The following is a 124,026-nucleotide window of genomic DNA, read 5'->3' as shown; positions in this document are numbered from 1 at the left end:
ATAGCTCCCAAAGCCTGTGACTCCACCCACGGTTCCCATAGCAACCACCTGAAGTGTTTTATGGAGAATTGGAGGAATAAAGAGAGGGCTGGATACACTCTGGGGAAAACCCAATTAGAAACATAAATCCCTGAATGGCCTTTGCTTCCCCCCAGTGGAGGAACTCTCTCAGCCAAGCCCTCAGTGAGGCTGGGCTCTGCTGGGCTCTCCAGCGGTGACCAGTGGAGTCCCTAGCTGAAGTAGAAAGACTGAGCTTAGAGAGCGCAAGGCTACTAGGGGTACATAGCAAGTTTGAGGCCACTTTAGAAAATAACTTGGGGTAGGGGTGTGACAGAGACATGGCTTAACAAGGAAAGGTGCTTGCTTCCAAACATGACCCCTAAGCCGCATATGGTAAAGCAAAAACTGACTCCCTCTAGCTGTACATGTATGTGTGAGCATTAATAAAACAATAATAGTAATAATAATAACACCCCGCTGGAGAGATGGCTCCGTTGGTAAAGCTTGAGTGGTGAACACTGTAACAACAGAAGGAGCTATGGGAGGAAGCGAGGCATGGATCCACGGAAGCTGGCCGGCCAGCTAGCCTTGGTCCTTGTCAATATTTAATAAGAGACCCTATCTCAAACAAAAGGTGGCAGGGGCCTGAGGAATGGTTGTAGAGGTTATCCTCTGACCACTGCATCATGAGTGTGCACACAGTGAAGTGTGCACCAGTGCTACAACCAGTCCCTACTGCTGGGGGCACCCTATCTTAGAGAGCGGCTTAGAGAGCACTTGCTGCTCTACCAGAGGAGCTGAGTTTGGTTCCCAGCACCCACAGCAGCTGGTTTACAACTGCCAGTGACTCCAGTTCCAGAGTTCAGTGCCCTCTTCTTTGTTTTGTTTTCAAAGACAGGGTTTCTCTGTGTAGCCTGTCCTGGAGCTCACTCTGTAGACTAGGCTTACCTCGAGCTCAGACATCTACCTGTCTCTGCCTGCCGGGTGTTGAATTACAGGTGAGTGCCACCACCACCACTCTGGCCTCTTCTGGTTTTTTTTTTTTTTTTTTTTTTTTTTCTTTCAAGACAGGTTTCCCTGTGTAGCCTTGACTGTCCTGGACTCACTTTTGTAGACCAGGCTGGCTTTGAACTCACAGCGATCCGGCTGTTTCTGCCTCCCACGTGCTGGGATTAAAGGTGTGCGCCACCACTGCCAGCTCCTCTTCTGGCTTTTATGAGCATCTACACATACATGGCAGACATTCTATCTTACACACACACATAAAATAAAGCAAAGTTCTGATGCAGTGTGCTCCAAAGGGAAGTTCCTTAAGGTCCAGGAAGTAAATAAACAATTCCGGAAGTTCCTAAAGCTGACAATGTACTGGGTCCCTCCCTCCCAAGCTTGTATGAGTAGTAAGGACTGCTGAGAACACCCTCGGACAAGTCACACTGCCTGGAAGAGACACTCTGCAACCTGCCAAAGCTGCTTGCAAGTTGTGCAGTGAGCACCAGGTGATCCAACTTACGAGCCATCACAGCTAGCTTTGGGTCATTTCTGTTGCTCTACTCCCCCAATAGACTTATTAGGTCACCAAGCTGGACTGCAGTGGTGTTGCTTCTTTGTTCCATCACTGGGGTGAGTGGATATCTGTTCATGTCTCCACAGGAATGGTATCACACCTGTAGACACACCAGTATGTGTACATACACATATGTATGGGGTTTTTTTGTTGTTGTTGTTTTGCTTTTGTTTTTTTTTTCAAGACAGAGTGTCTCTGTGTAATAGCCCTGGCTGTCCTGGACTTACTTTGTAGACCAGACTGGCCTTGAACTCACAGAGATCGGCTTGCCTCTGCCTCCCTAGTGCTGGGATTACAGGCGTGTGCCACCATGCCCGGCTACGGTTTTTTGTTGTTGTTGTTTTGTTTTTTAAATTGGGGCTCCGGGGGTAATGGCAATGCACAGTTGGAGCTGGAGAAGTAGCTCAAATGGTGGAGTCATTGCCTGGCGTGCATAAAACCCTGGTTCCACCCCAAGCATAAACTGGGCGTAGAGATAAATTCCTGTAATCTCAATGGGTAGAGGCAGGAGGATCAGGAGTTCAAAGTCATCCTCATCTATGCAAAAGCTTGTCTTAAAGGTGGGTAGGGGTGCTCAGGAAGAGTCTTTTCTTCCATCTCACAGGGGTCTGGGGCTATATAGCTCATTCTTCCTTCCAGAAGCTTCCCTCCCTGCCCCTTCTGTCTCCCACTGCTGGTGGCCTACCAGGGCTGAGTGGGCCACCTGCCTGTGGCTTTGGATGAGTGACAGTCTCCCTCGTAAGACCTAAGGTTTTCTCCCCCTGGCATTCCCTTCCCCTGCACAGCACCCAACCTTCAGGGACCCCCACACACCTGACTCCTTTTCCTACTTCTCCCAGACTAGCCCCACCCCTGCCACAATCAAGGGGCAATTCCCATCTAAGAAGCGTTAAGCATGGGCCAGTGAGACATCTTTAGGGAGAAGGCGCTAGCTGTATAGCCTGATGCCCTGAATTTGATCCCCATGTCCCACAAAGTAAAAGAAGGGAACCGACTGACTCTCACAGACATGAAAGTGGCAGGCACATGCCCTCCTCCCCCTGCCCCCCGCAGTAACAACTGTAAAACAAAACATATTTAAAAAAATAAATTATTTTTATCTGTTTGCTGGAGGACAACTCAGAACTGGGTGGCTCTGAAGGCAGGCTCTGGAACATCTGAGGAGAGAGCAAGGAAACCGTGTTGGAGGAGGACTCAAGTCTTGGCCAGGCCTTGCATACACGCCCCCAGGCCTTGCATACACGCCCCCAGGCCTTGCATACATGCCCCCAGGCCTTGCATACACGCCCCCAGGGCAGTTCTCACCTGTGGCGTCCAGCCTCTGTCTATTTCGCCTCAACAGTTTCTCCCTAGAGTAGTGGAGAACAGATGTGGAGCACCACTTTGTGTGTGCGTCAGGCTCCACCCACCGGCTGCCCGTTCACTCCCCCCACCGGGACTTACCCTCTCCTCCTTGCCACGGTAGCCCTTGTTGTCATGTAGATGTACACTCTGGGCAGTAAAATGGGGACTAACAGCATCACAAGCACTCCTGGCAGGACGGTCACCAGGATGGATGTTTCTGAGTGCAGAACAACAGCAACAGCAGTGGGGCTTGGGTCACAGGTCCCCAGAGCCCACAGCCAGCTGTGGTGGCACATGGCTGCCATCCCAGCAGTAGCAAGATGCGAGGTGAGGTGGATCCTTGGACATTGGTAACGTTTCAGGCCAGTGAGACTGTGTGTGTGTGTGTGTGTGTGTGTGTGTGTGTGTGTGTGTGTGTGTGTATGCATGCACACGTGCACATACACCTCAGGAGGTCAGAAGGTAACCTGCAGGGATCAATCAGTTCTCTCCTTCTACCATGGGGGCCCTGGGATCAAATTCAGGCCACCAGGCTTGGGGGCAACCACCTTTATACACTGAGCCATCTTGTCAGGCACAAGAACCCCTGACTTAAACATCTCAACATCCACATCCAAGGTTGTTTGCTGGCCTACACATGCATACCGTGCCTGTGTGTGCATGCACTCCCCACCCCATACACAACAGGGGTGGAGGCTGAGGGATATGGGAGGGAGCACTTCCTTTTGTCCTTCGCTGTCAGTTAAGGCATCGTGTTCTCCTAAGTCTCTTAGTGTCTAGTTCTCCCTCCAAGAGGCTTGGGGACTTGAAGATTTATTGCACTCACCCAGTGGCCCTTACTGTTTCCAGTCACAGCTCCAGGACTGTACAGGGGTGGGGGGCTGTACATACTAGGTGTCATCTGGACCTCTCCCCCACCTGCTCTCTTTCTCACTCTAGCCCCGGCTGTCCTGGAACTCACTACATAGCCCAGGCAGACTGGCCTCGAGCTCAGGGAGATGGATCTCCCTGCCTCACCGCCACTCTTTCTTTTTTTCTTGAAGGTTTTGGGTTTTTTTTTAAACCTACTTAATTTGGGGTTCCTTAGTGCCTCCTACTTCCCTTCCAACCCAAAACTTCCACTACAGAGTCTGTATAATCCAGGCTGGCCTGAAACATCAGTTCCCTGGCCCCATCCTCTTGAAGCGCTGATTACAGACATGCACCATCATACACAGTCTATGCCTGCTGGGGACTGAACCCGGGACTTTGCGGGTGCTAGGTAAGTAACTGAGCCACAGACTCCAACCCTCTGTTAGCATTTCTCAGCGGCAGTCTAGGCCTACCTAACCTGAACCTCTGGGAAATCCTGACGTGTTCATGTTAACTAAGTATGCCCTCTGAAGCACAGACTTGGCAACATGATGGCCAAGGATTCAACAGAATTCTAGTCTGGGGGTAGGGAAAAAAGAAGGCAGTGGAGAGGTATTCAGTGAGGCAAATGGGGATGAGGGGTGAAGGGTGAGGGGTGAGGGATGAGGGCTGAGGGATGAGGGGCCAGGGGTAAGGGATGAGGGGTGAGGTTTGAGGGGTAAGGGACGAGGGATGAGGGTTGAGGGATGAAGGGTAAGGGATGAGGGGTGAGGGGTAAGGGATGAGGGGTGAGGGGTAAGGGATGAGGGATGAGGAGTAAGGGATGAGGGGTGAGGGATGAGGGGTGAGGGTGGGGGTGATGGATAAGGGATAAGGGGTGAGGAGTGAGGGGTGAGGGATGAGGGGTAAGGAATGAGGGATGAGGAGTGAGGGGTGAGGGATGAGAGGTAGGGATGAGAGGTGAGGGATGAGAGATGAGGGGTGAGGGATGAAGGGTGAGGGGTGAGGGATGAGGGGTAAGGGATGAGAGGTGAGGGATGAGGGGTGAGGGATGAGGGGTAAGGGATGAGGGGTGAGGGATGAGGGGTAAGGGATGAGGGATGAGGGATGAGGGGTAAGGAATGAGGGATAAGGGATGAGGGGCGAGGGATGAGGGGTGAGGGATGAGGGGTGAGGGATGAGGGGTAAGGGATGAGGGGTGAGGGATGAGGGGTGAAGGATGAGGGGTGAGGGATGAGGGGTAAGGGATGAGGGATGAGGGGTAAGGAGTGAGATGTGAGGGGTGAGGGATGAGGAGTTAGGGGTGAGGGGTGAGGAGTTAGGGGTGAGGGGTGAGGAGTTGGGGGTGAGGGGTGGGAGCTCAGTCAGATGTGAAGGCAGGTGCTAATAACCTGAGAATATAGGAGGTAAAAGCAGGGAGACGAGAAGAGGTTCCAGGTCATTTTCAGTGAAATATTGAGTTCAAGGCCAGCTTTGGCTACCTTACACCATGAGGCAAACAATTAATAAAAACAAGCAAATAGACAAGGCTGGGGAGACAACTTGGTTGGTAACGTGCTTGCCTTGAAAGAACAAGGACTTGAGTTTGGTTCCCAGAACCCATATCAAAATCTGGGTGTGCATTTGCAATCCCAGTGCTGGGGAAGAGGATACAGGTAGATTTGGGGTTCCCTAGCCATCCTCCTACTCCTGTGGCCAATTCTGGGCAAGTGGGAGTCGCTGTCCCCAAAAAATAATGGATTGTGCCTGAAGAATGCCACTGGGCATGTTCTCTGGCCTCCACATATATGTATAAACATGTGACTAGGCATCTGTGCCTACACACACACACACACACACACACACACACACACACACTATGAGTGCCACCATAGAGGGGATGGGCAGAAGACTATTGCGGACCGTTTCGTCTTGCTGATTTCTGGGGACCACATAGTGATATGATCCTATGTTTCCTATGTAATAGATTTGTTATGTAATATGTATTTTGGGGGAGTTTCATATAACCAGGCTGGCCTCAAACTCACTATATAGCTGAGGATGACCTTGAACTCTTGATCTTCTTGTCTTTACCTCCAACATACTAGGATTACAGGCCTGAATATCATATCTGTGTTATGTCATATATAATAATGCAGGAACTAGCGGGACAACTGGGTAGGTTAAGACCTCCGGGGTGGGAGCGGGGGCAAGAAGGGAGGGGCTGGGGAGATGGCTCAGAGGTTAAGAGCACTGTCTGCTGTTCCAGAGGTCTTGAGTTCAATTCCAAGCAACCACATGATGGCTCACAGCCACCTATAATGTGATCTGATGCCCTCTTCTGGCTGGCAGGTGTATATGCAGACAGAGCACTGTATACATAATAATAAATAAATCTTAAAAAAAAAAAAAGACCTCAGCTAGATTCAGAGTTTCACATAGCGGAAGGAAAGAGATGACTCTCTTAGGTTGTCCTCTGACTTCCACATATTTACCCCACAACAAATAAAGAAACAAATATGACCCCTCAAATACATAAAATACAGTATTACATGGAACATTTATATAATTAATAGCATATAACTGATGTTATCTAAGCTATATCGCATATTAACATAATTTATATATTATACATTTAACATATAACATTAATATATTATATTATATACCCAAAATATATATAACCATAAATTATATATGTGTATATTTTATATAATATATATGGCATATAATGTACAATATTATTTTGTGATATATCACTTTTATACCATATGTAATATATTGTGATAGAGTAATACTATTGTATATTATCAATGTCATCCCTATCACATATCTATGATATATAATAGATATTATAATATGTATGGAAATTAAAAAGAGTAATTCTGTGGCAATGGCCTGTGGAATACAGGCCTGGGATGTGAACTGTTACCTAGCCTTTTTTCGGTTGGAATATCTCGAGGCTCTGAGCAGAATTTTCCTCCATAACCAAGGTCACAATGGCAGATGAAGGTGGCCCCCTGCTCCTGACACCGGCCATCGTTGTGACAGGGGTTCTGGAGACATGGGCTGTCTGCAAAGACAGACGGGTGTGAGTGGGTCGCACAAGTATATTCACGGTATAGGAGATGTCTGGCTGTGCGACAGGCCCCAGGGAGGGCAGCAGTCAATGGAGCCCAGCCTGGGACCCTCTCAGCAATCTAACCTGCTACCCTGGGTCTAGAGAATTTTCTGGAACCTCATTTTCTTTCTTTTCTTGTGTGTGTGTGTGTGTGTGTGTGTGTGTGTGTGTGTGTGTGTGTGTGTGTGTACATGCATGAGAAGGTCCAGAGGTCAACTCCAAGTGTCATTTCTTGGTTGCCATCTGCCTTGTCTTTTTTAGAGACGGGGTCTCTCGTAAGCCCAGATCTCACTGATTAATCTAGGCTGAAAGCCCAGCAAGCCCCAGAGATCCATTTGATGGGTATGTGTGAGTACCTGCTGTAGGCATGCCTAGCACATGTGTGTTGGTGCCTTCAGAGACCAGAACTGAAGTTACAGGCAGTTGGGAGCTGCCATGTGGATGCTGGGAACTGAACCTGAGTCGTCTGCAAGAATAGCAAGTGTACCTAACCACTGAGCCACCCTTCCAACCATGCTTGGCTTTTTACAGATGGTTTTGGAGCTCCAACTCAGAACTTTCCACGTGTGCAGAAAGCACTTCACAAACTGTCTTTCCAGTCCTGGAGTTCTTTCCCTTTCTTTTGAGAGAGACAGGGTCTATCTGGCCTGGACCTTGCTATGTAGATCAGGCTAGCCTCACATTCACAGAGACTCACCTGCCTGTCTCCAGAGTGCTAGGATTAAAGGTGTGCACTACCATGCTTGGCTGGAACCCTATTTTCAATGCTCATAAATTGGGGTGTCCTGCTTTCCACTACGTAAGGATTAAAGTGGACTCTGGGGCAGAGCTCTACACGGCAGGTAGTTAACACTTGGTAAAAGAGGGTTCTTCTCCTTCACCCCTCCCTACAAAAGAAGATGCAGCCTTCCTTTGACCAAACAGGGGTTAGGGAGACGGGGTGGGTACCCCTGGTTATAGAGACTGGAAGGATCCAAGCTCACCGCGGAAGCAGCCTCGAGTAAAGTTGGCCACCATGCAGGACTCTCCAGCTCTGCAGCCATAGGGTTCACACAGCAGGATTCCTTGGCTTGCACAGGTGCAGTGCTGGGAGCAGTCGTCAGTGACAAAGCTGTCACCCAGCTGGAAAAGAGAAGGTGAAGACAGGAGACAGGTCTAGATTCCTCCTAGAGCCCGTTCTCTAGACTGGGACTCCCAGGCCTCCATGCCACCCGGACCTTGTAGTAGATGCCATTGGTGGTGCAGCCGCAGTGCGCCACTGGGAGGCTCTGAGTGTCACTATAGATGTAGCCTGGGAGGCTGGCACAGCCTTCTACGCAGGGGCCTTCACAGATCTTGGGGGTCACAAAGTTGGCACAGGATGCCGGGCAGGGCGTCATGCAACGCTGGTACACAGTGTTGGCAGGACATGTCATGGCTGAGGGGACAGAAGCACAGTTAGGAGCTGGCTGGCCTTGGCACCAAACAGATAAAGGGACTAGTGATCAAGAACAAGAAAGAGAGGTGCAAAGTCACTCAACGGAGATCGCTGTAGGCAGGGAGGCCAGAACCAACAGGTCAGTTCTGCATGAAGAGTTTTGTCTGGCACACAGGACGCATGATGAAAACAGACAGACAGTGGTAGGACGGGTACAGCAGCAGCTGCTTGCAATGCTAGCACTCTGTGAGGCGGGCAGGCGGACCTCTGAGTTTGAGGCCAGCCTGGTCTACAAAGAGAGTCCAGGACAGCCAGGGCTACACAGAGAAACCCTGTCTTGAAAAAAACAAAAAAACAAAAACCGAAAAATCCAAAAGCAGAGGCTGGAGAGATGTCTCAGCAGTTGAGAGCACCTGCAAGGATCCTGGTTCTGTTCCCAGCAACCACGGGGCAATTTACATCCATGTGTAACCCCAGGTCCAGGGACTCTGACACCTTCTTCTAGCCTCTGTGGGGACCAGGATGCACATGGTGCACAGAATGCATGCAGGCAAAGCACTCAGACATATACATCAAATAAAAATAAGCAAAATCTTAATGAAACAAAACAACACCACCACCTCAAAGCATAAGCAGGGAGCTGAGGGAAAGCTGAGCCAGCAGAGGCGTGCCTGCTGAAGCCTGAGGACCTGAGTTCAGTTCCTAGCCAGGGGTGGCGGCATGTGCTGTAGTCCCGGCTCTCTCGGGAGGTGGAGACCTGAGGCTGCTCGGGGCTCACTAGGCAGCCAGCCTGACTTCATCACCAGGCTCTGAGAGACCCTGCCTTAAGTAATGAGGTGGGGTTGTGAAGTGGCTCAGTGGGGAAAGGTGACCTGAATTGGACCCCTCACACACGGTGGAAGGAGAGAACCAACTCCTGAAAGTTGTCTTCTGACCTTCACACATGCGCTGTGGGATATGCCCACCCTCCCACACACAATAAATAGATGGAGCTACACCCCAAACAAAAGAACAAGGTACATGGGTCCTGCTCTTCGGCCCCCACATGTAAGTGTGCACCCAAACACACATGAACGCACACATATCAAAAAACAAAACAAAACAAAGGAAGAGAGAAACAACAACAAAAATACAGGCAGAGAGGAGGAGGGATGGGGTTGGACAATGGAGGAGTGGTGGGGAGGGTCATTCTAAAGTCACGTGCTGCCTTGAACTTGGGGATAGAAGAACGAAGGCGAGAAGGCCATGGTGAGGGTGGTGGCGGCCACAGTGGAATGGCTGAGGAGTCAGAGCCTCACCACAGTGTGTCTGGTCCCGCCAACCAGTCACGTTGGCACCTGCCTCCTGGCAAATGATGGCGTATCCACTGAGGACCCGGCATCGGAGTTCCTCTTCTTCTTTGGTCTTCCAACCAGTACACGTGTCAGATATACAATGCCTGGGGTAGGAGGGGAGGGGTTAAGTAGATGTGCCATTAGAGAGACAGGCAAAGAGATCCCAGTCTTGCTGAAAATGGGCTCAGGGTGAAAGGCTAGGAGCTGGCTCAGCTGACGTGTGGCTGCCTTGCAAGACTAAAGACCTGTTTGATTGCTGGTATCCGTGTTAAAAACAAGCAGGGTGTGGTGATATGTCGTAGTCTCAGCGCTGGGAAGGGCGGGGATAGGAGGGTCCCTGAGGCTCACTGGCCAGCCTAATTGGGAAGCCTTGGCTTTGAGTTTGAAACCTTATCTCAGAAAACAAGGTGGAGGCAGTGGAGATGCTCACTGGATAAAAGCACTTGCTGTTCAAGTACGAGGATCTGAGTTCAAATCCACACACACATGCCTGTAACCCTCCTGCTCTGTAGGGGAGTGAGGACAGAAAGATCAACGGGGCTCATGCCCTCATGGCCTAGCCAAAAAATAGTGAGCTCCAGGTTCAGTGTGAGACCCCATCTCAAAGGAATAAGGTACAGGAGTGATCGAGAAAGACACCTGATTTTCAACTCTGGGCCCCCAGCAACACATACCCACATCCACACTCACACAAAAGGAAAGGAACAAAGAAAAACCAAGGTGGATGGTTCCTAAAGGACACTTGAAGTGGATCTCACATCTATGTGAATATACACAGCATGTACACTGAACAAAACATGCAGACCCATTTCCCTCACAAATCCTTCTAAATAAATGGGTAGATAAGAGATAGATAGATGGATGGACGGATAGGTAGCTAAGTAGTAGCTAGGTAGATAGATAGATAGATAGATAGATAGATAGATAGATAGACAGACAGACAGACAATAAGTAGATAAATCTGGGGATGTAGCCCAATTTGGTAGTGTCTGCTTAGCAAACATGAAGCCCTGGGTTCCATCCCCTGTGCCACATAAACAGGGCATGGCGGTGCACGCCTATAATCCGGAGTCAGAAAGATCAGAAGTTCAAGGTCATCCTTAGATATATACTAACCTGGCCTATATGACACCCAAATAAATACTGGCTAAAATAGGTTAAAAATAGAGAAGAAAGCTGGGCGTGATGGCACACGCCTGTAATCCCAACACTTTGGGAGGCAGAGGCAGGCAGATCTCTGTGAGTTTGAGGCCAGCCTGGTCTACAAAGTGAGTTCAGGACAGCCAAGGCTACACAGAGAAACTCTGTCTCAGAAACAAAACAAAACATAACAAAGAAACAAAAACAAAAATAGAGAATTGGGGCCTGACACACCACACAGAAAGTCAGTGGGCTAGAGGTGTAGCTCAGGGTAAGGCATTTGATGCAGAAAGACAGCAGACTGCATGGAGGGAGTCAGTAGGAAGCAAGGTCGTGAGGGAAAAGAACCAAGGCAGCAAAGCTAGACGCGGGTCAGAGAGGAAAACCACAGCAGGAATCTGAAACATTCTTGTAAGTTCTGGGCCTGTGACTCACTGCTCAAAGGGCTCTGGGGATACAATCTGGTGACAGGCAGCAAAGGGGCCCTTGGGGTCTACCAGCACCCTACAGGCCTGGGTGCTGCTGATGAGTGCCGTCTGCTCCGGGCTACATTCTGATGGCAGAAGGTCAGGCTCTTCCTCTTCCTCTTCTTCTTCTTTTTCTTTTTCTTCAGGTAGGGCCCTGAAGTAGGGATGGCAAGGAGCTATGTGAGGCTCAGGAGGGAGAAACAAGTCTAGAGGAAGGTGAAGAGAAGGACAAGGGCACCATAGAGCTTTCCAATGAGCAGCTGTTCACACTGGTCAGTAAGAGAAGAAGGGACAGAAGGTAAAGGCAGTGGAAAAGAGACTTGCTGGCTAGACAATATCCAGCTCAGAGGGATCCCCCAGTGAGGGGCTGGGGTGTGGCTCAGTGGTAGAGCACCTGCCTAGAATCCCCCAGTGAGGGGCTGGGGTGTGGCTCAGTGGTAGAGCCCCTGCCTAGAATCCCCCAGTGAGGGGCTGGGGTGTGGCTCAGTGGTAGAGCCCCTGCCTAGAATCCCCCAGTGAGGGGCTGGGGTGTGGTTCAGTGGTAGAGCCCCTGCCTAGAATCCCCCAGTGAGGGGCTGGGGTGTGGCTCAGTGGTAGAGCACCTGCCTAGAATCCCCCAGTGAGGGGCTGGGGTGTGGCTCAGTGGTAGAGCACCTGCCTAGAATCCCCCAGTGAGGGGCTGGGGTGTGGCTCAGTGGTAGAGCACCTGCCTAGAATCCCCCAGTGAGGGGCTGGGGTGTGGCTCAGTGATAAGAGTTCTTGACTTTTAATTCCCAGTAATGGGTGAGGAGTGTGGCTCAGCGGTTGCATCCATGAGGTCCTAGGTTAAATCCTCTACGCCTCCAATGAAAGAGACTCTTGCTCATCTCCCTAGCCCAAGCCCTCACCTTGGGACTCGGAAGAGGACATTTGCCACTTTCACCTCCCAACTGTTGCCAAAGTCATTGACGTTTGAGGTGAGCACTCCACTGGGCAACATGAGATCATTGGCTTGGTTCTTGTCATAGTTTCCACACAGGCCCCGTATCAGTCCACGGTATGTGGTAGGCAAGGAGATCACTGCGGGAAGAAGGAGGTGCCCTGTAGTGAGACAAACTCTGTCCTCCCCACCGTACTCTCAGTCTCCCTCTCAAGCCAAGGGGTTCTATTTCCAAGTATAACTCATCTTCCTATGAGCTGTCTGCGTGAGCTGTGCCTTTCTATCTTCCATCCCAGATATGGGCCTCCTGTTTTCTCTGTCTATTGGTTTTTATTGCTGCTGTTTTGGTTCTCTTTGGCTATTGTTGGGTTGTGTTGGTTTGTTTGTTTGGTTTGTTCTCATTTTTGAGACAGAGTCTCAAAATATAGTCCAAGATGGACTCAAGCCATCTATGTAGCTGAGGCTAGCCTCAAGCTCCTGATCCTCCTGCATCTACCTCCTAACTGCTAGACTTCCAGGTGTGTGCCACCACATCCTGCAGTGTCTTTTTGTTGTTGTTGTTGGGTTTGATTGGGTCTCTTTGAGACATTATCTCAATATAACAATGTAAGCCCTGGCAAGCATGGAAGACTCTCTTGCCTCTGGTGCCAGAGGGCTGGGATTACAGGTGTGAGGCAGCACCCCTGGCTCAGAGATCAGCCCTCTGCTGTCTGATACCTGCACTGTGCTTTCCGTCAAAGTCCACCACCATTTCAAAGTCAGTGATGAGAAGCAGCCGTTGAGCCCTCAAGATGATCCGCAAGTGGTTGTTTGGATTGTAGGGGATTGCTACCTTTTGGTTGTTGACCTAGGAATGGAAGGCTGAGTTGCAGAGCATGCTGGGTGGGCAGCACCCTCTGTTGCTCTTGACTCTGCCTGGCTCTGTCCAACTCTCCGCACTGCACCATGATATAGTTCAAGTCAGAGGCATCCCTCTCGTACCTCAGTTCCTTCCTTGCAAAAATTCAGATGGCTCAGTGGGTAGAGGCATTTGCCGAGAATCCAGAGGACCTGGGTTGGATTTCCAGGACCCACATGCTGGAAGGAGAGAACTGACTCCTCCAAGTTGTCCTCTGACCTCCATACATGAACCACAGCACATGCATGCCCGTTCACACACATATACAATACATAAATAAGTGTAGGCGCTAGAGTGATGGCTCGTCGGTTAACCATGCTTGCTGTTCCTCCAGAGGACCTGCATTTGGTTCCCATAATCCTTGCTTGGCTGCTCACAACTGTCTATAAGTCTGGCTCCAGAGTACATGACACCTTCTCTGGCCTCTGTGGGTACTCACACATATACTCACATAGACGTAAATAAACAATTAAGAATCAATATTTAAAAAAACTAAGTACATGTCAAAGAAAGTTGGTCCCCCCCCTTAAATCAGCACTATGGATGTGGATGCTGCAGCTTCATTTTTAGCACATGCATTACCACTCCATCCATCGCTCGTCTTTCCCCTCGTCCCTCTCAGCCTTGCGTGTGGTCCCACTGCCCTGTGCCACTTTTCTCCACGAGGTAACACTGACTCTGACTTCTATAAATGGTCTGCATTCCTGGGCACTTCCTGACAATGGGCCACGTGGGCTTTGCCAGCTCCAGGTGGCCTATAGTAGTCTCCCTAGTTTCCTGCAGGTCTGGCCCTGCCTCTTACTCACCAAAACCACAAGGCCTTCTTGGAGCTGGATTTTATAGCCGTAGACAACGGTGGTCACTTCACGCAAGGTTGGGTTCCCTTTGGAGGTTATTTTGTTGCGTCCCTCTGTGACTAGCTGCTCAACTCCCTCTGGGAGCTTGTCCACCGTCTTTATGAGATAGTAGTTCATACGACCCAGGAAGTGGTAGGTGAAGCCATCGAATGTGCGGTAATAGGGGTCTCCAAAGATGGTACATTTTTCCAACTCTGTCAAGAAGCATGAACACTAAAAAGGACCTCAGGCCAGTTACTGCTCCCCCAGACTCTCTCCCCAGCTGTGGTACTTCTGATGGCCCACTCTTGGGCCCTGCCTCGGATCCTTTCAGCTGCCAGGGAGCCCCTTCCCCCACGTATCCTTACCGTTGACTGCACAGTTACTGCTGCCGTCCTCACTGTGCTGGCAGTGGGACCCTGATGGGCAGGTGAAATTCCGGCACTGAACAAGCCTATTTGTACAGGTGCAGCTCTGCGTGCAGCCACTGGAGATCCAGGTCTTGCCTGCCTGCAGAAGCCATGGGAAGAGAAAAGAGAAAGGTGGCAATTCTAAAGAGAAAACTTAGCTTTCTGTGTGAATAGCTTACATTTGGCCTCCCTCCCTACAGATCCCAAATCTATTAAGTCAACCAACTATTGGAAAAAAACATTTGAAAAAAATTGCATCTATAGTTAGGGGTGTGGCTCAGTTGTAGAGCACCTAGAATTTTCCAGTGAAAGTCTCAGAGTGTGGCTCAGTGGTAGAGTTAGTGCCTACCATGAATGAGGCTCTATGTTCCAGAAAGAAAACCTATCTGTATTTTATGTCATTATTCCCTAAGTAATACAGTAGAACTATTTGTATAACATGTACATAGTCTATGTCATTATAATTCATGTAGAATTATTTAAAGCATATAGAAAGATAAACAAGTACTATGTTATTTTACTTGTATGTGGAGATGTATGCATGTATGTGTTCATCTGTGTGTAATTTATATATATGCATGAGCAGGTAGAGGAGGGCAAGGGACAAGCTTATTCCTCAGGAGCTGTCTATCTTGTTCTTTGAGGAAGGGTCCTTCATTAAGTCTTAAACTTGCCAAGTAGGCTAGGTTGAGGGGCCAGTGAGCCTCAGGGATCTGCCTGTCTCCATCTCTTCAATTCTGAGATTACAAGTAAATATGACTATAACACACACACACACACACACACACACACACACACACACACACACACACATTTTGTGGATGTCACTGCATCTGTGTGAAAGGCAGAGGACATTTCTCATTTCTTTCTGGAGTCCATCCTGTCTTCCCACTATGTGGGTTTCTGGGATCAAAGGTTTCATTGGAGGTGCACGTACCTGCTGAGCCACATGGGCCCTGTACCTGGCTTTTTCTACAGGGGTTTTAGGAATGAAACTGATACCCTCATGCTTGCAAGGCAAACATTTACTGGCTGAGACATCTGCTCAGTTCTGTTTGTTTGTTTAGAGAACTTGCTTGGAGGTTCTCAGCAGGGAAGCCCAGCTACTGTACACCCTTGACCAAAAAAAAACTCAGTCCTCCTCAGCAGACTAGGCAGCTTTGGGAGGGACATATATGGAGTGGTGAGGTAGGAGGGAGATGCCTGTCTAGCCAGCTACATCATCCAGATCAACCCTGGGGACCAGGGGGTCACAGATGTCACAGTCAGGTGTCCTTCACATTCCTTGCTTTTTGAAATGGAGTCTCATATGGACCAGACTGGCCTCCAATTCCCTACAGAGCCAAAGAGGGCTTTGCACTTCTGATCCTTCTGCTTCTATCTTCCTGGCACTGGGTTGACAGGTGTGCACCACCATTCCTGGCACTAGGATGACAGGTGTGCCCCACCATTCCTGGCACTGGGTTGACAGGTGTGCACCACCATTCCTGGTTTACAAGCTTCTGGAGATGGAACCCAGGGCTCTGCGTACTCTAGACAAGTCCTGTACCCACTGTGCTGTGCTTTCATGACCACGACATCATTTTATACAAGGGCTCGACCATCCATGTGTTTGAGTATCTTCAGGATGTCATGGAACCAAGAACATGCAGCCCCATAGATGTCCAGGACCTGATACAGCTGGTTCGCTCCAGAAGGCAGTGATAGTGTCATCTGAATCTTAGCACCTCCTTCTCAAGACATTGTTCTTGGCCATTTGCTGGGTTTAGGTGAGAGAAGGTCTTAAGTAGTTGAGGCTAATCTCGAAGTCACTATGTATCTGAAGATTGCCTTCAACTTCTCTTCCTGCTCCCACATCCCAAGTGGTAGGACTTGACGTGTGTACTACAACATGCAGCTTGCTCTTGGGGTCCTGAACACATTGCTTGGGAGGGGCTGGTGGACTCATTTTCAGATGAGGTAGTGAAGCAGCAGGGTTCTTCCTGCTTCATCCACCTCTGCCTTGGTGCGTCCACTGTGGGGATCCCCTGACACAGTTCACAGTCTATGAGGGCTGGGACTGCGGCCTGATGGTCAGAGTGCTTCTCTATGATTGGTGAAACCCTGAGCCCCACATAACCCAAGAATGGTGGAGCAGCCTGTCATGCCAGCACTCAGGAGGTGAGAGCAGGAGGGTCAGGAGTTCAAGGCCATCCTCAGCTATGCAGTCAGTTTGAGACCAGCCTGAGCTATACGAGTCTTTGTCTTTGAAAAGGAAAAATAAAGGCTGGAGAGATGACTCAGGGGTGAAGAGCACTGCCAGCTCTTCCAGAGCTTCTGAATTCAAGTCCTAGCAACCGCATGATGGCCCACAACCATCTATAATGTAATCCAGTGTCCTCTTCTGGCGTGCAGGTGTACATGTGGGCAGAGCACTGTATACATAAATAATAAATAAATCCTAAAATTTTTTTTAAAAGGAAAACTAAAATAAAATTCAATCGACATTCTACCAGCCTTCATACTCCATGGCCAGCCATATAAACAGGAGCATCCAAGACTAAGAAAGGCAGAGTATGACCCCACCTCCTGCCTCCTCAACCCCACTCTCCATACCAACTCACCAGGATGAGGTCACCCTTTGCATCTTTGCAGCCACATTGGTCTTTGAGCACACACTTATCCTGACTGAGCAGGTAGCCAGGCCAACAGACACAGCCCTCCTTGCAGGTGGAGGGGACTCTGGGGCTGGTGCCCTCACAGTGGCCATCCGGGTTGGAGCAGGAGGGTAGACAGGAGGGCAGACAGCTGGTGTACATGCTATTGGCTGGGCACTTCAAAGCTATGGGGTAGAAGAAGAACAAGGCTCATGGCATGCCCTGGACTCCTCCAACCGTGAGCTGGTTCTGCCTCTCCCTTCCCACAGCTCCCTTACTTCTTGAGACACAGTTATTGCTGCCGTCTTCATTTTCTTCGCAGTAGGTCCCCGAGGGGCACTGGAAACTCTGGCACTGAAAGAGCCCTCCCTTGCATGCACAAATCTGGGTACAGCCAGTGGAGATCCACGTCTGGCCGGTCTGTAGAAGACACGGAAGGGAAAGAAAGAGAGAACAGAAGGGCTGGTCTACAAAACAAGCTCAGCTTTATGTCAGTCTTTTTTTTTTTTTTTAAATTTTATATCTCAAGTGCAGTTTACCTCCCCTCCTTTCTTCCCAGCCCTCCCTACCCCCCCCCCCCCCCCCCCACCCACCAGCCTCCATGGATATCAACCAGCCATGACATGTCAAGTTGCAGTAAGACTGGGCACTTCCTCTTCTACTAAAGCTAGACAAAGCAACCCAGCAGGGGGAAAGAGTCCCACAGGCAGACAACAGAGTCAAAGACAGCTCCTGGTCCCATTGCTGGGAGCTCCACAAGGAGACCAAGCTGCACAACTGTAACATATGCATGGAGGGTCTAGGTCAGTCCCATGCAGGCTCCCTGGTTGGTGGTTCCTTCCTGTCTCAGAGTCTTACATTTGCCCTCTGTATCTGCAGGGGTCCAAATCTATTGAGTCAATCAACTACAGATGGAAAAGATTCTTAAAAATTGCCACTGGGATTGTGGGCATAATTCACCCTGACCAAAATGCCCAGTGAGGGGCTGGGGTGTGGCTCAGTGGTAGAGCACATGCCTAGAATCCCCCAGTGAGGGGCTGGGGTGTGGCTCAGTGGTAGAGCACCTGCCTAGGATCCCCCAGTGAGGGGCTAGGGTGTGGCTCAGTGGTAGAGCCCCTGCCTAGAATCCCCCAGTGAGGGGCTGGGGTGTGGCTCAGTGGTAGAGCCCCTGCCTAGAATCCCCAAGTGAGGGGCTGGGGTGTGGCTCAGTGGTAGAGCACCTGCCAGGAATCCCCCAGTGAGGGGCTGGGGTGTGGCTCAGTGGTAGAGCACCTGCCTAGAATCCCCCAGTGAGGGGCTGAGGTGTGGCTCAGTGGTAGAGCACCTGCCTAGAATCCCCCAGTGAGGGGCTAGGGTGTGGCTCGGTGGTAGAGCACCTGCCTAGGATCCCCCAGTGAGGGGCTAGGGTGTGGCTCAGTGGTAGAGCACCTGCCTAGAATCCCCCAGTGAGGGGCTGGGGTGTGGCTCAGTGGTAGAGCACCTGCCTAGAATCCCCCAGTGAGGGGCTGGGGTGTGGCTCAGTGGTAGAGCACCTGCCTAGAATCCCCCAGTGAGGGGCTGGGGTGTGGCTCAGTGGTAGAGCACCTGCCTAGGATCCCCCAGTGGGGGGCTAGGGTGTGGCTCAGTGGTAGAGCCCCTGCCTAGAATCCCCCAGTGAGGGGCTGGGGTGTGGCTCAGTGGTAGAGCACCTGCCTAGGATCCCCCAGTGAGGGGCTGGGGTGTGGCTCAGTGGTAGAGCCCCTGCCTAGAATCCCCCAGTGAGGGGCTGCGGTGTGGCTCAGTGGTAGAGCACCCTGCCTAGAATCCCCCAGTGAGGGGCTGGGGTGTGGCTCAGTGATAGAGCACCTGCCTAGAATCCCCCAGTGAGGGGCTGGGGTGTGGCTCAGTGGTAGAGCCCCTGCCTAGACTCCCCCACTGAGGGGCTGCGGTGTGGCTCAGTGGTAGAGCACCTGCCTAGAATCCCCCAGTGAGGGGCTGGGGTGTGGCTCAGTGGTAGAGCACCTGCCTAGAATCCCCCAGTGAGGGGCTAAAGGAGTATCTATCTAGAATCCTCCATTGAGCACCAGGCTATGTGGCTCTTCAGTGGCAGAGCATTTCTTTGGCATGTGCCAAGACTCTACGAGCAATCACAACCACATAATTAAGAACATCCAAAGAGACAGAAAAGGAGAAAGTGGCCCTCAATTATACTTTCAAAAAAACTATGTGTGCATGTGTGTGTGAGTGCATGTTAGTGCATTCATGTATATGTGTGCGTGTGTGTATGCATGTGTGTGTGTATATGCGTGTGTGTGTATATGTGTGTGTGTGAGAGTGTGTGTATGCGTGTGCGTGTGTGTGTGTATGCGTGTGTGTGTGTGTGTGTGTGTATATCAGAATGTGGGCACACATCCGCGCTGAGGGTAGATCTGAGGAACTGGTGCTTGCCTTCCACTTTGTACTAAGACAAGGTTCCTTCTGTCTCCATTTCAGTGCTGTTACTCACTGCTTGTGTACACCACCGTAGTTGGCACCCAAGTTTTTTTGGATTTTTTCCTAGCTTCACCGCCTGTATCATAGTAGGACAACTGGGGTCACAGTCAGCTATGCCTGGCTTCATGTGACCCCCACCCCTGCTGCACTCTCCATGCCTGCTCACCTGAATGAGGCTACCATGGGCTTCTTTGCAGGCACAGTGGATTCTGAGCACACACTTGTCACCTTGTAGCACATAGCCAGATCGACAGACGCAGCCCTCCTTACAGGTGGAGGGGGCTTTAGGGCTGGTGGTCCCACACAGGCCCTCTGGGTCCGAGCAGGAAGGCAGGCAGGAGGGAAGGCAGTTGGTGTAGAAGCTGTGAGCCGGGCATTTCAGAGCTTTGAGGTGGAAAGAGAATGGCATTAGTGTAGAGAAGCAGAGGGGCCCAGGGAAGTAGAGGCCACGTTAAACACAGTGGGCAGGAGGACCAAGAAACTTGAGGGCTTCCCCCACCCTCCTGCTATTCATCCAGCAACCATTTACTGAGTGTGGACCATGTGGCTACTCACCCCCCACCCCAGAGAACTAAGTTCCTTTTGGCTCCCTCTCTGACTCTTCCATCCAAAGCACACATCTCTAATCCTCCCCCATGGTTTTCTTACCATTGGTGGCACAGCTGCTGCCACCATCTTGATTGTGCTGGCAATGGGAGCCTGTTGGGCATTTGAACTCCTGGCACTGAACAGTCCCCTCCCGTGCAGGCACAACTCTGGGTACATCCACTGGAGACCCACGTCTTGCCTTCCTGTAGATGCCACAAGAGAGTGGAAGTAAGGATGGCAGCGTTGCCTTATCAGCTGCCTGAGGGGCTGACGTTTGCCATCCCAGTCTCAGGCTCCTCGTCTACTGAGCCAATCTACTGTGGGTGGAAATGGTTTAAAGGAATTTCAACTCTGGCTCTGGGTCTATCTTAGCTGGACTATGATCCTCAATGAGCAGTAGGGGGCGTGGCTCAGTGATTGACAGCTTGCCTAGAGTCCTCTGAAGAAGGGCTGGTGATGTGGCTTAGTAATAGAGCAGTTGCCTAGGATACCCAAACGAGGGGTTTGGAGTGTGGCTCAGCAGTAGAGCAGTGGTCTAGCAAGTAGCAAGAACTGACCAACCTTCAAATTCAGGGCAAGCCATATAGATAGGAGCATCACATGGCAAGACAAACAGAAAAAGGAGAAAATGACTATGACTCCCAAGCTCACTTTTTAAAAAAGCATTTATTTAATGTATATGAATGCTCTATCACCCGAATAGGGTGTCAGGTCCCGGTATAGACTGGTTGTGAGCCACCATGTGGTTGCTGGGGATTGAACTCGGGACCTCTGGAAAAGCAGACAGTGCTCTTAACCACTGAGCCATCTCTCCAGTTCACCCCACCGCCAGCTCACTTTTAAAAAAAACTTTGTGTGTGTGGCTGGAGAGATGGCTCAGAGGTTAAGGGCACTATCTGTTCTTTCAAAGGTCCTGAGTTCAATTCCTAGAAACCACATGGTGGCTCACAACCATCTATAATGAGATCTAGTGCCCTCTTCTGGAACACAAGCAGAACACTGAATAAATAAACAAATAAATAAATAAATAAATATTTATTTATTTTTGTTTTTCAAAACAGGGTTTCTCTGTGTAGCCTTGACTGTCTAGACCAGGCTGGCCTCGAACTCACAGTGATCTGCCTGCCTCTGCCTCCCAAGTGCTGGGATTAAAGGCATGCACCACCATGCTTGGCTAAATAAATATTTTGTTTGTTTGTTATTTGTTTTTTCAAGACAGGGTTTCTCTGTGTAGCCTTGGCTGTCCTAGACTTGCTTTGTAGACCAGGCTGAATAAACATTTTTTAAGGAGAAAGAAAATATTCTTTAAAAAGCTGTGTGTGTGCACATGCATGTTCACGTTTGTGTTTTAGCGTGTGTGAGAGTGTGCATATACTCCTGAAGGTGAGGTGACATTTTCAGGCGTTGGCTCTTGTACTGCACTTTGCATTGAAACAGTCTCTCTCTCCCCACTCCCCTCTCTCTGGCTCCCATCTTGGGTTTGGAGATGCTCACCACCATGATGTACACCAGAATGCCTGGCCAGCAAGCCTCTGAGGGCTGTCCTCTTGGCACCTACCATCCTTCAGTAGGAGCTCTGGGGTTATAGATGCAGGCTACTGTGCTTGGTTTAACTGGGTTATGGGGACTTCGCACACTCAGCCATCTCTTTAGCCCTCACCAAGCCCATTTTCCATGTCCACTCACTGGGATGAGGGCACCCTGGGCGTCTTTGCAGCCACACTGAGCTCTGAGTATGCACGCGTCATTATACAGCACGTAGCCATGTTGGCAGATGCAGCCTGACTTGCAAATGGCAGGCACTTTGGTGCTGATGCCCTCGCAGTGCCCATCAGGATCCAAGCAGGAAGGAGAACAGGAGGGTAGACAGTTGGTGTAGTGGCTGTGGGCCGGACACTGAGGGGCTACAGGACGGAAGTGGAATTAGTGGAGAGGCCCTGAGGACGACGATGGAGGTGGAGGCTTCAGAAACCAGGCCGGGATGAATGACCAACAGAGCTTGTGTATCTGTCCCCCCCCCCACCCCCCATGTTATTATCCATTCAGCAAACTCTCAGTGAGCTCGGACCGTGGGCCAATTCCTGAGAGAACAAAGAAGAGTGGACCTCCTAAGTCAATGTGGGAGCAGAACCACTGGGAGACTAACACTGAGCAGAGGCCCAGCTGTGGGTTCCAGAACCTTCCCCACTGTGGTGCTGCCCACCTCCAATCTCTAAGACCCAGGAGACTAGGTTCCTTTCATCCTGCCACCAGTTCTTCAGTAAAGACCACACCCTCACCACCTTCCCCAGTGGCTCCCTTACTGTTGGAGGCACAATCACTGCTGCCATCAACATTGTGCTGGCAGTGCAACCCCAAGGGGCAGCTGAAGCTGTGGCACTGGATGCTCCCAGCCACGCAGGAGCAGCTCTGTTTGCAGCCACTGGAGATCCAGGTCTTGCCTGCCTGCAGAAGTCATGAAGAGAAAATAAATAAGGAGAAGATGATGGGTCTAAGGAGTCAAGCTTAGTCTCCTGTCTGTAGAGCTTCTGTTTACCTCCTGATCCGCAGGTTCTACACCTACTGAGTCAATCAAGTGCAGGTGGGAACACGGTACATGGATTTAAGGATACAGTTCAGAGGTAGATTGTCTGTGTAGAACCTACTAGGAAGAGTGTTGAGGCAGGGCTCTGCCTCAGGGTACTTGTTTACAATCCATAGTGAAGGGCTTAGGAGATGATGCTACATAAAAAGCCTGCTCACAATCCTGAGTTAAGGGTGAGGGGGCCTGGATTAGAGATAGCACACTTACCTAGAATCCCCCAGTGAGGGGCTGGGGTGTGGTTCAGTGGTAGAGCAGCTGCCTAGAATCCCCCAGTGAGGGGCTGGGGTGTGGCTCAGTGGTAGAGCACCTGCCTAGAATCCCCCAGTGAGGGGCTGGGGTGTGGCTCAGTGGTAGAGCCCCTGCCTAGAATCCCCCAGTGAGGGGCTGGGGTGTGGCTCAGTGGTAGAGCCCCTGCCTAGAATCCCCCAGTGAGGGGCTGGGGTGTGGTTCAGTGGTAGAGCCCCTGCCTAGAATCCCCCAGTGAGGGGCTGGGGTGTGGTTCAGTGGTAGAGCCCCTGCCTAGAATCCCCCAGTGAGGGGCTGGGGTGTGTCTCAGTGGTAGAGCACCTGCCTAGAATCTACCAGTGAGGAGCTGTGGACCTAGCTCAGTGGTAGAGCACCTGCCTAGAATTCTCCAATGAAGGGCTAGCTAAGATGCTCAGAGGAGAGCATTTGCCTAGCATGTTCTAGGTTCTGATCTTAACACACCAGGGCCAGCAATACAGACAGATACATCCAAGATGGAGAGAAATAGGCAAAAGGAAAAGGTCACCCAACTGTCTCACTTTTGGGGGGTAATCTTTTAGGGTTTGTATGCATGTTCACATGTAAAAGCGTACAGCTGTACATACATGTGGAGGTGAGGGGACAATCTAAGGGGTTCATTATCACCTTATGTCTTGTAATGAGACACACTCCATACTCCCTGCTTTTATTTATCTCTGGGTATAGAAGACTACCTGGCCCCCAATCAAAGGATCCTGCTGTGTCCCTCCCATCACCCAATAGCAGCCCAAAGATTACAGACACAGGCTGTCGTACTCAGGTTACATGGATAGTGAACATTAGAGCTCAGACCCTCACCTTTTCAGAGCCAATGTTTAACTCCATCATCCCCAGCCTGCCCCAGCAATGCCACTTTACCCACCCACTCACCGAGATGAGGTTACCCTGGGCATCTTTGCAGCTGCACTGAGTTTTTGGAACACACGTGTCATTACTCAGCACATAGCCAGATTGACAGGCACAGCCCTTCTTGCAAGTGGAGGAGGCTTTGGGGCTGGTGCCCTTGCAGAGGCCATCTGGGTCCAAGCAAGAAGGCAGACATGAGGGAAGGCAGCTGGTGTAGTGGCTGTGAGCCGGGCACTGCAGAGCTAGGGGGTGGAGGGAAAGTGTGGTTAGTGGAGAGGTCCAGAGGGACCCAAGGAAGGAGGGACTACAGAAACAAGACAGGGCAGAGGAGTCGGCAGAATGAGGGTTTTCTCCTTTTGTTATTCATTTGGCAAATGTTTGCTGAGCATGGACTGTGTGCTAAGCTCCAGGAAAGAGGTTTTTCTCAACTCGATGTGAGGGACTACTAGGAGACTAATGCAGAGGAGGGATCATTGGGCAGACGTTTACTGACACGGGAATCCCTGAGAGAAGAAAGAAGAAAAAGTGGAACCTCCCAAGATAACATGGGGCACTAATTCTGATGGTTAATTTTAACTCTCAACTTGATGCAATGTAGAACCATCTAGAAAGAGAGTCTTAATATGGGATTGTCTAGGTCAGAGCATCCATGGAAATGTCTGTGGGAACCGTCTTGACTACTTTGATTAACATAGGCAGTGCCAGTGCACTGTGGATGGCACAATGCCCTGGGGTTGGCAGAGAAGGCAGGCTGGGTGCTAGTGAGTGTGCATGCATTGCTCTTTGTTCCTGACTGTCCCTGTGACCAGCTCTGTAAGTTGCTGATGCCTTGACTTCCCCACCGTGACCAATCATGGTGACAGACTGGAACTGGAACTGTGAGCCAACAGAAGCCCTTTGTCCCCAAGTTGCTTTTTGTCACAGTATTTTATCACAGCAACAGAAATGAACAAAGATGCTGACCACTGAGACACTGGCACTGAGAAGGGACATAGCCTAGCCATGGTCCCCAGAATCCCTTTCCACCATATTACCCCCAACCCCTAATTAGGCCCAGGGGACTAAGCTCCTTCTTGCCCTGCCTCTGATTCCCCCAGTCATGGGGACACTCTCTTCACCCTACTCCCAGGTGGCTCCCTTACTGATTTCAGCACAGTTACTGCTGCCATCTTCGATGTCCTGGCAATCAGTCCCCGAGGGACACTTGAAGTCGTGGCACTGAACAAGTCCTCCCATGCAGGCACATGTCTGGGAACAGCCTGAGGTAATCCAGGTCTTGCCTGCCTACAGAAGCCACAGGAAAATGCAGGAAGTAAGGACAAAGGGGCCAGCTTAGCCTTGTGTCTGAAAGGCTTCCATTTGCCCTCCTTACCTAAATGCTCTATTCAGTCAACCCAGTACAGGTGGGAGGGACCCACGTAGGGCAGCAGAGGGCCTATGGCAACTCCACTAAGAAGAAGGTGGGAGCAGGTCTCTGCCTTAGAGGATCTGTCTAGAATCCCCCAGTAAGGGGCTGGAATGTGGCTCAGTGATAGGACACACCCCTAGCCTGTCCTAGGACCTGAACAACTCAGGGCCAATGAGATAGTCATGTACACCCCACAGAACTCACAGAATGGAGGGAAGAAGGAAGGGGCCCCCAGCCCCAAATTTTGGGCCCACTCACCGGAATGAGGGCACCCTGGGAGTCTTTGCAGCCACACTGAATTCTGGGTACACACTTGTCCTTATGGAACACAAAGCCAGACTCACAGAGGCAGCCTTCTTTGCAGGTAGAGGGGCCTTTGAGGCCAGTGGCTTCACAGTGGTCATTCGAGTTGGAGCAGGACGGGATGCAGGAGGGAAGGCAGTTGGTGTGGTGGCTGTGGGCTGGGCATTGCAGAGCTAGAGGGTGGAAGGATATGAGATCAGTGCATAGGGCTCGACAGAGCCTAGGGAAGTATGGAATAAAGAAACCAGGCTAGGCAGAATGACAAAAATAGCTCGTGGCTTTTTCCTTTGTTTATTCACACAGCAAACCCTTAGTGAACATAAATTGTGTTCCAAGTCCTGAGAGAAGGAAGTAAGAAGAGAGGGTCTCCCAGTCACAGTGGGAGCCAGACTGCTGGGAGATAAACACTGAGAAGACACCCCGCCATGGGTCCCCAGACCCGTCCCCATGTGGTTCCTGGTATGCTGACGCATTAGGCTCAGGAGACTAAGTTCCCTCTTGCTGTGTTTCTGATCTGTCCTTCCATGAGCACGCCCTCTCCACGTCCCCACGGCTTCCTTACCAGTTTTGACACAGTTACTATTGCCATCATTAATGTCCTTGCACTGAGTCCCTGAGGGACACTGGAAATCCCGGCAATGAATGTCTCCTGCCACGCAGGTACAGTTTTGGGTGCAGCCTCTGGAGATCCAGGTCTTGTCTGCCTGCAGACACCACGGCAGGGAAAAGGAGGAGAGACAGCAGTTCTAGAGCTTCACGCCCTGGCTGAAGGACTAGCAGCTTCCTCCCGCCCACTGCGTTCACGCTATAGAACCAATCAATCACAAGTGGAAAATATTGGAAAAACCATTGCAACTGGGAGTTTTGGTATACCTTAGTGGGATTGTGCCTATCTAGAATCTTCTAGTGAGGGATAAGTATATGACTCAATGGTAGAATGCCTGGGGTGTGGCTCAGGGTAGAGCACCTGCCTAGAACCCCCCAGTGAGGGGGTGTGGTGTGGCTCAGTGGTAGAGCACCTGTCTAGAATCCCCCAGTGAGGGGCTGAGGTGTGGCTTAGTGGTAGAGCACCTGCCTAGAATCCCCCAGTGAGGGGCTGGGGTGTGGCTCAGTGGTAGAGCATCTGCCTAGAATCCCCCAGTGAGGGGCTGGGGTGTGGCTCAGTGGTAGAGCACCTGTCTAGAATCCCCCAGTGAGGGGCTGGGGGTGTGGCTCAGTGGTAGAGCACCTGCCTAGAATCCCTCAGTGAGAGGCTGGGGTGTGGCTCAGTGGTAGAGTACCTGTCTAGAATCCCCCAGTGAGAGGCTGGGGTGTGGTTCAGTGGTAGAGCATCTGCCTAGAATCCCCCAGTGAGGGGCCATACATGTAGCTCAGTGATAGAGCACCTGCCTAGAATCCCCCAGTGAGGGGCTGGGGTGTGTCTCAGTGGTAGAGCACCTGCCTAGAATCCCCCAGTGAGAGGCTGGGGTGTGTCTCAGTGGTAAAGCACCTGCCTAGAGATCCCCAGTGAGGGGCTGGGGGTGTGGCTCAGTGGTAGAGCACCTGCCTAGAATCCCCCAGTGAGGGACTGGGGTGTGGCTCAGTGGTAGAGCACCTGCCTAGAATCCCCAAGTGAGGGGCTGGGGTGTGGCTCAGTGGTAAAGCACCTGCCTAGAATCCCCCCAGTGAGGGGCTGGGGTGTGGCTCAGTGGTAAAGCACCTGCCTAGAGATCCCCAGTGAGGGGCTGGGGTGTGGCTCAGTGGTAGAGCACCTGCCTAGAATCCCCCAGTGAGGGGCTGGGGTGTGGCTCTGTGGTAGAGCACCTGCCTAGAATCCCCCAGTGAGGGGCTGGGGTGTGGCTCTGTGGTAGAGCACCTGTCTAGAATCCCCCAGTGAGAGGCTGGGGTGTGGCTCAGTGGTAGAGCATCTGCCTAGATTCCCCCAGTGAGGGGCCATACATGTAGCTCAGTGGTAGAGCACCTGCCTAGAATCCCCCAGTGAGGGGCTGGGGTGTGTCTCAGTGGTAGAGCACCTGCCTAGAGATCCCCAGTGAGGGGCTGGGGTGTGGCTCAGTGGCAGAGCACCTGCCTAGAATCCCCCAGTGAGGGGCTGGTGTGTGGCTCAGTGGTAGAGCATCTGTCTAGACTCCCCCAGTGAGAGGCTGGGGTGTGTCTCAGTGGTGGTAAAGCACCTGCCTAGAGATCCCCAGTGAGGGGCTGGGGGTGTGGCTCAGTGGTAGAGCACCTGCCTAGAATCCCCCAGTGAGGGGCTGAGGTGTGGCTCAGTGGTAAAGCACCTGCCTAGAATCCCCCAGTGAGGGGCTGGGGTGTGGCTCAGTGGTAGAGCACCTGTCTAGAATCCCCCAGTGAGAGGGTGGGGTGTGGCTCAGTGGTAGAGCACCTGCCTAGAATCCCCCAGTGAGGGGCTGGGGGGGGTGCTCAGTGGTAGAGCACCTGCCTAGAATCCCCCAGTGAGGGGTTGTGGTGTGGCTCAGTGGTAGAGCACCTGTCTAGAATCCCCCAGTGAGAGGCTGGGGTGTGGCTCAGTGGTAGAGCACCTGCCTAGAATCCCCCAGTGAGGGGTTGAAGTTGTGGTTTAGTGGTAGAACTATGGCTTAGAAATTTCCTGTAGGGTCTGGATGTATAGCTCAGTTCCACAGGAAAGCTGCCTAGCACTTGTCTTGAATCCCTAAGCGATACACATGGGGGGGGGGTGCATGCTGTTAGATGATAGAGCACTTGCCCTAGGTCGGACCAAGCTAGCCCTACAGACAGGAGATCCCCAGATGGACAAAAAGAAAGGGGAGGAGAAATGGCTGCCAATCTCACTTTGAAAAATTTTTAATTACATTTATTTCTTTTCTTTGTGTGTATACATACATGTGCATATTCCGTGGCACACATGTGGAGGTCAATGGGCAACTTGCTGGAGTCAGTTCTCTCCTTCCACCACATGAGTTCCAAAATTGGCTTGGCTTTTGGGTAAGTACCTTTTTACCCACTGAGTCATGTTCCAGGCACTCTGCTTTTTTTTTTTTTTTTTTTTTAACTAATCCCTCTCTCCTCTCTCTCTTTCTTTCTTTTCTCTCTCTTCTCTCTTCTCTCTCTCTCTCTCTCTCTCTCTCTCTCTCTCTCTCTCTTGTGTTTAATCATAGTAGATATATGTTTGGAGGTTAGAGCACAAATCTAGGGTATTGCTCTTCACCTCTAACCTCATATTCAGATATTCCGACAGTACCAGACTAGCAAGCACCTAAATTTTGGGGATCCTCCTATCCCTGCCTCCCATCTCACACAGAAATCCTGGGATGGCCTAACAGCCTTCTACAAAACAGTTCTCTGACCTGTGGAGACTCCGATCATGTCCTCAGGCTTGTGCCGAACCGGGTCCTTACTCACTCAGCCACCTGCTCAGGCCTGCCAGCCTTACCTTTTGAATGCACTCACCGGGATGAGAGCACCCTGGGCATCTTTGCAGCTACAGAGAATTCTGAGCAGACACTTGTTCTTATGCAGCACAAAGCCAGGTCGGCAGACGCAGCCCTCCTTACAGGTGGAGGGGGGTCTCGGGCTGGTGCCCCCACAGAGACCTTCTGGGTCAGAGCAGGATGGTAGACAGGAGGGAAGGCAGTTGGTGTAGCGGCTGTGGGCTGGGCACCGTACAGCTGCAGGGAGGAGAAAATAGTATTAGCAGAGAGTAACAGAGTGGCCCAAAGACACAGAGGCTACAGAAACCAAGCTGGGATGAATGACCAACACAACTTGTGTTCCCCCCACCTCTGTTTTGTTGTACATTTAGCAACTGACCATTTACTGAGCGCGGGCCGGGTGGCAGCCCTAGGGAGAGAACAAAAGAATCTATCTTTTTTTTTTTTAATTTATTTTATTATGTATGCAATGTTCTGCCTGCATGTGTGACTGTCCACAAGATCTCATTATAGATGGTTGTGAGCCACCATGTGGTTGCTGGGAATTGAACTCAGAACCTCTGGAAGAGCAGACAGTGCTCTTAACCACTGAGCCATCTCTCCAGCCCTGGAGAACCTAACCATGGAGAGACTAGTGCTGAAAAGGGACGCAGCCCAGAGTGGGTCCCGCCAAATCCCTCCGCATTGTGGTATTTCTTCTCCCCAACCTCCAGAGCCAGGGGACTAAGCTCCTTCTTGCCCTGTCCCTGATCCCTCCAGCCTCGAGCCCACCTCCCCACTTCTCCCATTGCCCTCTTACTGATTTTGGTGCAGTTTCTGTTGCCATCCTGGCCAGTCTGGCACCGAGTCCCTGGGGGGCAGTTGAAGTTGTGACACTGGACAGCCCCTCCCACACAGGTGCAGCTCTGGGTGCAGCTGCTGGAGATCCAGGTCTTGCCTGCCTGCAGAAGCCACGGGAATAGGCAGAGTGAAGACAGAGCGGCTGTTCCGGTGCTGCAGTCTCACCTCCTATCTGGACAGCTTCGGGTTGTCTCCCTGTCTATCCACAAGTGCTACATCTAGTGAATCAGCCAGCCTCAGGTGGAAAGTATTTGAAAAGAGACTTATATCAGTGCACAATCTTAAACCCTCAATAGGAACCTCTGAGGATAGCTCAGGAATACAATTCACCTGCCTACACTCCTTCAGTGAAGGGCTTAGGCGTGGCTTAAGGGTAGATCCTTTGCCTAGAAAACCCCAGTGAGGGGCTTGGGTGTGTCTCAGTGGTTAGAAAAACTGCCTAGAATCCTTAGTAAAGGCTTGGGGGTGTGGCCTAGTGGTAGAACACTTGCCTAGCCTGTGACAATCTCAAACTTCCATACTCAAGGACCAGACACACAGATTGGAGCATCCCAGACAGAAAGAGTTAGAGAGGAGAAAGTGGCCTACAACTCAATTTTTTAAAAATGTTTTATATGACCACAAAGATGGCTTAGCTCTTAAGAGCACTTGCTGCCTTGTAGAAGACCAAAGTTCAATTCCCAGAACCCACAGGCAGCTTACAATTCTTGCAACTCCAACTCCAGGAAATCCAATGCCATCTTTTGGCCTCTCTGGGCACCAAGTTCCCAAGTGATACACACACTTGAATATGTATGCAGGCACACACACACATAAAATAAAGCTTTGTAAAGATTGCATGGTGTGTGTGTGTGTGTGTGTGTGTGTGTGTGTATTCACGTGTGTGAGTGCTAGCCCGCATACAGGTCAGAGGACCATCTCAGATGTTGTTTTCTGGGGATCTCCCCTGTGCCCATCATTTTCTGGTCGAGTGATGGGACTGCAGACACAGGTAACTGCCCCTCTACAGTGAGTTGTGGAGATCCAAACTCAGGTCTTCACGCTTGCCCAAGAAAGCAACTGGCGCTGGCACTCCCATCCCGTTTCCACATCCACTCACCGGGATGAGGCCACCCTGGGCGTCTTTGCAGCCACAGTGAATCTGGAGCACACACTTGTCATGATTCAGCACATAGCCAGGTTGACAGAGGCAGCCCTCCTTGCAGGTCGGGGGGATTTTGGAGATGGTGCCCTGACAGTGGCCATCCAGATCGTCACAGGAAGGTGGACATGCGGGAAGGCAGTTTGTGTAGCGGCTGTGGGCAGGACATTGCAGAGCTATGGAGTGGAGGGAAAGTGGAGTTACTGGTTGGGGATCAACAAAACCAGAGAAATGACCCACAGAGCCTCAGGCTTTTTTTCTCCTGTTATTTTACTTTTAAAAATATTTACTGAGCATGTTATGTCAAGCCCTTGGGAAAGTAAGGAGAAGGGATCTCCCAACTAAGTGAGGAAGACTAAAGAGTAAGAGACCAGCACTGAGAAAGGGCTCAGCAGAGCCAAAGGGCCACAGAACCCCTCCCCACTGTGGTACCTGGTAACCCAACCCCTGAGCCCAGGGGTCTAAGCTCCTTCTTGCCCCACCTCTCATCCCTCCAGCCATGAGCACACCCTCCCCACCTTGCCCGTGGCTCCCTTACTGATTTTGACACAGTTACTGCTGCCGTCACTGCTGTCCCTGCAGTAGGTCCCCGAGGGACACTGGAAACTCCTGCACTGGATGTTCCCTCCCATGCAGTTACAGCTCTCGGTGCAGCCTCTGGAGAGCCAGGTCTTGCCTGCCTGCAGAAGCCATGGGAAGGGAAAGGAAGTGAGAAAGAAGCCAGCTTTATGGAGACAGCCTCACTGTTCCAGGGTGTGTAGGTTTCTCCTCACTGTCTGCAGCTTCCACATCTACTGAGTCAAAAACTATGGCTGAACTTTGCATCCAGGGCTGTGAGTTGGCCCATCCCAACATCTCCCTCATCTGTGAACCGCTGGAGCGCGTGAGGGGCCAGTCCTGCTGATCCAGAGCTGCAGGATCTCCACGACACAGGGCAACAACGGAATAATTGAGAGGAGTCCCTGGGAGGATCCAGTATTGATAGTGTAGCTGAAGCCAGAGGCCTCAGATCAGATCAATGGCTTGTTGCCATGAACATGTGCAAGTAACAATGTGTGGACAGAGGGATATACTGTGGGACAGACACACTGTGACACACTGCAGCTTCTACAATGAGATGTTGTCTGTGCTTTGCTTTGTTTTTTCTTCTTGGACGGCTGCGAGGGCAGATATGAAGGGACAGGGGGATGAGTGGGATGGGGGTGTATGATGCAAAACTCACATGGAATCAATAAAGAGTTAAAAACAAAACAAAACTATGGGGGCTGGAGAGATGGCTCAGAGGTTAAGAACACTGGGTGCTCTTCCAGAGGTTATGAGTTCAATTCCCAGCAACTACATGGTGGCTAACAAGCATCTTTAATGAGATCTGGTGCCCTCTTCTGGCCTGCAGGTGTACATGCAGGCAGAATGCTGTACACATAATAAATCTTAAAACAACAACAACAACAAAACCCTATGGGTGGAAAATATTTGAAGAATTAATTGCATTAGGGGTGTGGGCATGTATTAGTGGGATAACGCTGCCTGGAATCCTGTGTTAGGGGTTGGAGTTACGGCTCAGTTATGGACAGCCTCCCTAGAATTCAACTGATGATTTGTAGGGACATGGCTCAGTGGTAGAGCACTTGTCTATCCTGTGCCAAGCCATGGCCATCCTTCACATTCCAGGGCCAGGCCTAAAGACAGATGTATCCATGGCGACTCGTGCCTTTAACCCTAGCACTCAGGAGACAAAGTCAGAGAGAACCCTGTGAGTTCAAGACCAGCCTGCTCTGTTGACATAGTGAGTTCCAGAACAGTCATGGCTATGTAGAAAGACCCTGTCTAAAAAACAGAAACCAAACAAAGCAAAGCAAACAAAAGTTCAGGCACTCTACTTTTGGCATTCCACTTTTATTTGAAATCTTAGTATGTGTCTTTTTCAAGTATGTTCATGTGCATGGACGTATTTGTGCATGTATGTGCGAAGGTCAGACTACAACCTGGCATGTAGCTCCTCACCTCTCCCTTGTATTGTGAGGGTGTCTGTCTCTCTCCAGCCACAAGACTGGCTGGCCTACAAGTTTCTGAGGATTCTCCTGTGTCCCTGTAGTTAGAAGCTACGACATCACCTTACATGGGTTCTAGAGATTTGAACTCAGGTCCTCACACTTGCAAGGCAAATATTTTACTCAGTGAGCCATCTCCTCAGCCACCCACCACTCCCGCTTCCCACACCCACTCACGGGAATGAGGCCACCCTGGGCGTCTTTGCAGCCACACTGAATTCGGAGCACACACTTGTCGTTACTCAGCACGTAGCCAGGTTCACAGATGCAGCCCTCCTTGCAGCTGGAGGGGACTTTGGAGCTGGGTTTCTCACAATGGCCATCCAGAATGGAACAGGAGGGCGGACAGGAGGGCAGGCAGGCGGTGAAGTGGCTGTGGGCTGGGCACTGCAGAGCTACGGGGTAGAGAGCACGGAGTCAATGAGGGGACCCAGAGTGAGCACAGGTGAGCGAAGCCAAGTTTGGCAAAATGAGCAGCAGGTCTTCAGGCCCTGTTTCTCTTTCGTTGCTCATTTAGTAAACATTGACTAGGCACAAGCCCTTTGCCAAGCCCCAGGGAAAAGGGCAACAAGACTGACATTCAGTTGGTGTGGGAGGCTAAAAAGGATGCTCTCTCAAGTCAGCACGGGAGACCAGTCAGTGAGAGATCTGCAGTAGGGAGCAGTCTAGCCCAGTACTGGTGTCCAAAATCCCTCCCCACTACAGGGCCTCCTATCCCCAACCTCCAAGGTCGAGAGACTGAGCTCCTTCTTGTCCTGCATCTGAATCTTCCAGCCATGAGCACACCTTCCCCTCTTCCCCCCACAGCTCCCTTACTGATTTTGGCGCAGTTACTGTTGCCATCAACACTGTCCCTGCAGTAAGTCCCTGAGGGACACTGGAAATTCTGACATTGGACAGTCCCTCCCATGCAGGTACAGCTCTGGGTACAGCCCCTGGAGGTCCAGGTCTTGCCTGCCTGCAGAAGACACAGGGAGAGATAGTGAGAGTGGAGAGCTTTACCTCAGAAGACAGACTCACCTCCTGTCTGAAGTATTTGCAGTTGCCCTCTGTCTATAGGTTACACATCTATTGAGTCAAACAACCGGAGACAGAAAATATTGAAAAAAGAATTATATCTTGCCAGGCATGATGGCACACGCCTTTAATCCCAGCACTTGGGAGGCAGAGGCAGGCAGATCTCTGTGAGTTCAAGGCCAGCCTGGTCTACAAATGGAGTCCAGGACAGCCAGGGCTACACAGAGAAACACTGTCTCGAAAAACAAAAAACAACAACAAAAAAGAATTACATCTACAGCAACAGGGCTAGCTCAGTGGTAGAGTACCCATATAGAATTCCCTCCTCCCCCACCCCTTGAGAGACTAGTGGTATGGCTCAGTGGTAGAGCACCTGCCTAGAATCCCCCAGTGAGGGGCTGGGGTGTGGCTCAGTGGTAGAGCCCCTGCCTAGAATCCCCCAGTGAGGAGCTGGAGGCGTGGCTCAGTGGTAGAGCACCTGCCTAGAATCCCCCAGTGAGGGGCTGGGGTGTGGCTCAGTGGTAGAGCACCTGCCTAGAATCCCCCAGTGAGGGGCTGGGATGTGGCTCAGTGGTAGAGCCCCTGCCTAGAATCCCCCAGTGAGGAGCTGGAGGCGTGGCTCAGTGGTAGAGTACCTGCCTAGAATCCCCCAGTGAGGGGCTGGGGTGTGGCTCAGTGGTAGAGCACCTGCCTAGAATCCCCCAGTGAGGGGCTGGGATGTGGCTCAGTGGTAGAGCCCCTGCCTAAAATCCCCCAGTGAAGAGCTGGAGGCATGGCTCAGTGGTAGAGCCCCTGCCTAGAATCCCCCAGTGAGGGGCTGGAATGTGGCTCAGTGGTAGAGCACCTGCCTAGAATCCCCCAGTGAGGGGCTGGGGTGTGGCTCAGTGGTAGAGCCCCTGCCTAGAATCCCCCAGTGAGGAGCTGGAGGCGTGGCTCGGTGATAGAGCACCTGCCTAGAATTCCCTATAAGAAGCACCAGGAGAGGCTCAGTGGTAGAGCACAGGCCTAGAATACTCAACAGGGGCCTCTGAGCAACACTCTGTCATACAGCTCACCTGCATAAATCTGCATTGCAAGGCCAGATGCATGGCTCAAGTGGTAAAGTACGTGCCCAGCAAGTGTCAGGCCCTGACCAACTTTCAAACGCAAGGGCCAGCCAGAGAGGCAAGCACATGTGTGGAGGTCAGAGGACAAGTTGTGTGAGTCAGTTCTTTCCTTCTACCATGTGGGTCCTGGTGATGGAACTTGGGTGTTCAGGCTTGAAGGCAAGTGCCTTTATCTACTAAGCCATTCCCTGGATCCTACTATTAAAAAATCATTAATTAAAATTTAAAAGATTAATTCTTAAAAAGATAGAATGGGGAATGGCTTGGTAGGTTATATGGAGGGGGAGGGAGGGAGGGAGGGAGAGAGGGAGAGAAACAAAGGGAGGGGGAGAGAGACAGAGGGAGGGAGGAGGCGAGAGAGAGACAGAGGGAGGGAGGGAGAGGACGTGTGTGTGCTAGCACGCACGCACGGGAGAGGCAGTTGGAGAACAGGCTCGGATGCCGGGCCTCACTTTGCGCACTGCGCACTGAGACCGGGTCTCCCTAACTCTTGTTCAGTGTTCCTATTGTTCTTCACAACAAATTCCTGGCCAGCCATCTTGCAAGTTTCTGGGGATTCCATGCCTGCTTTAACATGGCTCTGTGGGACTTAAACTTAGATCCTCACCCTTGCACAGCCAGCGTTTGATTCGCTGAGCCATCTTCCCAGCTGCCCCAGTCCTACTCACCGGGATGAGGCCACCCTGAGCATCTTTGCAGTCACAGTGAACCTGGAGCACACACTTGTCGTTATTCAGGAAGTAGCCAGGTTGACAGACACAGCCCATCTTGCAGGTGGAGGGGACTTTGGGGTTGGTCTTCTCACAGTGCCCATCCAGGTCGAAACAAGAAGGCGGGCAGGAGGGAAGGCAGCTGGTGAAGTGGCTGTGGGCCGGGCACTGCAGAGCTATGCAGTGTGGAGAGAGTGGGGTCAGTGGAGAAGACGAGAGGGCACCGAGAAGCATAGGCTATAGAAACCAGTCTAGACAGAATGAAAGAAAACTTGGGGCTCCCCCACCCACACTTTTACTGTTCATTCTAAAGACATTTATGAAAACATGGCTCTTGTGACAAGTACTGAGGGAAGTAAGAAGAATGAATCTCCCAGTCAGTGTGGGAGAGCAGCCATTCAGACTAACCCTGAGAAAGGATTCGGCTGTGGCACCCCAGAATCCACCCCTACTGTTGTCACTTTTACACCCAACCCCAAGCTCATAGGAAGAAGCTCCTTGTTGCCTGGCCTCTGGTTCCTCTTCCATGGCTCTCTTACGTAATTCAGCACAGCTACTGCTGCCGTCACTGCTGTCCTTGCAGTAAGTCCCGGAGGGACACAATGCCCTGCCCAGAGCCACTACCCCAGCTGCCTTCCCTCCTGCCTGCCTTCCTGCTTGGACCCAGATGCCCACTGTCAGGGCACCAGCCCGAAAGTCCCACCACCTGCAAGCAGGACTGCATCTGTCAACCCGGCTATGTGCTCAGTAATAACAAGTGTGCAATTGGGTGTGGCTGCAAAGATGCCCAGGGTGCGCTCATCCCGGCGAATGGACATGGAAATCAGAATGGTGCCGGGCACTGCAGAGCTAGGGGATGGAAGTGTAGTGGGACCAGTGGAGAGGGCACAAAGAAGAAGAAGCTGTAAACACCAGGCTAGGCAGAGTGACCAACAAAGTTTGGGGCTTTTTCCTTCTCTTAGTGTTCACTTCGTAAACATTTGCTGAGGATGGGCTACATGTCCAACAGGGAGGACAGAAGGAAAGAAGAGCTTCTCCTGATTCAGTGTGGGAGACGAAGCATTGAGACACTCACACTGAGAAGGATTCAGCCACGGCCATGGCCCCAGAATCCCTCCCTACTTGGAACTCCCTATCCACAAGCCCTTAAGTGGGGACAAAGCTTCTTACTAGCCTGCCTCCGACCCTTCCAGTCAGGAGCACACACCCGCTCCACCTTCCCCTGTGCTGCCCTTACTGGTTTTGGCACAGTGACTGCTGCCATCATTGTTGTCCTTGCAGTAGGTCCCTGAGGGACACTGGAAATTCTGGCACTGAACAGCCCCTCCCACACAGGTGCAGCTCTGGGTGCAGCCTCTGGGAGCCCAGGTCTTGCCTGCCTGCAGAAGCCACAGGAAGGAAAGAGGAGTGGGAACAGAGGGGCTGGTTAAAGGAGGATGGTCTTATGCCTGTCCACTCGGCTTTCATTTTCCCTTCCGTTCTATGAGTCCATATCTGTTGAGTCAACCTTTTAGTACATGGACAATATTTAAAGAAAATACCGCCTCTGTGGATGGGGGTTAATTCAGCAGTAGGGCACATGACTGGAATCTGACAGTGACATGCTGGCGACTGTTTCAATAGACAGCATCTGTCTAGACTTACCCAGTGAAGGGCTAGGGCATGACTTAGTGGTAGAACCACAACAAGGAGCTTGGAATGCGCACTCACCTAGCCTATGCTAGTACAGACCTTTCACATTCTGAGGCCAGCTATATAAACATAAACATTGCAGACTAAGAAATGCAGGAAGAAGAAGGAGGAGGAGGAGGCTCAGAGGTTAAGAGCATTGGCTGCTCTTCCAGAGGTCCTGAGTTCAATTCCTAGAAACCATATGGTGGCTCACGACCATCTATAAAGAGATCTGGTGCCCTCTTCTGGTGTGCAGGCATACATATAGTCAGAACACTGTATACAGAGTAAATAAATAATTTTTTAAAAAAAGAAGAGAAGAAGAAGAAGAAGAAGAAGAAGAAGAAGAAGAAGAAGAAGAAGAAGAAGAAGCCATTCCTGTTGCCCACTTCCACTCACTGGGATAAGAGCACCCTGGGTGCCTTTGCAGCCACACTGAATTCTGGGCACACACTTTCCCTTATCAAGCACAAAGCCTTGGTGACAGAGGCAGCCTTCCTTGCAGGTGGAGGGGACTTTGGAGCCAGTGCCTCCACAGTGGCCCTCTGGGTCCAAGCAGGAAGGTGGGCAGGAGGGAAAGCAGTCCGTGTAGTGGCTGTTGGCTGGACACTGCAGAGCTATGGAGTGGAGGGAGAATGGGGTTAATAGAGAGGATCAGAGCAGGCCCAGGGAAGCACAGGCTTCTGTGCAGAAATCAGGCTTGACAGAATATGACCAAGAGACGCTATTCCACCCCACTCCCATCTGCTAGTCATGCAGCAAGCATTCACCGCACACGCCCAGTTTGCCAATCCATGAGCGAGAGAGATCCTCCAAGCCAATGAGGAGACTAAACTGAGACTGACATTGAGAAGGGACTCGGCCCAGCCATGGCTTCACAACATCTCTTTACTGTGCTTCCTTCTGCTCCCAACTTCTAAAGCCCAAGGAGTTTGGCCCCTTGCTGAGCGCCGAGTCCCTCCAGCCTTCGGCACAGCTTCTCCACCTTTCCCCACAGCTCCCTTACTGGTCTCAGCACAGACGCTGATGCCATCATCGCTGTTCTTGCAGTAAGTTCCCTGGGGACACTGGAAGTTCAAGCACTGAATGGTCCCTCCTGTACAGGCACAGCTCTGGGTACAATCTCTGGAGACCCAGGTCTTGCCTTCCTGCAGAAGGCATAGAAAGAGACAGGAAGTGGAGGAAGGAGAGGCTGGCTAGACAGCCTCAGCTGTCTGAAGGGACTCCCCCTTGCACATCTACTGATTCAACCAACAATAGGGTAGGAAATATTTGAGAGCTCCTTGTTGTATGCATAACTCAGCAGACTAGAACCTGCCTAGAATCTCCCAGGGATGGGGCTCAGCGCATGGGCCACTAGCAGAGCTTCTTCCTGGAATCCTAGGTCAGGGCACTGGGGGAGTGGGCCAGTGGTAGAATGCTGGCCCCAGACCCTATCGCAGGGCCCTGAGGAACACAGCGTAGGTTGCAGAGCGCCTGGTAGAACCCTCAGGCATAGGCAGCTGTGCGGTTCTGAAGCAGAATGTCACCCCAGCGAAAGGCTGTCTGTCTTGAAGACAGGTTCTCACCATGGAGCCTTACACAGTCTAGAATTTGCTATGTAGAACAGGTAGGTCTTGAATTTTTAGGGATCCACCTGACACTGCTTTTCAAGTACTAGATTAAAGACATGAATCACCACCCCGTATGTGCATGCATGCAGGGTGGGGTGAGGGGAGGAGAAGGGAGGGAAGTGGGGGAAGAGAGAGAGGACAGAGAGAGAGAGCACATGCTCAGACATGGAGGTCAGGGAATAATTTCTCTGTCCGTCTGTCTCTTTCTCTGTCCCTTTGGCTGTTGGTCACCACTGCATACACAAGGCTAACTGGCTCTTGGATCTCTGAGGATTCTGCTGTCTCCCTTTGTGTAGCTCAGTGGAAGCCATGGCATTATAGACACAGGCTACTGTGCCATCTTGCATGGGCTGTGGGGATTCAAACCTGAGTCCAAACCCTTGCAGGATGAATACTTTATAATGGAGCGTTTGGTGCAGGCCCCACCAATCCTACCACCCATGGCCACTCACCGGAATGAGAGTATCCTGGGCGTCTTTGCAGCCACAGAGAGTTCTGAGTATACACTTGTCATTATGCAGCACAAAGCCAGGTTGACAGATGCAGCCCTCCTTGCAAGTGGAGGGGACTTTGTGACTGGTTCCCTTACAGAGGCCATCTGGGTCCAAGCAGGAAGGCAGGCAGGAGGGAAGGCAGCTGGCGAACAGGCTGTGGGTGGGGCACTGCAGAACTGTAGGGTAGGAAGAAAGTGGGGTTAGTGGAGAGGCCCCAGGGGCCCTGAAAAACCAGAGGTTACAGAAACCAGGTTGGGCACAATGACCAAGAGACCTTAGTGGTGGTGGTGGTTGTTATTTTTCCCTTTTTGCTTTTTATTCAGGCCCTGAGAGAAGAAAGTTAGAATGGATCTCCCACGTCAATGTCACAGACTTTTGAGTCTAACACAGAGGAGGGGTTCGGCAGAGCCATATGTGCCAGAACCCCTCTCTTCTCTGGTACCTAGCATCTTGACCTCTTAGGGCTCAGGACTAAGCTCCCTTTTGGCCCTGTCTCCAATTCATCCAGCCAGGAGCACACACGCCTCTTCTCCGCCTCCCTGCCCCACCCCCAAGCTCTCTTACTTATTTTGGCACAGCTGTTGCTGCCATCATTGTTGTTCTTGCAGTAGGTCCCCGACGGGCACTGGAAGTTCTGGCACTGAATGGCCCCTCCCATGCAGGCACAGTTCTGGGTACAGCCTATGGAGGTCCATGTCTTGCCTGCCTGCAGAAGCCATGGGAAGAGATAGGATATGAAGACAGAGGGACTGGTTAGAGACGGGCAGTGTCACATCCTGTGTCAAGGACTTAGGTTTGCTATCCATCTGGTCACAGCTATTGAGACTACCTATCTGGTATCAAAAGCTTTTGTTTTGTTTGTTTGCTTGTTTGTTTTTTCAAGACAGGGTTTCTTTGTATACACCTGGCTATCCTGGACTCTCTCTGTAGACCAGGCTGGGTATTTTAAAAAGACTGTTTCTGCTGCTATGTGCCTAGAGTCCTCCATTGAGGGCTAGAGCTCTGGCCCCAAACCTGTGATGGGGACCTGGGAATATAGCGCACATGATCAGATCCCCAGTGATAAATGGACTGATGTGACCTAAATACACTCACCCAGCTCCCTTCAGGGAGGGCTGGAGCTACGGCTCAGTGGCAGAGCCCTCACCTAGCCTGTGCCAGGACATGCCCAACCTTCCCACACCAGAGGCAGCCATACAGACAGGAGCATTCCAGGTAAGATTAGAAGAGGCAATGAGAAAGCGAGCCTACAAATCCTATGTTGGTTTTCAAACCATTCTCCCACCACTCCCTGCCATGTGCACATACGATTGTGCATCCCTGTGTGCATTCTGTGTGTTGGGGTGTGCAAGGTCACTTAAGTGCTCACATCAGAGGACAATCTAGGGTGTTGATTCTCATCTTCGACTGTGTATGGAACAGGGTGTCTCTGCATCTGTCTCTCTCCTGTCCCCTCCCCTGGCCCCCACCACACCTCCCTCCCTCTTCCCCTCAGTTCATTGATACACTGTTCACTACTCTCTCACAAGTTTTTGGGGATTCTTCTGTCTTCCCCTGCCAGTGTGAACCCTGGGATTAAAGACAGGTTACCACCTGGGCGTGGTGGCGCACACCTTTAATCCCAGCACTTGGGAGGCAGAGGCAGGTGGATCGCTGCGAGCTTGAGGCTAGCTTGGTCTACATAGTGAGTCCAGGACAGTCAGGGCTACATGAGAAACCCTGTCTCAAAAAACCAAAAAAAAAAAAAAAAAAGACAGATTACCATGTCCAGTTCACAAGGGATATGCGGACTCAAACTCTGGTCCTTACGTTTGTTTGCGGTGCAAGCATTTTGCCCACTGATTCATCTCTGCAGCCCTCACCAATCCCACAGTAGGTGCCCACTCACCGGGATAAGAATACCCTGGGAATCTTTGCAGCCACATTCAGTTCTGAGAACACACTTGTCGTTGCTCAGCAAGTAGCCAGGTTGGCAGACGCAGCCTTCCTTGCAGGTGGTGGGGACTTCGGGACTGGTTCCCTTACAAAGGCCTTCTGGGTCCAAGCAGGAAGGTTGACAGGAGGGAAGGCAGCCAGTGTAGTGGCTGTGGGCAGGGCACTGCAGAGCTATGGGTGGAAGGGGAGAGCTTAGTACAGAGGAACAGGGGGTGCCCAATGACTCAGATGATACAAAAAATTCTAGCCGAATGGAATCAACAGCCGAGCCCTCCCCAGCCCCTTGCTATTCAGCAAACATTCATGGAGCAAGCTAGTGTGCTGAGCACTGAGGAAAGAAGCAAGGAGACTCCATCTCCCAGTCAACATGGAAGAGTGACCACAGGGGACTAGCACTGAGAAGACACCCAGCCCATCAGGGGTCCTCAGAACCCCAACCTCTTAGGGCAGAGCACCAAGCTCCTCCTTGCTCGGTCTCTGATTTTTCTAGCCGTGACAGCCACTGCCCGCCCCCCCACCCCCCCAGCTCCCAGGGATGGCCCCCTTACTTGTTTTGGTGCAAGTGCTGCTGTCATCACTGTTGTCCTTGCAGTAGGTCCCCAAGGGACACTGGAAATTCTGGCACTGGATGTTACCTTCCATGCAGGCACAATTCTGCATGCAGCCTCTGGAGGTCCAAGTCTTGCCTGCCTGCAGAAGCCAGGGAGTGAGAAAGGAATTGGAGACTGAGGCGATGCTGTAGAGAGCCAGGCTGAGCCTCATGCCTACAGGGTTACGGATGCTCTCCCTATTCAGTTTCCACGTCTAAGGTGGACAGGTGGGAAGGCAGTAGGTGTGCTTCTGTGGGCTGGACACTGCAGAGCTAGTGGGTGGACACATTTCCATTTTTTTAGACCCACACCCAGATCCTCTCCTGAGTCCAGGGCTGGGTTGTAGAGAGCCTGTGCAGAATCCCTTTATGGGCACAGCTGCATGGCTTTCTTAGAGCACTGGTCTGCTGTGTGTCAGGCCATGAGCGGCCCTCTCATTCCAGGGTCGGGCTTTGAGATGGAGAATCCCAGGAGAGAGAAGGAGCAAAGGAGAAAATGGCCCTCAATCGCACTCTCCGGGCCCACTCACGGGAATGAGGCCGCCCCGGGCATCTTGGCAGGCACACTGACTTCGAGGCACACACTTGTCTTCACTGAACACAAAGCCATGGTCGCAGAGACATCCCACCTTGCACATGGAGGGGACTTTGGGGCTGGTGACCTCGCAGCGGTTGGAGCAGGAAGGAGGACAGGAGGGAAGGCAGTCTGTGAATTGGCTGTGGCTGGGGCACTGCAGAGCTGGAGTGTGGAGGGGAGTGGGGTCAGTGGAAAGGAGCAGGGAGGACCCCAGCAAGCAGGGTTAGGGAATGCTGGGGGCTGCAGGAGAGTTCAGGCTCCCCCGCCCTCCTTTATTATTCATTCAGCAAACATTTTCTAAGTTGTGGTGCCAAACAATGAGGAACTAAGACGACAGATATCCCGAGTCAGTGTAGGACGCCAACCATGAGAAACTAACCCTCTCCCCACTCTCTTGTATCCCCCTTCCTTACTGGTTTTGGTACAGTTACTGTTGCCATCCTTCATGTCCTTGCAGTAAGTCCCAGAGGGACACTGGAAATTCTTGCAGTGGATGGTCCCTGCCACACAGGTGCAGCTCTGAGTACAGCCTCTGGAGAGCCAGGTCTTGTCTGCCTGTAGATGACCAGAAGAGAAAACACCTGAGGACCAAGGACCAGTTCTAAAGAGACAGCCTCACTTCCTGTTTGAAGGCCCATCCCTGCTTTTCTTATCTGAAGGTCCCTCCTCCGCTGGTTCAACACTATAGGTTAAAAGTATATTCTTACATGCAGCCTGGGCTGTCCCCATAGCCTGGCAGTACAGTGTCTTCCTAGAATCTCTCAGTGAAGTAATGAGGGCATGTCTAGAATTCCCAGCGAAGGCCTGACTGGGTTTGGTTCAGTGGTAGCCCATTCCCCTAGCCTGTACCGTGGACCTGACCAATCGGCTAACTACAGGGCCAGCCAAACAGGCAGGATCGTCTCAGGTGGGGAGAAGCAGAAAGAAGAAGGGCCCCAATCTCACTTCGTAAAAAGAATTCTGTGTTTATGTGTGATCCATGTGTGTATGTGAGTGCAGAGCAGAGAGCCGAACACAGCCCAGGTGTTGGTCCTCACATCCCACCTTGTTTGAGACAAAGTCCGTCCGTCTGGCTTTTCCTTTGATGATGCTACCCATACAAAGCTAGTTGCAAGTTTCAAGGATTCTTCTGTCCTCACCCCCTGGTTAGGGACATAGGCTACCATGCCCAGTTCATAGGAGTTGTCAGAATTAAAACTCATGTCTTCCTATGCTTCCTAGCATAGCTGTCCTCTGAGAGGCTCCATCCAGCAGCAGATGGAAACAGATGCTGAAACTCATAGCCAAACATTGGGTAGAGCTTGGGGAATCTTGTTGTGGAAGTGTGTGTGTGTGTGTGTGTGTGTGTGTGTGTGTGTGTGTGTGTAGGGGGTAATAGAAGATCCCAGAGGGGACAAGAACTCCACAAGAAGACCAGCAGAGACAACTAACCTAGGCTCAGTGGGGCGCACAGAGCCTGAAGCACCAACCAAAGAGCAGGCATGGACTGGACCTAGGCCCCTGATATATTTGTAACCGATGGGCAGCTTGGTCTTCATGTGGGCCCTGAGCAGGTGGAGTGGGCACTGGCTCTGACAGGGACTCTGTTGCCTACTTTTGGACCACTTCCCTCTGTCGGGGCTGCCTCACCAGGCCTCAGTGGAAGAGGATGAGCTCAGTCCTGATGTGACTTAATGCGCTGGGGTGGGTTGGTAGGTGTGTGTGCTCCCCTTTTCTGAGGAGAATGGGAGGGGAGAAAGAGGGAAGAGGGTGGAGGGTGGGACCAGGAGGAGAAGAGGGAGGAGACTGAGAGTGGGGTATAAAGTGAATTGAAGAATAAAAACACAAACAAATCCACAGGTCCTCATATTTCTGAGCAAATCTACTCAGTCATCCTACTAGCCCCTACCAAGCCCGTTTTCCACACACCCACTCACCGGGATGAGAGCACCCTGGGCATCTTTGCAGCTACAGAGAATTCTGAGCACACACTTGTTGTTATGCAGCACAAAGCCAGGTCGGCAGACGCAGCCCTCCTTACAGGTGGAGGGGGGTCTCGGGCTGGTGCCCCCACAGAGACCTTCTGGGTCAGAGCATGAGGGTCGACATGAGGGAAGGCAGTTGGTGTGGCGGCTGTGGGCTGGACAGTGCATCGCTACAGGACAGAGAGAGATCACAGTTAGTGGAGAGGACCAGAAGGGCCCAAGGAAACAGAGGCTACAGGAACCATGGTGGGCTGGGAGACCAACAGAGTTTGTCTGTCTGTCTGTTCTTCCTTCTGTTATTAATTCAACAAATATTTACTGGTCATGAACTGTGTGTCAGGGCTGGAGAGCACAGAGAAGAAGGTGGATATGGCGTTGGAGAGACAGCTCGGTGCTTAGAGCACTTGCTTGTCTTCCAGAGGAACGGAGTTTGGTTCCCAGTATCCACAACCACCTACAAACTCCAGCTCTGGATATAACTGCCTTTTCTAACCCTGCCAGCACCCATCTGTACACACACGGACTATGCACATATATATGAAAATAAACATAAATAAAAAACCTACCCTCCCCACTCCCCCAACTCCCAACTCCTTACTGATTTTGGTGCAGTTACTGTTGCCATCCTCAGTGTCCTTGCAGTAAGTCCTCGAGGGGCACTGGAAACTCCTGCACTGGATGGCTCCTGCCACGCAGGTGCAGCTCTGGGTACAGCCCCTGTTGATCCAGGTCTTATCTGGCTGCAGAAGCCACAGGGAGAGGGAGGGAGTCAAGACAGAGGGAAACAGTGTCACCTCCCACCTGAAGGACTGACCTTTGCCCTCCCTACCAACAGGTTCCATAGCCACTAAGTAACACGGCCATGGGTTTGCTGGGGGTTGGCCTGGTGCTATGTATTGAATTGTTGGTCACACTCCAGACGAGCCCATTCTCATGTACACCAAGTGATGCTGGGTAACTCTAACCCCCGGTTATCCCTGATTGGTTAGTAAAGTTGCTGACAGCCTGGGCTGGGTAGAAGAGAGATAGGCAGGGCTGGGGTTCCCAGGCCCTGGAGAGACAGCTCGGTGCTTAAGAGCACTTGCTTGTCTTCCAGAGACGGGAGAAAAGAGGAAAGAGGCAGAAGATGTAGCTGGAGGAGAGGAAGCCAGAGGGAAGGAAATCGACACGGGAAGAACAGACCACGTGCACGTGGCCATGAGGCCAGAGTGATGGAGCAGACCCAGCCCACACAGGATGACTGATTGGCAGGTAACTTGGGATGTGTAGCTGGGATATAGCAAAAGAGCTTAGAGGGTTGATATCTGCCCAGCCCCAGTGCTTTAAGCTTACAAAATAAACTATGGTCTCTCTGTGTCAATTATTTGGGAATTAGCAGGGGTAAAGAAGCCTTCAAGAGTCTATTACAATTAACACAACATGGGTGGGAAAAGATCTGGAGAAAAAAAGATGCCTCTGGGACTGTGGACATAACTCAACAGCACAGTACATGACTGGACTCTTTAAGTGGCTGGGGTGTGGCTCACTGGTAAAACCCGGGTAGAGAGCTCTCCCTTGGTGCTTAGAAGCACAGCTTCAGATGCAGAACCTATGCCTGGAATCTTCTGTGATGAGTGGCAGGAGTGTGGGAGGGGCTGAGGAGATTGCCGCTCAGAGATAGATCATTTGCCTAGGATTTTCTGAGAGAGTCTGGGGCATGGCTCTGCAGTATGAAATTACCTAGTGTCCTCCATTGAGAGGCTGGGACTATGGCTTAGCTGAGAGAACTTGTAAGGAAGGCTCCTCTAAGAGGACTGGGGGTGTGGCTTAGCAGTAGAGCAATTGCCAACCATTAATAGGGGGATCAAGGCCTTGCTCATTGGTGTGAACTGCTGCCAAGAGTCCAGAGTGAGGTGGTGGAAGGGGGCTCAGGAGTACCAATGAGGCACAGGATCCTCAGTGAGGGCTAGGGAATACATCACAGGGTTAGAGGCCCTGATCAGATTTCCAGAGAGGGGCTGAAGTTGTCTCTCAGCAGTAGAGCACTGGCTTAGCATGTTCCAGGACATTACCAACCTCCACAGTACACGGGGGAGGGGGAAGGAAGCATAGGAAAGGAGAAAGTGGTCCCCAGTTGTACTGGCTGCTTGTGTGTCAACTTGACACAAGCTAGAATCATTACAGAGGAAGGAGCCTCAGTTGGAGAATTGCCTCCATGAGATCCAGCTGTAAGGCATTTTCTCAGTTAGTGATCAGTAGGAGAGGGTCCAGCCCATGGTGCCTCACAACCATCTATAATGTAATCTGATGCCCTCTTCTGGCCTGCAGGTGTGCATGCAGGTGTGCATGCAGGCAGAGCACCGTATACATAATAAGTAAATAAATAAACAGATAAATAAATCTTTTTAAATATTGCTTTAAGTAAATAAATAAAGAAAGAAAGGAAGAAAGAAGAAAGAAAGAAAGAAAGAAAGGAAGGAAGGAAGGAAGAAAGAAAGGAAGGAAGGAAGAAAGAAAGAAATTCTGCCTAGCATCCTCTGGTACAGTGGGTGCAAATTGTGAACGGTCACAGCTCTGCTGTACAGCATTTGCCTAGAGTGCTCTAAGAGGGTGGAAGGGAGTGCTTTAGACTCAGAGCACTTGCTTAGAGTCCTCCAATCCTGGCTCACTATAGAGCATCTGCTGGGATTCCCCAGTGAAGAGTCGGGTGTGTGGTCCAGTGGTGCAGCTCAAGTCTGGTTCTCAAGCGAGGGCTAGGTGGTGTAATCTCACAGCCCCAACCAGAATGTCCCTGGGACAGGATGGGGCATGGCTTGGCAGAGGTGCAGACAGGAGCATTCCCAGTGAAGAAAAGCAGAAGGGAGAAAACCCAATCCCAACTAGTTTTCTTGGTTTTGCTTTTATTTTGAGACAAGATCTCACTCTGTAGCCCTGTCTGTCCTGGAACTCACTTGGTAGACCTAGCTGGTCTCAAACTCACAGGGATCTGCTCACCTCTGCCTGCGCCTATTCCTCTAAGTCCTGTCTCTGCCCCTCTGCCCCTCTGTCCCTCTGCCCCTCTTCCCTTGACTCCTGAGTGCTTAAAGAAATGCATCACCATGCCTAGTACAATCCCAGATTTTAGAACAAATAATGTACGTGTGTGTGTGTGTAGATTCCCCGCCCCCCCCCTCTCCTATTGTTCACTGCTGCCTGTACAAGACTAGATAGCTTTTAAATTTCTGGGGATTCTCTGGTTCCTGGCCCACTGCCCTGCTGCCCTATAGGAGCCCCTGACTAGAGACAGGCTAACAAGGTGTACATGCGTTGTAGGGATGCAATTTCCCAGCCTCCCAGTAACCCCACTTTTGGTGCCCACTCACCGGGATGAGAACACCCTGGGCATCTTTGCATCCACACTGAGTTCTGAGCATACACTTGTCGCTATTCAGCACATAGCCAGATTGGCAGACACAACCCTCCTTGCAGGTGAAGGGGGCATTACGGCTGGTGCCCATACAGAGGCCCTCTGGGTCAGAGCAGGAAGGCAGGCAGGAGGGAAGGCAGCTGGTGTAGAGGCTGTGTGCTGGGCACTGCAGAGCTATGGGATGGAGAGAAGGTGGGTTAGTGCAGTGGAATAGAATGGGACAAGGAAGCAGAGAAAAGCAGTCTATGCCAAATGACCACAGAGCTCGGGGGAGCGCTCTCCTCTCTCTCTCTCTCTGTCTCCTTCTGTTCTTTCCTTAGCAAGCATTTACTGAGCATGGGGTGTGTGCCAAGTTCTGGGAAAAGAAACTAAGAAGAGTGGATCTTGGACCAGAGAGCATTTCACTTAGTGGTTAACAATGCTCGCTGCTCTTGTAGAATATCTGAGCTCAGTTCCCAGCACCCAGGTTGAGTGGCTTACAATATTCTATAATTCCAGCTCCAGGAGACCTATCTCTCTCTCTCTCTCTCTCTCTCTCTCTCTCTCTCTCTCTCTCTCTCTCACACACACACACACACACACACACACACACACCACATCTTTAAAAAGAAAGAGAATGAAGAGGAGGAGAGATCTCCCAAGTCTGTGTGGAAACTAACATGTGAGAAAGGATTGACATCCATTGACAAGGGTATGGCCGAGCCATGGATACCCAGAGTCCCTCCCTACTGTGGTACCCCTAGCATCTTAGAATGAGCGAACTAAGTAAGCTCCTTCTTACCCTTTGTCTGGCTCCTTCAGCCCTGAGCACACCCTCCCTCACCTTCCCCCATGGCTCCCTTACTGATTTCGGTGCAGTTACTACTGCTGTCATTGCTGTCACGGCAGTAGGTCCCCTGGGGACACTGGAAATTCTGGCACTGGACAGCCCCTCCCACACAGGTGCAGCTCTGGGTGCAGCCTCTGGAGATCCAGGTCTTGCCTGCCTGCAGAAGCCAAGGAAGAGGGAGTGAGGACTTGGCAGAGTGTTCTAGAGACAAACTTACAGCCTGAACAGATTGTCTACATACTCTTCACCTGCTGAGTCAACCATTCACAAGTGAGAACTATTTGCTTTAAAAAAAAAAAAAAACTGCATTCAGACGCTGGAGAGATGACTAAACATTTGAGAGCACTTGCTGCTCTTCTATAGTATCCAAATTTAGACTCCTGCACCCACATTGGGACCCCCCCGCAAAACTACTTATAACTCATGCTCCAGGCTATCTGATGTCCTCGTTTGGCCAATTCAGGCACTTGAACTGGTGTGGCATACATTCATATAGAGACTCGAATACACACATAAGTACAATTTATAAAATATCTTTTTACATGGTTTTTAGTGATGGTATATGTGATTCAGAGGCAGAGGTCTGTGTAGAATCCCCAGCGAGGAGCTGAGAAGAAGGCTCAGCAGTAGAGTGCTTGCCTGGAATTCTCAAAGAGTGACTGGCAGTGGTAATGAGTTAGATCGCTAGCCTGGAACGGCACGATGACTCCAGGCCTGATCAATGGTCACACTCCAGGGCCAGCATCCCAGGCTCAGAGAGAGGGAAGGAAGAAGGGGGACCCCAAAGTACTCTCCATGCCCACTCACCGGGATGAAGGTACCCTGGATGTCTTTGCAGCCGCACTGAACTCTGGGCACACATTTGTCCTCATGAAACACGAAGCCTGGCTGACAGAGGCAGCCCTCCTTGCAGCTGGAGGGGACTTTGGTGCTGCTGGCCTCACAGTGGCCATTCAGGTTGGAGCAAGAAGGCAGACAGGAGGGAAGGCAGTTGGTGAAGCGGCTGTGGGCCGGGCACTGCAGAGCTACGGGGAGGAGGGAGAGTGGGGTTAGTGGAGAGGCTCAGGGAAGGCCTGGGGAAGCAGACACAAGAGAAACCGGAGGAGTAGAATGTTCAAGAGAACTTGAAGTGGGTGGGGTTTGCTTCCCACCCCCAAACATTTCCTGACACAGGCTGTGTGCCAAGCCCCTAGGGAAGAAAGTGAGGAGAATGGATCTTCTAAGTTGTTTTAGGGTGCTAACTGTGGAGAAACCAAGACTAAGAAAGTACCTAGCCCCAAAATTGGTCCCCAGAATCTCCCCTCACTGTGTCACCTCCTACCCATGGCCTCTGAGGCCCAGTCATGAACATTCTCCCTCACGTCTTTCCTGTGGCTTCCTTACTGATTTTGGTGCAGTTACTGTTGCCATCCTCTATGTCCTTGCAGTAAGTCCCTGAGGGGCACTGGAAACTCCTGCAGTGGATGGTCCCTGCCATGCAGGTGCAGGTCTGCGTGCAGCCTCTGTTGACCCAGGTCTTGTCTGCCTGCAGAAGCCATAGGAATAAACATGAAGTGAGGGCAGAAGGCCTGGTTAGAAGGCAACAGCCTCATCTTCCTGAAGTGCTGACCTTCGCCCTTTGTATCTGCAGGTCGCACATCTATTTAGTCAGGCAGTCACTGCTGACCCGTGTGATTCGTAAAGCGCCTACTAGAATCCCGCATTAAAGGGTACACAGGGGGCCTCAGTGCTATTGTTCCAGCTCCAGTCATCCCTCGGTGGCCTGGGAGTACAGCGCAGCTCTCACAGCTTCTCACGACATACAGTCTCCTAGTGGGGATTTGGCTGTGGAGCATCAGTTGGAGAGCGCTTGTCTAGTATGTTCCAGGACCTGAGCAACCTGCACTCTCCAAAGGCAGCCACGCATACAGACAGGGCATCCCAGGTGCACGAAACAGAAGAAACGAGAAAGTCAGCCCAATCCTACTTTTCAAAACAACCCGTGTGTGTGTGTGTGTGTGTGTGTGTGTGTGTGTGTGTGTGTGTTCACATGTCTGTGGAGGTCAGAGGTGCCGTTTCTCACCTTCCACTTTGTATTGAGACCTCTCTCTTCTCTCTCCCACCTTCTCTCTCCCCTCCCTTTCTCTCCTCCTTTTCTTTTTGCTGGTGTCCTCCTCTCTAAGCACACAAGACTATCCTAGGGACTCTCTTGTCTCTACCTCCCGTCTTCCAGTAGGAGGCGTGGATTACAGACACAGGCTACCCAGCCGGTCTACATGGGTTGTAGAGATTCACACTTAAGCCCTCATTCTTTTGGTGTATATACTTTCTATACTGCGCCATTCCCCAGCCCCCACCACTCCACTCTCTATGCCCACTCACCGGGATGAGAACACCCTGGGCGTCTTTGCAGCCACAGAGAATTCTGAGCACACACTTGTCCTTATGCAGCACAAAGCCAGGTCGGCAGACGCAGCCCTCCTTACAGGTGGAGGGGGCTTTGGTGCTGGAGCCCCCACAGTGGCCTTCTGGGTCTGAGCAGGAAGGTTGACAGGATGGAAGGCAGTTGGTGTGGCGGCTGTGGGCCGGGCACTGCAGAGCTAGCGGGTAGGGAGAGTAGGGTTAGTAGGAAGACTAGAGCGGTTCAAGAAGCAGTGGCTACAGAAACCAGGTGGGACTGAATGGCCAATGGAGTTCTGAGGGGTTTCCCCTCCTTGTATTATCCATTCAGCAAACATTTACTGAGTATGGGATGTGTGCCAAGGAGTGAAGTAATAAAATGCATCTCCCAAGTCAACATGGGATATTAACCATGAAGAGACTAATGCTGAGAAAGGACCAGATGAGCTCTGGGGCCCCAGCACCTCTCTCCTCTGTCCCAGACCTCAGAACCCTGGGGAAGCAATCTCCTTCTTGACTGTCTCTGATCCCTTTAGTCATGAGCATGCCCTCTCCCCTCTCCCGCCAGGTAGCTCCCTTACTGATTTTAGCACAGTTACTGGTGCCATCCTCGATGTCCTGGCAGTAAGTCCCCGAGGGACACTGGAATTTCTGGCATTGAATGACTCCTTCCATGCAGTTACAGCTCAGGGAACAGCCCCTGGAGGTCCAGCTCTTGCCTGCCTGAAGAAGCCACGGGAAAAGGAAGAAAGTGAGGAAGGAGGGGCTGGTTCGAGGGACACAGCCTCACCCACTGTCTGAAGGGCTTCGGGCTGCCCTCCCAACTGCAGAGTCACCATCTAGTGGGCCAAATCAACCAGAGAAGAAAACCACTTCATCCTGTCAGCATGTGCGGTGCACATCTCTAATCCAAGCACTTGGGAAGCAGAAGCAGGCAGATCTCTGTGAGTTCAAGGCCAGCCAGAGCTACATAGTGGGATCCTGTCTCAATAAACCAAACCAAACAAACAAGTAAATGCTGCATCTGGGGCTGGGAGTACAGTTCAGGGATACAGTGCTTGCCTAGAACCCTCCATGAGGGGCTAGGGTATGGCTCATCCTCAGAGTTCGTCTATAAGTCCTACTGAAGGGGAAGGCTCAGAGTTAGAGTAGAGGCCTAGAATCTTCCAATGGGAGCCTGCTGTATAACTCAGCCACAGAGCACCAGAGTAGGATCCAACTCATAGGCAAGGGTGGGAGGTGGAGGTGGGGCCTGTACTAGAGGCAGAGGGCCTGTCTAGAATGCCCTAGTGAAGGGCTTAGGGTATTTTGCTTAGCAGCAAAGCATTTATCTAGAACCCTCCAGTTAAGGGCTAGGGGTGTGGCTCACTGGCAGAGGGCCTGCCTAGCGTGTGGTAGGCCCTGACCAACCAGGGAAGGATATCCCAGGTGGAGAGAAGCAGAAGAAACTAGAAAGTGGCCACCAAACATATTTCTAAAAAATATTTTTCTGTGTTTTTGTGGAGAAGCAATTGAGGAAGGACTTATTCATAAAGGCCAGAGGGCAATCTCTAGTTTTGACTCTTACCTTCTACTTTATATTGAGAGTCTCGTGTGTATGTATGTACGTACGTACGTATGTATGTATGTATGTGTGTACGTATGTATCTATGTATGTATGTACGTATGTATGTATGTATGTATGTATGTACGTATGTATGTATGTACGTACGTATGTATGTATGTATGTACGTACGTATGTGTGTATGTATGTACGTACGTATGTATGTATGTATGTACGTACGTATGTATGTATGTATGTACGTACGTATGTATGTATGTATGTACGTATGTATGTGTGTATGTATGTATGTACGTATGTATGTACGTATGTATGTGTGTATGTATGTATGTACGTACGTACGTATGTACGTATGTATGTATGTATGTATGTACGTATGTATGTATGTATGTACGTACGTCCGTACGTATGTATGTATGTATGTACGTATGTATGTATGTACGTACGTATGTACGTATGTATGTATGTATGTACGTACGTACGTATGTATGTATGTATGTATGTACGTATGTATGTACGTACGTACGTATGTACGTATGTATGTATGTATGTATGTACGTACGTATGTATGTATGTATGTACGTACGTACGTACGTATGTATGTATGTATGTACGTATGTATGTATGTACGTACGTATGTACGTATGTATGTATGTATGTATGTATGTACGTATGTACGTATGTATGTACGTACGTACGTATGTATGTATGTATGTATGTATGTATGTACGTACGTATGTATGTATGTATGTACGTATGTATGTATGTATGTACGTACGTACGTATGTATGTATGTATGTACGTACGTATGTATGTATGTATGTACGTACGTATGTATGTATGTATGTACGTATGTATGTATGTATGTACGTATGTATGTACGTATGTATGTATGTATGTACGTACGTATGTATGTATGTATGTATGTACGTATGTATGTATGTATGTACGTATGTATGTATGTATGTACGTATGTATGTACGTATGTATGTATGTATGTACGTACGTATGTATGTATGTATGTATGTATGTACGTATGTATGTATGTACGTATGTATGTATGTATGTACGTATCTATCTATCTATCTATCTATCTCTCTCTATCACTATCTCTAGCTCTCTCTGTGTATATACTGCTGTTCTCCACAAGACTAGCTCCCACTTCCTGAAGAGTCTGAGGAGCACTGTGACTAGAGAACTACTACAGCAGCTTATATGGGTTGTGGTCACTAGAATCCAGGTCCTCAGACTTGCACTGTGTGGTGGCTATTGTTGGTTGTCAGTTTGATTACATCTGGAAAGAACTAAAACCCGAATGACTGGGCACACCCGTGAGGGATTTTCCCCCCTTAATTACAACATTTGAAGTGGGAAGACACACTTCTAATCTGGATCTTTGGGGTGGGAGGATTCACCTTTAAAACAGACCACGACATGGAAGAAGGAAGCTTTCTCTCACTTTGTCTACCTGCTCTCTCTAACAGGTCCGCCCCCTTACCAGCATCAGAGCCTACTTTGGGACTCCAGCACACACTGAGGACCAGTATGTGCCTGGGACACCCAGCCTCGTGGACTGAACGACTACTGGATTCTTGGACCTTCCATTTATTGGCAGCCATTGCTAGATTAACTGGAACACAGCCTGTAAGTCATCCTAATAAATTCCCTTCCTACATATAGAGAGATTCATTCCATATGCTGTTAATCTAGAGACCCCTGACTACTACACACAGCAAGAGATTTGCCCACTGAACACTCTCAAACCCACTGATGATGACACCAACTCACAGGGATGAAGACACCATGGGCGTCTTGGCAGCCACACTCCATTCTGAGCACACACTTGTCCTTATGCAGCACGTAGCCAGGGCGACAGACACAGCCCTCCTTGCAGCTGGAGGGGGCTCTGGTGCTGATGCCCTCACAGCGGGCATCGGGGTCCGAGCAGGAGGGTTGACAGTGGGGAAGGCAGTCTGTGAACTGGCTGTGGGCTGGGCACTCTAGAACTATGGGGTTGAAGGAAAAGAGGATTAGTGGAGAGAGTAGAGGGGTCTCGTAGAATACAGAAACACCAAGCAGGGCAGAATAAGCAAGAGATCTTGGGGCCTTTTTTCCCTTCCTTTGTGCATTCAGCAAACATTTCCTGACTATGTGTGTGGAGCCATGAGAGAAGAGAGAGAGAAGGATGTGGGAGAGAACCATTTGAGGACTTACACTGAGAAAGGGCTAACATCAGTCACCAGGGTCTTTTCCAACTAGGGTAGCTCTTATCCTTGAGCTTTAAGGCCCAGAGGACCAAGATGCTTTTTGCCCTGCCTCTGAGGTTTTTTTTTCATTGTTGTTGTTTTGTTTTTGTTTTTGAGCACACCCTCCCCACCTTGTCCGTGGCTCCCTTACTGAGTTTGACACAGTTACTGCTGCCATCACTGTTGTCCCTGCAGTAGGTCCCCGAGGGACACTGGAAAGCCTGGCACCTGATGGTCCCTCTCATGCAGGTACAGCTCTGGGTACAGCCTGTGGACATCCAAGTCTTGCCTGCCTGCAGAAGTCAGGGGATGAGAAAGGAATTGGAGACTGAGAGGATGCTGTAGAGAGCCAGGCTGAGCCTCATGCCTGCAGGGTTACGGATGCTCTCCCTGTCTTCGAGTTCCATAGCTATTCAGTCAACCAGTAGAAAATATCTGATTTTTTAAAAAAGGCATCTGGGGCTGCAGGCATGGTCCAGAGACAGAGGCCTGTGTGGAATTCCCCAGTGGGTCTTAGGGTGTGGCTGAGCAGTACATTGCTCGCCTTGATTCACATCAGGCAGCTTGTGCTGGATGGCTCAGAGTTAGGAGGCCTAGAGTCCCTCAGTGAGATGCTGACAGCAAGGCGCATCCTTAGAGCGCCTGCCCTACGTAGTCTTCATGTTCGAGGGCTAGCCATACAGACAGCAGCATCCCAAGCAGAGACAAGTAAGGGACGGAGGAAGGAAGGGGAGGGACCCCGAGCCCACTCTCCACACCCACTCACTGGGATGAAGGCACCCTGGGTGTCTTTGCAGCCACAGTGAATTCTGGGTACACACTTGTCCTTGTCAAGCACAAAGCCGTCGTGGCAGAGGCAGCCTTCTTGACAAGCAGAGGGGACTTTGGGGCTTGTGCCCTTGCAGCCGCCATCCAAGTTGGAGCAGGAAGGAAGGCATGGGGGAAGGCAGTTGCTGTAGCGGCTGTGGGCCGGGCACTGCAGAGCTAGGGGGAGGAGGAGAGATGGGTAACTGGAGAGGGCCAGAGGGGCTCAAGGAAGCAGACACTACAGAAACCAGAGTGGGCTGAATGCTAAACAGAGTTGCGCGGTCTCATTCTTTTGTTACTCACTCAGCAACCATCCCTGAGTGTGGACTGTGTGCCAGGCCCTTGGGAAGAAGGTGGCTCTCTCACGTTAACGTGGGAGGCTAAGCCCTGACTGATCTCCAGAACCCCCATCCACTGTGGTACTGCCCATCCTCCACCTCTTAGGCCAGGGGACTCAGCGCCTTCTCGCCTCACCATTGGTCCCTCCAGTCACGAGCACACCCTCTCTACCTTCCCTGTGGCTCCCTTACTGATTTTGACACAGTTACTGCTGCCGTCCTCATTGTCCTGGCACTGAGCCCCTGAGGGACAGTGGAAATTCTGGCACTCGATGGTCCCGCCAATGCAGATGCAGTTCTGGGTACAGCTACTAGAGATCCAGCTCTTGCCTTCCTGCGGAAGCCATGAGAAGGGAAACAGAACGAGGGAAGGGCTGCTGCCGGGTTGAGGGCCTTATATTTTTCTGTCTGCAGGTTTCACCTCTACTGAGTCAATAAACCACAGATGGAAAAATAAGAAAGACAAATGCAGGCCTGGAGAGATGGCTCAGTGGTTAAGAGCACTGTCTGTTCTTCCAGAGGTCCTGCGTTCAATCCCCAGCAACCACATGGTGGCTCATAACCATCTATAATGTGATCTGCTGCCCTCTTCTGGTGTATAGGCACACATGCAGGCAGAACACTGTATACATAACAAATAAATCTTAAAAAAAAAAAAAGACAAATGCGCCTGAGGCTGGAGGCGGGGCTCATGAAGAGCTCAGGAGCTGCTGTGTACAGTCCTCATAAAATGGCCAAGGACATAGCTCAGAGGTAACCAGCAGAGCCTGCACCAGGCCCTCCCTGATCAACTTTCATACTCCAGGGCCATTCGTACTGACACGTTCGTTCCAGACTGAGAGAAACAATGACGAGGAAAAAGTGGCCCCCAATCCTACTTTCTACACCCACTCACCGGGACGAAGACGCCTTGGGCGTCTTTGCAGCCACAGTGAGTTTTGAGCACACACTTGTCGTTATTCAGCACGTAGCCGGGATGACAGGTGCAGCCCTCCTTGCAGGTGGTGGGGACTTTGTGGCTAGAGCCCTCACAGAGGCTGTCTGGGTCCAAGCAGGAAGGTGGACAGGAGGGAAGGCAGTTTGTGTAGTAACTGTGATCTGGGCATTCCAGAGCTATGGATTAGAGGGAGAATAATATCAGTTAGGAGGGCCAGAAGGACCCAAGGAAGCCAAGGCTGCGGAAGCCAGGGTGGGCTCAATCATCAACAGAAGTTGCCCCCGCCCCTATTTTATTATTCATTCAATATTGGCTGAGTATGAGCTGTGTGCATATCCCAGAATGGATGGATGGATGGATGGTTGAATAAATAAAGTACTTTTAAATTAATGTGGGAAACTTATCCAGGTCAGCCAGCAAAAGCAAAGTGACCTTCATGTCCTCAGTCACTAAGTATAGGTATACACTGAGTACCAGGTTTAATGAGGCCACAGGGCAGTGAGGGGAAACTGTCAAGGAATTCAAAATGGTCTTTAAGGGAAAGAGCTATGTGTGCCACCATACCAGCACTTGGAGGACAGAAACAGGAGCGTCCAGACTCAAGGCTATCCTTGGCTACAATAAGTGAGTTTAACGAGAGAGAGAGAGAGACAGACAGACAGACAGACAGACAGACACAGACACAGACACAGACACAGAGAGACAGATTTCCTAGCAGGTAAAGGTGTTTGCTATCAAGCCTGATGACCTGAATTGAATTTCTGGGATACACACAGTGAAAGGAGAGCAGTAACTCCCCAGACTTGTGTGCTCCCCTCTACATGTGCACTGTTACACATGTGCATGACAACATGCACAGGAACTGTACAAGTTCAAGCCCAACAAAATCTCAGCACGGAGAAAGGATGTGAACGCTCTCCCACCCCTAGCGGACAGTCAGTTTTCTTTCACAGCATGGCCACTGGGAAGTGGACCACACACCAATAGATGCCTGCACACCCAAAAGTGAATGAAGAGCACAAACCAACTCAATTCTTTAAATGACAACAAAAACCAATAAATAAATAAATATTCCCCCAAGACAAAACAAACCAAACAAACAAACAAAAACCCACCCACACCAGTGGTGGCACACACCTGTGATCCCAGCACTCAGGAGGCAGAGGCAGGTAGATCTCTGTGAGTTTGAGGCCAGCCTGGTGTAAAGAGTTGAGTTCCAGGATAGCCAGGGCTACACAGAGATCCTGTCTTGAAACCTGCCCCTCCAATTACATATAATACATGTAAGTGTAGTATATAGATATACAGTTTAAATGAAATTATATCACTTGGGCTGACAACCCCAGTATCAGATGTGAGAGACCCCTTCGGAGTTGTTGGTCAGGCAAAGACTCCAAAACAATATAGGCTATTGGCCTTGGTTGCGCAAACGTAAAGGCAAATCACATTTGCTGAAGACTCATGCACTTTGGATACAATACTGGAGCATCTGAGCTGGATCCTCCCCAAGAGCCTCCTCCCCGAGGACTAGCTTTCATAGGACCAGCAGGTGCTGTGCAAATTTCAAAGGAAGGCAACAACCAATAGTCTCCCCTAGCTGTTGTATCTAGGAGTCACAACCGCCACCCGCACAGTAAGACATCCCCATGGGTGCACTGGTGACATCTATATCTTGGCAATAACAGTCAACTGTCTAAATGACCTAAGGCCTGCTCAGCAGGAGGGGACCTGTGCTTGATACCGGAAACCTGGCCTAGGGCTAGTGAGCTCATGCAGCTTAGAGAAGAGTGTTATCACTTTACTAAGTCAGAAAAAATCTGAGCTGCATTCTTACACAGTTCAAATACGTTCCCCTATATCCGTAGGTAAGTGTAGCCCACACCCCTCACCAAAGGAGCCTCTCTTTGCAACAGATGGAGATCATTATAGAAAACTGAAAGTGGTCAAAATGTAAACAAACAAACAAAACACTGCCTAGGGGCTGGAGAGAGCAGCTCTTCCAGAAAACCCAGGTTCAATTGCCAGCACCCACGTGACAGCTCACAAGTTTCTGTAACTGCAATTACAGAGGACCTGACACCCTCACACAGACATGCAGGCAAAGCACCAATGCACATGAAATAAGAGTTAAAATAGAAAAGCAACTGCCTAGACCCATCTGACACATCTAAGTCACAACTCCTCCAGCTACGGCTCAGGGAACATTGCAGAAGAGGGGACAGAAGGATCACAAGAGCAGGAGGGCCAGGAAATCTGCTGTGACTGTGTCTCCTAGAAACAACAGGCAAGCTTCATTCAAGATGCTGCCATACGGCTGCCTAAACAAGACCTGCACAAGCACAGCACCAACAGATGTGCTAGTATGGAAGGGGGAAACCTCGTGTGTGTGTGTGTGTGTGTGTGTGTGTGTGTGTGTGTGTGTGTGTGTGTGTGTGTGTGTGTGTGTGTAGTAAGGTAGATGGCTGTATAAGGAACAGCACACAAAGTTGGTTTCTAGTCTCCATATGTACATGCACATGCTCCTACACACACACACACACACACACACACACACACACACACACACACAGAGGTTTTTAGGGTACAACGTTAGAGTTTTGGGTGACTGTTCAGGCAGCAAACTCTCTCTGTAATTTTTTCATTTTGGAAGATGCTAACCTGTACTTCCTGTTTACTCAGGTAATTAAATTTATTCCTTCTCAAGTCTCTGATGGGGTTGAAGACCAGATAGTTAGTTTTAAACTTAAACTTAGTTGTTTAGAAGTTAAGAAGATACCTTTAGGTCTAGATAGATATTTTTAGGTTGATAGATATGAGCTTTAATAGAGATTGATTTACATTCAGAACTTTAGACTCGCCAAGATAGATCATCTCTCTTCAAGGTTTGCCAAGTATCTTTAGATTAGACATTATGTCTGTGAGTCTTACCTATTGGTTTTTATAATTTTTCATAATTGTTCTTACTGTATATAAAAAGAATGACCTTTTTATTTAGATATAAAAGGGGACTTGTTGGAGGTTGGTCTGATGTATTTTGACGCTAATTACTGCTTGCTGTCTCTGTGACCCACCTTGCCTAAGGAGCCTAACCTGTTTGACAAATAAAAGGCCATCGCACCCGTGCAGGGCAAATGGGGTAGGCACAGCTAAGGTTCCAGGGCTTGGGGAGACAGAGAGAATCTTGGGAAGGAGAGAGACTGGAGGAGAGGAGAAGAGAAGAAGGCTGCCATGGGTTAGGTGGAGGAGAAGCTCATGGCAGGTGTGGATGGAGGATTTGGCCCAGATGAAGAACATTAGCAAGTATATGAGATTATGGATGGGAGGTAGCTTGAGAGAAATTATTAGAAGCAGATGGCATGGGATTGGGACAGGGATTCCATACCTGCCCCACCATGGGAGGTAGTTTAGGGGATTACTATATGCCGTGCCCCAGGTTAGCTAAGGCTATTTAAAAAATATAACAGGTGTCTGTGTCGATTGATTGCTAGTAGGTTATACTGCCGTAATAATAATTATAGGCCTAAGAATAAACATTATTAGGCCATACTGCTAATTTAACTGTAACACTCCAGTATTCAGGAGGCAGAGGCAGGAGGACCCTTAGCTTGAGGCCAGCCTAAGCTAGAGAAATCTGTGAGGAGACATGGGGTTTGGAGTAGCTCTGGGGTAACTACAGGGAGACTCACGGCAGAAGCTGCTGTTCCTCCAGATAGGTGGTGCAAGCCCCTGGTTAAGGCAGGCGTCTCCGAAGGACTGCAGGGACTCACAGAGAGCACGGAAGAGCTCTCTGAACTCACAGAAGCTGTTCATGCATCCGAGCAGGAAGGGCTTGAGGGGAACCTGGGAGGCACACTGGGCCCAGACAGGACTCAGCAGGGCCCTTTGGCAGTTTGCCTGTGCTTTCTCAAAGTCACTGGGCCTGCATTTTCCATTCATGATCTCCTGCGGTTTCACTTGGATGTTCTGTTCCTCCATTCTCTGGCAACTAGAATGGGAAAGCGAAAGCAGGGCCTCAGAAGAGCTGGGCATGGTGGAGTATGCCTGCTCTCAGGTGCTTGGAAGGGGAAGCCTGGGGGGGGGGGGGCAGAAGTTCAGAGCTGGGGATGGTGAGAAATTATGGCAACTAAGGCCCTTGCCAGCGCACCTCAGGACCTGAATGGGATCCCTGGACCCGACACACTGGAATAGGAGGGCATGTACTCTTACTAACTGTCCTGGGGCCTCCACACAGGCACCGCGGTGCGTGTACACACACAAACAGAATTCATAAAATTGAAAGAAAAAAGTTTAAGTTGTTCAAGGAGGCTGGAGAGATGGGTCAGTGGTCAAGAACTTGTTGCTCTTGCGGAGGACCCCAAGTTCAATCTCCAGTACCCACATGATAGTTCATAAGCACCCTTAACCAGCTTCAGGGGGTCCAGTGCCCTCTTCTCATCACGATGGGCACGAGACACATATGCAGTGCACATGTACACATACAGGCGAAACACTCATACACAGAAAATAAAAAAGATAATTTTTTAGAAGTTGTTCACTGGGTGGTGATGGTGGCAGTGGCATACACCTTTAATCTCAGTACTCAGGAGACAGAGGCAGGCAGATCTCTGAGTTGAGAGAAAGAAAGGAAGAAAGAAAGAAAAAAGGAAAAAAATTCAAAGTCATCCTCAGCTACAGATGGGTTTGAGGCTGGCACGGAATATATAAGACCTTGCCTTAAATATGCACACACACACACGCGCGCACACACACACGCGCGCACACGCACACGCACACACAGGAAAGGTGATGGCAAAATGGCTCAGCAAGCAAAAGTACTAGTTGACTCAAGATTCCACGTGTGCACCATGCATATTGAAGCCCACTCACACCGCCAGACACAATAACAATAAATGAAATAAAATGGAAGCTGGGAATATGGTTCCAGGTTAGGGCTCTTGCCTGGTCAACCTGTTCAGTTCTAGGCCAGCCAGGGCTACACAACAAGACCTGAAAGGGCAGAAGTGAAGAAACAAGGGAGAAAGGAATGGAAGGGAAGGAGGGAAGCAGGATGGATAGACAGCCTTAGAGGACCATTACGTTGGGTAGATGCTCTTATCTTCCCAGCTATTCATGAACTCCTGCTCATCCTCAGCTAGCTCGTCACTGGGCATCATGAGCTCATCCTCTTCTTCGCCGTTGAAGTTGCCACACACACCGCAGACCTGGGCAGGCAGGGGGAGGTGGATTTTCAGCGCTAAGTGAGTAGAGAGGGATAAAGCACTTTTTTCTTTTCCAAAAGAAATGAAACCTAAGCCTTTTGGTTTTGAGACAGTCTCTCTAGGTAGCCTGGAACTGGCCATCCTCCTGCCTCAGCCTCTCACATGCTACGATAAGAGGTGCATGCCAAGTCTAAGGGCATTTTTCATTGATGCATACTTGCCACCCCTACATGGAAATGAACATTCAGCTTTCTTCCTCTATGCTGGGGAATGACCTCTCTGGTGTGTTAGAATGGGATGCCATTTGCCCCTCAAAGGCCATGGTGTTTTTCCTCCTCACCTTTCCATTTGAAGATGCAGGGATTTTGATATCTAAGAAATTATTGCTCTCAAATTTGACTTGAACTTCATCCTTAATTGTGACAATGGTATAGACGTCTTCAGTCGTGATGCTGACTCCCGGGATCTGGGTGGTGGCAGGAAGGGTGACCAGCGTGTCATTGATCTGAAGAGGAAAATAGATCCATGAGTAGATGGAAAAACCCGAGCTCTCCTCCCAGGGTTCACTCTTCCTTCCCAGCCCAGGACTGGTACCCAACGTACCAGGACTGAATGGTCTTTCTGCAGAGTGACATGGAAGCTGAAGATCTCAATGTATAGCTGATAGACGCCGAAGGTCTTGCTTTTGCTTCTGGTGTTCTGCTCAGTCTTGGCACTGATCGTGAAGAAAGGCAGGTTCATGTTGGGGTGGCACACTTTGACCATGATGTAAGTACACATGTCTTGGATAGGATGGCTATAGCCATCGAAGCTCACGATCTGGGAATCCTCTGAGATGTGACACTCTCCAATCTCTGTGGAGAAAGAGGTGACTAAGGGATCACTTCAACGTCCCCAGGAATGCAGTCCATCCTTCTCTCTGCCTGGTCCAGGCCAGAGAGACCCAAGAGAGAAGACAACCACATTTAAGAATCAAAATCCAAGGATTTGCTGGCACAAGGCTTCAGGGCAGATAGGATGTGACTCACACAGCCAGAAACTTAAAATACGCCACAGAAGAGCAGGCATGGGGCCAATGAGATGGGTGAACAGGCCAAGCCTAATAACCTGAGTTTGATTCCCAGAACTCACATGGTGGAAAATGAGAATTGATTCCCATAAGTTGACCTCTGACCTCCATACGCACAGGTGCATGTCCACCTCCCCACACAAAATAACTAAACGTAATCCCAACCAATACCGTGGGAAGCCGTGGGAATATCAGGAGTTCAAGACTAACCTAGGGTTGGGGTGAGGGGAGGGATGGCACTTTGAGTTCCACCAGGTAAGGCCAGGCTATGTGAAGACTCCAGCACCACAGGGCATGTCAAGAGGGGATGTAGAGGACTTGGAAAGCTGCCCCTAGTGACTAAGGGTCCCCTGCAGCATGCCCACCCCACCCTTTACTCCCCCTACCCCCCCAGCCTCCCACCCCCACCCCACTCTCGCTTACCTGCGGCACAGCGCAGCCGCCCATCCTGGCGCAAGCACACGTGGTTGGCCTCACAGGCCGTTTGGTTGCAGGCGATGTTGCCGTGGACTGAGCAGGTGCAGATGGTGGTGCAGGTCTTCTCCGTGTACCAGCTCTCCCCCAACTGTGGGGCATGGCCATCATCAGCAGAGCCAATAGGAAACTTGGAAACTGGAGATGGGTGGAGCCCTCCCCAACCCAGAAGGGTAAACTGCATTTGGTCCCTGCCCTTCCCTCATCTTTCTCTCTTCCTTCCCTCCCTCCTTCCCTTCACCAGACATTTTCCTTCCTGCCCTTCCATCCTCCTCCACCTCCGCTTTCCTTCTATCTGCCCATCTATCTTTTCTTTGAGACACGCTCTCGCTCTGTAGCCCAGGATGCCCTTGAGTTTCTGGTCCTTCCACCTCAGCCTTCCACGAGCCGAGTCTAGGCATGCACCACCACTCCTGGATCTTGATCTCTGACTTTTTCTCCTCCTCAGCATCTAGCCTTTGTCCTCACCCCCAGCTCTGTCCTGCCCTCCCCCCTTTTCTTGGGCCCTGAGGCCTCTCTTCTCTCTTGCCTCCCCACGCCTGCCCACGTGAAGGCAGAAGGGGAGAACATCCCGTGCCATAAGGCCTCTCACCATGTGATAGGAGCCTTCCTGGTCACTACAGCCACAGTGTCTGAGGGGCACACAGGTGGTTCCACTCAGGATGTGGCCTCTCTGGCATTCACAGCCCTCGAAGCAGGGCAGTGTTGGGCAGTCTCTTGGGGTGCTTAGGGTGAGGCAGGTGGCTGGGCAGGGGTCGGCACATGGGTTGTAGCTGCTCCTGGGCGGGCACCTCAGAGCTAAGAGGAAAATAAATGTTTAAAAAAAGGCAGCATTGCACTGCTAGCTCCTGGCCCAGTTGACTGATGCATAAGAAACCCTGGTCTATCTATGTCGTGGGCTTTTAACTTTTTTCTTCTTCTTTTGAGGCAAGGTCTCATGTAGCCGAGGCTAGCCTTGAATTTGCTATGTAGTTAGGCGTGACCTTGGATTTCTGATCCTCCTGCCTCGTCTCCCCAGTTCTGGGATTACAGAACTGTGCCACCGTGCCCTGTTTTATTGATTGATTTAACTGCTTGATCAGTACAGGGTTTTTCTCTGTAGCCCAAGCTGACCTCAAACTCATAATCCTCCTTCCTCAGCCCCCAGACTGCTGAAGTTACAAGCATCAATTACCACACATGCCTCTCATGGTTCTACAAAGAACTATTATTTAGCTTTCCAAAGGAAGTAAGACCTGGGCATGGCAGGACACACCTATAACCCTAGGGCTCAGGGGAAGCGGATGGAGGAAGATTGCCACGAGTTCACGGCCTGCATGAGATAGATGAAAACCTGTCTAAAATCCCATCTTCCTCCTCAAAAATAATGTCCTGGTATGTGCTACAAATGGATGAACCTGGGAAATCATGCTAAGTGGAAGAAGTTGGGGCTAGAGAGATGGTTCAGTGGTTAAGAGCATTGACTGCTCTTCCACAGGACCTGGGTTCAATTCCCAGCAACCACATGACAGTCACAACTGTCTGTAACTCCAAGATATGACACTCTTATACAGACATACCTGCAGGCAAAACACCAATGCACTAAAAATAAAAAAAATTATTTAAAAATAAGAAAGAAGTTGATTATCACAGGACACATACTACATGATTCTTTGTGTGTATGCACATGTTCACATGTGTGGGGATGGGTGTATAGATGTGTAGGAATATTAAAGTCATACCTATAGCATAGGTGCCATTTAAAATATTAAAAATGAGGGGCTGGAGAGATGGCTCAGAGGTTAAGAGCTCTGGCTGCTCTTCCAAAGGTCCTGAGTTCAATTCCCAGCAACCACATGGTGGCTCACCATCTCTAGTGAGATTTGGTGCCCTCTTCTGCTGTGCAGGCAGAACACTGTATAAATAATAAATAAATCTTTTTTAAAATATTAAAATGAACACTTAACCTCAGGTGTCATTCCTCAGGTGCTGTATACTTTTTGAGGGGCTAGGAAAGGAGAAAGCATCTAACTATGTAGTCCTAGGAGGTCTGAACTCCTTATATAGCCCAGGCTGACCCTGAACTCCTGATCCTCCTGCTTCCTCCCAGGTGCTGATCACAGTCCTGTACCACCATCCAGTTCTTAGAGGAAGTAAAGGTTGTAGGGACAGAGGGGGATGTGGGATAGGGATGTGGTTCAGAGTTTCAGTAGGGGGAGAGAAAGTTCAGGTAATGCATGGTGGGAAGGGTTTGATGGCTGTAGAATAAAGGGAATGGCCTTCTTACCACTGAACTCTGGACACTTTGAAAAATGTCCAAAAAGGGGGCTGAGAGAGAGAGAGCTCAGTGATCCAGAGCTCTGTTCATTCTTCCAAAAGACCCGGGTTCAATTCCCAGCACCCACATGGCAGCTCACAGCTGTCTGTAACTCCAGGATCCAACACTGACATGCATGCAGGCAAAACATCAATGCACATAAAGTAAAAGCAAATAAATAAATAAATAATTTCTAAAATGTTCAAGATGGCTTTGGACATTTTATACATATGGTGCCACATTTGATCCTTGGTGGCTTCTCTAGTGAGCAGGGTTTTCATTCACCCATGTTGAGATTCCATTCTTTTTATAGCTGCATAACTATATAACTATATGCATAACTATGCTCTATGTTGTTTACCCTCTCCGCTGTTGATAAGGCACTCAAATTGTTTTTAATCTTTTTTGTTCTTGGTAGGATCTTTCTGGATAGCAGAGGCTGGCCGCCAACTGCCATCACTCCTGCCGCTGCCTCTCGAGCACAGGCATTAGAGGTTATCTGCAGCCCAAACTTCTGTCCACTTGTTGGCTGTGACGAAGAGTGTTTGCATAAGCATTTTAGTTCAGCTAAGTTATTGTTTTCTGCACATATGAAGGGCTGGATTGCAGGTCAGATGGTAAATCTGCTTGGGTTATTTTTAGGAACTGCCATACTGTTTCCCCCAAAATGGGGTTTACCTTTACGGCAGTGGGGCCGCCTAGCATACACAAAGCCTTGGGTTCAGCCTGTAGCACTAAAGAGATAGAAGCAGAAGGCTGTAGGTCTCAGACCCCAGCAGTCAAGAGACTGCTGAGAACACCCTAGACTCTATGGAGAGCTCAAGGCCAATTTTGGCAACTCAACAAGATTTTTGTCTTAAAACCAAACTAATGGGATTGGGAAGATGGCCAAACAGGTAAAGTGTTTGCCAAGTGCTGTGAGGACAAGAATTCTGACCCCCAGCAACTGCGTAAGAGCTGGATGGGTGTGGTCGTCTACCTGTAATCCCACAGCTCTGGAGGCCAAGACAGGGGTCCCAGGGGCAAGCTGGCTAGCTAGACTAGCCCAGTGGAAAAGCTCCAGGTTTATTGAGAGAGCCTGCCTCTGCAAATAAGGTGGAGAGAGAGCAAGGAAGACACCTGAGGCCAACCTTTGTCTTTAGACACATGCACATGTACACACACACACACACACACACACACACACACATGCACACGTGTGCCCACACGTATAAAAATGAATACATAGGGGCCAATAATAGATCAGACAGTAAATGTGCTTGCTGACAACCTGTTAACCTGAGTTTGGTCCCCAGGGCCCTCATGGGGAAGGAGAAAACCAACTCCTACAAGTTGTCCTCTGCCCTCCACATGCACACCACACACAAACTCACACACTGCAAATACCAACCAACCCAAACAGAAAACAAAACAAAACAAAAATTTAAGACAGTTTAAAGACTGAGCTCTCCAGGAGGATGGCCCAAGCCTTTAATCCCAGCACTCAGGAGGCAGAAGCAGGCAGACCTCTGCAAGTTTGAGTCCAATCTGATCTACACAGCCAGTTCCAGGCAGCCAGGGCTACACAGTGAGACTCTGTCTCAAAATTATTTAATTAACTAATTTTTAAAATGCTTAAAGGGTTTGGTTAAAAGAAGTGGCCTAGAAGAAGGGGACAATAACTAGACACAAGGCCAAATTTTTGATGAGGTAAAAAGTCAGATGGAGTCAGGCATGGTGGTGTATGCCAGTAATCCCAGCACTCCTCACCTACACAGCAAGTTTGAGGCTAGCCTGGGTTACACGAGCTCCTGAGAGCTCCCTGTGGGTGTGGGTGCAGACTGGGGGATGGAGCTTTGGGATGGGAGAGAACAGGGTCCTCGGAATTCCCCAAGGGCTATAGGAGCTAGAGGAAGGATCACTCACGGCAGAAGGTGCTGTTGCGCCAGGTAGTCACCTGGCCGGCTTGGGCACACAGAGATGCATAGGCCTGTAGGGAGCGGCAGAGGGCCAGGTTGTCCCCCTTGGTCCCACACTGGCTATACACACAACTGGAGAAGCTGGCCTGCGGAGGCACTGCCTCATGGCAACCGGAGAAAGGCCCTGGAGGACAAGACAAGGTTGGGGAGAAGAGGGTGAGCCCAGTGAGCAACCTGGGCCTTAACGCATCTGTGCAGCTAATTTAGGGAATATGTGTGTGTCTGTATGTGTGTGCAGGTGCACATATGTGTACATGCATGTGGAGACCAGAAGACAACTTCAGGTGTCATTCCTCAGGCACCATTCACTCTGGGTTGTATTATTATTATTATTATTATGATGATGATGATGATGATGATGAGATGTATGTATGTGCACATGTGCTATGGCATTACTGTGTGTATAACATGTATGTATGGGCACATATGCTATGGCATGTGGAGGTCAGACAACCGCTACATGGAGTTGGTTCTTTCCTTCCAAATTTACATGAGTTCTTGGGATTAAACTCAAGTTGGAGCAAGCAGCTTTATGTGCTGAGCCATCTTCCTGGTCCCACCTCATATATGCTAAGTATGTGCCTGTGTGCGTGCGTGCGTGCGTGCGTGTAGAGGCACATGTGCCATAGCACACATGTGAAGGTCAGAATACAACCCACAGGAGTTAGTTCTCCCCTCCCACCTTGTGGGTCCCAGGGATCAAATGTGGGTTGTTCGATTTGATGGCAGGCACTCATGTCCTCAGAGCCATCTTTCCAGTTCTCTCTTGCTCTTTGAAGCATGGTCTCTCAGAGACCAAGAACTCACCAAGTTGGCTAAGCTGGTTAACCAGGGAGCTCCAAGGATTTGCCTGTCTCTACTCTCTCAGCACTGGGATAGCACATGTGTTGCTTTATTATTATTATTACTGTTGTTGTTATTAATCATTATTATTATTATCCTTTGTGAGGAAAGGTCTATGCATGCCACAATACACCTGTGGAGGTCACAGTACAACTTCCTGGAGTTGCTTCCAAGGATTGAACTCAGGTCTTCAGATTTTATTCTAAGTGCCTTTACTCTCTGCAGGCCCACATTCAGAGTTTATTTACTATTTGTACAGTGTTCTGCCCACATGTGTGCCTGAGGCCATAAGAGGGCACCAGATCTCATTACAGATGGTCATGAGCACCATGTGATTGCTGAGAATTGAACTTGGGACCTCTGGAAAAGCAGACAGTGTTCTTAACCTCTGAGCTATCTCTCCAGCCCCATACTCAGGTTTTTTATTTGAGTTCTAGGGATCAAACTCAGGTCTTGTGCTTGCAAGGCATTTTCCAATTGAGTTATCTCCTCAGTCCCTGAACAGCTAACTTAATATCCACTTTCATCAAAGCCTAGATGTGGTCAGGCATGGTATCACAGGCCTATAACCCCAGCACTTGGGAGACTGAGGATCACTGTGATTCTAAGACCAGCCTGAGCTACACAGAGAGACTGAGGCCACCCTGGGATAAAACTGAGGCCTTATGTGGGGGGGAAAAACCCAAACAGGAGCTGGGAATGTAACTCAGCTGTGTTTGCCTGGCATGTCCCAGGTTTGATCCCCCAGCACCACATAAACTGGTTGTGGTGGTAAACAGCTGTAGTCCCAAGCATTCAAGATGTTGAGGCAGGAGGATCAGAAGTTCAAAGTCATCCTTGGCTACCCAGTATGTTCAAGGCCAGCCTGGGGTACATGGGACCACGTCTCAAAACAAACAAATAAGCAGAAACAAAACAACAATGACAAAACTAGATGCGCTGGGACCCTGTGGCTAAGAGGGCCTGTCAGTCATGGTTTCCAAGAAGATAACCACCGGCTACTTTGTACTCCTGTTGGTCTCCATGCCTTCCTATCTGCTTCTACTCTGGCTCTTTTTCCCATCATGCCCTGCCAAGAGCCATGCCCAGGGCCTAGGAGGAGATGTCTCTCACCGACAGGGTTCATTAAGATGGCACACTTTTTAGTCCAGGCGTCATCCATGCTGTTCTCTTTGCAGCTGGAGGACTTGGCCCCCTCTAGGAAGCAGCTGGATGAGGAGCAGAGGAAAGGTTAGAAAATTAGGGTTGAGGAAGAATCTGCCAAACTGAAGCTAAGCCACCGAGGGGAGAGTGGGAAGGAAACAAAGCCCCCCTCAAGTGGCCAGGGGCTGCATCTGGAAGGAAGAAGGCTAGAGGTCAACAGGACTTCTCAAGTGGCTATGTCAAAGGCAAGCGTAAGAGAAGTCAGTTGGTGTAGGCCTGAGACATTAGAACACTTTTATTTAACTATTTTGTTTTTTGTTTGAGACAGGGTCTCTCTACATAGTCCTGGCTGTCCTGGGAACTCACTATGTAGATGAGGCTGGCCTTGAACTCACAGAGATCCACCTGCCCCTGCCTCCCAAGGACTGGGAGTTAAAGACACGAGCCAGCTGGGTGTGGTGGCACACACCTTTAATCCCAACACTCAGGAGGCAGAGGCAAGTGGATCGCTCTGCGTTTGAGGCCAGCCTGGTCTAAAAAGCAAGTCCAGAACAGCCAAGGCTACACAGAGAAACCTTGCCTCTAAAAACAAAGACAAAACAAAACAAAACAAGACAGGAGCCACCATGCCAGGCTTTTTTACATTTTATTATTTATTTTTTAGTGTTTAGTTTATTATGCTTAATTACATCTGTGAATGTCTATGTGTGTGTATATTCATATGAGTGCAGGTGCCTAGAGGGCATAAGATTAGCTTTAGCTGGAGTTACAGGAGCCTGTGAGCTGCCACGTGGATGCTGGGAACCAAACCTGGGTCCTCTACAAAGCAGCAAGCACTCAAGTGCTGAGCCACCTCTCCAGCCCCATTTATTTTTTGATAGGGTCTCATGTATCCCAAGCCAGCCTTGAATTGACTATACGGACCAAGATGACTTTGAAATACTGACCCCCTGCCTCCACCTCCCATCCGTTGGTATTGCAGGCGTTGTGCTTGCTTCATATGGTGCTGGGGATGGGATCCAGGGCTAGGATGCCAGGAGAGCACTTTATGGACTTGGTTACACACACCCTGCCCCCATCCCTGTCAGAACCACTTTTCAAACTTCTAGCCTAGGGTCAGGGAGGGAACCCTAGCTAGTTGCTGAGTGTGTGTCTGCCTGGGGCAAAGCCCTGAGTCCCGTCTCTAGCACTGGGAACTCGGAGAGGAAAAAGAGACCTGACTGGACTCCTGGTAGTAGGGAGTCCTGCACAGAGGAAGCCCAGACACACAGAGGACAGTCACTAGCTGACTTCCCCCAGGGTCAGGTTTCCCTAGGCCCAGCTCATCAGATGCCCAGCTCCCCCATGCTCAGACCCCATGTCCATCTCCCAAATCCACATCCCTGGGCCTAGCTCCCTAAGGCTCAGCCCTTTATAGGCCTAGCTCCCCTAAGCACAATCCACCCAGGCTCAGTTCACCTAGGCTCACCCAGATCCCTATACCCAACTCACCCAGGCTCAGAGGCTTCAAGGATTTTCCAAGCAGCACCCAGCAGAAGCGAGTTGCCTGTAGGCTTCCTGTCCGGACGCAGATTGTCATCCAAACTGTCATTGTTGTAGTTTCCTAAGGCACACAGACATCATGGGGGGTGGCAGAGGAGCTTTAGGTCCACCCAGCTCTGGGGCTGTATCAAACCTGGCCCTTTTATCTTTTTGTTTTTCTGGGTTGTAGTTTTTGTTTTGTTTTTTTAATGGCAAGGTCCCATGTATATCACTCTAGCCTTGAACTAACTATGTAGCCAAGGATGGCCTTGAACTCTTGACCCTTTTATTTTCCCCTTGCAAGTCCTGATATCACAGGCATGCACTACTACACCCAGTTAACGCAGTGCTGGGGATGAGACCCACCACTTTCCGCATGCTAGGCGAGACGAGCTCTACCCGTTGAGGAACATTCTCATCTCACCTTTCTCCTTTGTTTGTTGGGGAGCAGGTTTTTATGCAGCCCAGGTTACCCTTGAACTCACCACATACCAGAGGATGACCTTGAACTCCTGGTCCTCCTGTTTCTACCTCCTGAGTACCATGATTACAGGCATGTGTCATCACATCTGGCAACCCTTTTCTCTTTACCTGTGGCTTTCCCAGGCACCTGCTTTGGGGTCCAGTTTCCTCAACTCATTCATCAGTTGACAAGCCCTGAGGATACTTAATAGAGAGGAGAGGAGGGGGGCACAAATCTCCCTGAGGGTGCTTACCACACAGCCCACAGAGTGAGCCTGTGTATGAGGAAGGCACTGTCACCTCCACCAGCTGGTTGCCATCATATCGAACTTGAAGCCCAAAGTTCGTGTAGAGCAGGACAAAGATGCCACTTAACCTAATGGTCACCCGTCCTTTTGAAGGCCACACAGGTAGCGCCACCCTTTGGTTGTTCAGCTGCAGAAGTGGGCAGGACATAGGGAGGGAGGGAGAGAGAGAGGGGGAGGGAGAGAGAGAGAGAGAGAGGGAGAGGGAGAGAGAGGGAGAGAGTCAGAAACTTGGGGCAAAGATCAAATGGGGCAGGGGTTAAAAAAAAATGGAGACTAGGACGGAAAAGTCTTGGAGCTCAACTCTTGGAGGTGGAAGCTGGGGAATTGATAGTTCAAAGTTAGCCTCAGCTACATAGCAAGTTCTGGACCAGGCTGGACCCATGAGCCCCTACCTCAAAAAGAACAGCAATAACTAAAAGAAAAAGGGCGGAAGAGGTTGGGTGGTGGTGTGGGGTCTAAGAGGTAATACAGGACACATACCACGACCTTACGACCTTTGAGCAGGGAGATTTTGAGATCAAAGACCTGCACGTGTACAGCTTTGACATAGGAGACTTCCAAGTTGCCACCCTGGATCTCGTTGGTGGCACTCACAACAAAGTTGTTGTCTTGAGAATTGGACCAGCAAGGCTGGGTCAGCACATAAGTGCAGGTACCCATAAAATGGTGCAGAGCTCCATCGAATGTCAGATAGTGGGGGTCACCTGAGGCAATGCAGGTGGCTGCACCTAGAGAAGAGAGGACAGGCTTTGGTGTCTCGCTGCTCCACACACCCAGAAACCTCAGGCCAAGGCTACAACTTGGGGAGGGCTGTTTTGAGTTTGTGCCCATGGCACGTCCTTTGGACTTGAGTTTCCTTTAGGAAGACCTGTTGGCTTGGCTCAGGCAAGTCAGGAAAGGAGACTGACTGCCTTCCTCCACCTCACTGTCTGAATCCTTGAAGGTGCCAATCTTACTATGAAAGTTTGTATCTAGAATCCCAAAGACTTGTGTTTCAGAACCCCAGTTTCCCGGCTCAGTATTATTGGGAAGTGGTGGGAACTTTAGGTGTAGCTGGCTGAAAGTGTGAGGTCATCGGAAGAGTGCTGCTGAAGGGGATTGTGGGATCCTAGCTTTTTTCTCTTTCGTTTCCTCATGTCCAAGCCATAAGGAAGACATTTTGTTTTTGGTGGTGTTGTGCCATATTTCCTAACAGGATGTGTTGCCTAATCATGGGACCCAAATCAACAAGACCAAATGACCACAGACCGAAACCTCCCAAACTGAGAGATCAAAGCAACCTTCCTCCTTGTCCTCCTTATCGCATCCTTCCCCCTCCTCTTTCCTCCCCCCTTCTTCCTTCACCCTCCCCTCATTAAAGAACAAAACATTTAGGTTTTTTTTTTTAATATACACAGTCCTGTTACTTCTATACAAGTGATAAGGCCTCAGGATTCTGGCTAATGCTCTCGTCAATGGACATCAAGGCATTTGTCTCTCTGCTTTCATGTAGACCTCTCTCCTTTTCTCATCACTCTTTGAACTCTTCTTGGCCCTAGTTGGGGGTGCGACGGGGGGGGGGAGGGTGAGGGGGGACCTATGTTTATGGACCCTGAGTAACTTCTATCTAAGCCCAAATGAACAAAAGTAAGAATGTTTTCAAACTGATACAAACTCGGGGTGGGCCGAGCGCGGTGGCGCACGCCTTTAATCCCAGCACTCGGGAGGCAGAGGCAGGCGGATCGCTGTGAGTTCGAGGCCAGCCTGGTCTACAAAGTGAGTCCAGGACAGCCAGGGCTACACAGAGAAACCCTGTCTCGAAAAACAAAAACAAAACAACAACAACAACAACAACAAAAACCAACTTGGGGCAGTGGACCTGAGCACTACATAGCACAACAGACGGTTTTAAATTGTGAGTTCTCACTGCCATCATTAGCTGCAGATGACAACCTGACACATCTAAAAAGAGGGTACCTCAATTGCAAAACTGCCTCGGTCAGAATGGCCCGTGAGCATATCTGAGGGGCATTTTCTTGATTCTTAGTTGACGTAGGAGTGCCTCATCCACTGTGGGCAGTGCCATCCCTAGGCTGGGTAAGAAAGGCAGCTAAACGTGACTTGGGAAGCAAGCCCCTATGTAATGTGTCTTCATATCCTTCTCTTTCCGGTCCTGAAGGACTGTGGCCTGTAAGTTGAAATACTCCTACTCCTCCCCAACTTGCTTTTGGTCATGGTATTCGTTGCGGCACAGAAAACAAACTAGAACACTTAAGGTTTGGACTCATGAGATCTTAAGCAAAGAATAAAATTATAATGCCAAGTTAGAATTGTCCGACTAAATCTTACTCTTTTTTGACAGCCGTTTCTTCCACTTACGGATGGATTTCATATGAAAATCAATTTTCTGTATTATTTGAGCACTGTAAAGCTTCAGCCTGGTGACAGAATACGTGATAAACACGCAGAAATAACACAGACCAAGAAACTCTTTGGTGGTAAAAGAATAGTTGCAGTTGAGCCAAGGAAAATGTCAACTTGACCTTAAAAATATGAACTCTCCACAGAACAATGAACGACTGCGGGGGGGGGGGGGGGGGGGGGGGCGGCAGGGAGGGGGGGGGGGGCAGGGAGGGGCAGGGCAGGGGGCGGGGAAGCCAAATTCTTTTGACTGCAAATTGTTGCGTTACTCTTATTTCTGAAGACAAATAAATCAGCAAATTCCTCCAACAAAAGTCTTTTAAAAGATCAGATGGGGCTGGTGAGATGGCTCACTGGTTAAGAGCACTGACTGCTCTTCCAGAGGTCCTGAGTTCAATTCCCAGCAACCACACGGTGGCTCACAACCATCTATAACGTGATCTGACGCCCTCTTATGGTCTGCAGATGTATACGTGGGCAGAGCACTGTATACATAATAAATAAATAAATAATTTTTTTTAAATCAAATGGCTCATTCCTTGTTTGTTTTCATTTTTTGATTTGGGGTTTTGTTTTTTGATGTTTTGGATTTTTGGTTTGGTTTAGTTTTTTTGTTTGTTTGTTTGTTTTTCTTTTCTTTTCTTTCTTTTTCTTTTTTTGAGACAGGGTTTCTCTGTGTAACAGCCCTGGCTGTCCTGGAACTCACTTTCTATAGAACAGGCTGACCTCAAACTAACAGAGGTTCACCTAACTCCCAAGAGCTGGGATTAAAAGCCTGTGCCACCACTGCCTGGCTGCTTTTTGGCATTCCCGGACAGGATTTCTCTGTGTCTCCCTGGCTGTCCTGGACCTCTGTAGCCCAGGCTGGCCTCAAACTCACTGAGATATGCTGGGATTTAAGGCGAGTGCCACCACGGCCGCCTCTTTTGCGGGGAGGGTGTTGAGGTGGGGAGCGGCGGCGGCATCTCTTAAAGGCGGTATTCGGACCTCCGCTCTGTGTACTCAGGGAACGTTCTGGAACTCTGGCTGAGTACCTGGCTCCAGGACCTTGGAATCTCCTCTCCCTCTCGTGGCAACCTCTCTGCTCCTCTTCTCTTTCCGGCTTGAGGGTTCGCACCAGACACTTGCCTGGTTGTGTCCGTCAAGCTCCGCGCCGCTGCTCCTCCCGGAAGTTCCTGTCACGTTCCTCACAGCTGGTTCTGCCTTCCCGTTCCCCACAACTGCTCTTCCCGGAAGGTTCCTCACAACTGGTTCTCCCGGAAGTACCTGTTGCGTTCACCACAACTGCTTTTCCCGGAAGTGCCGCCTGTTGCTTTGTGTCCCCCACGCAGTTGCCCCCGGCTCCGCCCCTGAACCTATCCGTTGAGTTCCTCATTGGGCAGCTGCTTTTTCTATCTTTCCCGTTGGAATTTCTTGAAGGAATTTCCTGCCCCCGCTCCAAGCTTCTCAAGGTGCAGCAGTTGCTCTTCCGTTCCTGGCCCAGCTGTTTTTCCCCATCCAGAATATTCTGTCAAGCTCCTGGTTTCGCAGATGCACTTCGTCCCTTGCTCCTAACCACCTTCTGTAGCCTTCCACTTTTCTTGTTCCCCTTCTCGTTAATAATTAATTGCGTTTTTAACCGGTCTCTGGGCTGGAGGGATGGCTTAGTTTAAGTTAAGAGGACTTGCCGCTTTTGCAGCCAGAATTCAGTTCCCAGCACCCACAATGTGGGCTTAGGGTGGCTTCAGCTGTCTGTAATTGCATGCAATTCCAAGGAATGCAGCACTCTTTTCTGGCTTCCGGTATTTATACTCACGTGTACATCCACCCTCATGCAGAGACACATACACATAATTAAAAATGAGAATTAAGTATTGAGACTGGGCTGGGCTCAAACTGTGTAACTGAGGATGACCTCAAACTCCTGACTCACTGGCCCCCACTTCCCAAACCCTGGCATTACATTTGGCACCACCACAATGAAACCTTTTTTCTTTATATATGGGTCTTTCTCAAGTACCAATCACAGTAAGATGACCAACGCACATTCTGTAGTTGAGCCCCTATTTTCTGGGAAAGCTATTTTGGCAACGCTCTCTCTACTACTTATGTCTCTGACCAAATCCTGACAAAAGCAACTTCAGGAAAGAAAGGTATATTCTAACACACAGTTTGTAGAGAAACCATCATGGTGGGAAGGCACGGGGAGGAGAGTGAGAGACAGCTCCCATTGCATCCTCAGGAAGGAGAGAGAGAGGGAGAGAGAGAGAGAGAGAGAGAGAGAGAGAGAGAGAGAGAGAGAGAGAGAAGAATGCTGGTACCCGGCTCCATTTATACAGTCTGGGACCCCCAGCCTACAGAATGGGGCTGCCCACATTCAGGTTTGGGTCTCCTCATGCCCTTAGCTCAAGCTAGCAACTTCCTAACAGACACGATGAAAGGCTTGCTTCCTAGGTGTTTCTAGAACCTATCAAGTTGATGGTCAATATAAAGCATCACCATCCCCTCACATGAAGCCCTTGCTCACCTTCCGTGGTGACTTGACTGCTCACCTTGGGCATGGCAGCCTAACACGCCATTCTGGTGGCTACAGACCTCCTGAGCCTTGCATTTCCAGGGCTGGCAACGGATACTGTTGTTGTCTTCGCAAGTGCAGATCTCTTTGCAGTCGGGATTAAACCACTGCTCCTGTATCTGGGGTGAAGAAGGGAAAGAGGAACAAAAAAAAAAATGCCAGCCAGTCAAGGTGGTGCACACTTTTAATGCCAGCACTCAGGAGGCAGGCAGCTCTCTCGGTTCCAAGACATCCTGGTCTACAGAGTGAGTTCCAGGACAAACAGCTGTTAGACAGAGAAATCCTGCCTCAAAACAAACAAACAAAAAAAGAACAACAAATAAAACACTAGAGCTTTGGTGCATTAACTGGTACTGTAACTCAGTGCTAGATCACCTGCCTAGAATCCCCCAGTGAGGGGCTGGGGTGTGGCTCAGTGGTAGAGCCCCTGTCTAGATTCCCCAGTGAGGGGCTGGGGTGTGGCTCACTGGTAGAGCCCCTGCCTAGAATCCCCCAGTGAGGGGCTGGGGTGTGGCTCAGTGGTAGAGCCCCTGCCTAGAATCCCCCAGTGAGGGGCTGGGGTGTGGCTCAGCGGTAGAGCCCTTGCCAAAGACGCACAAGGCCCTGAGTTTCATCTTCAGTAAAAATCAAAAGAAGGAAAAGAAGGAGGGAAGGAAGGAAATTAGAATAGAGCTAGGGAAGGAAAGGAGGAGAGAGGAAAGGAAGAGGATCAGAGCATGGGTCCGATGTGCTAGCCTTCGCTTCTTTTTCTCTGACCGTCTCTTTTCTGCACATATGCCCTCCCCAACCTCAGCCCAACTTCAGAACTCAGAGCGAGACCTTTCTGTCTGTGGGCTGATGGGTTCGTGCCAGCAGCTCACCTTGAAGTAGCGCCCCTCGAGGCTGGTGCACCCACACTGGGATCGGGGGACACACTCGGAACCACTGAGGATGAAGCCAGGGTCACACTCGCAGGATTCCACACACTGGTCTGTGCAGGGCTGGGAAGCAGATCCGGGATGGCACGTGTCCGGGCATGGTTTGGCACACAGGGAGTACTTGCTATTTTGAGGGCAAGCCAAGGCTGTGAGAGGGAGAAGCTTAGGTAAGGAAACAAGCAGACAGGATGTGGTGGTGCAAGCCTGGAATTCCAGGACACAGGGGGCTGTGGCAGCAGGATTGAAAGTTCCAGGCCAGCCTGGGCTGCGTAGTGAGAACCTGATCAGAAAATAATTTCAAAGGGTGATTGATGAGACCAAGGCGCAAAAAGGAAAAAATGTGCTTTGGGAAAAAAAAAAAAAAAAAAAAAAAAAAAAAAAAAAAAAAAGGTCCTGTTAGAGATACTGTGACCAATATTGGAAAATATGGCTTTTGAGAAGATGAGCCCAGGAGAGCAGCTATTGGGACCTGCTGCTAGACACTAGCACAGCTGTCTGCAGTCTGAGGATGTAGCTCAGTGGGTAGAGCGTTTATGTAGCATACATGAAGTGCTGGGTTCCATCTCCTGTACCATGTGAATTAGCCGTCGTGGCACATGCCTGCGATCCCAGCACTGGTGAGGTGCAGGCAGGAGAATCAAGAATTCAGTGCCATCTTAAGTTCCAGAGTGAGTTCAAGACTAGCCTTGGGGGAGGCGAAGGGGTGGAGAGATGGCTCAGAGGTTAAGGGCACTGACTGTTCCTCCAGAGGTCCTGAGTTCAATTCCCAGCAACCACACGGTGGCTCACGACCATCTATAATGTGATCTGATGCCCTCTTCTGGTCTGCAGGTGTAATGCAGGCAGAGCACTGTATACATAATAAGAATAAATAAATATTTTTTTAAAAACTAGCTTGGGCTACAAAAAGCAAAGCAAACCAGAACAATCAGCTGCCTAAGCCACACCCGCTGTTTGGGTGCTCCCACGGCTGTCCGTGGAAGGCGGATGAGCTACAAATGAGAGGATGCAGCCACTCGAATGTGGAGACATTCTCCGTTAGCAAGTGTGGTACCCAGAAGGCCAGCATCAGCCTGATCCTGGGGGTGGTGTATGGTAACGCAGAACTCTGCAGTGGACTGGGGTGTCCACACCGGAGTTTCAACCCACAGCCTCACACAGTCAGTCTGCACAGAATGCAATGGGAATTTGGTGGAGCTCCTAATCACACTGCCTTCTTCTCAGAACCAAGGGACTGGCGGTAGTTATTGCTTTGCCCCCCCCTCTTCCTCCTCTTTCTTTTCCTCATCCTTCCACCTGCACCTCCTCTCCTATTTCTTCTTCTCTTCTTTTTCCTTTTCCTGCCTTCCCCTGCCGGTACTCAGAATTGAATCCAGGGCCTTGGGCACATCGGGAAAGGGCTGTACATCCAAGCCACACCCCCAACTTCTCACTGACAGATTCTAGGCACACACCCTGTCACTAAGCCGTACCCCCAGTTTATTGACGGATTCTGGCCACATGCTCTACTGCTAAGCCACCTGCCTAGCCCTCTTTCTGCTTTTTCCTTTTTCTCTTTTCTGCTTTTTTGTTTTTTGGGGGGGAAAAAAACCTCCCTAAATTGCTCAGCCTGGTCTTGAATTTGAAATCCTCCTGCCTCGGCCACCCAAATAGCTGAGATTATAGGACCCCGGTCTGGCCAGCTTACTGATTTTCCTCAGGGATGTTTTCCAGCTCTGCCCACTTCCCTGTCCTCATATGGAAACAAAGTGGGGGGGGGGGGTTCAGCAGGTATACCCCGATTCTATCTATAAGGAAGCTGTATCAGATCTCCCCACCTCCATGCCTTGGGTCCCGACTCACAGCAGAACTGGGGTCCCCTCCAGGACTTCACGGCATAGCCGGCATCCTGGCAGGTGGCCGTCATGGCTGACATGTGAGCACAAAGCTTCTGCTGGAGCCCCTGGAAGCTACACATGTCAGACACACAGTTATCCAAGAAGGAGGAGGCCTGCAGGTGTAGCAGGCATGACCTGGGGAGAGAGGCTGAATCAGGGGGCAGGAGTGGGCAGAGCCTCTGTGCCCCAGTGCAGAGAAAGCCCAGTGCCCAGCAACCCTTTGCAGCCCATCTGCCTTCTTCCATACTCAAAGGGTCCTTTTGGGTCAACAAGCTGGCCACAAAACTTGGGTCCCGACAAAGTGCTCCTCAAGGCAGGGTCACAAGATGGGGGAGGACTCATCGTCTTCTGGTACCTGGAAGAGACCCAACCAAAGCAGTCAGCGGGACTGGAAGAGCCTAAAAGAGGTGGAACAGCTGGAGTGTCCAGGTAGGGAAAGAGAAAAGGGTCAATGCTAGTCAGTTTAGTTTGTTCTTCTTGAGACAATCTCACTAGGTTAGCCCAGGCTTGGCCCTGAACCTCCTGTACTCCTGGAGACCTAAAGATTACAGGCAAGGACTACCAAGATCTGCCCCCTCCCCTGCCCAGCTTTCTTTTGTTTCATTTTTTACATTGCTGAGGATCAAACACAGTAGCTGGTGCATGCTAAACAAGTGTTCCACTGAAGAGCCACACCCCAGCCCCTCACTGGGGGATTCTAGGCAGGTGCTCTACCACTAAGGCATAGTCTTAGCCCCTCACTGGGGATTCTAGGCAGGTGCTCTACCACTGAGCCACACCTCCAACTCCTCACTGGGGGATTCTAGGCAGGTGCTCTAACACTGAGCCACACTTCTAGCCCTTCCCTGGGGGATTTTAGGCAGGGGCTCTACCACTGAGCCACACCCCCCATCTCTTGGATTTTAGAAACCAGATCTTGCTATGTCTGCAGCTCCAGACATTCCTGCCTCTTCTGGGATGACAGGCAGAACATGTGAATTCAGTTCTGGTAGGTCTTAAAATAGGCAAAAGTCAAGAGAGCTGAGGAAAGGAAAGCCACACATGGCCTCCAGTGGGGACCCTCACTCACTCCTTGCTCTCCTCATCTTCCATCTGCCAGCTCTTCCCCAGCTCCTCCTCATCTTGTGCCATCGTGTTATCTGGCTTCAGGTTGTCGTTGCTGCCATCCCCGTCGTAGTTCCCACAGACGCCACAGAGTTTGCCCGAGTAGGCACTATGGGTTCAGAAGAGGGGTGAGTCATGACTGAGGAAGAGGGTCTCAGTCATCAGAAACCACGGCAAGGGGATAGTGAGCTGTGTGCCCTGAGGCAGGACTGGGTCGAGTACATCCACTCTTTGTTGTTGTTGTTTTGTTTTGCTTTGTTTTTTGAGACAGAGTTTCTCTATGTTAGTCTTGGCTGTCCTAGACTCGCTTTGTAGACCAGGCTGGCCTTGAACTCACAGCTTTGCGCCTGCCTCTGCCTCTCAAGTGCTGGGATTAAAGGCGTGTGCCACCACCGCCTGGCTTGAGAACGCCCACTCTTAATAGACTCTGTGACAGGCTTCAGGTATGTGAGGCCACCGCTCAGGCCTCAGCCAGTGCCATCTCTGCAGGAATCTCTCCCTCCCTCTCCCGCTGCCACACACACACACACACACACACACACACACACACACACACACGGCGGGGGGGGGGGGAGAGAGAGAATGAGGGAGGGAGGGAGGGAGAGGGAGAGGGAGGGAGGGCGGGAGAGGGAGAGGGAATGTGCACTCACATTCAGGTGCATGGGCCAGAGGTCAACAATGGTATCTTCCTTAGGTGCGCTCCACCTTAATTTGTTTATTTTTGTAAATATATGTACATATGTTTTTAGCATTTTCTCTGTTTTGTTTGGTTGACTGGTTTTGGTTTTTTTGAGACAGCGTTTCTCTGTGTAGCCTTGGCTGTCCTGGCACTCACTCTGGAGACCAGGCTAGCCTGAGACTCAGAGATCCACCTGCCTCTGCCTCCTGAGTACTGGGATTAAAGACATCCCGCCTCAGCATTTGTTTTTATTTTACGTGTATGGGTGTGTTTGCCTGCATGTATGTCTGTATGCCATGTGCATGCAGTGTGTCCACAGAAGTTAGAATAAGGCACTGTGTCCCTTGGGACTAGAATTACAGACAGTTGTGAGCTGCCATGTGAGTGCTAAGATTTGAATCTGGCTCCTCTAGAAGAGCAGCCAGTGCTCTTAACCACCGAACCATCTCTCCAACCCTGGTGAGCATGTGTTTTGCATTACCCTCATGTGTGCTCAGCAGCCAAGATTAGGAGGCTGGATGTCCCGCTTGCTCACTCTCCACTCTATACCTTTGTGACAGGGTCTCTCACTGCACCTGGAATTAGGCTGGAAGCCAGCAAAATTGCAGAGAGCCTCCTGTTTCTGCCTCTCACAGGACTGGAGGGGCTCCAGGCGCACAAAACAGCCACATCCTGCTTTAAAGACTCAAGTTCTGGTCCTCACACTTGTACAGGCAGCACTGTTGCCCATTGAACTATCTCCTCAGTCCCCTCCCACCTTACTTTTTGAGAAAAGGTCTCTCATTGACCCTGGAGCTCATCCCTCCAGTTAGAGAGCCCCAAGTATACTGCTGCACCCTGCTGTGTGTGTGTGTGTGTGTGTGTGTGTGTGTGTGTGTATACGTGCGCGCGCTTGTGCACATGCGCACACAGGTTCCAGTGGTGAGATTTAGCTCTTTACCAGGTGAGCCACCTCCCCAGTCGCCATGTCACATTTTCCACAAAGCCTGGCTTATTCTTGTCCATCCATCTGGGGAGTCACTCTTCCTTGAAGAATGGTTTCCGGCAACAGGCCTTCTGAGGACTCCCCAGAGTAGCGCATTTGCATTTCCAAGGCACTGTGTACACACCCTGCTATCACCCCACTGCCCTGGCCCCACTTCCTACTGTTTCCCTTGCCAGCTTTAAAGGACACATATGTAAATGATTAACCCCGAGCCACTGGAATGGCAAGGGGGTGGGGGTGGGGACGTGGAGGGTTCTGGGAGAAATGTCAGCCGCCTGCCGAGGCTGTCTCCCTTACCTGGACACAGTCACAAAAAGCTGCTGGTCACCGTCCCATCTCACACGCAAACCAAATGTTGTCCTCAGCTCCACAAATCGACCACTGAGACCCACGTAGATGCCATTAGCAGGTATCACTGGGAGGGTGACTTCCTGATCTTCAATCTGGCAGAGAGAGAGGAGATCAAGAGAATGATCCAGGGTCAAGGAGGACCCTGAAACTCTAACGTCACACCCAAGACATCACACACACACACACACACACACACACGCACACAGGCACAGCCACATGCACACACGCATGCATGCACACACAGCATCCCTCCAACATCTCTCACCTAGAGTGATTTGAAGCATCTCCATCATGATTTTGTTTAAGCCCATCCCTAACAGGGTTTCCAGGACAGGGATGGAGGTGGGCTGCCCATGGCCTGGCCTGGCGGGGTGAGTGAAGGGCAGGGCTCACCAGTGTGTGTCTGCCCCTCATCAGGGTAACGGTAATCTCTGGCAGAGTGACGAAGACTTTGTCCAGGCAGGATACGCCTTCTACGCCCCGTTCTTGGATCTTTGCTGTTATCCTAAAGAATAAATCTGGACGGAGAGAGGAAGAGCACGAAGCGGTTATGTCACACACACACATTTGCTTGTTTGTTTAGTTCCTTGGTTTCATACAGGGTCTCATTATAACTTAGGCCAACTTCAAACTTTTTCCATATAGCTGAGGGTGACTTTGAACTCTCGAGAGTACCGTCTCCTCCTCCTTGGCGCTCGGATTATAGACATATGCTACCATGTTCAGTTTATATGGTGCTGGCAGGGGTGGGGTGGGGATGGGGGTGGATGCCAGGATTTTGTGCATGTCAAACAAGCTCTCAGCCAAGGGAGCCACACACCCCCAGTCCCTGTTGGTTTTTGAGACAGAGTCTTACTATGCATCCCAAGCCGAAACTCAGTCTTCCTGCCTTGGCCCCCAAAATGCAGGGATTAAAAGTATGCACCCCCCTGTCCTCTGCTTTCTGAGACCCTGTTAGTGGTGGTGCCCGACTTGGCACTACGGAAAAGAAGGCTCGGTGGTGTAGCCCTGAGACTTTGGTAAGGGACTCAGGACCTAAATGGAAAGAGGCCTGGTTTGATAGTCTACTTATTTATTTATTTATTTATTTATTTATTTATTTATTTATGATGTATTTAGTATTCTGCCTGCAAGCCAGAAGAGGGCACCAGATCTCATTATAGATGGTTGTGAGCCACCATGTGGTTGCTGGGAATTGAACTCATGACCTTTGGAAGAGCAGCCAGTGCTCTTAACTTCTGAGCCATCTCTCCAGCCCGTGATAGTCTACTTTCATGATTGGCTGTCTCCACCTCCATAGACTGGGACATCTTCAGGCAATCGTGTTCATTCGTGAGTCCTTCTCACCCTCTGTGTGAGCCAAGGCCTCACATAGCCCAGGCTAGCCTCAAACTCTATGTAGCTAAGATGGCTCCCGATCCTCCCGCCACCACCTGCCCGGTGCCGAGAGGATAGGCGTGCACTCCACACCCAGTTAATGAGGCTATAGAGGGTGGAAACCAGGGCTTCAGGAACAAGAAGCAAGTGCTCTACTGAGCCACACCGCCCCCCCACCCCAAGCAAAAGTCCCCGTTTACAGTAACTGTCACTCTCCCAAGGGAGCCTTCCATAACAGCAGGTAATTGATCTCGTCAGCTGCATTTCCGAAGGATCGTGGGCCTGAAAGTACTGCCTCTGTGTGTGTGTATCCCAACCGCAGCCTAACAGAGGCCTTTGTTCCAATATAGCCTCCTTTTGCCATCTATCACAGATTCCCCCCCTTCCCCCATCCCCCCCCCCCGCTCCTCCCCTACTCCGTTCAACCACCTGCTACGTCACCATGCCTCACACCCAATTATATGATCTCGGCCCCTCCCCGACCCTCGTCAAGCTCCAGCTCACATCCCTCACCTGTGGAGTTGTCGCAGGTCTGGGTCAAGATATAGGTACATGTCCCCATGAAGCTAACGTGCCTCTCATCAAAGGTGACAAAATGAAGGTCCCCATAGGCCATGCAGGTGGCAGTACCTGCCAGAGAAGGGGAACGGAGACATAGGAAGCTGTTTCCAGTGTTCCCCCACTTAGCTGGACCCCCCACACCCTAGCTCTCCTACCCAGATACACTCCCGGCTCCACTGCCCAAGAGAGATCCTGGGACTACAAGGCCTTGCCCACTCTGATGGAGAAATGGTTTTTGAAAGAAGGGAGGGATAACTTCTTGGGATCAGAGCAGGACCCCTGAAAACGTGGTGATGGGGAAGAGGGAATGCATTCTTCAAATGCCCCGCCCACTCTGACAGCACGAGGGGCAGTGCTTACCATAGGGTTCACATTTGTACTGTTCGTTCCTCAGTCGGCAGACAGTGTGCGTGCCACACTGAGAGATCTGGCACTCCATGAGGCTACCAGGCAGGCAGCGGCACCGTTCCATGCAATTGGGAGTGAACCACTCTTCTCCAGGCTAAGGGCAACAGATCGAGAGTCGCAAAGTCACGATTCTTGGGTGTGTGTGTGTATGTGTGTATGTGTGTGGATATGGGTACTTGTGCACATGCCCTCCCACCGTAACACATATGTGCAGGGTCAGAAAATGACTAGTGGGAGTTGTTCTCTCTTCCCATGAAGACCTTCATGAAGGTCCCAATAATTAAATTCAGGTCAATCAAGCTTGACAGCAGGTGCTTTTAGCCACAGAGCCATCTTACCAACCCAGTGTGTGTGTGTGTGTGTGTGTGTGTGTGTGTGTGTGTGTGTGTGTGTGTTCATGGGCCATGGCACCAGTGTGGAAGATCAGAGGACCACTTTCTTTGGGAACCTGTTCTCTCCTTCCATATGTGGGTCCCGGGGAATGAAGTCAGGACTGAGGCTTGGCTCGGAGGCAAATGCCGTTATGTGTTAAGCCATTTCAGCAGAACCTTCTGGTTGGCTTTACTTCTAAGACCTTGTCTCACTCACTACACTGAACTCAGGTAACTTTCCTCCATCTGCCTCCCAAGTGCTGGAGTTACAATTTGTGACTCCACATAGAGTTTGCTTAGAGCAGTTTTTTTGTTGTTGTTGTTTAACGTGAGCCAAGTTGTCACTGGGCTGGCATGAAGCTCACCATATGGACCAGGCTGGCCTTGAACTCATCGAGATCCTCCTGCCTCTGCCTTACGAGCTCTGAGATTAAAGACACGAGCCACCACACCTGACCTTTTCTTTCTTTTTTTTTTTTAAGATTTATTTTTTTATTATGTATACAGTGCTTTGCCTGCATGTACATCTGCAGGCCAGAAGAGGACACCAGATCTCATTATAAACCGTTGTGAGCCACCATGTGGTTTCTGGGAATTGAACGTAGGACCTTTGGAAGAGCAGTCAGTGCTCTTAACCTCTGAGCCATCTCTCCAGCCCCATCCTGGCTCATTTTTAAAGCGCTTTTCGTTAATGGATACATGCGTTTCTGATAAATTGTTCCAAACGGCAATGAGCATTTGTTTACTTTTATTTAATTACTTTATTTTGTTTTTTTGAGACAGGGTTTCTCTGTGTAGTCCTTGGCTGTCCTGGACTCACCAAGTAGACCAGGCTGGCCTCGAACTCACAGAGATCTGCCTGCCTCTGCCTCCCAGAGCGCCGGGGGTTACAGGCGTGCACACCACCACACCCAGCTCAGCAATGAGCATTTATCAAATAATCGATATATGTGGTAGGATCTAATTTTAATTGGCAACTTGATACCTAGAGCCACCCAGGAAGAGAGTCTCACAGAGGTATTGTGTGCATTAAGTTGGCCTGTGGACATGCCTGGGGAATTGTCTTATTGCCTTATGGTATGGGAAGACAGATCAAGAATGCATGGATGGCCCCATTCTCTGCTTTGGAACCGGGGACTATATAAGTAGAGGAAGCCAGCTGAGCACTAGGCGTGCGTGCATTGATAGCTCTGTGTTCTTGACTGTGTAGAGCGTAAAAGTAAAACCGACTCTCTGTTAGGTCCCTGCTGCCTTGATTTCCTCTCAGTGACAGACTGTAACTTGGAGCTGTGAAGTAAATTAAATCTTCTCCTACCCAAGTTTGCTTTTTTGTCTGGGTATTTTATCAGAGCAACAGAAATTGAAACTAAAACACAGCCATACTCGCCCCACCACCACCACCGCCACCACAAAAATCTGTTTAAGCCTGGCGGTGGTGGCACCCAGCACTCAGAAGGCAGAGGCACGTGGATCTCTGAGTTCAAGGCCAGCCTCGTCTATAGAGTGAGTTCCAGGACAGCCAGGGTAACACAGAGAAACCCTGTCTCTACCTCCCCCCCCCCCAACCCCGAAATCGGTTTAGTTTTGGTTTTGTTATTTTATGGCAGTGTCTCATGTAGCCCAGGCTGGCCTTGAATTCCCATAAATCGCTGAGGATGATCTGAAACTCCTGATCCTCCTGTCTTCAACCCTCCTGTGGTGGGTTTGCAAGCGTGTGCCACCACATCTAACTCTGGTCAGTCTTATGTAAGGGGAGAAAGCCTTAAGCCGAGAGGAGGCGCACACACCTATACCTCCCGCATTTGGAAGACCTAGACAGGAAAACTGTCACATGCCTGTGACTAGCCTGGGCTCCAAAGAGAGCTCCAGGCCAGGCTGGATGAAGGAGTAATGCTCTGCTTACAAAAAAAAAGGAAACAAAAGGGAGCCACCGTCCCTCTTCTTGCTGGAACAGAAACACGGAGGAAGAGGAAGAGGAGGAGGAGGAGGGCCAGATGTAGCTCAGTTACTAGTGGGCATGTCAAACATGGACAAAATCCTAGGTTCAGTTCTTAGTACTGAATAACCAAACACTCATTTCCCCAGCACTTGAGAAGTAGAGGCAGAAGGCTCAGAAGTTCAAGGTCATTGTCAGCTACATAATCGGTTGAAAGTCCATCTGAGACAAGACTATATCGCAAAACTAACTAATAAAAACGTAAGTCTTATTATGCATATTGTTTTATTTTCCTTCTTTCTTTTTTCTTTTCTTTTTCTTTCTTTCTTTCTTTCTTTTTTTTTTTTTTTTTTTTTTTTTTTTGTTGTTGTTGTTGTTGTTGTTGTTGTTTTGGTTTTTCAAGACAGGGTTTTCTCTATGTAGCCTTGGTTGTCCTGGACTCACTTTGTAGACCAGGCTGGGCTCGAACTCACAGAGATCCGCCTGCCTCTACCTCCCCAAGTGCTAGAATTTCAGGTGTGCACCACCGCTCCTAGCCTTTTATTTTGGTTTTTCAAAACATGATTTCTCAGGCCGGCCAATGGTGGCGCATGCCTTTAATCCCAGTACTCAGGGAGGCAGAGGCAGGAGGATCTCTGTGAGTTTGAGGCCAGCCTGGTCTCCAAAGTTAGTCCAGGACAGCTAAAGCTACACAGAGAAACCCTGTCTCGGGGGGGGGGGGGAACCCAAACAAACAAACAAAACAAAAAACCCCTACAAAAACATGATTTCTCTGTGTACCCTTGGCTGTCCTAGAACTTGCTCTGTAGAGCAGCTTGACCTCCAACTCAAGAGATTTGCCTGCCTCTGCCTCTGCCTCCAGAGTGCTGGAATCAAAGGCATGTGCCACCACTGCCCAGTATTAATATGTATATTCTTATAGCCATGGAAACAAATTTAACAAGATAAACTTTCCCAAGACCATGCAGAGACTGAATGCTGCATCCAGGTTTTAGATCTATTATTCTAGCTCTGGAGAGTAGTAGTCCTGGGTTCGGGGTGTGGCTCGGTGGTAGAGCACCTGCCTAGAATCCCCTAGAGAAGAGAGTGGGTCTTTGGTAGAGCACTTCCCTAGCATGCAAGGGGTCCTTGGTTCCATCCTTAAGCACTACAAAACGAAAGCCCAGGCAGAATGAATGGCTCTGCCGCTGGGTAACCAGTGCTTTGCGACTACCCTTTGGGACTCTCTAAGCTCCTCTCATATGGAGAACAGGGGCACCAGGACCCAGGTGTTCCAACACTGACCCCCCTCTGGGAAGCTGGGCACCGCCCCCATGTCCCCCCCGCCCCCCGCCAAGCTTACTTTATAGTACTTGTTGCTGTAGAGGCAATCACAGGAAGATGCGTTGACACATTGATTGTTACTAAACAGGAACCCAGGATTGCAGACACAGCCAGGATGGCAGGGGGACTTGCAGCTGGGCTTGGGGTTCTCACAGGATGCAGGGCACCCACACGGTTCATGGTGGGCATTGAGAGGGCAGCTCTCTGAAAGCGGAACACAGCCTCTGTTCCACAGCTGTCTCCATTCCCCAGAAGCCTCCCTGTCTCTCTACTACCCTGGGCTCTAAGTAGGCCTGCAGTTTTCCTGCCACAAGGAGGAGAAGGAGAGGAAGAAGAAAGAGAAGGAGGAGGAGGAGGAGAAATAAGAAGGGCATGGTGGCATAAGTGAGAGGCTGAGGTAGGGAAGACTGGTTCCATAGTCAATTTGAGGCCAGGACCTTGTCTCAAAAAAAAAAAAAAAAAAAAAAAAAAAAAAAAGCGTTCTGACCAATGTTATAATAACACTGCGCTCGTGAAATATGTGTGTGTGTTGTGTAGCATATATGTGTATACATGTGTACACACATGATACCTACATGTGATACGTGTGTATATCATATATATATATGGTAAAGGTCAGCTGTGCTGGTGTTTGCCTATAATCCGAGTAATTTGGAGACCAAGGCAAAAAGATCACCCACTTGAGGCGAGCCTGAGCTATGTAGGAAGACAGGAAGGAAAGGAGGGGGGGGGGAATAGAAAAGGGAATGGGGGGGGGGGGTCAGGAGAGAGAGAGAGAGAAGGGGCTGAGGATGTGACTCAGTTGGTTTGTGGCTGCCTTATCTGCACTCTCAGTGTAGGATTTTCCCTTCAAGAACCCCCTTCCCACAATCCTTCCTCCTTATCTCCCTAAACTCTATCTATTGTTTGGCTATGGGCTTCTGCATCTGTCTCCATCCGTTGCTGGATGAAGCCCTCTCTGAGGACAATTGAGTTAGGCGTCAATCTGTGAGGCAGAAGGGCCAAGGGGACCACAAGAAGACACACAGAATCAGCACAGCCAGACTCACGGGGCTCTCTGAGACTGAACCGACAGCAGGGAGCCGACCTGGGGCTGACCTAGGCCCTGTGTATATATGCTACAGCTGTGTAGCTTGGTTAGCTTTTTATGAGGCTCCCAACAGAGGGAGCAAGAGCTGTCTGTGTCTGACACTTTTGCCTGTTTGGGGGAACCTTGTCCTCCTACTAGGATGCTTAGTCTAGCCTTAATATGAGGGCAGATGCCTAAATATTTTATTTTATTTTATTACTTTTTTTCCCCCCAAGACAGGGTTTCTCTGTGTGTAGCTGAGGTGCCCAGTTTTATTGCAACTTGATACGCCATGCTTGTTTGATATCCCTGGGAGGTGCCCTTTCCTGAAAGGAAACAGAGGAGTAGTGGAGAGGGAGGGAGGAGATGGGAGAGGGAGGGAGGAGGTGGGAGGCAGAGGCCGAAAAGAGAGGAAACTGTGGTCGGGATGTAATATGTAAGAAAAAGAAAAATGTAGTTGGAGAGATGGCTCAGTGGCTAAGAGCACTGTCTGCTCTTCCAGAGGTCCTGAGTTCAATTCCCAGCAACCACATGGTGACTCACAACTATCTATAGTGAGATCTGGTGCCCTCTTCTGGCATCCAGGGGCACATGCACATTTAATTTTTAAAAAAAAAAGAGAGAGAGAAAGAAAAACAAGCAAACAAACAAATCCCTCCTTCTCTAGCCTCCTCCTCCTCATTGTCTTCTACTTGCTCCATTCACCTCATGCCTGTGATACAATAAATAACTGCGGGGCTGGAGAGATGGCTCAGTGGTTAAGAGCACTGACTGTTCTTCCAGAGGACCAGGGTTCAATTCCCAGCTCACAACTTGGACTATAACTCCAAGATCTGAGACCCTCACATAGACATACATGTATGCAAGCAAAACACCAGTGCACATAAAATGAAAATAAATAAATAATAAATAGAATAAATGGCTGCAGTTGGGGCCATACCTAGAACCTGTGAAGGGCTTGGTTCAATGGGAAAGAATGGAGGGCTTGGACAGGGTGGTTTGCATGCTGCGGACATTTGAGTGAGGTCAGTAGATTGTTCTGTAATGACAGTGGTTTCTTCAGTGGAAGCAGTGGTCTCAGTGGTCTCTTCAGTGGAGGCAGTGGTCTCAGTCGTCTCTTCACTGGAGGCAGTGGTCTCTTCGGTGGAGGCAGTGGTCTCAGTGGTCTCTTCGGTGGAGGCAGTGGTCTCAGTGGTCTCTTCAGTGGAGGCAGTGGTCTCTTCAGTGGAGGCAGTGGTCTCCTCAGGAGGGTTAGTGGTCTCCTCAGGAGGGATTCTGGTCTCTTTGGGAGAGACAGTGGTTACTTCTGTAGGGGTAGTGGTCTCCTCAGGAGCAACACTGGCAGGAGGGACAGTGCTCACTTCCATAGGGGAAGTGGTTTCCTCAGGAGAGATGCTGGTCTCTTCAGGAGAGAGAGTGGTTATTTCTATGTGGATATTGGTTACTTCTGTGGGGACAGTGGTCACTTGTATGAAGGCAGTGGTCACTTCTGTGGGGACAGTGGTCTCTTCAGTGGGGACAGTGGTCTCTTCAGTGGGGACAGTGGTCTCTTCAGTGGGGACAGTGGTCTCTTCTGTGGGGACAGTGGTCTCTTCAGCACGAACAGTGGTCACTTCTGTGAGGATAGTGGTCTCTTCAGGAGGGACAGTGGTCACTTCTGTAGGGGTGGTGGTCTCCTCAGAAGGGACAGTGGTCTCTTCTGTAGGGGCAGTGGTTGTTTCTGTGGGGACAGTGGTCACTTCTGGTGGGACAGTGGTTGTTTCTATGGTAACAGTGGTCACTTCTGTGGGGACAGTGATCTCTTCTGTGGGGACAATGGTTGTTTCTATGGTAACAGTGATCCCTTCTGGGGGGACAGTAGTCTCTTCTGTGGGGATAGTATTTGTTTCTATGGTAACAGTGATCCCTTCTGTGGGGACAGTGGCCTCTTCTGTAGGGACAGTGATTGTTTCTGTGGGGACAGTGGTCACTTCTGTGGGGATAGTGGTTGTTTCTGTGGGGACAGTGGTCTCTTCTGTGGGGATGGTGGTTGTTTCTGTGGGGACAGTGGTTACTTCTGTGGGGACAGTGATTGTTTCTGTGGGGACAGTGGTCACTTCTGTGGGGACAGTGGTCACTTCTGTGGGGACAGTGGTCTCTTCAGTGGGGGTGGCAGGCTGTTCTATGGGAAGCATAGAGACAGTAGTTTCAGATGGGCCAGTAGGTGGAGCCAGAGGACTTGAAGAAGCCTCTGCCTGCGGCAGTACTGCAAAGAAAAACAAAACCTTGTAATTTAGTCAAAACTATATCACCTTCCTTTCATGTCACTCACGTCTAAATAGGAGTGGGTGGCCTCATTGGAGGGGGAGGGGAGGGGCGGCTACTTGGTCATCTCTATTTCTGTTTCCAATCCCCAACCTTCACTCACTTATTCAACAGGCAGAGCCCCCAACACACATCTGACATGGTGCCAGGCGCAGGAATCACAAAACTGAACAGGAGAGATGGGTCCTGCCTTCAGCATCGCTAGAAAAGTGTTCTGGATCCTGCCCCCAGAAACTCAAGCCATCAAAGACACAGTCAAAAGATGCGTGTGGTATTCCTATCACAGTCATGGGAGTCACCAGTGACACTGAGGTAAGAGGATCACAAGTTTGAGGCCACCTGGGCTACATTGTGAGATCCTGTCTTCCAGCGAAATACAGTAAGCCTGGGAGCAGTAGAGAACTTTCTAGGATTCCCCGCACCGCCCCCCCCATGAGGGGCTGGGGCCGTGGTTTATTAGTAGAACACTTGCCTAGCATCTTCTAGTGAGCAGCTCGGGGTGTGGCTCAGCCATAGAGGGCTTGCCTGTCACCTATGAGGCTCTGGGTTCTATTCCTTGTCCTCAGGGGCAGAAGAAGCTGAGCCCTTGAATTTCATCTTACCCCGACACTGTCTGTGAGAGATCAAGATGAAATTCACAGCGACGACAAAGGCAGTGCTGGTACCCCGGATGGCTTCAAGAAACAACTGAAGGCAGTGGGGGACAAAGAGGGAAGAAAAGGACAACAGATCCCTGGAGCCTCAGAAACTCTGCCTCGTGTGTCCTCTGCCCGAGTGTCACTTCTTTACAACCCCAATAGTCCCAGCACCCACCCCCCCCCCCACTCCCCCCAGCCTCTTGAACCAGAAGCCCACCACTTTCCCTTGGGCTCTTTTTATCTATTAGAATCTGAGTCTGAAATTTCCCCCACAGAGGGTCATGTTTTAGAATACTTGGCCCTCGTCTGATGGGACTGTCTTGGGGGATTGTAGAACCTTTTGTTTATAGGCCACTAAGAGCCAGCCATGTGATGGCTACAGCCTAGCCCCACTCTTGGTACTATTTCCTGCTTTGTGGCCTTATGAGCTCCCAGGAAGTTCATGCAGCAATAAGCCCAGGCACCATGCCTCCACCATGACAGGCTATATCTCCCTGAAACTGTGAGTCAACATAAACCGCTCCTTGAATAAATTGTATTTTGTCTCAAGAAAAATAACTAACACATTACTTTTCTACTGCCTCAGTTTTATCGCCCACCATGGACCCCTTATTAGTGCCCCACACTGATACAAATAGGGCACACTCTCTTGTCTCTCACCTGCATGGGTTGCTGATGTCCCTTAGGGATGGTGACAGAGCTGTTCAACCAGCCAGAGCTCTGAGACCCAACACGGTTCCACAGAGAAACGGGGGCACTGCCTGCAGGACTCCCCAGAAGGAGCTTGAGCATGGTACCTTGTCCGAGGCCAAACATGTGATAAGCGAACTCCACGCAGATGTCCCCAGGGGCACAGAAGGGTGGACTCACCAGTCTGGCAGACTGCCCTTCCTGGGATAACTTGACTGAATCGAAGTAAATGTAATGTTCCCCTGGGTGAAGAAAGGGAACCAGAAAAGTGAGACCTACCCCCCTCAAGTCCAAGCCTGCCTATAAGACAAGTCTATCTTTCCAAGTGAGCACACAGCCAAGCAAGGCACTGTAGCTTTGTTTGTTTGTTTGTTTTGTTTTGTTTCTTGTTTGTTTGTTTTGCTGGTTTCTTCAGTCTTTGAGACTCAGGCTGTCCTAGAACTTACAGTGTTGCCACCTCAGCTGCCACATCGTGGGCCGCACATGCGTCACTACAACCTGTTCGTCTAGGACTCTTGGCTGAGAAAAGTCAAAAGACATCCTAAGAAACCCACAGCCTGGGTTCTTATAGCATCACCTGCAAAGATCTTGGCTGAAAATAATGACAATGGATTTTGAAGTCTTGGACTCAGTGCAGAACAAGGCCTTGATTACTCTTCTCCATCCCCCCCCCCACCCCCAGAGCTAGGGATAGAATCTAGAGAGTTGCATATGCTAAGCACGTGCTCTATAGTGTACACACACACACACACACACACACACACACACACACACTCACACACACACACCAGCAAGCGCTCTACCATTAAACTGTGCCCATATGGAGAAGCCTGGATTTTCTGCTGCGTGGCTTTGAGCATCCTAAGCACATTCTACTTTTCCGCCTCTGAGTTCTCATCCGTAAACACATCATCCTCCAGCAGCGACTCCATCAAGTCCCTAGCTAGACGGGGAGGCTGTCTCCTCACCTCCGTATGGGAACTCTCTTGGCGGCCCTGAGATGGGGGTAGGTACACTTTTACTCCCCCAGCTCCAGTGTCCCATGTCTCCATACACGTGGCTCCAGTCACAGAAAGGACGAACTTTGTCTTCGAAGCTGCACTGGGGAAGGCTCTCTAGGAGAGCCCAAGAGGAAACGTCTGACACACTCAGCCTGTGACTCCCCTGTGACACACTTCACCCCCAGCCACCACCACCACATACCCCCAATCCAAATTACCCCAACCCCTCATTCAGCGGAGGGTTCCCAAAGGCTCTGTTCTCACCCCCACAGGGAGAAATGCTGATGGCATCCACAGCTATTGCTGGCTCAGGCTGCTCTCCAAACACACCCACTACCAGGAACTGAAAAGAAGAAGAAAGGAAGCCTGGAGTGAGCAGGCCCTGCCCCCCCACCCCCCCAACCCTCCACCCTCATCAATCCTCCAGCCCTCCTATGAAGACCAGTATTGACCATCAACTTTGACAGAAGCTAAAGTCACATGAGGGATAGGCCTCTGGGCACGCCTATGGGGTGGGGGTGGGGCGGGGCTATCGATATGCTAATTAAGGTGGAATGGCCTGCCCACTGTGGGTGGCACCATTCCCTGGCTGGGATCCTGAACAGTATTGGTGGAGAAGGGAGCTGCACAGCAGCGTACGATCATTGTTCTCTGCTTCCCAATTGTGGCTGGGGTGTGACCATCCACTTTTAAGCTCCTGGCACTGTGAATTCCTCACTCTAGTGGGCTTTACCCTTGAGCTGTGACCCAGAATAAATCCTTTCTTCCTTAAGTTGCTTTTCTTTTCTTTTTTTTTCTAAAGAGTGTTTTTGTCACCTGGACAGAAAAAGAAACTAAGACATCTCTCACCTGGCATTTCCATTCCAAGACCCAGCTCCAGTTCCTTACACCCAGACTCTCAACTCATCCCAACACCGAGGGGACCTACCACATGCAGGGACTCCTAATGAGGACCTTGCGCCTCTGTACCTGTATCTGTCCCTGTCCTGTGTAGTTGACAGACACAGCCTGCCAGTTGTGTCCATGGTGTCCTGAGAAGAGGGTGTGTTTCCGGATGTTGCCTACAATGGAGAAAACAAAGCAAAACAAAAAACGGGAAGAAAAGAGAAGGAAGTTTATGGGGACCTGGGAGTAAAGGAGGAGATGCTCAGGGAACGCCAAAGCAACACTTCTCTGGATGTAAGTAAAGTTCCCTTTCTTCCCCCTCCCTCAACGCCCCCCTCTCTCCTCTTTTCCCCCTCTCTTCTTCCTGCTTTGTGTGTGTGAGCACATGTGTGTAAAAGAACGAGTGAATGTATGTGCATGCTCATAAACGTATGTGTGTGCAGGTTTTTTTAAAACACAGATGTGCACACACATGTGCATAAAGGCCAGCAGCCAAGCTCAGACACCATTCCTCAGGAACTGCCCACCTTGTTTCCTGAAACAGAAGCCTACACTAGCTGGCCAGGGACCTACCCACCCACAGTGCCAGGGAGGGTCTGGGCCTCCCCCATGCTGGGATCACAGGCAAGTGTTACTATGCTCAGCTTTCTGCATGGGTGTTGTGGGTAGCAGCCAGGTTCTCAGACTTGTGTGGCAAACACTTTAGTGACCTATCCATCCCTGGCTGGTTTGGTTTTGTTTGCTATTGGTTTTTTAGACAGTCTCCAGTAATCTAGGCTGGCTTTGAACTCACTCAGTAGAGCAGAGACTTTCCTCAAACTTCTCACCTTCCTGTGGCTTTGAACTTCTAATCTCCCTGCCCATACCTTCCAAATGCTATGATTACAAGTACCACCCTCCATGGCAGGCGGTGCCTTTATTTTATTTATTTATTTATTTATTTATTTATTTATTTATTTATTTATTTTAGAATCCAGTGCTCTTCCCATTTCTTCTAATACATAGAAATGATCTCACAAGTACATCAGGTTTCCCTAGATCCTGAGGAAATTCTTAGCTAACCCTCTCAGATGCCTCATGGTCAGTGAACTCTTCTTACCCAAGAAAGTAGCGTAGACAAACATGCCTTCTCCAGGAGACTTGCCGCGCATTATGTAGTGGAAAGACAGGGTCAGACAGCCGCTGGAGTGGCTCAGGGGACTCAGAAGTACAGCCTTCTGTCCTGGCCTTCCATCCGTAGAGTCTAGGAGCATGTAGTAGCCACCTGTGAAAGAAAGGTGAAGGGAACCGGCTGGATGGAAGGGAGTCGGTCATGAAGGGTTGGGACTTAGGGGAGGTAGAGAACTGGGCGTGGGGCGCTCCAACAGCCGTCTAGAATGTGACAGCAGTGAGACTAAGGTGACAGGAATACAGTCTGACCCTGAGAAGTAAGGCAGCCCCCCCCCCACCTCAACTTGTCCTTCGCCGGTAAACCAAACAGACAATCAGCATGAGCTTCATTTAGTGATGCAAGTAGTAACCAAGGGAAGAGGGCACTGGTTTGCCTGTGGAGGGCGCTCACGCATGCGTACTCATGCCCAGCCTCCACTGGATTGACTCGGACCTTGAGTTTAAAGAGGCCAAGAAGGCAAGAAAGCAACGGGGGGTCGGGGGTCGGGAAGGCTGAAGGAGAGAGAAGAGAAGGAAGTGGATAAAATGGCGAAAGAGTACAAAACAAAGAAGAAACAAGTGTCAGGAGCGCTTGTGCGCATAGTCTCAGCCAGCTTCTCGGGAGGCTGAGGCAGGAGGTTTGAACCAGCCCTGGCTTTTTGAGTCCTTGTCTCAAAACAAAACAGAAAAGACAAAAACCCAACCAACGACTGCGAATACGGCTGATTCGAGACATGGTGTTAAAGGCTGCAGGGTACGAGAGAGGGGATGGCCAGTGGACTCAGCGGGGCTTTCGAATGGAAAGGAAGGGGGGGACGGTGCTTGAAGAACTTTCTAGAAGTTAAACCTCCCAGGAGACACTGTGTGAGAGAGAAAAGGAAGGGGGTAGATGGCAGAAACCGGAAGAGAAAGTCCAGGCAGGAGTACAGGGAGGTGGGGTGGAGGACGGACGGGATCCCAGGAATGGGGTGTATAGGAAGGAGAGGTCTGGTTTCAATGGCGGCAAATCTTCCTCCTTGCTGTTCCTTCTTAGTAAGAAATTTCAGCTGCATTAGGGCCTTGCTGAACTCAGGATCTGCCTGCCTCTGCCTCCCAGGTACTTGGATTACAGGCGTGTGCCACTATGTCTCCCCCTCCCCCTCTTTTTTCACCCATTTTTCCCTTCTGCTTCCTTCCAAGGGGCTGAGCATGGAACCGGGGGCCTTATGCATGCTCCGCAAGTACTTTACCACTGACCCACAGCCCCCGGTCATTGTTTGTTTGTTTGTTTGTTTGTTTCTCTCTGAAACAAGGTCTAGCCCGGGCTGTACTTGAACTCACTGTGTAGCCTGGGCAGTTACTGAACTTCACACACGCCGCCGTCACCCCACCCCCACCCCCGCCTCCTCAGCCTCCCGAGTGCCGGGCTTACAAGGATGTAGCTCCACACCTGCCTCCTTGCTGGGTTTCCACACCGATTCTCAAGTCTCTGGGACACTGTAGAGGGTAGCTACTCAGTAAACGGAATGAATCAAGAACAAGAGATGCAGTGGAGGGAGATGGAGAATACTTGAAACCACACTTCTTGCCGTGATCCCCAAGCTGAGAGAAACGTGAGGTTGCTGGGTTTCACCTGGCATGGCTTAGGAATGCTATTGTACCGGGTACAGAGGTCACTGGAACCCAACCTGGCATGGCTTAGGAATGCTATTGTACCGGGTACAGAGGTCACTGGAACCCAGAGAGACAAAGAATAAATACAATACTCACTACCAGGCCTGGAGAAGTCATCATCAGGCCCCACACCCGGTACCCCTGATGATCCCTTCTTCTGGGTCCACTTAGCCCCGGTGGCAGTTGGGACCCAGCTCCAGCCACAGAGATTATTCAGTGTATCAAAGTTGCACATCTGGGTCATGCAGACTGAGGGGAGAGAAGAAAAGAGATGGAGCTCAGTGTGTGGCTCAGTGGTAGAGCACCTGCCTAGAATCCCCCAGTGAGGGGCTGGGGTGTGGCTCAGTGGTAGAGCACCTGCCTAGAATCCCCCAGTGAGGGGCTGGGGTGTGGCTCAGTGGTAGAGCACCTGCCTAGAATCCCCCAGTGAGGGGCTGGGGTGTGGCTCAGTGGTAGAGCACCTGCCTAGAATCCCCCAGTGAGGGGCTGGGGTGTGGCTCAGGGTAGAGCACCTGCCTAGAATCCCCCAGTGAGGGGCTGGGGTGTGGCTCAGTGGTAGAGCACCTGCCTAGAATCTCCCAGTGAGGGGCTGGGGTGTGGCTCAGGGTAGAGCACCTGCCTAGAATCCCCCAGTGAGGGGCTGGGGGTGTGGCTCAGGGTAGAGCACCTGTAGCCATAGAACACTTATCTAAAATACTCCAATACAGGCCTTAGGACAGAGCTCAGCAATAAAGTATTTTCCTAAAACCCTGTCAGGGCTGGACTATGGCCATGGTTCAGTGGTAAGGCCTTTGTCCAGAATTTTTCAGTGAGAATCTAGGGGTGTGGCTCAGTGGTAGAGCATTTGCCCAACGTACACAAAGCCCTAGTTAAACCCCAAATATCAAAAGGCAGGGGCCTATGAGCTTTCTGTCACAGGGGGAAGCTTAAAAGAAATGCCACCACTTGAGGGTCAGAACTTTAATGTCCACTCTCAAGGCTGTGGTGAACTCTAGCAAGCTTTGAGGCCAACTTATATCTTACTGCCCAAGACTTCTGCTCTTGGCCCAGATTCCATAACCTGCCCAGGCTCAGCCTTCTCATCTGTAAACAGAATCGTCTCTGTGGGATGCTGTCCCCATGTTTGCTTTGTAGCTCCAGATTTTTCCTTTCCTTTCCAGTCATCCTAAAAGGACCATTTTACAGGTATCGGAGTAGTAGTACTGGGCAATGCGTACAATGCCTTTACTTTCGGATTTTTGTGGAACCAAATACTTCTTTTGTTTTAGAGACAGCCTGGGATGTAGCCCAGGCTTGCTTCAAAATTGCCATGTAGTCTGGGATAACCTTGGATTAAGGATCCTCCTGCTTCTACCTCCAATATGCTAGGGTTGAAGGTGTATGCCACCTGTTGTACGCAGGGCGTGGGATGGAACCCAGGGCTTTGTGCACTCTAGCCAAGTGCTCCACCAGCTAAGCCACATCTCCCACGCCACCAAAGGTTTATTGACACAGAGTTTTCCAGACTGTTCTGGTCAGTCACTAGAGACCAGCTATGCCCGCTGCCGCCACAATGTTGAAAAGGGACCTCTTACAAGGTGCCAGGCTTGTGGGAGGTGGGGTGGTGAGATCACAGCAGGAGGCCAGAAGCCTCAATTCATGAGCACCCAGGGTCTTGGCTGCTGAGCTGTCTTACTCCTTGACTTTGGCAAGTTTGATGAGAGTCAGGAGAGGTGTGTTAAGAGGGACAGGAACTCACCCCGATTGCAGGTACCCCGCCGGATAGAGAGGCCATCCAGAGAGATGTCCAGGTAGGCGGTGTTTCCCCGCATGCCCTCAAACATCAGCTGTGGAATTAGAGACAGAGAGACCCTGATCATAGCTGCCTCCTTTCCCTGTGGCTGCTGCTTTGCACCCTGAATCCAATTGGCTGAAGATCTAGGTCTCTGGGCTATGTTGCACAGAGCACAAATGTGACAGTTGGAGGCCAACTTTCGGGAATCGGCTCTAGCCTTCTACCCTACCGGACCTGGAGATCGACCCTAGGTCACCAGGCTTGAGGCAAGAAACCTTCACGCTTGCCATCTGGGTTCCCCCTTCACCACAGCCTACCTGCCTAAGCCCCTTCCTCCAGACCCCTTCCGAACCAGACATCCAGGACTGCTCTTGACCTCACCGAGCTTGGTATATCTCGATCTGCCGGTATAGTGACAGTGGTGGGCACCCAAGAGGGACTCTGGGTGTTGACGTGTTTCCAGAGCACATAGGGCCGGTGGTGCTTCCGGCCCCTGAGCAACAGCAATCTGAGCTGGGCGCCCCATGACAGCCCAAACATGTGGAAGGCGAAATGGACGCAGAGTGGGCCTTGCTCCCATATGTCAGGGCTACGCAGGCGCACCACTCCACCCCGAGGGAAAGCTCTGGAATCCATGCGCAGATAGTAGCCCTCTGTTGGTGGGGGAGACAGACAGAATGCAGAAGGCTGAGACTTCGCTGTCCCTAGGAGCTATCTCATCCACCCCCTGTTCAACTCAGCTTCCAGAAGCCCCCTCCCAACTTTATCCCCCCTCCCCACAGTCCCCCTCCAAACTTTAGGTTTCCCTCAGACTCCTTACTTCCACTGGGGTACCCTCCAGGGGGACCAGAAGTGCCAGTTGGGAAGGGCCCAGTAGTTCGAACCCAGTCCCCATCATCTGCAGACATTTGAGACCAGTCACAGAGAGGTCTGGAATTGTCTTCAAAGTCACACTCGGAGAGAATGGCTGGGAAGAAAGAGGCTCAGTGAGGCCTCAGAAAGGGCACAGGGCCGAGGACAGGGGTCATGTCACAGAGTCACACCAGGAGATGGGGGTCAGCAGGGTCACTAAGCATAGAGAAGGCCACCACTAGGAGTTCAGATCCAGAGCAGAGACACAGGCAGGCGGCACAATTATTTGGGAAGAAAATGTAGAGCTGGAATAGATGACAAAGTTGAGGGGCACAAACTGGGGTTCGGGCTGATTCAGGCAGATAGACAGGCTTTGTCTTGGCAGCGTGTGTTTTGTTGTGGCTATTATTATTACTGCTGCTATGTTGGTGTGCTTGTGTGTGTGAGTGTATGTGTGTGTGCACACGTGTGGGGGGGGGGGCGTGCACGCATATAGAGACCAGAGGTCAGCATCAGGTGTCTTCTTCAATCCTTTTCCACCTTATGTTTTGAGACAGGGTCTCGCTGAACCCAGTCCTTATCAATTCATCTACAGTGGCTAGCCAGGGGACCCTAGGGATCCTTCTGTCTCTGCCTCTCCAGTGCCTGGACCACAGGGTGTGCTACTACAGGAAGCTTCTTACAGGGACGCTAGGGATCGAACTCGGGTCCTTAGGCTTGTGCAGCAGGCACTTCATCTGGTGAGTTCTTTCCCAGCACCCTACCCCACCCCTTCATGTTCTAATGTAGCCCAAGGTAGCCTGAACTCTTCGTCAGCCTCCAGCGAGCTGGGATTGCATGTGTGCACTACAACACCTGGCCTACTGTTCTATTTTGAGGCTAGGTCTAGTTACTGTGTAGCCTAGGCTAGCTCTGAACTTGTGATCCTCCTGATTTGGCCTCCCCGGTGCTGGGATGACAAGCCTGTGCCTCCATATCCTGTGTCTGTCATATTTAATTTGAGCTGGAATCTCTCAAGTGGAGTCAGACCGTGTTCCCCCCACCGTTCCCTCCACTGTTGGGGAGCAGCCCTTCGCACATTTATCCCACTTTTGGGTGACTGCTGTGCTCTGACAACAAACCCTGTACTAGGGACTGGGGGTCACGGTTAACAGCACAGATCATAAGGAAGGAAAAGGAGGCCTGAGCAGCCTTCGTTCCAACTCACAACTCTCTCTCGTCATGTGCAACTTCGGTTTCCATTCTGGAAATTTCTGTCTCCTTGGGATTAGTTTGGAAAACAAAACAAAACAAAACAAAAAAACCAAAAATACACACAAAAAAAACCCTGTTAGCTTTGTCATTATTAAAATTGTCATAAGATTATGACTATGCTGTACTTTTTCTTTCCTTTCTTTTTTTTTTTTTTTTTTTTTGTTGTTGTTATTTTGTTTTGTATTTCCTTTCTTGGAGACAAGATTTCATGTAGCCCAGGCTAGCCTCAAACTCCCTAAGTAAGCTCCTGATTCTCCTGCCTCCGCCTCCTGAGTACTGAAATCACAGGAGCTCACCACCACTCCTGGCTTTTTTCTTTTAGAGACAAAGTCTTTTGAGTAGCCCAGGCTAGCCTCAAGATTTCCCTCCTGCCTCCCTCATCCCTCGTGCTAGGATTACAGGTTTGAACCACCACACCCAGCCCTCCTCCCGGCTTTACAAACTCCATAAAGAAGCCTCTCCTCTTCAATCAACTTGGGTCATAATTTCCCACAATTCAACTGCTCCCCATCCAAAGCCTAAACTACCTCTCATTTCTTGCCACTTTACTTGAACTCTGGCCTCTCAACTTAGCCCAGCCTAGGGTTTTGGAGAGCATAAATTCTTTATCTTTCCTGCTCCACCTGGATGTTCACCTCAATTTCAGGTTCTGGAGATGTGAAACCTTCCTCATCCTGGTCAGTAGCCTATCTTCTCCCCACCTTACTGACCTCCTTACCTTCCTCCCCAGTCTCCTGTCTTTTCATTTTTGAGGCAGAGTCCCATGTAGCCCAGGCTTACCTAGACCTTGGCATTTAACCAAGTATGCCCTTGAACTCCTGATCCTCCTGTCTCCACCTGCCACATGCTGGTATTACATCCTGAGCCACCATACCAAGTTTATGTGGTGCTAGGGCTTGAACTCGGGCCTTTGATATGTCAAGCAAGCCCTCTACCAAGTGAGTTAGGTCCCTTAGCCCACCCCCCCCCCTTTTTTTTTTTTAGTTTGTTATTTTGAGACAGGGCTTCATGCAGTGGAGACTGACCTTGAACCCCTAATCCTCCTGCCTCCTCTGGGATGGCAGGCATATACTGCCATGCTCAGCTAGGCCTCTTTGTTATTAACCTTCCTCTCCCCTCTGGAATATCCCCAGTGCAACCCAGCAAACCCCTGCCCCATCCATCACGGCCATCCCCAGTCCAGCTTACCACACAGGGGCAGGCACTTGGTCCTGGCCCCAGGCAGCCCCCACCAGCAACATCAGAGTCCACACTGGAGGAGCCATGGGGGACCTCGGAGGTGGCCCTCAGGCAGAGAGGAAGATTATACACTGAGGATCCCAGGCCACTTTATAAACACCTGGCCCTCCTGTCTTGTCACCCTTCCGAGGAGGCCATTAAAAAAAAAAAATCACTGAATTCGCGAAGTCCCTGGGAGTATAACGTTATCAAGGTTGAAACTGAAAACCTGAAAGAGGAGTGATGGACAGAAATAAAGGGAAAATAAGAAAAGAGGGAGACGGAGGCCGCCGATCCAGGAAGTCTAACATCAAACAAACTTAGTTCAAAAAAGAAACAACAAAGGAAAAGAAGAGAGAGAAAGAGTCTCACAGAGCCCAGGCTGGCCTCAGATTCATGATGTAGGCAAGGCTAACCCTGAACTCCTGATCCTCCTGCCTCCAAATGCTGGGATTAAAACCATGGTAGCCGGCTAAGAAAGAATAAGAGAACTGTCCCAGAACGGAAGAACTCATCCCTCTAGATTAAAAGATACCTAGTGTGGTGGATTCAGAGACCCACAGAAAACTACTTTGTGAAATTTCAGAATATCAGGGCTGAAAGGGAGGTCAGGAATCTTTTTGGATAGTAAGGAACAGGTCACATACTAAGGACCAGGGATCCTCATGGCCTCAGTCTCCTTGGTAGCATCCGTAGATTCTAAACGCAGCAGAACACTAGCTGCAGAATTCTGATGGGAAAAAACATTCAAACCTAACATTCTACAGCTGGAGACAGTGGCGGATGCTGATGAGGGTCAAGTGAATGGCTGGAAATGGTGAGGGACAGAGAAGCAGAGGGCACCATACTCCTAGATGAAGAAATGCCAGCTAGGAGGAAGCATTTGAGAGAGAGAGTGGGCTGGGGCGGGGGGAAGGGGGAGTCAGAGAATGCTTTGAAGGAGTTGGCTCCTTCCTTTCACTATGTGGGTTCTGAGAATCAAATTCGAATTGTTAGGCGTGGCAGCAAGCCCGGCCATCTTGTCGGCCCCTGTTTCATTTTCCTAAAGCAGAGTCTTGTAGCCTCTGACTTGTTATATGCTTGAGACTGGAGTACCGCCATGCCAGTTTATGGGATGTTGGGAATCAAACCCCAGGCAGTATATATCCTAGGCAAGCTCCCCACCAACTGAGCTAGATGCCCAGTGTTTGGGGCGGGGGGGTGTTGTTTGTTTGTTGTGTTGTTTTTTGGAGTTTTTTGTTTGTTTGTTTTTTGTTTCTCACTCTGTAGCCCAGGGTGGGACTTGTCTGGTCCTAAGCCAGCTTCGAACTAGTGGCAGTTCTCCTGTTTCAGTGCTGTGGTCCCAGCTGCTCAGCAGGCTAAGGTAAGAAGAAGAAGAAGAAGAGTTCAAAGGCAGCCTGGGCAACTTAGTGAGATCTTACCTCGAAAGGAGAAGAAAAAAAGAAGACCGGGTGGCTAGATTAGCCACAGAGAGCATACAGCTAGTGTGGGTGAGGGTCAGAGGCTCGATCCCCGCACCACACATGCTCAAAAAATGCACGGGCATACACACACTTTAAAGATTTACTTTATGAGTTTATGTAGGTGGGGAGGATGTGCACATGTGAGTGCAGGATTTCCAGGAGGCCAGAAAAAGCCATTGGACCCCTAGGAACCAGAGTTAGAGTGGCTGTGAGCTGCTCCACCTGGGGACTGGGGCACAAAATGTCATCCTCTGAAAGAGCAGCAAGCGCTTTTAACTACCAAACGACCTCTCCAAGCCCCTGTGGTTCAAAAAATATATATTTATTTTGTTAAAATTAACTTTTAAATTAAAAAAGATATAGACTACAATACAGTCTAAAACATAGTGGCTACATGTATGGTTTCATATATACCTAATATGTATATATGACATGCAGAGTCTGTGTGTGTGTGTGTGTGTGTGTGTGTGTGTGTGTGTGTGTGTGTGTGTGCATGCGCGTGCCTCTTTGAGTATACACCTCTGCTTCCGTCATGGAAAATCAAGCCTGGCTGAAAATTTAAAATGAAACAAATGAAAACCTATCTGTGGCCAAGTGTGGTGGGTGGCACATGGCTGTAGTCCCAGCACTCAGGAGGCAGAGACCAGTGGACCTATGTGTATTTGAGACCAGCGTGATCTACAAAGCAAGTTTCAAAACAGCTAGACAGAGAAGCCCTGTCTCAAAAACAAAACAAAACAAAAACAACAAAAAAGAAATACTCACATGTGTCATAGATGACACACCTACATGTGTCATACTGATAAAAAATTTAAATGGTTGACATAGTTGGACAGGACTCTGACAGAATCATAGTAACTAAAAGTGGTGCTGATAAATACATTAGGACAAAGTTTCAATTGTGCATACATAATTTTTAAATTACATGTATTGATGTATGTCAGCGCACACGTTCACACACACACACACATACACACATACTCACACACATACACACATGTTCACACACATACACAGAGACATACACACACACACACTCACACACGCACACGTGCATACCATGGCAGGAGATGGTCCTCTTCTCCCACCATGTGGGTGTCGGGAATTGAACTCGGGTTGTCTGGCGTGGCAGCAGGCTCCTTCTGCTGAACTATCTTTCCATCCCTTGATTTTGTTTTCTTTTCTGGGATAGGAACTGGTAATGTAGGCTCAGGGTGGCTTCTAATTTGAGGTAATCCTCCTGCATCAACCTCCTGGGTTCTGGGATCACAGGCATGTGCCACCGCATCCAGATTGCTTTAGTTTTTTTTTAATAGGATCTCATTATATAGCCCAGGCAAGCCTAGAAGATCTTCCGGCTTCAGCCCCAGATACTGAGATTACAGATGCATTCACCTCTACTCATAAACAAAACAAAACAAAAACAAACAACAGCAACAAAACCCTATGAGGTCTCATAGCACAGGCTTGCCTCCCCGTTACTCAGGGGGCTGAGGCGCAATGATTTCAAGTTCAGGCCAGCTTCGGCAACTGAGCAAGGCCTTATCTCAAAAGGAAAAAAAATTGTTTTTGTTTGTTTGGCTTTGCTTTTGTATTTCTCTCTCTTTCTCCCCCTGCCCCCAGCCCCGTGCGTGCATGCGTGTGTGCGTGTAGGTCAGAGGACAGCCTCAGGTGACGTTCCTCAGGAATCGCCCACCTTGTGTTTGAAGCAGGGTCTCTCTTTGGTCTGCAGCTCTCCGAGCAGCCTGGGTTAGCAAGCCAGTGAGCCCCAGGGGTCCACCCGTCTCCACTTCCCATCTCACCATCACTGGGGTAACAGGCATGTGCCACCACAGCCATCTTTTCACATGGTTCTGGAGAGTCAAACTCGGGCTCTCATGCTAACCAGGCAAGCACTCTGCCGGCTGTGGCTGATCTGTTCCACCAGGACTTCAGAGGAAGCTCTAGAGTCCATGTTTGTTTTAGTCAGGGTTTTCAAAAGGAACAGAACTGATAGAATGAACACACACACATATGCACACACACATATATACACACATACATACACACATACACACGTATGCATACACACATACATGCACTACATACACACATATACACATATATGCATACACACAACATACATATACACATGAATGCAAATGCATGTATGCATACACATACATGCACGCATATGCACCAGCACATACACACACATACACATATACACACACATACATGCATGCACACATCATACACACATGCACATGCATATATACACACATACATATAATCACATATATGAACATATACACACATACATGCATACACACATACATGCATACACACATACATGCATACACACATACATGCATACACACATACACATGCACAAATATATGCACACTCACACACACACACACACATACTAGATTGATTTACAGGATGAGTCGCCCTGCACTGGCTATCTTGTTTTGGTAATCTTTCTGGAAGAAACATCTGACACTAATGAGAGAGGACAAGGGGAGGTTGTCACCAGTGGACTGAAGCCGCTCCTAAAAGGCTTTGATCCTGGGCCCAGCCACAGTTTCATCTTATACTGTAAAACCACCAAGTGGGGCGGGCAAGTGAGATTTTAGAGAAGCACGTGCAGCAGTCAGCAGGCTGTTAAGGGCAACGACCCCCTGTAGTAGCTGCTTCTCCGGGTCTTTCTGTTCCTGGCAGCGAGCGAAGTCACTCTTGGCAAACAGGCCGCACAAGCAGGGCTTTAAGTAAATCACTAAACAATCAATAGATCGCTATCTGATGACTGCTCCTCTCCACCTAACTCTACTTCAGCCTCGCACTGGCGAAACCAAGAACCGAGCGGTCACTCAGTCCGAGGGGATGGATTGCTCCGAGATCCCAGCCTGGCACCCTGGTCTTCCGTCCACTGCGGAATCCCAAGGAATACAGACTTGTCAGCGAGAGCCAGAGCAAGCGGGCCCAAAGCAGTTGTCTTCTTCTGTGTCCTTTTCTATGGGCTGCCATCAGAAGGAGACACTGAAGCCGGGCATGGTGGCAGACAGATCTCTGTGAGTTCAAGGCCAGCCTGGTCTACAGAGTGAGTTCCAGGACATCCAGGGCTACACAGAGAAACCCTGTTCCAAAACAAAACAAGACAAGGAAGGGGAGAGCGAGCTGAGCACCAGCATCCATCTTCCTCTGCTCCCTGACTGTGGCCACAAAGTGAGCAGCTGCCTCATGCTCCTGCCATTCCGCCCCGCCCTGCCATGGTGGACTGTGTGCCCCAGAAGTGTAAGATGAAATAAACCCTTCCTCTTCTGAGATGCTTCTTGTCTGGTATTTGATTTCAGCAATGAGAGACGTGGACAAGATGTTGGCTGACACATGCCAAGCTTATGGTCAGGTACCCACTGTTTATAGGTGCTTCTCCTTGACCTTAAAAATAAAAAAACCCCAGCACACAAGACCAATGGGGTTGGAGAGTCAACTCTTACAGAGGGCCAGAGGTCGGTTCTCCGACCTCTACACTGGGTAGCTTACAACTGCCTATAAGTCCAGTTCCAGGGGATCTGATATCCTCTTCTGGCCTACACATACACAATAAAATAAAATAAAATATAGAGGCTGGAGAGATGGCTCAACGCTTAAAAGCACTGACTGCTCTTCCTGAAGTCCTGAGTTCAATTCCCAGCAACCACATGGTGGCTCACAACCATCTATAATGCGATCTGATGTATACTGTGTACATAATAAATAAATCTTTAAAAAATAAATAAAATATAAACATTTTAAAGAAAAAAATAGCAATCTAAGCCAGATATAGTGGTCTAGGCCTGTACTCCTAGCACATGGGAAACTGAGGCAGGAAAATTCTAAGTTTCAAGCCTGCCTAGGCAACTTAGGCCCTGTTTTAAAAACCAGCCAAACAGAAAACAAAAATCACCACCCTCCAAGTCTATTAATTCTGACTCAAACAGCCTAAAAGAGATATTTCACCCTCACTCATTTGTAGCAATACCGCCAATATTCAAAGGGAGGACGCCTGAGAAAGGCGAAAGCTGGTAAGGTTCCCTAACAGTTCCCAACCGCGCCTGAAGAGGGCACTGTAGTCCAGGCGCTAAATTCACCTCCCCTAAAATTCTTTTCAGTCCTCCCCTTTGCTGACTCCTCCCACCTTAGTTACAGACGAGTGAGCGCGTTGGCGCGCAAACACACCACACACACACACACACACACACACGTACACACGCACACACACATACACGTACACACATACACACACACGTACACACACGCGCACACACACACACCCCTAGTAAAGCCTCTCCAGGCCTCCAACTCCTCCTATCTGCGTGAATTTTTTTTCCTGCAGTGGACCTCAAAAACTTTCAGGCTGGATTCTAAATGCCTTGTTTTGGAAACAGAATGAATGACGACCATATAGAATAACCGCCAGCATTGGGGTCCTGGTACAGCACATGCCATCTTGGACTGGTTGGTTGTGTGGGTCTCCCCCGAGCATGCTTTGGGGAAGGAATCCGAGGAACAATTTGGTGTCCCCCTTGTCCCTTGGTTGTGGTACCTATTACTCCTGAGTCTTCTGACTCTCCTTTAAGTGGCAGGGACAACTGTTAGAGTGACACCCATCGGGACATGGAAAACAGGTGGCTGGATTCACAAGGGGTTTATGTCCTTCGGTAAGTGACTAGTACTATGGACGTATTGCTCCATTAACTAGGGTTGGCCACCAACTCCTAACCGGGAGCCCCTACGAACTGGCTCCTGTTCCCTCATTGGTAGCCCCAGCTCACTCAGCGTTTGTCCTGGCGGGCTGGCAGCTGCCCACTAAGAGACAGCCTTGAATGGAGCCTGCTTATTGACCAGCGTGGGCAGGCATTGTGGCTTCAAGCCCAGTGGGGTCAAGAGGTCAGACAGGCCATGCGAGGCGGCACGTAGGGCCCAACCCCCTCCACCTCTGATTTCCCAGATCTGATGCCTTGTTACTAGACTGGGGTGGCGGGGGATAGGGGTAAAGCCAGGAGACTTGGGGGGGAGGGAAGCACCCATGAAGATAGACAAGCCAGGAGTCATGTTGGTGGTTTCAGCTGTTGCCAGTGGTATTTTAAAAAGACACAAACCTTCAAACCCTTCCCCTCCCCTCCCTTGATAGCTACGAGTCCATTGCCATCCTGTCTTCATGGCGCTATGCCACCCTGCTGTCCAGTGGAAGGCTCGTGCCATCAGGGGAAATTTCCTTCAGGGAGACCTGAAGAATTCATTTGCCCCCAAATTCTCCAGTCCTTGTATTCTTCGTAGATGCTACAAAGATTGGACCCTTTTCGGGGGATGGGGTTACAATTCTGGTAGGGCACTAATTGAGTTTAAAAGTCTCTGTCCCTGAGTTCTAAGCCAGTCTCTGGGAGTTAAGGACGCAGTTCAAGTGATAGAGCGCTTGCCTAGCATGTACAAAGCCCAAGCTTCCATCTCCAGCTCCCCATACACAGGGAGGGGGTGCCTGTGATCTCGGCACTGGGGAGATGCCGGAGTTCAAAGGAAGATCAGGAGTTCAACATCATCCTTAACCACATAGCGAGTTCCAGGCCAGCCTGGGCTATGTGAGAACTCCCTATCTCGACAAACCCAAAACAAATCCAAGTCGGTTCTCTTGAGTCTTTCCTGCTCTGGGGTCTCAGGCTGGTCCCCGGGGGCATCTTTAGATTTCAGACCGGAGCTCTGGAAAGTTCTTCAGGCCCCCAAGGTATCACCGCTGGTGCTGGAGTGTCCATAGGACAGGCTGGTGAGGAGGTAACAACCCCTTCGATGAGAGTTGGGAGTGGTAGAGGGTTGGCGTGACACAGGCAGCAATGGTGAGCGAGTTGGTGGGTACGCCATGGTGGTAGCAGCGGGTCACCTGTCCTCTCTCCTGCAAGCCTCCCCTGTGTACAACTTCAGTTTCCCCCGGATAAAGTTGGAGTAGACCCGGAAGAGTTTGCAGAAAGTATCCGCTGTGAGGGTTCGGAGTGGAGAAGGTGGGGTGGCATCTGGAAGTGATTTCGGTTCCTTCTGTCAAGAGAGAATAGATGTCACTGCAGTGCTGAGGAGTACAGATGAAACTGGGACCGGGGACCGTGTGTGTGTGTGTGTGTGTGTGTGTGTGTGTGTGTGTGTGCGCGCGCGTGCGCGCACACACATGTTTGGGTATAGAGGCCGCCAGCAGTGTGTCTTCTACAATAACACTCCACATTATCTGTTTTTATTATTTGGATGTGTGGATGCGAATACATACAGGTGCCCAGGGAGCCTGAAATACAACCCCACATCCCCTAGAGTTGGACGCAGAGGCAGCTGCGAGCCACGTAATGTGGGTGCGAGGAACTGAACTGTGTGAGAGCAGCAAGCGCTCCTAATCGCTGAGCCATCTCTCCCACCCTTCCACCTTATTTTTCTCATTGAACCTGGAGCTCACCGACTGAACCAGACTGGGTGACCAATGAGTCCCAGGGAACCCCTTGCTTCTGTCGCCCCGGCTCTGGGATAGCATGTACCTTCTACTTCGCCTCAATTAATTGTTTTATTAACAGACATGACTGAGATCGAACTCTCACACTTGTGCAGCAAGCAAGCCACCCTCTCTCCAGCCTGAGCTCTCGATATCCTTTGTTTTAAAGTGGTTGTAGCATTGCTTTGTTTATATATACACCTGTATACCCTAGCATGTGAATGGAGGTGGGAAGACAGCCTGAGGGAATCCATTCTCTCCTCTCGCCAATGGGGATCCCAGGGACTGAACTCCGGGCGTCGGGCTTGGCAGCAAGCACCATTTTCCACTGAGCTCAGCCCTCAGTATCTAACAGTTCTTAGCCTATCCTGTAGAGCGGGCAAGTAGCAGGGTCCACAGCCACCTTTACTCACCTGGGCTCCCAGCACCCGGAGCAGGGAAGTGAGGCTACGCAAGCCACTGACGGCTTTGTCTATGTATAGCTGAGGGGTCTCCGCTGGCTGGGAGGAATTGGCTAGCAGGGCCTGGCCCCGCAGGATGGCTTCTGAGAGCAGGGACAGGCCTTGCCACACTTCTCTGGCCTGTTCTTCCACCTAGAGGAGGTAAAGACTTAGAGACAGCCAGCCAGAGTCATTCCCTGTCATCTCCCTGGCTGTCACACACCCTAGGGACTGAAGAGGAAGGAACAGAAAAGCATGCAGTAAGGTTTATTGGATGGATGGATGGATGGATGGATGGATGAGCTCCAACATCCCATCAGCCTTTGTCTCTATTATTCTTTCTCCCACACTATCAAGGTGCTAAGATGAGACCCACCAGCCTCTGGGGGGTGGGGGAGAAGGGGAGGACCAATGACATCAACAACTGGTGACACGGCAACTTACCTCCATTCTTTTCCAAGCATAGAAGTTGACTTTGGTGTCTGGGACTGTAATATTCTCACTTAGCCTGGGACCTTCTGCACAACCCATCTGAAAGACGCAGCCCCGGGAGGGTCCAGATCACCAAGGGCTTGCTTCCACAAAAACCCACCAGACTCAACTTTACTGGGCATGCTTTGGGGGTCCCGGGCTTTAGCCATCCTTTATTATTTTAGAGTTTCACATAGCCCAAACGTGATATGTACCTGAGGAGCACCTTGAATTTCTCATCCTCCAATCTCCTCAGTCTCCCAAGTACTGGGACTGTACGTTTGTGCTACCACAGATGGTTCGTGCAGTGCGGAGGAACTGAACCTAGTTTCTTTCTTTTGTGGGGCCAGGAGGCTTACCGTGACATTCTCTGCGTCCCTGGCCTCCAAGATGTACCTCTCCAGGACGCGACTGTCGCAGATGAGGCGCGGGGGAGCACAGAGGACTGGGAGGCCCAGCGGAATCAGTAGCAAAGACAGTAAAAACAGCAGGGTGGGACGTTCTAGAAGAAAGGCAGGCAGAGTGTGAGGCAGGGAGGGGAGGGGGCGGTGGGACTGCAGGGGCTAGTTTGCTCCTCTAGGCTCCTCTGTCTTTCTTGCTGACCCCGACCTTGCAATTGCTTAGGCTCTGCCTGTGAGTGGCCTTCATTCAATCCCTCGGCGCCGCACACCCCACCCCCCAGGCGGCCGGCATCCACTTCTCGGCCAAACTTCACTGTGGGTGCGCGCCAGAGGCTGGCACATCCTGAGAAGCGGGCGCTCCTGCACGCAGGTAAATCTTTTTTTTTTTTTTTTTTTTTTTTTTTTTTAGCAGCTTCTCACCTACGGAGCAGCGCCTCATCTCCCTAAAATCCTAAACTTTGTCCCTGTTCTGGATCTCTTCCCCCCCACACACACCTTTTGTCATTCACAGGGGGACTCCCCAAACCCCTGCGTTCACGTGGAGGCTGCCCCACCCCCCTCTCTTTTTCTTGATCCTTGGAGAGTCGCAGGTCCTAGAACGCGTCCACTTCCTGGCCCAACAGCTTCAGATGTAAATCCTTACTCAAACAGGAGCCCCGGAGGTCACAGGTCCCTAGCCTGTGAGTAACTCACCAGGCACCCCCATCTCCGCGCCTGGCTGCTGCAGCTCCTTAGCGACCCAGGGCTGGGCCAGTGTCCACGTTGCGAGTCTTCATCCTTGGAAGATCTGTGGGGCCAGATCACCCCACCAGCCTGGAAGAAGGTGGTCACCGTCCAGGGGGCGCAGGCAGAGTAGGAACGCGGTGGCTCTGGCCAAGGGTCCGTTCGGGAACACAGTGAGACACAGCCAACTGCCAGGGTTGGTCCGGGGACACTGTGGCTCCGGCCGGGGGTCGGGGATGTTATCAGCATGTGTGCGTGCGCGGGTGGGGGTGGGGGTGAGGCTGTGTGCGCGTGAGGGGTCGCCAGGGGTGGGGGCCACCTGGGGTCAGAGCAAGGGGCAGGACGCCTGGGTCTGGTGCTTGCTGGGGTGGAGCGGGTTGTTTCAGCCGCGCACGCTGTCAGGGGGGCGTCCCCCCTGGAGGGGGCCAGGTTCCGATTTCCAGGAGGGTAGCCCAGTGGGGTGCGCATCTGTGAGATGTGCGGGAAGCCTGGGCTGAGGTGAGAATTGACCTATAAAAAGCTGGGCACCAGAACATCTCCCCTGGGGGCTGTCCCTTGTCTCAGAAACAACCAGGGCTGGAGTCTAGAAGCTCGGGTGCCTCTTGTTCTTACACTCTTAGGACTAGTTCTGAAAGCCAGGGTTGTCCCTGTTGAGGAATCAGATGCCAGCAAGTGGTTAAGGGGTGTGGAGTTCCTCCCCTCCCACTCCTTATTTTTCTAGGACCCTAAAACCCCAGAAAGGTAACTTTCAGAATAGAAAGCTTGTGGCTCACTTCTGAGGACTTGTGCACAGGTCGATTGATAGTGAGGTTTTGCTTTTGGTTTTGCTGAGGCTGGAGTCCAGCGCTTTCTGTACATTAGGCAACTGCTCTATTAGCTGAGTCCCCACACGCTTACTGGCGGTTCTAGGCAGGCGCTCTACTGCTGAGCCATGCCCCCAGCCCCTCACTGGGAGATTCTAGGCAGGAGCTCTACCACTGAGCCACGCCCCCAGCCCCTCACTGGGAGATTCTAGGCAGGTGCTCTACCACTGTGCCACGCCCCCAGCCCCTCACTGGGAGATTCTAGGCAGGAGCTCTACTGCTGAGCCACACCCCAACTCCTCACTGGGAGATTCTAGGCAGGTGCTCTCCCACTGAGCCACGCCCCCAGCCCCTCACTGGGAGATTCTAGGCAGGTGCTCTCCCACTGAGCCACGCCCCCAGCCCCTCACTGGGAGATTCTAGGCAGGTACTCTCCCACTGAGCCACACCCCCAGCCCCTCACTGGGGGATTCTAGGCAGGTGCTCTACCACTGAGCCACACCCCAGCCCCTCACTGGGGGATTCTAGGTAGGTGCTCTACCACTGAGCCATGCCTCCACTCCTTCACAGGGACCCTCTAGGCAATTGCTCTACATATGAAATACATTAACCCCCTAACTCTTGCCCTCCTCAAGATTGTCTACGGCTAGGCAAGTTCCAAACAAGCTCTTACCTAATTAGGAAAGTTAAGGAAGATTAAACGGCACAGGTCACTATGAGATCAGACTTGAGGATTGAACAGTTTAGATGGAAACTGATTGTGAAGGGTGTTGGAGGAAACTTGGGTGTACTGTGGGGGTGGGGGAGAATGAGGAGCTCAGCCAGAGGGCCCTTAGGGAGGAATCAGACTGTAGAACAGCTTTGAATGCTATTTTGAATAATTTTTATTCTTTTTAAGGTGAATTGGGGCTGTAGAGATGGCTCAGTGGTTAAGAGCACTGGCTGTTTGTCCAAGGGACCCAGGTTTAATTCCCAGCACCGATATGACAGATCACAACTGTCTGTAATTCCATTTCCATGGGATCTGTCACCTTCATAGAGATATACATGCAGGCAGAACACCAATGTACATTAAAAAGAAGAAGAAGAAGAAGAAGAAGAAGAAGAAGAAGAAGAAGAAGAAGAAGAAGAAGAAGAAGAAGAAGAAGAAGAAGAGCCGGGCATGGTGGCACACTCCTGTAATCCCAGTACTCAGGGAGGCAGAGGCAGGCAGCTCTTTGTAAGTTTGAGGCCACCCTATCTACAAAGCAAGTCCAGGACAGAGAAACCCTGTCTTGAAAAACAAAACAAAACAAAAAGTAGAAAAATCATTCGATCTTTCAGGAAATTTTCAAATTCTAGAAGAGCACTGGCTGTTCTACGGAACCCAGGTTCAAATTCTCAACACTCGGAGGTGGAGAGATGGCTCAGCAGTTAAGAGCACTGGCTATTCTTCCAGAGGACCCGAGTTCAATTCCCAGCACCCACACGGCAGCTCACAACTGTCTGTAACTCCAAGATCTGACGCCTTCACACAGACACAACTGTCAGTAATTCCAGTTCCAGGTGGTCTGTCACCCTCACAGTCATACATGCAGGCAGAGCACCAATGTAAACAAAACCAAAAACAACAGTGGGAAAATTCATTCAATCTTTCCGCCCTCACCCCCGAGACAGAGTTTCTCTGTGAAGCCTTGGCTGTCCTGGACTCGCTCTGTAGACCAGGCTGGCCTCAAACTCACAGTGATGCGCCTGTCTGTGCCTCCCGAGTGCTGGGATTAAAGACGTGGGCCACCGTGCCCAGCATTCATTCAGTCTTTCAGGAAATTTCCAAATGCTGGTGTGGTGGTGAACTCCTGTCATCCTAGCATTTAGGAGGCTGAGGCCAGCCTGGGCTACATGTTGAGACTCTATCTCAAAAGATAGAAGAGGGGATAAGGGCTGGAGAGATGGCTCAGAGGTTAAGAGCACTGACTGCTCTTCCAGAGGTCCTGAGTTCAATTCCCAGCAACCGCATGGTGGCTCACAACCATCTATAATGTGATCTGGTGCCCTCTTCTGGCCTGCACTACATACATAATAAAAAAAAATTTTTAAAGGGGGGGAATAAAAGCCAAGTATGGTGGCGCACACGTGTAATCCCAGCACTCGGGGAGGCAGAGGCAGGAGGATCTCCGTGCGTTTAAGACCGGCCTAGTGTACAAAGCAAGTGCAGGACAGCCAAGGCTTCACAGAGAAACCCTGGCTCGAAAAAAAAAAAAAACAAAAACAAAAACAAAAAAAAAAAGAGAGGCTGAAAAGATGGCTCAGTGGTTAAAAGCACATGCTACTCTTCCAGAGGACCTAGGTTCTATTGCCAGCATCCATGTGGTGGCTCACAACCATCCCTAACTCCAGTGTCAAGGAATCCGGTGCCCCCTTCTGACCTCTTGGGGCACCAGGGATACACATGGTACAGATGCACATGTGCACACAAATACCTTCACATGAAATACAACGTATACATCTAATTTAAGAAAAAATTAAAGTTAAAAGAAATGTTGATGGAACATATACTGTGACTAAGAAGGGACCTGGTGATGGAGTGATGAATGACACAGTCAAGAATGCCTGCCCTTGGGGCTGGAGAGATGGCTCAAAGGTTAAGGACACTGACTGATCTTCCAAAGGTCCTGAGTTCAATTCCCAGCAACCACATGGTGGCTCACAGTCATCTATAATGTGATCTGGTGTCCTCTTCTGGTGTGCCGGTGTACATGAGGCAGAACACTGTATACATAATAAATAAATCTTTTTTTAAAAAGAAGAATGCCTGCCCTGGGCGGATCACTGTGAGTTCGAGGCCAGCCTGTTCTATAAAGAGAGTCCATGATAGCCAAGGCTACACAGAGAAACCCTGTCTCAAAAAACTTAAGAGAGAGGGGGGGGGGAATGCCTGCCCTGGTGACATTCTAGTGGAAAGAGGCAGACAATAGACTGAGACCTTAGATGACATTAAGAACTAAATTGAGAAGCTGGGTGTGGTGGCAAACACTTTTAATCTCAACACTGGAGAGGAAGAGGCAGGTGGATCTCTGTGAGTTTAAAGCCAGCCTGGTTTACATAGAAAGTTCCAGGACAGTCAGAGCTACATAATGAAAAGAAAAGAAAAGAAAACTAAGAAGAGGCTGGAGAGAAGACTTAGCAGTTAAAAGCAATTGTTGCTTTTGCAGAGGACCCAGGTGCAGTAGCTAGCAATCTCATGGCAGCTTGCTTACAGCTGTGTGTAACTTCAGATCCACAGGATCTGACGCCCTCTTCTGGACTCCACGGATACTGTGCACAGGTACACAGGTAAAACATCCATATGTATAAAAGTAAAATTAACAATCCTTAATATATATATAATATAGTATATGTAACTACGGTGATATATATATGTATATATGTGAGTAATGGGAGGGAGATGAGGAGATGACTTAGTCAGTGAATACAAGGGCCTGGCTTAGATTCCCCATTAAAAGCTGGGCATAATCCAGGCAGTAGTGGCCCACACCTTTAGTCCCAGTACTCAGGAAGTAGAGACAGGTGGATCTCCATGAGTTCAAGGCCAGCCAGGACTACAAAACGGGTTCCAGGACAGCCAGGGATACACAGAGAAACCCTGTGTTAAAAATAAATAAATACAAAAGCTGAGCACAGTGGCATGGGGTTGTAATCCTCATGCTTGGCGTGTGGAGACAGGAAGATCCCTGGAGTTCATGGGCCAGCTAGTATAATCAAATCATTAACTCCCAGGCTCATTGAGACCCTGTCCCTAAAACCAAGGTGTGGGGGGGGGGAGGGGCAGTGAGAGGATGAGACAGTGAGTAAAGGTAAGAGCCACCAAGTCTGGTAACCTGAGACTTACATGGAGGAAGAAGAGAGCCAGCTCCTGCAAGCTGTCCTCTGACCTCCACATGTGTGCCGTGCGGAGGTCATACACTTAGATACACATGCAATTAGTTAATTAATTAACTGATTAATTAACAAAAGTGAAGTGGAGAAGCAACTGCGCAGGACATCCCAAAGTCAACCTCTGGCCTCCACACTTGCATAGCATGTGTACATGAACACACACCACACACACACACACACACACACACACACACACGCACCAGCGAAGGAGGAAGCGTTCAGAAGATGCACCAGGAAATTGCAGTCAATAGGCAGTCAGGGTTACCAGTCCATCCATGTGACATGTTGGAGAAAGATGGGAGCCATAGGATTTAGCTGGGAAGAACATGCTCAAAACAAAGTGGACAAAGAGGGGAGCAGGAGGCAGAGCTGGTGAGCTGGCGGGAAGTCACGTGAACCTGACCCTTCTGACTCCAGACTGTCACCTTGGGCCTTTTCAGAGTTTCTTCCTGAACCTGCTGTCCAGGCTTAGCACCCAGCTCTGCTCCCCCCACTGCGGCCCAGCTGTGAGACACGCACACGAACACACATCCACACACGTCCGCATGTGAGCTCTGCCCCGACCACTGCACCCCTCCCAACAGGCTGCTCCTTCCAGGGCCCCTGACTCCTGCGTCAGAGCTCTGACCTATCCACCGGAGAGAGGGCCAGGGGCCAATGGGGGCAGGGACAACATGGCCTGATGTAGTCTTAGAAGGAGGAGCCTTTGGAGCTGTAGGACCTGTCCCTTCTCTGCCAGTAACTTTTCAGAGAACTCTAGGAGAGGGGCCAAGCCACCAGCTTCTATATGCTGGAGCCAGCAGGATTGGGTGACCTGTCCCCTGGGGCTTGGAGAGAGAGATACAGTTGTCTATGTGGGGAAAGTGAGAGCGAGACCAGAAATCAGTCCATGGCAACCCGATTCTAATGCCACAGACTGCCCCTGAGCGTTGAGGGGCTCTAGTGACCCAACATCATCACAAAGGCATGGTCTATGCACCTGGTGGTAGGTGACTCTGAGGGGCAGGAAGATCTGTCTCCAAACAAAACAGCTGGGGTAGGACAGTGCACATCTGTCATCCTGGTGCTTGGAAGGTGGAGGCAAGAAGGAGAGAGTTCGGGGCCATCCTCTGATACATAGTGAATTGGAGGCCAGCCTGGGCTATATGAGACCCTCTCTCAAAAAGAAAAAAATTTAAAAAGGCAAAAAAAAAATTCTATATAGGTCCCCCTACAGATCTGTCACTGTCCACTCATCACCATAGGAGTCCCAACATCCCTATTTCCTTCCTAACCCTGCTACCCCATTAGTTTTTCCATTGAATAGTCTTTGTTGTTGTTGTTGTTGTTGTTGTTGTTGTTTTGTGTTTTGTGTTTTGTTTGTGGTTGTTGTTCTTTTGACACAAGGTCTCATATAGCCCAGGCTGGGCTTGAACTCCTTCTGCAGCCAAGGCTGACCTTGAACTTGTGATCTTCCTACCTTCACCTTCTAAATACTAGTATTATAATCATGAACCATCACACCTGGTTTATGCGATGCCAGGGATCGAATGCGGGGCTTTGTGCATGTGAGGCAAGCACTCTACCAAGTAGACCACACCACACGCCCAGATCCCTTGAGCAGGGACCCACAGTGATTTCCCATTTCCTCAGAAGTAAAACCCTCTGTAGACAGTTACATGCTTGCCTTTTTTTTTTTTTTTTTTTAATCAAATTCATTGATTTAGCACGTGCATGTGTACACGGGCATGCTCATGTGTCCCACAGCATGAATGTGGAGGTCAGAGGATGACTTACAAGACTTGGATCTCTCCTTCCACCTTGTAGGGCCCAGGGATTGAACACGGGTCATCAGGCTTGGCCACAAACACCCTTACCAGCCGAGGCATCCTCGCCAGCCCTACACTGTAACTTCCCACCACAGGAGCTTGGTTATACAACTTGTGGGATCTTGGCTTATGGCTGCTACTTCCACCTGGCTTGTACCCCCACATTACCCTGTCTCCCTCTTTTCTTCAGACCTCAAATCCAAGCAGTCTTTCCCAGCACCCCAGCAGGAAGTTTTCATTGCTTCTACTCATGTGTTAGTTCTTGCCATAGCGGGGCCTCTGTACACAACAAAGTTGAACATAGCACAACTCCAGGAGCTATCGAGTCATCAAATGTCCCTGCTGGGAGTGGAACCCTCTGTTTTTCTGTATGTGCCCTGGTACACAGAGAAGAAAGCAAGGGTTAAAGTATGGGAGGTCCCATACATCTCCAGCCTGCCACACACCCAGCACGGTTCCTACCAACACTCACCACGCAGTGGTGGGCTGTGTTTTATGGTCTCTCCATGCCAGGCTCCTTGGACAGATGGCGGGAGACCTAAAGAGCGAAAGCAGACTACACCTAGCCACCTTTGCTCACTGGGATCTTGGGCTGGAGAAAAGTTGCTCATAGTTTCAGAGCAGGTGACCAGTGAACTGGGCTCTAAAGACACTGCAGCAGTGAGACCCATATTGGAGCTGGAAGCAGACTGTACTCCACGCGTTTAAAAAAAAAAAAACAAAAAAGCAAATTTACAACACCCCTGAGCTGTTGCAAGCCTCAGGCAGCACGGAGCCCCCAGCTGCCTGGAGTAGGGCTGGGGGTGGGGGCCGTGGAGCGGGAACTCTGAGCCTTCCCTAACCAGTTTCCAAGCAGTGGCTTCTTAGCTTGGGAGTCCAGCCAACGGCCTAAGGGGACCTTCTGTGCTGGAAAGTGAGTTGGCTGGGCAGGGAGGGGGCTGGGAGGGTGTTGGAGTGGAGGAGATTCTTGGTCTCTAGGGACCTGGAAGGAAATGAGAATTCTGGAGAAGGGATTTCTGTCAGTTGACGAGCCGGTCCCGGGGTGGTGGCACACATCTGTAATTCCAACTCTTGCGGAAGTAAGGGAATCCATGAGTTCCAGTCCGGCCTGGATTACACACACAGCCGGACCGTTTCTCAGGAAGAAAAGAAAGGTAGTGGGTGATGGCGGCGGCGGCGGCTGACGCCTTTAATCTCAGCAAAGAGGCAGAGGCAGGCAGATCTCTCTGAGTTTGAGGCCAAGCCTGGTCTACAAAGCGAGTTGCAGGACAGCCAGGGCTACACAGAGAGACCCTGTGCTGGAGAGAAAGAAAAGAAACGAAGAGAAAGGCGCTTGGGAGATGGCTCCGTTGGTAAAGTGTTTGCGGCACAAGTATGAGATCCTGAGTTTGCCGGGCGTGGTGGCACACGCCTTTAATCCCAGCACTCGGAGGTGGAGGCAGGCAGATCGATGTGAGTTCGAGGCCAGTCTGGTCTACAAAGTAAGTCCAGGACAGCCAAGGCTATACAGAGAAACGTTGTCTCAAAAAACAAAACAAAACAAAACAAAAACAAAAATAAATAAATAAATAAAAATTTAAAAATAAAATAAAAGAGATACTGAGTTTGAGCCCCGGCATATAAAAAGCTGGGGGTAGCAGCATGTCCTAGCAGCCCCAGGAGTAGGAAGAGAGAAGCAGGTAGATTGCTGGCCAGCTAGCTAACCCAGGTCCCAGGTCCCAATGACAGACTTGTCTCAAAATACACAATGGACAATTCCTGAGGAATGATGCCTGAAATTGACCTCTGTCTCCCATACATATGTGCACATACGACCCCACACCACTACCACCATCCTACTATCTGTTTTGTTTGTTTGTTTGTTTGTTTTGGTTGGGTTTTTGTTGTTGTTGTTGTTTGGTTTTTTTTTTGGTTTTTGGTTTTGGTTTTTTGAGACAGGGTTTCTCTGTGTAGCCTTGGCTGTCCTGGACTCACTTTGTAGACCAGGCTGGTCTCGAACTTACAGAGATCCTCCTGCCTCTGCCTCCCAAGTGCTGGGATTAAAGGTGTGTGCCACTACCACCCAGCTTCCAACACACACACACACACACACACACACACACACACACACACACAGAGTCAGGCATAGTGGTGCATGCCTGCAATCCTAGCACTCAGGATGTAGAGGCAGGAGGATCAAGAATTCAGGGTCATCCTCAGCTATATAACAATGTCTAGGCTAGCCTGGACTACATGAGGCCCTGTCCTCGGGGTAGGGGAAGAATGAAATTAAATCTATTTTTCCTTCCTATTAGATGTCACACAACCAAGGTCATAGCTCTTTTGGCAGACTTGGTACCTAATACGCTTACCTACAACAAACAGATGTTGAATAAATTCTAAAGGTGATAAGCAGGTGTGTAGTGGCTGGTAGGATGGCTCAGTGGGTAGCAGTTCTCCCTCCTCAGCCTCCTGAGTTGCTGGGATTATCAGTGTGTTAATAGCTTGGGGCTATGTCACTCCAGGAAGAAGTTGTTCCTTGTTCACTGTGGACCCTGTAACTGTTTAATAAAAAGAGGAGTCATGGATGCACTTTCTACTTCTGGCCCGCGCCGATTACTTAAGCTTTGAAGGAAGTTGCTTGGCAGGGAATAGAAGTGGCGCTGGCTTCCCTGAAGACACCTGCAACAGCCCACCAGTTGCCGGGCTTCCCAGTTTTACACCCTATACACACAGACCCCACACAGCAGATGCAGAAGCCTTGCTCATAGCTCTACCTGCTGTGGTTCCCCCATCCACATCCACTCCTAGCCATGTTCTCAAACAGGAAGTCCCCCAGGGGCTGCTCTTCCTTCTTCCTGCAGTAGCATCATTGAAGGCTACGCTTGCAGACAGTGACCCAGGGAAGCCCCAACCACAAGCAGTGAGGAAACAGGGAGAAGAAACAACAAACAGAGGCTGCATGAGAGAGAGAGAGAGAAAGCTGCCAAGACAAACCAGACGAAGACGAACGTACGAAGGATGCAAAAGGGCGGCCTGCCACCGGCTCGGCTGGGCTCTGGCCAGGAGAGCAGAGCTAAGAACACATACGTGCGGGGAGACACAGCTGCGGCCCAGCCTCCTACGGGCTCTAGCTCTGCTCCTGGGAGATTCCAAGGCAAGGAAGCCCTGAAGATGAGGTCCATGGAGGGCTAGCCACGAATGGCTATATGTCTATAGTCCTAGCACTTAAGAAGTGAAGGCAGGGCACTGGGGTGGGGGAAATCGTAAGTTCTAGGCTAGTCAGCATGGATAACACATAGAGAAACCCTGTCTCAAAAGAACAACAAAAGAAATGGAGAGATGGCCAGTCTACAGAGAAAGTTCCAGGACAGCCAGGGCTACACAGAGGAACCCTGTCCTGAAAACAAACAAACAAACAACAACAACAACAAAGTGCATGCTGCTCTTACAGAGTTTGGCTGACATCGCCCATATCAGGTGGTTCACAACCACCCATAACTCCAGGACCAGGGGACACAACACCTCTAGGGCCATTCGAATTTATGTGCATATATCCACATAGAGACATATGCATAATTAAAATAAAATAATCTTTAGGAAAAGAATAATAAAACCAAGTGTGATGGTACATGCTTGTAATCCCAGCACTTGGAAAGCTGAGGCAGGAGGATTGACATGTGTTCAAGGATAGCCTAGACTACGAAATGAGTTTCAGGCCAGCCTGTATTACATACTGAGAGACTGGTGGGGGGTGGGGAGAGAAAGAAATGAAGGAAAGGAAGTAGGTCTGTGAAAATGGCTCAGTTAGTAAAGTGCTTGCTGCCCAGGCACGGGGAACTGACTTCTCTCCCTAGTACCCCCATAAAAAAGCTTAACATAGGGGTGTGTGTGTGCGCGCGCCCGCATGTAATCCCATTGCTAAGGAGGCTGAAAC

At 50.3% G+C, this 124,026-nt stretch overlaps 2 protein-coding genes across 3 annotated transcripts; both read right to left on the bottom strand.

The window, feature by feature from the left end:
* Window positions 1-2,683: 2,683 nt before the first annotated feature.
* On the bottom strand, window positions 2,684-103,649 carry Zan (zonadhesin). The gene is given in 84 exon segments (XM_051162130.1): window positions 2,684-2,721; window positions 2,870-2,913; window positions 3,008-3,125; window positions 6,672-6,812; window positions 7,844-7,982; window positions 8,078-8,277; window positions 9,576-9,715; window positions 11,187-11,372; window positions 12,106-12,277; window positions 12,855-12,984; window positions 13,842-14,086; window positions 14,240-14,381; window positions 16,885-17,102; window positions 17,196-17,337; window positions 19,556-19,773; window positions 20,038-20,125; window positions 20,127-20,180; window positions 23,717-23,934; window positions 24,835-24,976; window positions 25,359-25,576; window positions 25,966-26,103; window positions 28,826-29,047; window positions 29,610-29,751; window positions 30,750-30,967; window positions 31,330-31,471; window positions 33,020-33,237; window positions 33,602-33,800; window positions 35,634-35,851; window positions 36,913-37,054; window positions 37,746-37,963; window positions 38,353-38,494; window positions 39,412-39,629; window positions 40,018-40,159; window positions 41,342-41,559; window positions 41,937-42,078; window positions 42,508-42,716; window positions 42,968-43,109; window positions 44,471-44,688; window positions 45,117-45,258; window positions 47,860-48,077; window positions 48,748-48,889; window positions 49,540-49,757; window positions 50,116-50,257; window positions 51,094-51,311; window positions 51,693-51,877; window positions 54,441-54,678; window positions 55,070-55,211; window positions 55,685-55,902; window positions 56,256-56,397; window positions 56,959-57,176; window positions 60,687-60,985; window positions 62,077-62,201; window positions 62,539-62,703; window positions 62,793-63,052; window positions 63,691-63,832; window positions 64,334-64,539; window positions 67,943-68,119; window positions 69,952-70,046; window positions 71,473-71,584; window positions 72,219-72,399; window positions 72,753-73,000; window positions 77,204-77,345; window positions 78,087-78,289; window positions 79,986-80,155; window positions 80,268-80,408; window positions 81,090-81,233; window positions 83,086-83,231; window positions 83,533-83,657; window positions 85,030-85,146; window positions 85,438-85,579; window positions 89,135-89,319; window positions 91,125-92,429; window positions 93,091-93,175; window positions 93,787-94,058; window positions 94,785-94,931; window positions 95,082-95,160; window positions 95,787-95,878; window positions 96,802-96,966; window positions 98,601-98,753; window positions 100,243-100,330; window positions 100,660-100,931; window positions 101,099-101,245; window positions 101,398-101,435; window positions 103,573-103,649. Coding segments are annotated over 84 exon segments (14,949 nt in total).
* Window positions 103,650-110,957: 7,308 nt separating this feature from the next.
* Window positions 110,958-113,567, bottom strand: Epo (erythropoietin). Of its 2 annotated transcripts, none has more exons than XM_051161223.1 (5): window positions 113,555-113,567; window positions 112,820-112,962; window positions 112,434-112,520; window positions 111,963-112,142; window positions 110,958-111,113 (listed from the first exon to the last, which is right to left on the bottom strand). In XM_051161223.1, the coding sequence occupies exons 1-5, from the start codon at window positions 113,565-113,567 to the stop codon at window positions 110,958-110,960; spliced, it is 579 nt and encodes a 192-aa protein (XP_051017180.1). The 2 variants fall into 2 exon arrangements, with proteins under 2 accessions (XP_051017180.1, XP_051017181.1); XM_051161224.1 differs by having other exon boundaries at window positions 110,958-111,110.
* Window positions 113,568-124,026: the final 10,459 nt, after the last annotated feature.

This window comes from Acomys russatus, chromosome 19 (genome assembly GCF_903995435.1).
Source record: "Acomys russatus chromosome 19, mAcoRus1.1, whole genome shotgun sequence".
NCBI lineage: Eukaryota > Metazoa > Chordata > Mammalia > Rodentia > Muridae > Acomys > Acomys russatus.
The sequence above is the reverse complement of the archived record's forward strand: the minus strand, read 5'-3'. Positions and strand labels throughout refer to the sequence as shown.

Bases quoted from the DNA above. Each gene is read 5' to 3' on its own strand.
- Epo (XM_051161223.1), bottom strand. The intron at 112,521-112,819 runs GTAAGCCTCCTG...TGCGTCTTTCAG, and splicing joins GGGACGCAGAGAATGTCACG to ATGGGTTGTGCAGAAGGTCC. The intron at 112,143-112,433 runs GTAAGTTGCCGT...TACCTCCTCTAG, and splicing joins ATGCTTGGAAAAGAATGGAG to GTGGAAGAACAGGCCAGAGA.